Source organism: Macaca fascicularis, chromosome 1 (genome assembly GCF_037993035.2).
Source record: "Macaca fascicularis isolate 582-1 chromosome 1, T2T-MFA8v1.1".
Classification (NCBI taxonomy): domain Eukaryota; kingdom Metazoa; phylum Chordata; class Mammalia; order Primates; family Cercopithecidae; genus Macaca; species Macaca fascicularis.
The window spans coordinates 112447239-112569134 of NC_088375.1; the positions used below are offsets into that span (position 1 = coordinate 112447239).

At 42.5% G+C, this 121896-nt stretch overlaps 2 protein-coding genes and 2 long non-coding RNA genes across 10 annotated transcripts in view; 2 read left to right on the forward strand and 2 right to left on the reverse strand.

The window, feature by feature from the left end:
* Positions 1-6335, forward strand: part of GJA5 (gap junction protein alpha 5) — a 17100-nt gene extending 10765 nt beyond the window's left edge. For 4 of the 5 annotated variants that reach the window (XM_065546904.2, XM_065546903.2, XM_065546901.2 and 1 more), the window contains one exon: positions 3254-6335. In XM_065546904.2, the coding sequence (XP_065402976.1) occupies positions 3287-4363 (1077 nt within the window). In that variant the 5' untranslated portion in view covers positions 3254-3286 and the 3' untranslated portion in view covers positions 4364-6335. Of the gene's footprint in view, positions 1-89; positions 2036-3253 lie in introns of those variants that run through there. The other variant, XM_045379509.3, reaches the window with a different exon arrangement.
* Positions 6336-66747: 60412 nt separating this feature from the next.
* LOC141407263 (uncharacterized) lies at positions 66748-95398 on the reverse strand. 2 transcript variants are annotated; one of them, XR_012415605.1, is made up of 2 exons: positions 95261-95398; positions 66748-66882 (listed from the first exon to the last, which is right to left on the reverse strand). It is a non-coding gene; the product is annotated as an uncharacterized lncRNA (long non-coding RNA). The 2 variants fall into 2 exon arrangements; XR_012415615.1 differs by having other exon boundaries at positions 95265-95389.
* LOC135971441 (uncharacterized) lies at positions 90487-94742 on the reverse strand. Its single transcript, XR_010587653.2, has 2 exons — positions 93619-94742; positions 90487-93304 (listed from the first exon to the last, which is right to left on the reverse strand). It is a non-coding gene; the product is annotated as an uncharacterized lncRNA (long non-coding RNA).
* A 2784-nt stretch (positions 95399-98182) lies between the features above and the next one.
* ACP6 (acid phosphatase 6, lysophosphatidic) lies at positions 98183-121617 on the forward strand. Of its 2 annotated transcripts, none has more exons than XM_073996994.1 (10): positions 98183-98919; positions 108745-108873; positions 108994-109124; positions 109482-109561; positions 113296-113383; positions 114220-114352; positions 116016-116116; positions 118700-118795; positions 120575-120740; positions 121421-121617. In XM_073996994.1, the coding sequence occupies exons 3-10, from the start codon at positions 109000-109002 to the stop codon at positions 121562-121564; spliced, it is 933 nt and encodes a 310-aa protein (XP_073853095.1). In that variant the 5' UTR covers positions 98183-98919; positions 108745-108873; positions 108994-108999; the 3' UTR covers positions 121565-121617. The 2 variants fall into 2 exon arrangements, with proteins under 2 accessions (XP_073853095.1, XP_005542124.1); XM_005542067.5 differs by having other exon boundaries at positions 98183-98606.
* The last annotated feature ends 279 nt before the right edge of the window (positions 121618-121896 follow it).

The window sequence follows — 121896 nt, forward strand, 5'->3', positions numbered from 1 at the left end:
GTTCCCTCCCAATAAGACGTCCTTCCTAATACTGCCTTTCTGGTTTTCCAAGGTGTTCTTTTCTTGTACCTGTGCTTTACCTCTTCCAGGTGGAATTCCTTGGACAGCAGTGAAGGAGTCAGCAGTCAAGCCTCTTGGCAGACTAGACCAAAGGGTCACATTCTTTGACCCTTTCTGGAACTATTTTTATACTTCCTTGGGGACTTGCAAGGAACGAGTGACAGAGTGAGATCAAGGGAGAAGTCTTCAGGGACTGAGTGTGGAAAACGTGCCCCAAATCCTGGAAGAATATGACCTTTGTTTCCTTTTGTTTCCTTTCTATTTCCATTTTCTTCTCATTTCCTCCCCTTCTACTCTTGCTTCCATTTCTTTTCTCCTTTGTAATGCACCTTTCTCTACTTTCTAATTTCTCTTTCTCCCTCCTTCTTCTACCTCTCATCCTTCCCCAGCACTCTCATTGCTAGTAATGGCTACCTTTGATTCAGTTTCTGAACACTGTGTTAAGTGCTTTGTACGCATCATTTCATGGCACTCTATGAGTTAACAGTATGTCCATTTGGCAGGTGAGGAAAGTGAAACACAGATTGAATCATTTATCTAAGCCCAGCAGACGGTAATAGAAATTTGTCAAACCTCAGTAAGTTAACTCCCGCATCTGTCTTTTCTTAACCCTTACATAGTCTTTTTCTCCATTTCCAACTCCCCCTTGTCCTTGCCTTTTCTTCTCTTCTTTTTATTCCTCCCCTTCTCTCCCTCCTTCTTTTTCTCAGACACTCACCATAGTTCAGTCACTGCACGTGTGTGGCTGACCCTGAAGGTGCTGAACACTGTATATGTGCCCAGAAGAGAGGACAGACAATTCAAACTCTTATCTAATCAGCCATTTTCCTTTTGAGCACATGCTCCACAATTTTCCACATTTGGAGGCTGAAAGAGGGGGCGCTTCGCCACCTATGGAAATGGGCAGATGTCTGATCACAAATGACAGGAAAGGCCTTGATACATGGATGGGTCTTTGATATAGAGAGGAGCAGAGATAAGACCCTTTCTGCTCACTCAGGAACTCCCTCATTCCCAGGGACTCTGTATACTCTCAAGGTTGGGGACCCGGGGTCTGAGAGAAGACAGGGCCAGGAGGTTGGTCCCTGTCAAGGCAACAATCAACTCAAGAGCTGAGGAAGCCTGGACTATAAAATGCACCACCCTGACCCCATCTTTCCCCACAAGGCTGAAGAATGTTCAGACAGAAACCAGGAGCACGTTGGCAGCAAAGATATGAAGGTCAATTTTGAATTTGACAAACCTCTAAAGTCCCACCCAAATCTGAGGTTTTATGATTCTAAGAAAGGAATATTTATGCTCCATTCCCTCCGAGATCTTTGTCATCCTGTTGGTTAGGAATGATTAGAGACTTACACTGTAAGAACATATATTATTCACTAAGTAAGAATTCTGGAGGTAGGGAGCCTCAAGAGTTGCTTCAGAGGCCTCAGGGCACTGGTTGACATTTCTGAGATTCTCTGGACAACTTTAGACATCTTGGTTCATACAACTCTGTCCACAGGCAGGAAGCGGTGGGGGCAAGCGGAGCTCACTCCTATTCACTGGGGGATGGGAGCACTGTGAGTGAGGTTCCCTCTTGTCACAGGGGGATAGGAGCACTGTGAGTGAGGCTCTCTCCATTTACTGGGAGGTAGAAAAACCTTTTCTGGAGCATTCCCTCTACTTTAGATTCTCCCCATACCTCACCTACCAGAACTAACTGCAGAGGAGATTGAGAAAGCAATACCTGGCTTTTTCACCCTGCCAATGGGAGGCAGGCAAGAAACAGGGAATTGGTTTTCTATTGGGTAGGAAACAACAGTGCCTGTCAGCCCCTCCTTCCTTCACTCAACTAACATGCATTAAACACCTACTGTGGGCCAGGCTCTGGTGATACAGAAGAGAAGACAGTCCCCATTTTCAAACAGTCCCTACTGGGAGAACACAGACAGGCAGAGGATTACAACACAAGGCGGCAAGCACTGGGAGACAAGTAAGTGTCCTGGGGACCATCACAGGAGCTGAAGAGGCTCAGCTTCAGGGAAGAGGGAGGGTTGGAGGAGGCAATGACTGGGTTAAGTTTTGAAGGTAAATGGGATTCAGCTAGGAGTGAGGGGACATGTAGAGGTATAGAAGGAGGGCATTTGGAACGACTTAGCATGGCTGGACAAAAGGAACTCATGTGGACAGGCAGGAAGAGGCTGGAAAAGCAGACAAGTGCCAGATGAGGGAGGATTTTGTAGGGACATAAAGTTTTGAGACATTTATTCTGGACATAAGGGTGGATAGATGTGTGTGTGAGAACCTTACTTAAGTGAGACACAGAAACTTAGCAGCAGGGTGAGCTGAGCTGTGTGGTTGGAATGGCTGTGTTGCACTGAGGCATGGGAGATCAACTTTGCCTTACCAGCCAGAGGAAGTGAGCACTTATCTGTGATACGGTTAGCTGGTGTGACCAAAGCACACTTTTTGTTTGCCACCTCCCAACACAGCTGGTCTATGCTGGACGGTTCTGATTTTTGCAGAGTGCTTCCTGAGGGGCCAAATTTGCCGACTGCATCCTCACTCTTTCCTCCTCCACCTAGTTCTGCCCTCTGGAGCCATAAAAATATTCCTTTCCATCCAACAGCCATTCAAACATTTGGAACAGTTGTGGAATGATTTTCAGAATATCACATACCTCATATCACTTAATCCTCAGAATTCTCTGGTGTAGCTATTCCCACCCCCGTCTGATAAATGAAGAAACAGACTCAGTGAGGTAAATGCCCAGAGTCACATTTGCAGATCCCAATCCTGTGTTCTTTTTAATAATCGTGTTTCTCCAGGTGCGGTCCCTCGCAGCCTACATCAGAACCACTTGGGCCACTTGTTGTAAATCCAGATTCCTGGGGGCCATCTCAGACCTCCTGAAGTAGAATTACTGGGGCAAGAGCAGAATCCATATTGTAACACACCTCGATTTCTAGATCCGTTAAAGTGTGGGAGCCATGCTCTAATTTTGCTAATATGGCTACTTTGAATCTTCTCTTTCTTTTTATTTTTGCTGGGAAACGAGAGAGAGCTTTTCTTTGGTTGCTTTGACTTCTAAGTTGCATTGTCTTAACGAACCCACTGGATGGATCAGTGGAATCCCAGAACATGACAGACCTTCCAGACCTTCACATAACATCCTTCTCCTTTTCTCTCTTTCTCTCTCCCCCATTTGCAGAAGTTTTGCCATCTGTGACCTGGCTGTGCCAAGATGGGCGATTGGAGCTTCCTGGGAGAATTCCTGGAGGAAGTACACAAGCACTCGACCGTAGTAGGCAAGGTCTGGCTCACTGTCCTTTTCATATTCCGTATGCTCGTGCTGGGCACAGCTGCTGAGTCTTCCTGGGGGGATGAGCAGGCTGATTTCCGGTGTGATACGATTCAGCCTGGCTGCCAGAACGTCTGCTACGACCAAGCTTTCCCCATCTCCCACATTCGCTACTGGGTGCTGCAGATCATCTTCGTCTCCACGCCCTCTCTGGTGTACATGGGCCACGCCATGCACACTGTGCGCATGCAGGAGAAGCGCAAGCTACGGGAGGCCGAGAGGGCCAAAGAGGTCCAGCGCTCTGGCTCTTACGAGTACCCGGTGGCTGAGAAAGCAGAACTGTCCTGCTGGGAGGAAGGGAATGGAAGAATTGTCCTCCAGGGCTCTCTGCTCAACACCTATGTGTGCAGCATCCTGATCCGCACCACCATGGAGGTGGGCTTCATTGTGGGCCAGTACCTCATCTACGGAATCTTCCTGACCACCCTGCACGTCTGCCGCAGGAGTCCCTGTCCCCACCCGGTCAACTGTTACGTATCCCGGCCCACAGAGAAGAACGTCTTCATTGTCTTTATGCTGGCTGTGGCTGCACTGTCCCTCCTCCTTAGCCTAGCTGAGCTCTACCACCTGGGCTGGAAGAAGATCAGACAGCGATTTGTCAAGCCGCGGCAGCACGTGGCTAAGTGCCAGCTTTCTGGCCCCTCTGTGAGCATGGTCCAGAGTTGCACACCACCCCCCGACTTTAATCAGTGCCTGGAGAATGGCCCTGGGGGAAAATTCTTCAATCCCTTCAGCAATAATATGGCCTCCCAACAAAACACAGACAACCTGGCCACTGAGCAAGTGCGAGGTCAGGAGCAGACTCCTGGGGAAGGTTTCATCCAGGTTCGTTATGGCCAGAAGCCTGAGGTGCCCAATGGAGTCTCACCAGGTCACCGCCTTCCCCATGGCTATCATAGCGACAAGCGACGTCTTAGTAAGGCCAGCAGCAAGGCCAGGTCAGATGACCTATCAGTGTGACCCTCCTTTATGGGAGGACCAGGACCAGATGGGAACAAAGGAGGCTGAGAGAGGAAAGATCTCTCTCTTCTGAACTGATGCTTTCTCACTGTCATCACTGCTTGGCTCCTTTGGACCCTGGGTCTCAATGACATTGCTCATTAATTCTAGAAACTGTAATCAGGGCTCTGGGATAGTAAGAGACATGACTATCCACCCAGACTGCAGTTCCCTCCCCACCCTCTACCCAGTATATGAAGCCTTTCAGGTTACTCATGAAACAGGGTAGAGGGAGGGAAGGGAAGCATGGCCAAAGCTGGCCTGGAAGGGATAGCCAGAGGGATAGAATGACTCTCTCTCTACATACCAGCAACATACCAGATGCATTCTTTAAGTTCCTACCTCCTTGACCTGATCACCCTCCCTCCTCCAAGGAAGAGCTCAAAGTTCCCAGCCAACAGAGAGCATGAATCAAGGAACTTGCATTATATGTGCTCCTTGAGTCTGTTATCTCCATGGACCATTCCTCAGAGTAGTGGTGAGATGGCTTTGGGTTACCTTTGGCTTCTGCCCCCTCTACTCAGTCTTAAAAAGGGTTTCTTGGAACTTTACCAGCAGCCTCAACTTTACAAATGCCTTGGTATATACCTTTGGCAAATGCCCCACCTTGGTGATGTTGCAACCTTTCCTTCTGCCAGGGTGTACACCTAGCCTGTGAAGATGTCAGCTCTGCTAGGGAGTCACTGTACACACAAACTCCACTGGAATTCCTGCCAACATCTGTCATCCTGCAGCTCCTTTACAGTTCAATCCAATGATAGAAACCATCCCTTCCCTTTCTCCCTTGGCTGTTCACCCAGCCATTCCCTGAAGGCCTTATCGACAGGGATATCCAAGAAGCCGTTGTCCTCTCTCGAACCCTGACCAGATCCCCAGCCACTGAGGCCAGTGGAATTTCCCCAGGCCTTGTTAAAACAAAGAAAGCATTGTACTTCTCAGATTCCCCTTGTGGAAAAAAAATTCTGTTGTGAAGATGAAAATAAAATAGGAGAGAAAACACTGGAAAACTATTTTCCCCTCCTATTTACTTCCTTTGCTGACTGCCAACTTAGTGCCAAGAGAAGGTGTGATGACAGCTATGGAGGCCCCCAGATCTCCTTCTCCTGGAGGCTTTAGCAGGGGCATGGAAATAGTAGGGGAATCTCCAGCTCTCTTGGCAAGGCCTTTATTTAAAGAGCACAGAGATTCTTATGTCTCCCTAGTGCCCCTAATGAGACTGCCAAGTGGGGGCTGTAGAAAAGCCTTGCCTTCTCCAGGGACTGGCCTTGTTTCTGTATTCACTGGATCCATAATGGGTTACTGTTGTTTTGGATGAAGGTAAAGGATGCTCAGAATTGTTGGATACTGAGACTTATAGAGAGATTATTGCATTATTAAAATGCACGTGTGTGTGTGTGTGTGTGTATGTGCTGATAGGATGGGTAAAGGCTAGGGGAGTCCTGAAATAAGGAAAGGAAACCACAGAGAAACTTGTGTCTTCCTGCTCTCCTCTCCGGCTGCCTCGCAGAGGGGCTAAGCCTCACTGTCTTGGTGTTATTAACCTAAACAGATAGGCACGAGAGGTTGGGACAGAGGAGGCTAAAGGCTCAGGAGGTTCAACCTCTGACTCACCTGCCCGTCTCTGGGCCCTCTGCTGATACTTGGATGCTATTGTTGGGTGGAAAGAAAAATGAGAGTGGGCAAGTGGAGGAAAGTGACTAGGATGCCATTTAGGAAGGAATGTCTGATCCTCCTAGGTCCCTGGAGGGGACACCTTTTAATCTATTGCCTAGCATTAATATTTTCTCTCCTTCTATCTCTGAAATGTTTTATGAAATGAGCGTTCTTGAATTGGAAGTTCTGTGGGATCAATCTTTGATGGTGAGGGTTTTAGAAAGGAAAAATTAAGTAAAATGTGTAATTTGTCTAAATAAAATCTATCTCTACATCTGTCTCTCTTTTGTTGTCCACTTCATGCTGTGACTACAAGAGGATGGCAGACTTGGTGGGGAAGGGAGCACTTGGACTGTACCCATCAGTAAGCCAGTAATGCAAAGAGCTTTGAAGTCAGGCATGCAAGGGTTAAAATTCCAGTTGCTAACTTACATCTGGACTCCAGCAAGACAATCTCTGAGCCTTGGTTTCTTCATCTGTAAACTGGGCCCCGTTAATATCTACCTCATGGGCTGTTAACTGAGCTGTTAATTACCTCATAGGGCTGTTATCTGAGTTGACTGTAAAGAGTTCAGCAGAGTGCTTGGGAAATAACAGTCATTACATGGTAATTGTTGTTATTATCTGATTATTTTTGTTATTGTTTTGAATACACAGTATTTGGAAATGGGATGTTGAGGGATGATTCCAAAACTTCTCTTTATCAAGCCCACAATCTGCCTAATGTGATCAGATTAACTCACATTATTCTATTCTAACAATTAGAATAGAATTAAACAGGAATTAATGTATCATCAGTTCTAGGAACCATAGGCTCCAGGAGGTGATACATAAAAAACAAACAAAACAAAAAACTAACAAACTACACAGAAAAGAGGGGAGACCTGACCTGGACCTAAAAAATGAGAAGGCTTTAGAGAAGTATAGACCCCAAGGATGAGTCTGTGAAAAAGGTCTTTGTATTACCATTTTACAGATACGTAAAGTGACGCCCAGGAGAGTTCCCTGAGAGTGGGGCTGCTTCTCACTGGCTCCCTGATTGATATTTCATCTATTTGGAAGAAGAGAAATAACTGTTGCTGCAAACAAAGGGTCAAGGGACCGACCACCTAGCCTTTCACCAACAAATGGGTGTCATTTCCGAGAGAAGATTAGGAAAGACAGACAGAAGTGTAATCTTACCTACCAATCAGTCTTCTTTACCAGGGCAGGAAAGCTTTTTTAAAAGGGTCTTGCAAAGAGATCATAGAACGCATATTATGACACCAATATGGAGACTTAGGAGTACCCCTGGCCTCTGTCTGAGGATAAGGTGCTCCACCCAGAGATGCCGCAGTAGTCCAACTAAAGCAAGCACCTGGAACCCATTTTTTTTCTCCTAGAAAAATAAAAATCAGTTTTAAAACATAGTCATTAACATTTAACAGTTCATTTTATGCCGGACTGCAAAAACTAAGGAACTTATAGTAAGATTTCAACCTCATGTATGTCTGCTCTCATTTTCTTTCTTTCTCCCTCCCTTCTAAAGCTTCATCACTAAAGAGCATAATCTGGTTGGTAATAGAGTGAACACACTCCGAGTTGCAGGCCCCTTTAGGCCCATTTCCTTAAATTGCTTCCTCCAGTGCCAGATAAGAACAGAATGTCTACCAGAATGTTTCATTCCAATGGCTCAAGTGTTTAAGTGGTTAAATGCTAATAATACTCCTATGTAAAATCATAGTATGAATGGGTTTCAGATTTTTTCCTAATAGCAAATTGCGATACCAGAGAGAAAAACAGAAGAACAAGGACAGTGGGCATCTTGCAGGCATCTTGAAGGATTGCTGTCATGATGTGGAAATCAGGAAAACAGCGAGGCTGGAGGGAGCTGCCCACGTCCCAATCCTCAGGAAGTTCTGGAAGCCCCTGCAGTTGGTCCTTGATAATAAACAGATTTTTTAAAATCCTAGATTTTTAAGTAGAATATGATTAGGGATTTTTCCTTTCATTGGTCACTTGATGGTCATCAGAGATAGGTAGGATCTATAGTTTTTTATTGTTGTTTCAAGTGGAAAATATTGTCACTCAACAAAGAATTACTGACCAGCTATTTTCAGCTAGGCATTCTGTTAGGCTTTAGGAGTATAATTTTAGAAACCAGACATGGTTCCTGCTTTTTGGATCTGACAGTCTGGTGGGGAAGGCACTCTAACACAAATAAACAAATAAAATAATTTTGTGTGTGTGTGTGTGTGTGTGTGTGTGTGTGTGTGTGTGACAGGGCTCACTGTGTTGCCCAGGCTGGAGTGCAGTGGTGCGATCTTGGCTCACTGCACACTCCGCCTCCTGGGTTCAAGCGATTCTTGTGCCTCAGCCTCCCAAGTAGCTGGGATTACAGGCATGCACCACCATTTTTAGTAGAGATGGAGTTTTGCCATGTTGGCAAGGCCAGTCTCAAACTCCTGGCCTCAAGTGATATGCTCGCCTCAGCCTCCCAAAGTGCTAGGATTACAGGTGTGATTCACTACACCCAGGGATAAATAAAATAATTTAAATTGTGACAAGTGTCATGAAAGAAACAAGGGGTTAACAAAGGTGGGCTGAGAGATTCTAGTATTCAGATAGGGCAGCAGAAAGTCCTTTCTGAGGAGGTAACATTGAAGCTGAGATGTGACAGTTTAGAAGCCAGGCACTGATGCGCAGGGGAAGAACCCAGGTGAGTAAATCTAAATTCCTTCCAGAAAATTCCAGAATACAGCTTTCCCTTATCTCACTTTGGTCCAACATTTTTGAAAGACAGAATTCAAGCAGTAACTAAAACAGCACAGTTTGGCACCAACTGTAGCAAAACACACATACCTCTTTCTACAAAAAATTCAAAAGACTGAAATCTTTTCACTCAAGGAAGCAAAAGGAGCATATGTAAAAGATCTGAATTAAAACAAGAAAATATATGTTAAGTTCTAAAAGCCCTATTTTTTTTTTCATGATCAGGAAGACTGTCAGAATCCACTAGTATCAATTCTGATAACACACTTTGGCCTATTCCATGGGGTACGACTGGAGAGGGGAGGCAGGGGTGCTCGGGTACAGAAGGGAGTCCAGTCCAGGCTTGTTGGAAGAAGACTATATCCAAAGGCACTGGGAGAGAGTCAGCAGGGCATGGCCCAGAGTAGCCTTAGCATCAGGAAAGTCAAAGCAGCAAAACATCAAGTACACAGAGAGGTGGGGAATGCAGAGGGTGGAGGAGCAGATAGCAGGGAAGCCAGGCCACGGAAGTTGTGTAAGACACCAGACAGGCAGGCAGGCACTGTTGGGGACATGTCTCAGCTGGCAGTAAGGCTCCAGACCCTGATCTGGATTTGGAGCTGGACTTCCAGACTCAGGGAAGGGAGTCTGACATGGGCAGAGTGGAGCTTCATCCTAGTAGCTGGGTTACTAAGCAAGGCACTAGGACAGCGTCTTGGATAGAGTACAAGCAGGCTCTTGTACTCTTGTGGGGCCCATTATCAGAATTACAGAGGTGTGGATGAATGAACTGAGTCAAGCTATTGGTGGCAATATATATGATGTTTATAGATACACTACCTTCAAAGCCTTAAACCAAAGGAATGACAACTGTGAGACTTCTAAGCACCTCATCAAGCCAGCGGGTGGGGAGATGATTTGGGGGATGGAGGCTAATGCTTTTCTTTATCTATCACCACCTTCAGCTAAGGGTAGCACAGCCCCGGGAGGCCATGGCTTGGAAACAAGACTCAAGCCCTGTCAGTCCCTTCAACTTGACTGAATTTTCCATTACCCGGATTCAAGGCCCTTATGGGACTGTATGCATGTACTTGTGAACAAAGGGTTTCTCAGAGAAAGTGAGAACCATGCAGGATCCTTTCAGGAGTGTTCATTGCCCTGGGCTCTGCAGCCTGGCCAAGGCTAAATCCCCTCCAGCAGCAGCTGCTCTTCAGTCAACAGGGGGATTCAGGGAAGGGTAGAAAGTTATTTTATACCTTCCTGGGACTTGTCTTTCAATGTGATAAAATATAACCTGGAGGGGTTTACATTTACAAAGGTTTGAGGTAAAATTGCACATTTGAAACCATTATAAAAACTTGTGTAGGGTGTAGTTGACTGGGGAAAAGTCAATTTAAAAACCCTTGCATATTTTAATAGTAATAATGAAATAAACCTTCAATTATTAAGTGCTTGCTGTTTTCTGGGCATTGTGCTAAGAGATTTTATGAATTGCTATTTCATCCTTACAGTAATCCTATGAGGTTATTTGACCCCATTTTACAGATAAGGAAACTGAGACTTAGATTCAGTAACTTGCACAGTGACTAGGCAGTAGGACTGGGATTCAAACCTGCCTTATACTTCTCTTAAGTGCTCATCATATATTCTTAAGTAAAAAGGCAAGACACAAAATTGTATGTGTAGCATGATTATGATGTGTAAAATTAGGCATTCATGCTTGGTGTGGTATCCCATTGCACATCTATAGTCCCAGTTATTTGGGAAGCTGAGGTGGGAGGATCACTTGAGCCCAGGAGTCCCAGGGCAGCCTGGACAACATAGCAAGCCCCTATCTCAAAAAAAAAAAAAAGGCATTTATAAGAGCAAAGACTTGAGGGAAACAAACAAAAATGAAAGCAATTGGTGGATTGGTGGGGGTGCTTTAATTCTCTTAATTTTGTAAACTATTTTAATGTAAAGATGCTATTTTTGAAATTAACACACTTAAAATACACTTATATTCAACTTTTGGGCTAAATTTGGTGTTCCCCTGGGGTGGCTGCCAGGAGCTGCCTTTCAGTCTCTGCAATCCTCATGCCTGGGAAAATTGTTTTGTTTGGGCTCAGACTGTCACCCTTAAATGGGATATGGTTAGCAGGAGGTGCCCATGCTAGGGTCCTGGCAGCCAACTGTGTGACAGCAGATGGCCCACCAGCTGCGGCCTCTGGGAATGGCGGAGCACTAGAGTGAATTGGGAGGCATGGTTTCCCCCATGAACTCTTCTTACACATCCCAGTGTGGTGAGCGCCCACTGCACACCACGTCAGGGCCACGGGCAGGCACCGTTTGGGAGGATATCAGTAAGAGAGAAGCCTGCCCTCAACCACTCAGGACCTTGTAGAGGAGGGGAACAATGCCATATTACCAGGGAGCAGTGCTCAGTGTGGTAAGAGGAAAAAATGGCACTGAAGGTCTTCAGAGGAAGGGGAGAACCTGGGGAGGAGGAAGAGCTCAGGAAGGGCTTCATAGAGTTGGTGGCACTTGAAATTGCCTTTGAAAGAGGAATAAGTTTTCCTATGTCAGAGGAGAAGACTTTCCAGTGGAAGAAAATGGCACAAATTAAAACAAACAAACAAACACCAGCAACAGAATCAATGTAGAACTGGTATGTTCCAGGAGCTGGGAGAAGCCCTGAGGGAGTGAGGCCAAGAGGTGGGATGCGCAATGGGGGACGCTGGACACTTTCACTCTGTAGTGGTAGCGACCTGTTGAGTTTCCTTGTGTGTTGGGAGTGGGATGATCGGGGCTACACTTCAGAGTTACACTTCAGAGTTGCAGCACGTGAGACAGGGCAGACTGCGGAGGCTGGGAGAGGGGTCAGCATGAGCTAGGGACATAGGCAGTAGGACTTGGTGACTGGTCAGGTATGGGGTGGGAGATGGTGGTAGGAAGAAGTCAGGAATGACTAAGAGGCTTCAGGTCTCTGTGACCATTTATTCAACAAAATGTATTCCATTCACTTATTTAGCAAACATAAGATGCAGGCCTGCTGTATGCTTCACGCAGCGCCAGGACCTGGCGATTCAGAGAGGAAAGCTATGGTCTGGCAATTATTATGCAGTAGAGGGATCGTGGGTGTGGTAGACTCTTCTCTGCTTTACTACAGATCCTCTCCACCTCACCTGCCTCTTCTTCCAGCTGTCTGGAAACCACGTGGATCGATTTCACATGGGCGCAGCTGACTGCATCTGACTTCCCCCATGATTTGCCTAAGGAAGCAGTGGTAGAACCCTGCTCAGTACTTTCCCCAACACATGGGCAACCTTGAAGTGTGAGCCTAATGCAACACATGGCAAACCTCTGATCAGCGGGAGGCAGAAGCCTTCTCTCCATCCCTGTCCCACTCCCCTGGTGGTTCTGAGATCTGGGTGATAGGGCTTCTCAAGGGTGCGGTCCTGTGGATTGAGCAGCCAGCGACACTCAGCAGTGTCCTGCTTGAAGACACATCTGCCTATTGACTCTGCCTCCTTACCTGCCTTCCTCACCTCATTCCCTATTGTTGCCCCTAAAACTATACACCCTATTGATGTGTTAGTACATCAGCCTTTGCCTCAGGCTCTGCTTCCTGGAGAATCCAGACTGAGCCAATGATTCCTGTTTGAAATGTAGCTTTCCTCACTCTACAATCATATGACATTCCGACTAAGCCTGGAGCATCAAGGTTAGCAGCTATCCTTCACTGCTAGAACAAGTATATGTGTGTAGGGAAAACATTCTGACATTTGATAGCATTCTTTCCAGCATTTACAGGGATTTTTTAAAATTCCTGTGGTTTCCTGTGTGTGAGTCTTGTCTACCTGGATAGATCTTTACCTCCAAGACCTTGTGCCTTGCAACATTTAGGACAACGGTAGCAGGCAAGAGATGCTGGAAAACATCTGCCATGTTGAACTGAAGTTGTTCTTTCTTATTTTTCTGGATTCTACTTTGTCTTTTGCCGATTCACTTTATCTGCAAACTAGTTTCCGAAAGGGCATGTTCTTCCTCTCCTTGTGCTGCCTGTGTGTGGTGAAATATAGCACCAATGGAAACTTACACTGAGCATGAAAATATGACCACTTTCCAAGAGACACAATGCTTTATCCAAAGAGCTTTCCTCCCCAGACAGTGGCTCTGAAGGTCCTGCTTGGGAAATATCCAAGTTTGTTGCTACTATCATGTCCCTATATCCCCCTATGTTTCCAAGACATCCTATCTCCCATCCCCCCACCACCGCTGACAAACTGTGACGGCCCCCCAGTTTTATTTGAATTTTTGATGGGAAAGGAAATTAAAGTGTGGAAAGAAACAGTTAATCAAGGACTTCCCTGTCACTAACATGTCTGTCTTCTTCCCTACCCCCTACAATAGTCTCAATATTTTAGGAAAATAAAAAATTACTACACACATACTCACACATGTTGAGGTCCCTATTTTAACATGTATAGCAGCCTTTAACCCAGTGGGTTCTCTGGGAGTGGGAGGGGGCAGCTAAAATGATGGTGGCCTTTCGCTCTGCCTCCCATGTCGGGCTCAGGCAGGAGAGCTGAGAGTGTGGAGGTGTTGAGTTCAGGACAGCCAGGGCACTTCAGCTGGTTAGAGAGAGTGAAAGGCGCCCTCTGACAGCTGGGTCTGGGAGCTGTCACGTCATGGATAGAGCTGCTCTGTGTAGCAGCTAAGCTTTCAAAGGGAAACACCTCTGGCTTTTCAAACATGCACTTTCTGCTTCCTTTCCCTGGCACCTACTTAGACCCTGCCATTCCAAGCCCCCATGCTCATTCCTTCCAACACTTGCCATCCACCCCACTGACTTTCCCTTCCCATACAACAGAGCGCTGGGCCATGGGGGTTGTGTGCATATGACTTGCCCTCCCGACTATACTCTGGGACATCAGAGAGTACATCTGACACTACTTTTCTGTTGCCCTCTGTCCCTAGCACATGAGTCATAGGATTTCATAATGGTGAGGAGCCCCCACTAGCAATCACATTTAACTCTTATTTTCCAGGAAACTGAGCCTGGAAGGAGCAAGAGTCCTAGAATCTCAGGGCTGAGCAGTCATCTAGCCTAATCTAATTGCTATGATCTCTCCACTCCCTGCCAATGGTCTTCCAGCTTCTTCTGAGCATTTCCATTGGCAAAGCAGCAGAGTGGTTAAGTGTACTCAGCCTGGTTTCATGGATCTTGGGGTCAGATCTTAGCCTTGCTACTTAACCTCTTTGAGCTTGTTTCCTCATCTGTAAAAGTATCTAACACATAGGATTACTGTGAAGATTAAATGAAGCAAGGCACGTAAAGCACTTAGTATAATAGCTTAGTAAAGTGATTGCTGAATAAATATTAGATATGCTTATGCCATTTCCCAGTACAGCCCAGCTTGTCATTAGGCAGCTCTGTTAGAAATGTTTTAGTTTTCTTTTAGTTGAAATCTTTGCTCCTAGAGTTTCCATCTTGTGTGAGTTGCCCAAAGTCACCCAGTGAGTTAGAGTTGGTGACAGAGATGAGACCAGAACCCAGTTCATTCCACAGGGCAGGCTGTCTCTGAAATACTTGCTGCACGAATGAAATGGACAGCAATTTGCCATAATAAACTGCTGTTATCATGATTCCCATTTTAGAAGCTGAGACAACAAAGTGGTTTTCCCAAGGCCTCAGAGCTAGTTAGTGATAGAATCAGTTACAATCCCATGTCTCCTTCCTAGTTTGATGTTCTGTCCCATCACAGGTGCAGCTTTAATGAGATTCTCTGTGCTCCTTCTATCTTAGCAGGCCAGAGAGAAGGATGTGTAGATGAAGATAGACAGCAGCCTGCTATGAGGTCCCCTGCACACACTTTCCCATGCTACAGGAGCAGGGTTAAAGGACAGGAATAGTTCTGACCTGTAAGTGTACTGGAGACGTAAGATTGGTCCTTTAGCTCTGTAGAGGGCCTTGCATCAAAACTGCGAACACATTTTGCTTCCAGAGAGCCTATCTTGTAGGGATGATGGCTCAAAGTATGGGGTACTCCAGTGGAAACATCCTGGGGAGTCAAGGACAAGATGAGTACCCTGAGCACCTGAGGGGACAGCTGGAAGATTGTTTAAAAGAGCATTTACCAATTCTACAGCACAGGGGTGGATTGAGCACAGGCTGAACCTCACACTTCCGTTCCACATTATATATGTGATATGGTTAGGCTTTGTGTCCCCACTCAAATCTCATCTTGAATTGTGATTCCAGTAATCCCCATAAATCCCCATGTGTCAAGGGAGAGACCAGGTGGAGGTAATTGAATCATGAGGGCGGTTCCCTCATGCTGTTCTTATGACAGTGAGTGAGTTCTCATGAGATCTGATAGTTTTATAAGGCGCTCTTCCCTCTTTGCTCGGCACTTCTCCTTCCTGCCACCTTGTGAAGAAGATGCCTTGCTTCCCCTTCCCCTTCATCATGATTGTAAGTTTCCGGAGGCCTCCCCTGCTATGCTAAGCTGTGAGTCAATTAAACCTTTTCCTTTATAAATTACCTAGTCTCAGGCACTTCTTTATAGCAGTATGAAATGGACTAATACAATATGGTAAATCGAGTATTTAAAATTCCATCCATACATAAAACACTAGGAAGAGATTCAAAAATATCTACAATAGCTGGGAATTAGTTGTACTAAGTGTGGCTGGAGAAAGCATGACAGTGACATCTTTCCTGGGACTAGTATTCAGTCTTCCCTCCTCCAAGACAGACTTCTCCCCTCTACGTTTAGGATTAAAACATGAACCCTTTACATAGCCGGCCAAATAGGATGCTGTGTCTCTGAACACATCATTTGTCCTGTTTTTTTTGGTCTCACCTCTTGAGGTTCAACTCTTTGGAAGTTCAAAAATAAAGTTTGGTCCAAAAATGGACCAAAAATAAAGTTTCTACCCTTAAGAAAAGGAGAAAAAATACATGGAAAGAACTTACAGTCACAGGTAAAGACTGAAGCATCATGATCCATGGGAAGAGGAAACACATAAGCATCATCAAGGCCATAGTTTCAACACCCAAGCAAGAGTAGAGGCCAGCGTTTTAGTTGGGAGTCCTATTATTGGCAAAGGGCCTGAACCAGAACCCCTGAATAAGTGGATACCTAAAGAAGGAAGTTGGAATAACTCCGTCCTCTTTTCTGGAATTGCACACAAAAACAAGGTGCCCACCAGAGGCTAAGAAGGAAAAGTCACCTGCATAATACTCAGGCATAGACCTTTGTGGTGAGTTCAGAGCTCAGTATTCTATTTTCTCAGAGGCTGAGTCTTGAGCCAAGCTTCAAACAAAATCCCTACTTTGGTGCTGGGCATCGAAACTGCAAATGTGCTATATACAGTGAGGCCATCATAGTCCAGGGGTACATGTGGGATAAAAAGTCACAGAAGGGGTCATGAAAAATTGATTGTGGTGGTAGATTCACAGATATTTACATATTCTGAGAGTCATTGCATTATACTTCAAATGGGTGATTTGTGTGGTATATGAAGTATATCTTAATAAAGCTGTTAAAAAGTGCCATGGAAGACAAGCTCAGAATTTGAGCTTGACAAAGCATTTGAGGAAAGTCAGCACCATGAGTCACCATATACAACCAACTGGAAAATCACACCTGAGAAAATACAAATAACAGAAAAATCTGAAAAAAAGACTTTAAAATACATTGAAAAGTCTTAAAGAAATAAAGGATGGGCCGGGCGCGGTGGCTCAAGCCTGTAATCCCAGCACTTTGGGAGGCCGAGACGGGCGGATCACGAGGCCAGGAGATCGAGAGACGATCCCGGCTAACACGGTGAAACCCCGTCTCTACTAAAAAATACAAAAGAACTAGCCGGGCGAGGTGGCGGGCGCCTGTAGTCCCAGCTACTCGGGAGGCTGAGGCAGGAGAACGGCGTAAACCCGGGAGGCGGAGCTTGCAGTGAGCTGCTGAGATCCGGCCACTGCACTCCAGCCTGGGTGACAGAGCAAGACTCCGTCTCAAAAAAAAAAAAAAAAAAAGAAATAAAGGATGGAGTAGCACCCACAGAAGAAAAACAGGATTTATGTAGCACGAACATGGAGATGAAAATACAAGTATATCTTTAAAATGAATAATAACAGCATTAAAATATGAAGTGGTTAAAATTAAGATTTGACAGAACTGAAGAGAAAATGAGTGACTTGAGAAATAGAACTGATGAAATTTTCTTAGAGTTTCAGCACAATGAATTAAAAGATAGAAAACCTGAAAGAAAACTTGAAAGACAGGGGGACACTCTAATATAGTCTAACAAGAGTTTCAAGAGAGAATTAAGGGAATGGGAAAGAGTCAATAATTGAAGATAGAATGGTGGAAATATTTCTAGAACTGAAGAAAGAAATTAGTATCTAGTTTCATAAAGCCCATCAAGTGTTCAATGATAGATTTCTAAACTCCACATTATAGATAAACTGTAAAACATTAAAAATAATAAAAATTTCTAAAAGTTATGGAAGAGACAAAAAAGTACAGCAGATTTCTCATCAGCAAAAATGGTAATTCTTTGGTATAATGTAGAGGAAGGAATCCAATGATTTAGGGAGACAGGAATGTTGGAATGTATGGATCATGTGGAACCCCACTTATTTACCCCTTAACTTTGTCCTAGTAAATGGGAATATAGTGGGGGTCACCCTTCTTGCCTCTTTCAAGACTTTGATGGTGGTTCTAATCTCTGTGATTCTACCATAAATGGGGCATTGCTTTGGTCCACTATTTTGGTTGGGTAGTTCCAAGGATTCACTTTCTTTCTACTGTGATAGTCCTCATTCTACAGGTCAGAGAGAAACATGAAGATTCTATTAGTGTTTTGGTATCTTTATTACCAATATACACTCAGGAACTTGGGGGAAAACTGTAGGATGTGTTTGTGGACCTACTGGGACTACTGTGATAAGGACTTAGATGTAAATTCCATGTATTTCCTCCTCACTATCTTGGTCAGGCAGGAAGCCTGAGCTAAAGCCACCTACCTTGATACCCTTGAGAGAGTGAAAAAATAAAGGTCTCTAAGTCACAACACCCATTCCCCAAATCCCCCCACCCTGACTGGTGTATTACAGTGACGTTCTGGGTCCTCAGGATTTAGCTTAGAGCTAGTGTTCAATAACCTCTGAGAAGGTCTGTGAATTTCCCCTCCTCCAGTGCACAGTTATTTGGGAAATGGCTGTAGGAGGGCCTCCATGGGGAAGGATAGAAAGATTTGTAGTACATGCTTGTGACACTGTCTCAGAGTTCTTTCTCTAGTGTTTTCAGCCTTTTTTTTTTTTTTTTTTTGAGATGGAGTCTTGCTTTTGTTGCCCAGGCTGGAATACAATGGCATCATTTCAGCTTACTGTAACCTCTGCCTCCTGGGTTCAAGCGATTCTCCTGCCTCAGCCTCCCAAGTAACTGGAATTACAGGTGCCCATCACCACACCTGGCTACTTTTTGTATTTTGATTAGGGACGGGGTTTTGCCATGTTGGCCAGGCTGGTCTTGAACTCCTGTCCTCGTGATCCACCTGCCTCGGCCTCCCAAAGTTCTGAGATTACAGGTGTGAGCCACCAGTCCCGGCCCAGCCTTTCTTTTACTCAAGGAGCTCTGGGTCTTTGAATTGATTCTGGTCTAGATTCTCTACTGTGGTGATTTGTGTCAGGCTTACGTTTGTCAGACCTCCAGTTTCTTTGATTACCCAGGCAAAGAAAGAATTTACTGAGCTGCCCCTCTATGTTGCTCGTAGGGAGCCATAATCAGGTTAATACTTCCAGTGAGTCCTGTGGGTCAAACCTGCTGATTCCACTCCGGCCCTGATGTTCTTTATGGTAACCATGCCTGCCCTACCTCTGGTGGCTAAGTGTTGCCTCTTCCACTCCAGGATCCAACCATCTACTGTGAAATCAGGGAGCTCATTTCAATTGCATCATCTCCTACCTGCAATGCCAGCCTAAAATAATCTGGTTTACAGGTGGGATTTGTATAATATTCTGGCACCAGCAGTAAGTGGACTGCTGTTACAGCTCTACTTTAGGGGTGACCCTGCAGGATGGTAGAGAAGGGAAATTCTTCCACTATTCAGAGCTTTGAGTGGTATTTGTCATGGTGAACTTTGTGTGGAAGGACAGATGACCTGAGGTCTGGATCTGAGCCAATTCATGGACAAGGGCTAATGGTTTGGTCAAGCAGTCAGGAACTTGGAAGGAATGAACTTCATGGATTAGTGACAAGGAGTTTTGGGGAAAATGTACATAAACAAACCAATCATAATGAGTGAAAATATATTTATTCCATGGTAATGTTCTCCCAAAGGTGTCCACAGTGCAGGAGACTCTCAAATAGTGTACAAGATTTCATGCCTTATGAATGTTGGTCAACCTCTTTCCGACTCACCCCAGTATTTTTCTCAGTGAGTTTGTGAACATCACCATGGCGGTAGGATTATGATCATAGATAAGCTCAACAAGTACTTTCCTTTACTGAGGCTGATCTGACCACACTACTGCTGAGTATTCAATTTCTTAGAGGCAGTGACTAACCTTGAAACCTTAGTCTAGTACCATGGCCTAGAGGTCTCAGTCTAGCACTTGCCTGGAAGGTTGATTACATTAGATTCCTTTTCATGGAGGAGGCAACAATTTGATTCTCATTGGAGCAGATGTTTATCTGGATATGGATTTGCCTTCTCTGTCCACCACGCTTCTGTCAGGAACATCACTTACGGGCTTAACAAATGCTTGATTCACCATCATGGAATCTTTTGTTTTGTTTTTGAGACAGAGTCTCACTCTGTCACCCAGGCTGGAGTATAGTGGCACCACCACAGCTCACTGTAGCCTTGACCTCCTGGGCTCAGTCAGTCTTCCCACTTCAGCCTCCCTAGTAGCTGGGACTATAGGAGTGCACCACCATACCTAGCTAATTTTTTTTTTTTTTTTTTTTTTTTTTTTTTTTGTAGAGAGGGGGTTTTGCCCTGTTGCCCAGGCTGATCTATAACTTCTAGGCTCAAGCCATCAGCCTGTCTTGGCCTCTCAAAGTGCTGGGATTACAGGCGTGAGCCACCATGCCCAGCCTGTCATGGAGTCTTACATGTAATTGTTTCAAGCATCACCATAATGCTAAACCAACTGCATAATTACCATAATGCTGTAACAACAACAACAACAAAATTCAGTGGTTTAACAAAATGAAAATTTATTTCTTGTTCATGTAAATTGTCCAAAGTATATGTTTCTGATTTGCAGTGTCCCTTCATGTGGTGTTTAGGGGCCATCTTTTGGCTCTAGTATTCCTTAGAAGCTCAGCATTCTCAGCATTCAGATGACAGACAGGAGAAGAGAATGTGGATAATCCCCATCAGCTTCTTAAAAATCAAAGCCTGGAAGTGATACACATCACTTCTACTCATATTCCATTGGGGATAGCTAGTTACACAAATGGAAGGGATGCTGGGAAACAGTCAATCCCAATGTCAATTCTGTATGAATATTTGGTGAACAGCTAGTCATCTAGGTCTAATGTTATCTGTTTGCCAGGCAAATGCATTATGGTAATTACGCATTTGGTTTAGCATTATGGTGATGCTAGAAACAATTACATGTTAGACTCCACGACAAGCTGAGCATGGTGGCTCACACTTGTAATCCCAGCACTTTGAGAGGCCAAGGCGGGCGGATGGCTTGAGCCTAGGAGTTAGAGGTCAGCCTAGGCAACATGGCAAAACCCCATCTCTACAAAAAAAAAAATACAAAATTGGTCAACAAATATCGGTGGGCACGTTTCTTCCCATACTTAAACACTTAGAATATAAACACACACCAAGAAATAAAAAATCCCACTCAGCCACCACATCCAGCTCAAAGTCTAGGATCTCTGAGAGATGTGCAGTTCTTTTTGACAAGTCTGGATCTACCTCCTTATGGTCCGGTGACTTAGAAACTCAAAACAACTATCTGTGTTCCACTAATCATCACCAAAAATACAACATGGAGGTAGAAACAGGAACAGTACAGGACATTCTAAAATCCTCTTTCAGAAAGGGAAGAATGGGAGCTACAGAGCAGTCTCTTGTCCATCACAATGATGAAATCTTGCTTGAATAGACACAGTAAAAACCACCTGCGCCAATATGAGGGGAAATTTCTGGATTAGATCTTAATTCTGAGCTCTGGGGGAATTTCCTTGTCCATTGTTCTCCCTGGTACCTGGCTCCACCTTTAGAACATTCTTCCGTGTCCATTTTCTTCCATGGCCTCATCTGAAATGAGCATCGTTGAGTTGGCCTTCCTTGGAACTACACAACATTCACAGCCTGCTCCCTGCTGGTGCAAATTTGGAGCCCTGAGAGCTGTTTTATATTTCAGGGTATTTTTTGATTGTTTATTTTAGCCAGGATTATGATTTATCTGCCAACACAATTCTCTCAAAGACAGTAGGCTTCTAATCTATTTGCTTCCAGTCAATTGCATGTGCCAGTAGCCCAAAAGTCTTTCCTAGACACATGTCTTAGCACTATTCTATTTCTTTGTTTCCTCACCCTTATGCCTCTCTCAACTCACCTGAGGCTACCCTATGACCATCTGGCCACAGCGTTCAGTATGGAGGTAATAATTTGAAGCTGATCTTTGTCATAGCCTGAGTCCTCCTGTATAACTGAAATCTTAATGAACCTTTGTTGCCCAAATATACTTTGCACCTTAAGTCCCATTGTTTGAGGCCCAGAAGTTCCAACTTTTCCAGTCCCACAAGGTCCCATATTTCTTTACTCCCTTTATAACCTTTAATTTCGATTTCATGACAGATTACTAAACCCAAATCATCTCAGTGTCTGTTTGTGAAGAACTTGACCCAAGATCCTTGTATATTGACTATCTACCTATTAGAATATAAGTTCTAACATGGCAAAGACTTTGTCTATCTTGCTTATTACCACATCCCAATGCCTACACCAGACCAGTGTCTAGCACATAATCATTTAAGGTGCTAAACAAGTATCTATTGAATGAATGAGTGAATGGAATAGGCACAAATTGACATTTATTTAGTGAATAGATGAAATGAATTTGGTGTTCTCCTTGACAGATGTTCTGGTAAAGCTATTCTTCATTTAACTACATTCAGTGATGTTTTAGAGCACAGTAATGCTTTAGCAACTATCATAGGTTGGCACTTTGGAAAACTGCCTGGTTGGCCCATGCCCAGCTCTCACTGAGTGAATAAACGTGATGTGTGTCTAAGACTAGGAGAAGCAGAAGACACACAATGGGGGAAATGAGGTAAAGGAGGGCTTGCTTACTGCGTGCAATCAGATTGGGGCAGCTCCACCACTGACAGTCAATAGGGAGAGGGAACTCTGTAAGCAGCTACCACTCTTCTGTGTAAGTAGCCACACTTTCTTTTGGCCAAGCAAGGGAAAGGCTGACTATCCCTGCAGAATGTGGGAGAGAAGGGAATATGCCAGTTCTAGGTGTTTCCCTCTGATAAGGTAAACCCTGGAGCCTGATGCCTGATCCCACTTTAATCCGTAGCTTTTTAACGTCTTTGCCAAAGGTGGAGCAGGGTTGGTTGGCAGCTAAAATTGGCTAAAAATAAATCCTGAAACAGACATTGTTTGTCAGGAGCAGGTGCTTTAGGAAGTACTTTCAGTTTGACTTCTGAAAATAAAAAGTACCTCACAGGACTATTGCAAGGGGAGAATGGACACCTGGTGGCAGCATGAAGGTTGTTTTCCTGTCCCAGCTGCCCTGAAGGAAGGCTGACCAAGCCTTCCATCCCACCCCCATCCCTAATACCACCACATACCACAGCCCTGTCTTGGCTCTACTGGGTTGCTTTACCACCTCCTGCTCAATATAGATTCACAAAGCCACCACCTTCTGAGTCAAGGATTATAGAGTTTCTCAAAATAAGTTACACTGAACAACTGCTGTACCCAGAAACAGACTGAATGGAAATTCCAAAGCCTTGGGACAAGGTTCCTATTCCCTCACACTTAAGCTCCTGCCCCTGGGCCCCTGTAGGCGCCTGACCAGGAAGCAAAGAGAAAGAAAAATCCCTCCAACCCTGTCTTCCATTTTTGCATTGAAAAGAAGTTGGTCTAGGTCGGTGCATTTAAAGCCTTTTTGTAATAAGCTCTGCGAATACGATCTCCTATAAGCTCATGCACAGAACTGGCCAGTGCTGATTGAACAGTCCTAATTCAATTATGAGGCAGGGAAAGATGGGTAGCTGAGCCTCACCCACTCTGTTCCCACCCACTCTGTTCCATCTCTGTCTCTCCTTTCTGTGGGCCTGGATGAACTATCAAAATCCCTTCTGTCATAGCTCAGGGCAGAGCAGTGTGAGACCCAGCAGGCTGGGACACACTGAAGAGGGCCAGGACTTGGAAATAAACTATACATGGGGCAGGTCTTCCTAGCTCATGTCAGTATGGCACCAAGGGAGCTGAGCCAAACGGAGCATACAAGCCCTGTAGGTATGAGTATAGGTGGAGATGGGGGGTCAGGTTGACCTCAGCTGAGAAGAGAGGGGCCCTCTGGGCTAGGAACCCAGGCAGAGCCAGAGACCATGAGCAGTTTGATGTGACTAAAATGGGACTAAATGGTTACAGTGTTAGCATTTGCAGATGACATTGGAGAGGAAGCCGTGAAGGATCCAGGTAATGGGCCCTTGAAGGTCAGTATGAGAAGCCTGGATGTCACTGCCCCTGTCTAGGTTTAGATGCCCCAAACATTCCACCTAGGCTTTCACTCAACCTTATTCCTGGCACCCACCTTCCATCACCCAATATGAGTCCATCCTCCACACTGATGTTGTCATGATCTTCCTGAAACACTACTTGGCCTATCCCAGCACTCCCTCCTTCAGCTCCTTCAATGTATCCTTACGGAGTAAAGTTCAAACTCCTAAGCCTGTCTTTCAAAGCCCTCCACCGTTATACCACAGCCTCCTTTCCAGCATGATCCTTCATGCACCTGTCCTTCTCCAGGCCCCACCTCTCTGGCTGACTCATTTTGGGCCCTCCACCCATTCTCCTTCCTCTCTGCAACCTCCCTTGCCTTCTCCCAGGGTCTTCTGTTGAAGATCTGTTATTCTTTAAGGCCTGGTTCTAATCTCATGTCCTTCAAAACTCCTTTTAAGATCTTCTAGTTTGAAATAGTCTCTCAAGCCACTGTATTTGTATATCATGTACCTACCCTAGCACTTATCTGTCTGCCCAGTATCAAAGTTATTTATAAATGTCTGTTTCTCCTATTATGTTGCGTGCTCTTAGAAAGCAAAAATAGAGTTGACAAAAGAAATACTTGATGGGTTTCTCATATTGGAGTTTATAAAAACCTTTTTGGAATAGTTCTACAGATATCCAAACACTAAGAGCAACCATCCTGAGCCTAGGACATCCTGATCTTTCAAGACCCACACAATTTCTACTCCTTGTTCTATGGTAGGTTATCACTAGATAAGAAATGCCACCTTGATAGGCCAAGAATCCTCCACACCCCTCTCAGCCCAGTGTTGTGTCTAACAGTGGAGCCAGGCTGGCGATTTGGGGCAGAGCATGGTGTTGATATCAAAATATTAGGACATCATCCACCACACTGCCTTAGTCCCTTTACTTGACTCTGGATCAATCTGAAGTGAACACACCGCTGCTTAGTCTGTGAGGAATGGAGGAACCCAGGAACTTAGCAAGGGAGGCAAATGGTTATACAGGGGGAAAAGCAGCCATCTGAGATAATTTACTGAGCATGCTTACGTGCCTGGCTCTGGACCAGAGACTCTGGGTGATACAACCCTGAAAGGTAAGAAAGATGGTTAAGTACAAGTCAGGATAATGTGCAGTAGACAGACAGGCTGTGTTCCTGAACCACAGGAAACTTAAAATGTTTACTTTGGAGAAACCTATGAATAGGAAAGTGAGGTTTCTAGTCTATTGCAGAGGAGCGAGGAGCCAATTTAACTCATAACGTAACTAACTATAGCATCTTAACATTATAGAACTCAAGCAGCTTTTAAAATCTGATTCCAACAGAAAAAGTCATTTTGCATTCCAGTATGAATACCATTTCCTCCAAGTACAGCCCTGGCCATACGCTTAAAGGTCCTCTCCCCTGCACAGGGCCCCTGTAGTGGCAGAATGTGCCCTCAGCCAGTATAAATGGCAGGGGAGGAGAGTTCCTGAAGTTTCTAGTGTTTGAAGTGGGTGCCTAAGTGTCCCCAGCAGCAAGGAGGAGAGGAGAGTGTGAATGTTTCCTTGCTTCAGGGATGCGAGTCCTTGGCTGGAATGGTCATTTGTGTGGAATGGGCATTCACTGAGCAAGATTTGCAGGCTGGGAAGGGTCTATTTACTTAATTTGTTGAATTGGAGAATGTAAGAACTGAAAAGATCATTTAAGGTGAACTAATCGAAGCTGCACACTTTGTAGAGGAGGAGACGGACACTGAAGACTTGCCTCTGGCTATACAAAATGTGTGGCAAGACCAGGCTATGAACCCAGATCTTCCATGGAGCAGGTCACTTCATCTGAGTTCAGTTTCTTCATTTGTTTAGTGGGAATGATCATGTCTCCCCAGCTCCCAGGGTCGTTGGGAGGTTCAAATGAGGATATGCTTATGAAATCTTTATAAATTGCAAAAGGCCATACAAATGGAAGTTACTTCTGCTTCTTCCATTTCCAACTGCCTCTTACTCCCCTCTTCAAACTTAGTAGTATAATAAAGTAATACAGGAGCCAGGATGTGTGATGGCAGGATCCCAAAATAGCCCGAATCCCACTAGCCCCACCAGCCTAAGAAGCTGTGGAGCCTGTGTAACACTTGACCCGTTTTTCCTTTTTTTTCTACCTCTGAAGCTGGTATTTCTCTTTGGACAGGCAGCAGAAAACATGCTTGCCCTTCTTACTCAAGCAAAGAGGGCCAGTCTTTGAAGACTTTGAAGCAGTCTTCAAAGAAGACGTGTTTGCATGGGACAGCACCAGAAACATCCCCAGGTGCCTGTCAGAGCAATGCTGGGAGCCCTTTGGTCTCACCCAGTAGGAAGCTGTAGAGAGCAGGGATTCTCAGCAGAAATTCCTCGTGAAACAAGAGCTTTCCCCCAGGTGCCACCTTTGTGCCTTCAAATGCTCTGGTTTGGGTTGTATGTACATGTTCCACCTACTCCCACTTGCAGATATTTTTGCAATAAGTTAAAAAAAATATTTTTGCAATTGTTTGCCATTGATGGGTTATTTGTTTTCAAATTACTTGGTGCCATTTTTAGAAATGTTCTATCAACTACCACTATTCAGTTATGGCATTCTATTACTGATGTGAGCCCACACATCCTGGCGCACTTTCCTATAAGAAAGGCCTTACTAAGTGCTGATTGGTCGCTTTTCCTTGTGGTCCACTTGATTACAACACCTCTCTGCACAGCACATTCACAAGATTGCCCACAATAGCAACCACTCGGACAGAAAAATCATGTGTCAAATGTGTTATCTGTTTTAAAGCATAAAACAGCTGTGAGTGAAAATCATAATGGGAGATAACATTTATTAAGCAATGAATATATCAGGCCCAGTACTAAGCATGTCACTTGAATAATTTCATTTAATCCTTACAACAACCTTCTAAGGTGGGTTGACTAATATTATAAATATTTGCATTTTACAAATGAGGAAACTGAGGCTTAGATAAGTTAAGTGACCTGCTCACAGTCTCATAGCTTATAAACAGAGGAGGTGGGATTTGGTAATGTTCATCTAGGTCAGTGGATTTTGTATGTGAAATCCTAAAACTGATTTAAAAATAAAGGTGCACTTCTGCATGTTCTCACTCATAAGTGGGAGTTCAACAACCAGGACACATGGACACAGGGAGGGGAACATCACACACTGAGGCCTATCGGGGGTGGGAGCCTAGGGGAGGGATAGCATTAGGAGAAATGCCTAAGGTAGGTGACAGGTTGATGGGTGCAGCAAACCCCCATGTCACACGTATACCTATGTAACAAAACTTCTCATTCTGCACATGTACCCCAGAATTTAAAGTTTAATTAAAAAAATAAAAATAAAGGTGCACTTAATTGCATAGTTGATAAAAAGTGCTCCTCAGTGAATAAAATGGAAAAATGTTCTAAGCTATTGTTTCAGGCCAGGAAGGCATTTACTGTGATCTCATATGAGTCTTGTGGTCCAGAGAGGACCTTACATGTAGCAGGCCATAGATGGTTACTAAGTTCTGCATGGCAGTCTGAGGTACCCCAAGAGGGCAAAGCTGGGCCCCTACCCAGCATTACATGACTCTGAACAACAAGAAATTATGGAAGGATGGGTGTGGTGGCTCACACCTGTAACTCTAGCACTTTTGGAGGCTGAGGGAGGAGTATCCTTTGAGCCCAGGTGTTCGAGACCAGCCTGGACAACATAGGAAGACCCTGTCTCCAAAAAAAAAAAAAAAAAAATTATATATATATATGTATGTATGTATAAATGGAAAGGTTCCAAATAGCACCATCCTGCCCAAGTCACTTCTGTATTTATTCTCATAGATGCCTATTTAGTCTGTAGGCATGGGCTACTTGTAGGTTCAGTGCCAGAAACAGCACTGGATATTGCAGCACAAGTAACATTTTGCATGTAAGATGTAAACCCTCCTTACTCCCTTCTTCACCCTCTCCTCCTGTGGTTTCTTCCATCTCCTTCACCTATTCCAGGAGGCTTTGATGTAAGGTTTTTTGTTAATATGCTTAGTGAGTAGGAAGCAGTCAGGATAGGGAGGTGGGTGGGAGCCATGATCGTCTCCCTGTCACCACAAGTACAGCTGAGACTGTGCTCCATCCAGTCACACTCTGACAGCAGCTGCCACAGCAACCACACCCTCAGCCTAGTTTCCAAGAGTCAAAGTGGCTGTCCCCAGTGCCCCCTGGAATGTTGATAGAGCTGAAAACTCAGATTAAAAAATGACTCGATAAAAAATTGACTGAGTCAGAGTTTAAAGACTATGCCTTGCATGCCTTGCTCAGTCCCCCCTCCCCCTTTCTGCTTCTGTTTCTATGTCTTATCCATACATGTTCTAGCTGTTATATGCAGTGTAAGGACACCACACATGTGAAGTAATAATGTGATGGTTCTTTAGAACTTCTCTGGAAAGGATCTCAGTAGACATGTGTTGCAGATACACAAGTAAGCCCAGGAGATCATAGGCGCATGTTACACAGATTATGGGGTGGTCACATGGCTTTTGTCAAGCTTTGAGTCTTATTAAATACTAATCTATAAAAGTTCATCTTCTGTTTAAGGGAGCCCTACATCTGGAAATGAAAGAACAATATCTATCATCATGAAAACACAAAATTATAAAATTCACTGGTAGAGCAGACACATAAATGAGAAAAAGGACTCAAATGTTACCACTCCAGAAAACCACCAAACCACAATGATAAACAATAAGAGAAAAGAAGAAACAAAGGATATACAAACCAATAAGAAAACAATTATTAAAATGACAGAGATAGTCATCATCTGCCAATAATAACCATAAATGTAAATGGATTAAATTAACAACTCAAAAGATAAAATTTCCCATGAATAAGTAAAAATTCATGACCCAATCATATGTTGCCTACAAGAAACTTATGTCACCTGTAAAGATACATACAGACTGAAAGTAAAAGGATAGAAAAATATATCCCAAGCAAATGGAAACCAAAAGCAAGTAAGAGTACCTATACTTATATCAGATAAAACAGACTTTAAGTCAAAACAGTAAAAAGATTGACTATTCCACAAAGCATGTTAAAAAAAAAAAACTGTAAAACAAAGCAAAACAAAACAAAAAAGATCATTCTAAACATATATGACACCAGAGCACCCAGATATATAAAGCAAATATTATTAGATCTAAAGGGAGAGATAGACTGTAATATGGTAATAGTTGGCAATTTCAATGGTCTACTCTCAGCATTGGACAGATCATCTGGACAGAAAATCAGCAAAGAAACATTGGATTTAAACTGCACTTTAAGCCAAATGGACCTAACGGACATTCACACATTTTTTTTAACTTTTAAGGGCAGGGGTACATATGCAGGTTTGTTATATAGGTAAACCTGTGTCATGGGGGTTTGTTATACAGATTGTTTCATCACCCAGGTATTAAGGCTAGCACCCATTAGTTATTTTTCCCGATCCCCTCTCTACTCCCATCCTCCACCATCCAGTAGGCACAGTGTCTGTTGTTTCCCTCTATGTGTCCACGTGTTCTCATCATTTAGCTCCCACTTATAAGTTAGAATATGTGGTATTTGATTTTCTGTTACTGTTAGTTTGCTAAGGACAATGGCCTCCAGCTCCATCCATGTTCCTGCAAAGGATATAATCTCATTCTTTTTTATGGCTGCACAGTATTCCAGGTGCATATGTACCGCATTTTCTTTATCCAATCTATTCTTGATAGGCATTAGGTTGATTCCATGTCTTTGCTATTGTGAATAGTGCTGCAGTGAACCCATGCATGCATATGTCTTTATGATAGAATGATTTATATTCCTTTGGCTTTATACCCAGTAATGAGATTGCTGGATTGAATAGTAGTTCTGCTTTTAGCTCTTTAAGGAATTGCCACAATGCTTTCCACAATGGTTGAACTAATTTACACTCCCATCAATGATGTATGAAGCCCCAAGTTCAAGTGATTTTCCTGCCTCAGCCTCTCGAGTACCTGAGATTACAGGCACCCGCCACCACGCCTGACTAATTTTTGTATTTTTAGTAGAGACAGGGTTTCACCATGTTGGCCAGGCTGGTCTCAAACTGCTGACCTCAGGTAATCTGCCCACCTCGGCCTCCCAAAATGCTGGGATTACAGGAGTGAGCCACCACGCCTGGCTGTGATTTCAATATTTTAAAATTTGTTGAAACTCATTTTGTGTACTGACATATGGTTTATCCTGCAGAATGTTCCATGTGCTGATAAGAGCAATGTTTATTCTGCAGAAAAAAAATTGACAAATGGGGCCTCATCAAACTAAAGAGATTCTGCACAGCAAAAGAAACTATCAATAAACAGACAACCTACAGAATGGGAGAAAATTTTTGCAAACTATGCATCTGACAAAGGTCTAATATCCAGAATCCTTATGGAACTTAAACAAATATACAAGAAAAACAAAAAACAAAAAAACCCACTGAAAAGGGGTTTTTTTTGGAACAGACACATTTCAAAAGAAGACAGACATGCATCCAACGAGCATATGAAAGAAAGTTAAACATCACTGATCATTAGAGAAATGCAAATCTGGCCAGACATGGTGGTTCACGCCTGTAATCCCAGCACTTTGGGAGGCCAAGGTGGGCGGATCACATGAGGTCAGGAGTTCGAGACCAACTTGTACCACAGTAGAGTAAAACTATAAATTAATAACAAAAGGAACTTTGGAAACTGTACAAACAAATGGAAACAAAACAACATGTTCCTGAACGACCACTGGTTCAAGGAAGAAATTGGGAAGGAAATCACAAAATTTCTTGAAATATATAAAAATTTAAGCACAACATACCAAAATCTATGGAACACAACAAAAGCAATGCTAAGATAGAACTTTTTAGTAATAAATGCCTACATCAGAAAAGTAGAAAGATTTCAAATAAACAATCTAACCATGCACTTCAAGGTATTAGAAAAGCAAGAACAAATCAAACCCAAAATCAGTAGATGGAAAGAAATAATAAAGACCAGAGCAGAACTAAATGAAATAGAGACAAAAAAAAAAAAAACCCCACAAAAATTAATGAAACAAAAAGCTGTTTTTTTGAAGAGATAAACAAAATCAATAAACTGCTAGTTAGACTAACCAAGAAAAAAGAAGACTCAAACAAAATCAGAAATGAAAAAGGAGACATTACAACTGATGATATCACAGAACTAAAAAAGATTATCAGAGACTGTTATAAACAACTATACACTGAAAAACTAGAAAACCTAGAGGAAATTGGTAAATTCCTAGATACATACAACCTGCCAAGATTGAATCAGAAACAAATAGAAAACCTAAATAGACCAATAACGAGCATTGAATCAGTAATAAAAAGTCTCCCCAAAAAGAAAAAGCCCAGGACTGGATGGCTTCACTGCTGAATTCTGCCAAACTTTAAAAGAAGAACTAATACCAATTCTCTTCAAGGTATTCAAAACAAATTTAAAAGGAGGGAATTTTCCCTAACTTATTCTATGAGACCAGTATTATCCTGACACCAAAACCAGCCAAGGGCACAACAGAAAAAGAAAACTACAGGCCAATATCCCTGATAAACATACAGGTGAAAATCCCCAGCAAACCAAATCCAACAGCATATGAAAAAGATAGTACACCATGATCAAATGGGGTTTATTCCAGAGATGCAAGGATGGTTCAACATATGCAAATCAATTAACGTGATACAGCACATAAACAGAATGAAGGACAAAAACCTTCATATGATCATCTCAGCAGATGTTGAAAAACATTTGATAAAATCCAAGATCCCTTCATTATAAAAACGCTCAACAAACTAGGCATAGAATAAACACACCTCAACACAATAAAGGCCATATATGACAATCCTACAGGTAACATCATACTAAATGAGGAAAAGCTGAAAACCTTTCCTCTAAGAACTGGAACAAGACAAGGATGCTTATCTTCACCACTCTTGTGCAACATAGTACTGAAAGTCCTAGCCAGAGGAGTTAAGGCAAGAGAAAGAAGCCAAAGACAACTAAACTGGAAAAAGAGAAGTCAAATTGTCCCTGTTTGTGGATAATGTGATCTTATATTCAGAAAAACCTAAAGACTCCACCAAAGCACTCTTAGATCTGACAAATAAATTCGGTAAAGTTTCAGGGTACAAAATCAACATACAAAAATCAGTAGCATTTCTATACACCAAAAATGAACTAGCTGAGAAAGAAATAAAAAAGGCAATCTCATTTACAATAGCCTTTTAAAAATACCGAGGAATAAATTTAACCAAAGAAATGAAAGACTTCTACAAGAAAAATTACAAAACACTGATGAAATAAATTGAAGAGGACACAAACAAATGAAAAAACATCTTATGCTCATGGATCAGAATAATTAATATTGTTAAAATGTCCATACTACCCAAAGCAATCTACAGATTCAATGCAACCCCTATCAAAATACCAATGCCATTTTTTCATAGAAATAGAAAAAATAATTTTAAAATTTGTATGGAACCAAAAAAAGAGCCTGAATAGCCAAAGCAATCCTGAACAAAAAGAACAAAGCTGAAGGCATCACACTGCCTGACTTCAAAATGTATTACAAAGACATAGCAACCAAAACAGCATGGTATTAGTATGAAAACAGACACACAGATCAGTGAAACAGAATAGAGATCCCAGAAGTAAATCCACATATTTATAGTCAACTGATTTTTGAAAAAGGCAACAAGAATGTACATTAGGGAAATGTGACCCTCTTCAATAAGGTACTGGGAAAATTGGATATCTATATGCAGAAGAATGAAACTAGACCCCTATATCTCACCATATTAAAAAAAAAAAAATTAGGTGAATTAGAGACTTACACTTAAGATCCAAAACTATAAAACTACAAGAAGAAACATAGGGGAAACACTTCAAGACATTAGTCTAGGCAAAGATTTTATGGCTAATACCTCAAAAGCATAGGCAGCAAAACCAAAAATAGACAATGGGACTATATTAACCTAAAAAGCATCTGCACAGCAAAGGAAACAGCAAGCAGAGTGAAGAGACAATCTGTTGAATGGGAAAAAATATTCACAAACTATTCATTTGGCAACTGAAACAACTCAACGGTTAAAAAAAAAAAAAATAGTTCCACTAAAAAGCAGATAAAGGACAAAAACAGATACTTCTCCAAAAAATAAAATAAGTGGCCAACAGATATATGAAAAATTCTCAGTATTAATAATCATCAGGGAAATGCAAATTCAAACCACAATGACATATCATCTTACCCCAGTTAGAATAGCTATTGTTAAAAAGACAAGAAATAGCAGATGCTGGCAAGGATGTGGAGAAAAGAGAAACCTTATACACTGTTAATGGGAATGTAAATTAGTACAGCCACTACGGAAGACAGTATAGAGATTTCTCAAATATTAAAAATAGAGCAATCCTCTATTGCAATACAATCCAGCAATACTCCTACTGGGCATTTATCCAAAGGAAAGGAAATCAGCATATTAAAGTGTTATCTGCACCCTGATGTTTATTGCAGCACTATTCCCAATAGCCAAAATATGAAATCAGCCTAAATGTTCACCAGTGAGTGAATGGATAAAAAAAGTGGTATGTATGCACAATGGAATACTATTTAGCCACAAAAAAAAGAATGAAATCATGTCATTTGCAGCAACATGGATACAGTTGGACGTTGGTATGTTAAGCAAACTAAACCAGGCACAGAAAGACAAATATTGCATGTTCTTGCTCATACATGAGAGCTAAAAAAGTTGATTTGGTTTCATGGAGGTACAGAGTAGAATGATAGATACCAGAGGCTGGGAAGTGGAGCAGGGGTTGGGGGGATGAGGGTGGGGCTTGGGGAGTAGGTGGGTGGAGGGAGATTAAGAAAGGTTGGCTAATAGATACAAATATACAGTCAGATAGAAGGAAAGTTCTAGTGTTTGATAGCACAATGGAGTGCCAATAGGTGACAATAGTATATTGTATATTTCAAAGTAGCTAGAAGAGAAGATTTGAAACGTTCCCCACAGAAAGAAATGGCAAATGTTGGAGGTAACGGATATTCTACATACCCACATTTGATCATTACACATTGTATGCATGCCAGAACATTTCACACGTGTCCCATAAATATGTATAAATATTATGTATCAATAAAAAAAGTTTATTTCATCCCACCCAACAGGGACCATTATAATAACAATCTGGGAAGATATCTAGAAAGAAGAATATTGCCAATTACCAAACCTTTTGCTTCAAAGTGAAACTGCAACCCCCTTTCCACTGGCCGGACTCCAGTCCCACCGCAGCTGTCTTACTGGGCGGTGGTGGAATCTATATAGATAGGGCTGAAAGTGTCTAAAGCACCTTTATCTCTAACATTTGAACCTTCTCTAAACAACTTTATCTCTAACCTTTGATCCTCCAGCCTCAAAAGGGATAAAAGGCAGTGAGCCCACAGTTCTGACCTCCTTTGAGGTTACAGTTCAGCTCCTCCAACCTAGACCCCCTCTATCTAATAAATGTGTGGAAAGTGAATAAAAAGAACATACATTAAAAACACAGGAGTAGGAACCTATGGGCAAGGGAGAAGGGTCGAGAGGGGATAAAGGGAAAAACTTTAAAAGGTTCCCAAATAAGACAATAATTATAGGGAACCATGAACTGAGGAGCGTGCTCACCTCAATTCACAAAACCTGAGGTCCAATAGAAACTAAAAAATGAATACATAAATAACATGGCATCTTTCAGAATTAAATTCTGAGAGAGTGCTCTGGACTGAGACAGAAAAAAAAGGCACTACTCACTCACAAAATTGACAGCCATTGGTTATTTTGGGAAAACTCACCCATAGTTCCACCTGGGCTCTGACTTGACATATTTAAAAATATATCCCCATGCAATTATTATATAGTGGAAGAAAGTTCAAATCATTGTAGAAAGTTCTACAGCTTTTCTTTGTCAAATACATAGAAATCCAGTAAAAATGCCAAGAAAGGAAGAAATAGCCATGTGTGTTCCTGGCACATAACAAGTGCTTAATAAATAATTATTGCATAGGTACACACTTTCAGTAATGTATATTTTGCGTACTACATCTACTATAGACACACACTTATGCATGTTTCATGTATATTTAATTGCATTCTTTCTTAAATTGCTAAAATTTTCTTTCATTTCTTCATTTCTGTAACTCATAAAATCTTCCCTCTTTGGTATCTTTCTTCGTTTAGCTTTTTAATTGTCATTTGCTTGCACAAAATAACTTTCCAGAAACTATTCCCAGCCTCTCTTCTTAATGTATCTCTGTCCAACTTCCTCCCTTTTCTACATACACACACTCTCACATCCCACATCCCACAATCTAGTCTCCTTTACTTTAACTTCCTATAGACAGCTCAACATATATCTTTTAATCAGAATGTAATAGTTAACCATAAAACATTCAAAGATTTTATTTATTCATATATCTTATTGTAAACAAAATTAATCTTGTTTTTTCCCTATGCTTAACAAGACCAATGCCTTGAGAGAGCAACATATAGCTATGAACACAATAATTAATATATTTACAGCATAAATTGTTTGTATAAAATGAAAATATTTGTCCTTTGTCTACTTGACAAATCTGTTTGTCAAATCAAACCTATTCCTGTGGCATATTGGAAGCATATTCAATTTTAAAAAATACTTTTATGCCTTACATAACTAAAAATAGGTGATTTATAGAAATTCTAAGATTATTTTTTAAGACAAATTTAAAATGCTTGTAAATAGAACTTCTTACCTGTTATCTATTAATATCTAAAATAACAACTTGTTTTTCATGATTACTGAATGCCTGTCCAATCATTGGCTAAATAGTCACCCGAGAACCGCACCCCCCTGAATCCTGGGGAAAATAAATGTTTTTATTTTAAGTAAAGTGATGGCTTGTAATAGTGCCAGATTTTTCTCACTCTGGCCCAGTATTAGTTTCTCTTCGTTTTCACCTTTCCCCACTCTTCAAGTCCAGCCACGTCTGATAATGAGTGCTCACAAGTTTGTTATATGGCTCTCCATGCCTTCGAAGCCCTTTGTAATTAGGCTAAAACTTACTTCAAGGCCCAGCCTCAATGTCACTTCCTCTGTGAGGTGGCCCCAGTAACCCAAAACAGAATTAGCCATTCCCTTCCCTGTGTGGCTTGGTATTCCTGTGGCACTTTTCACCCAGGGATGTGTATTTCCCTACGTGACTTCTTTGGTTTCGGAACTCCTTGAAGACAAGGACCATGACTTATTTGCCATTGTATTCCTATACATGCTTGGCATATGGTAGGTATGTAATAAATATTTCTTTCATGGATTTGTTGAATCATTTCTGGTCTGCATTCAGCATATTTTTTATATCTCTACTAACTAATGATGCCCAGCCGGTACAGTGGAAGTGGACCCCAGCCTCACACAGCAGAAGCCGACTGTCGTTGTTAGGTCTGCTTCCCTGGCAACAGCAAGCCGACTTTACTTCCCCCAGATCCCTTTGATTCTCTGTTTACTGCTCCATCTCTTTGTGTGTTTCCCTAGAAGCGAGAATGAGAACAAAACCTCTGGAATGCATACGATTTGCAAAGATTTATCTGCTAAAAAATGTTTTTGTAAAAATTCAGTTAAGCTTACCTTATATACTTCAGTAGCCCTCCCAGCAATGCCTAGCACAGCTCCTCGCTCAAAATAGATGGGATCAATTAATATGTGGTTTTGTCAGTGCTATAAAATTTCCAAGGAAGTTAAAATATTTCAGATGGCAAAAATGATACATTATTGGGATCTCATTTTCATAGGTACATACATGAGGCTGGAGAGGTTAAATGCTAGAAAATGCTGTGCTTCCCATGTCATTACCAACAACCCTCGCAAGCTACTGAGAGTTTTGCTTTTTGTTGTTGTTGTTGTTGTTTGTTTTGTTTGTTTGTTTTGTAGAGATGGGGTCTTACTATGTTGCCCAGGCTGGTCTTGAACTCCTGAGCTCAAGCAATCCTTTCATCTCGGCCTCTCAAAGTTCTGGGATTACAGGCGTGAGCTACCACATCCAGCCTACTGGGAGTTTTGACATATTTACTGTGGTAAACTTGTTTCATAAACTCAGTAAAGATAGACTTCAACTCAACCCCGGTGAAAGTAACCCCAATTTTGAATGATAGCATCAAAATGGAGGAAGGTAGATTGTACTGAACACAGAGTTGCAGCCAGCCCCAACATGCCCCTTTTGTATGGACCTCCAACCTCCAGATCACTTCAACTCACTATTGACACAAGGAGATCATAGATTTAGAACATTTTTGCAGTGGAAGGGATGTGAGAAATCATCCGGTGAAATTGTTCCAGCCCAGAGACCTTAGATGCTCAGGTTTACACTAACGGGGCAATGGGAGAGCCAGTGCTATTTTCAATATTTCAAAAAAGTCTAGTGGAAATCATCTATTTACTAGCAACTATACAAAAGCTTTTGAAAAGGCAGGCTTATTTATATTTGTCTTAGTTAAGGTTCTGTCAATTCTGTGTTACAAAATTCCTTTCTCTTGCTGATTTAAGTCTTTGAGTAATAAAGGATGGAAAATGACCCATCTGTTGAGTATATACACAAGGGAAAGGCAATCAGCACCTCATAGGGATAGCTGCACTCCCATGTTCATTCACAAGAGCCAAGATATGGAAACAACTTAAGTGCTCATTGATGGATGAATGGATTTTTTAAATGGATACACACACACACACACACACACACACACACACGCACAATGGAGTATTATTCTGTCTTTAAAAGATATTGCCATTTGTGACAATATGGATAAATGTGGAGGGCATTATGCTAAGTAAAATAAGACAGACATAGAAAAATACTGTATACTTTTACTTTTATATACAGAACCTAAAAAATATTTTAAGTCAAAAAAATAGAAACAGTAGATGAGTGGTTACCAGGAGTGGGGAGGGAGGAAATGGGAAGAAGCAGGTCAAAGGGTACAAATTTGCAGTTAGGTAGAATGACTAAGAGACCTAATGTACAGCATGAGGACTATAGTAATAACGCATTATTTTACCGTATACTGAAAATTTGTTGAGAGTAGATTTTAGGGGCTCTTACCACAAAAAAAGGGTGGGGGTAACTATGGAGAGTGGTGGATATACTAATTTGTTTGACTGTAATAATCATTTTACTATATATATGTATATCAAAACATCATGTTGTTTACCTTAAATATACACAATAAAAATACATTTTTAAAAATGGAAAAATAATTTAAATGGCAGAGTGTTTTGAGCAGAATCAAATCTTTTCAAACATAAAGTCCATGCAAAGAGAAATAGTAAAGGAGTTCCATGGTGGAGAAAAGTTTGCAAACTACTGACCTCATCCAACCCTCTCACTTTATATCTAGGAAAGGAGACGGAGGTGGAGTGAGGTGCTGGGTCACCCGACAAGCTAGAGGCAGTCAGGGTGAGCCGGATCCATATCTCCTAGGCTTGTGCTCTTAGGGCTTCTAAAGAGCCCTAAGACATTCTGTTTCCTTCCCTGAACCTGCCTTTGGTTCCTGATCTTCCTAACATCCCTGGATGGCTCAGGGAACCAGAGCACACTGCACCCAGGAGGAAGGAGACCACTGCAGATCGCCAAGAGCAGGAAAAGCTGGAGACCAGCGACACCCACTGCCCAGACTGTGTGAGAACTGCAAGTGTCCCAGGCAAAGGACCTCAGAACTGGGGCTCAAGTGGACAGTGTGCATGACTAATGGAGACAGCTGAAGGAAAGTACACTGGACAGGAATAGAAGATCAAGACAGCTTCTGTTTCCTGGAGGCAAGGCCTTCCTTATCAAAGGGGCATTGAGAGTGTCAGGCACTGACCGCACTGGCTTGTGATGGCATATCACTGGCCCTGCGGGGTGGGGTGAGGAAGCAAGTGATTTGGTAGAGACCTAGGAAAGAAAAAGGGAAACAAAGGCAAAGGCACAGAAAAACTCCCGGTTGTGTAGGGGACAAATTTGCCTCTTGAGATTTCCATGGTCACCTCTCCCATAGTACCTGATGCCTGCCTCTGTGACAAAACCTGATGTCAGCCTCTGTGGCTGAACCCACAGCTGGAGTCACCCAAAAGCAGGGGCAGGGGAGTTCCTGCAAGGGACTTCCCCAAATGATTCCGGGATGGGGCCAGTTCGGATTCCAGAGAAAGAAGTACTAAAATGCCAAGGTGATTAGTTAAAAGCATTTACCGTATCAGGTGAACTGTATTACAGATGGGGCCGGAGAGCATCCTCCCGAAGGACAGTGACACAGACACGTCTTACCTAGGTACATCTGCAATGAGGAGGTCAGGGTATGGAGGGTTTAAGGAGGGTTATATGAGGGTTTAAGGAGTTTGACTCGGGGCTGGGGCCAGTCTCTTTCAGTGTTTTGGGCAAAAACCTAAACACCTTTATCAGTGCCTGGAAATGTTCAAGGGCCCCACTTGGGTTCAAGCCTGCAGGAGAGAACATGTATCTGGCTGGGAGAGTGGAGCAGGTGCTCTGTGTTTCCTGGCAGGACCAGAGAAAAAGTCGGGGGAGTTGGAGGACCCTGCAATAGTTTTTGTTTTATTCCAGGCACTGGTTGAGGTACTTTATATGCATATTAACTTATTCTTTCCTCACAACAACCCCATGATGAGGTACTACTATTATCTCTATTTTATAGATGGAGAAATAGAAACAGAGAGGTTAAGACTCTCGCCCAAAGCCATACAACTAGTAAGTGGCAGAACTGGGATTCGGATCCAAGCAGCCTGGCTCAGCGTCCATGCTTGTAACCACCACAGTGGTTCACACCTTCTACTGAAACGTGCCTTTTTCCCCTCAGTCTCAGACTGTGGATTCCTGAAGGTCAGGAACTTAGATGTACTCATTGTGGTATCCACTCTGCTTAGCTGAGTACCTGGTACATGGTATGTTCTCAACCAATGTATTCTGTTTCCCCTCAGATCCTCCATATTCCTAGGATTCTAGGAGCTCACTGAGCCCTCATAGATTTCATCCCACCATCCCCACTTCAATCCCTGCCACCCAACAGGCTTGCTCTCTCACTAGCAGGGTCCCCTACTCAGAGTATTTATTTCTTTTTTCCCTTTCTCCCCTCTCCAAATCCTACAGGGCCTTCCATTTGACAAGGTCCTGCAATCAGAAATATTAATTTATGCCAATGTTAATCATTTATAAGTTATTTCCTCTCTTGGTGGAATTTGCTATCCCAAGTGGAAAAAATTCTATTTCCATTATTTCAGACAATCCAGCAATTCTTTAGAATCTGACTCATGAGCCTGTTCCCTTCTGAGACTGTCCCCAGGTCAGGGACTGAGTGGTACCTGCTACTTCCTTCAGTCAGTGTGATCACGGCCTCCTGTGGTGATGGCCTGCCTGAGAGCTTCAGCCAACCCTTCTCCCTAAGGACGTTCCCCCCCTCCATCCCCTCCTCCGCTCACTGGGCAGCCAACAGAACTGCAAGGACTGGAGCTCAGCTGTCCTAGGCAGCTCCAGTCCCCTCCCCTGATGGCTAAGCTGCCCACCTGAAATATTCTGCTGGGAGGCATGCAGGGATGTCTGGGGCACTGTCGTGAGATAAGGTGGTTCGCAATCAGCCTCTTTGAAGAACTCTGGCTAAGAAGCCATGTGGGGAGAATTGGTGAGGGAAACTTTGACCCTGTCAGAACATAGGAAGCGCAGAGCCTTGTCTCCTGAATGAGTCATAAGACCTCTGAGTGGCCTCAAATGGCACCGCCCAATCTCTTTCATCTCTCCCCATTACCCAAGAACTCTCTGAATGTGGAAATTTCCCCCCAGGCCTTCCTGATGCAATGAAATCAGCATGGGATTAGCACCCAAGCATGAGAATTTGCATTCTGGCCACATCATCTACTAAGTGTGTGCTGGGCATTGTGTTAGCACTCTACATGTATTAACTCACTGAATCCTTGTGCCAACACTAAGAGGCTGGCAACTGGTATGTCACTCTCTCTCTCTCTCAACCTTGGCAGTTCTCCTCCCACTCTGCACTTCTCTCTAGCTGCTGCCTTACAATGCTCTCCCATCTCAGCTAGGCTTCTGCCAAAACCTTTTCTACCTTCTCATACCTTGTTTGCTTCTCATCCCATTGCAATCATTCCCATCCTCTGTATTTTGATTGTATTGGCAAAGTCCCATAATGATCTCCATGCTGCCAATTTATATGTGTGTTTTCCTCATTTTATGTCATCTCTCTGTGGTAGTTGATGAAGTTGACTGATATCTCTTATTCAGCTTCCAAGATACTGTGTTTTCCCCTACATTCTCCTGTTGTCCTTTGAAATCTAGTTCAGACTCCACATCCCTCAGGAAACCATCTTCGATTTCTGCCTCTCTTCTCTCTACTCAGTGACTCTCTCTTTTGTGTTATTATACCTCTGAACCCTGTACTTCCCTTCTTTGCTGTACTTATCACATTATACTGTAAATTTAACCCATGTATGTCCTCTATTAGGCAGAGAACTCCTCTGAGGGAAGAACCCATAATCTATCCTCTATTCCCAGTCTATTATTCATAGTAGGTCCTCAATACATTGCTTATTGCATAAATTCATAAGTGAGTAAATTGCTGAGGAATGCCAGGTATGTGGATAGCTCATTTAATATGTCTGCTAAGGAAAGACAAATGCAACTATAGCTGTTGGTTGGAAACAGGACTAAATGGTAAAAGAGTATGGTTTTGTATGTTTGTTTTGTTTGAGGGATGACTAAGACCTAAGAGAAGGGGTCCCAGGAGACAGAAGAGGTTTTTAGAAAAGGGGAGAGCAAAGCATGTTTGCAGGCTGAGGAGGGAAAGACCATGGAATAGGAGGAAGCCTGGAATGAGTGGGGGAAATGGCTGAAGCAAGAGTCTGTGAGGAAAAGTCAGGATGGGCCCAAGAGCACAGGTGAAGGGATTACTGTGAAGGCAGAGAAGGGCTCTCTCCTTAACCAGTTGGGACCCTGCCCTTCACAGCTGCTGCCAGCGCTTGACCACTCCCTCAGCTGGGATTCCCACTTCCTCAGGCATCAGCACACCCATTACCACCTCAGCTGCTGCCACTGCAGAGACCCAGGAAACAGGTGCTGCTTCTCCTCTCAGTAATTCCTGAACTCTGAGGGCAGCAGGGTCACCACCCAGATGTTAAAAATGCCTCTCTTAGGCCACAGCATACAGCCGCCATGTGCCCCTAGAGCCCTTACAGCAGCCCTAGCTCCAGAGCTTCTTTGCTGACTTGCTCCTCCTGCTTAGTATAATTCCCTGCTTAGCTGGAGGGCCTGGCAGGGCCAGAAGACACTGTGGGTGAGACCTCGCTGTTACCAGAAATGGGTCCTGATCCAGAACCCAGGAGGGAGCTCTTGGTTTTTGGATCTCACACAAGAAAGAATTAATGGTGGGTCCACAGAGTAGAGTGATAGCAAGTTTATTAAGAAAGTAAAGGAATAAAAAATGGATACTCCATAGGCAGAGCAGCAGCATGGGCCACTCAGTAGCTTATACTTATTGTTACTTCTTGATTATATGCTAAACAAAAGGTAAATTTTTCATGAGTTTTCTAGAAAAGGGATGGGTAATTCCCAGAACTGAGGGTTCCTCCCCTTTTTAGACCATAGAGGGTAACTTCCTGACATTGTACAATATTTGTAAACTGTCACAGTGCTGGTGGGCGTGTCGTTTAGCATACTGATGCATTATAATTAGCATATAATGAGCAGTGAGGATGACCAGAGATCACACTCATTGCCATCTTGGTTTTGGTGGGTTTCGGCTGGCATCTTTACCGCAACCTGCTTTATCAGCATGGTCTTTGTGACCTACATCTTGTGCCAACCTCCTGTCTCATCGTGTAACTAAGAATGCCTTAACCTCCTGGGACTGCAGCCCAGTAGGTCTCAGCCTTATTTTACCCAGCCCCTATTCAAAATGGAGTTGCTCTGGTTCAAACGCCTCTGACTCTATTATTTTTGTATATACTGGGCACAAAATGGTCCAAAAAAACACAAACAAAAAATGACTCTAACTTTATGTGTGTGTTGGTGGTGGTGGCTCCAATGAGGGAAAATTTGTTTTTATATCTGTTAGATCTGGGTTCAGGGTCCAGCCTATGCAAGGGGAGTGGGTGGATAGCTGGAAGAACACTTGTGGGGGCCATAGGTAGGTGAAATATGGCTTTATTCAGTAGCTCTCTCATCAGCAGCTCTCTTACACTGTTTGCTTTGTTATGGCTGCTTGAGTCAACCACTCCCATGCATAGCTGTGCAGCCAGCTCTCCTTTGTCTTCAGGGTCAGTATCTTAACTCTTTCTTTCTCTGGGCACAAGCCAGTTCCTGGCTCTCCCCTGCCTGCCTGCAAGACAGACAGCTTTGGCTCTCTCTCTCTCTCTCTCTGGGCACCAGTTTGCAGAGGCATGTTGACCTATGTCCAGAAGCTGAGCCAATCCATGTTCCCCATGCACAGCATCAGCAGGGCAGTTATACCTTTTCAAATAATAGTGGCTCCAAGGCAAGTATGAACTTATGCAAACAGCTTGTATAAAAAGTGGAGTAGGCAGAAGATGGGTGATTTCTGCATTTCCAACTGAGGTACCGGGTTCATCTCACTGGGGCTTGTCAGACAGTGGGTGCAGGACAGTGAGTGCAGCCCAGTGAGCATGAGCCAAAGCAGGGCGAGGCACTGCCTCACCTGGGAAGTGCAAGGGGTCAGGGAATTCCCTTTCCTAGCCAAGGGAAGCTGTGACAGACCTGGAAAATTGAGTCACTCTCACCCTAATACTGTGCTTTTCCAATGGTCTTAGCAAACAGCACACCAGGAGATTGTATCCCACACCTGGCTCAGAGGGTCCCACACACATGGAACCTCGCTAGCACAGCAGTCTGAGATTGAACTGCAAGGCGGCAGTGAGGCTGGGGTAGGGGCACCCGCCATTGCTGTGGTTTGAGTAGGTAAACAAAGCCGCCCAGGAAGCTCTAACTGGGTGGAGCCCACCTCAGCTCAAAGAGGCCTGCTTGCCTCTGTAGACTCCACCTCTGGGGGCAGTGCATAGCTGAACAAACGGCAGCAGAAACCTCTGCAGACTTAAATGTCCCTGTCTGACAGCTTTGAAGAGAGTAGTGGTTCTCCCAGCACAGAGTTTGAGATCTGAGAACAGACAGACTGACTCCTCAAGTGGGTCCCCGAGTAGCCTAACTGGGAGGCACCCCTGAGTAGGGGCACACTGACACCCCACATGGCCAGGTACCCCTCTGAGATGAAGCTTCCAGAGGAATGATCAGGCAGCAACATTTGCTGTTCAGCAATATTTGCTGTTCTGCAGCCTCCACTGCTGATACCCAGGCAAACAGGGTCTGGAGTGGACCTCCAGCAAACTCCAACAGACCTGCAGCTGAGGGTCCTGACTGTTAGAAGGAAAACTAACAAACAGAAAAGACAGCCACACCAAAACTCCATCTGTACATCACCATCATCAAAGACCAAAGGTAGATACAACCACAAAGATGGGGAAAAACAGCAGAAAAGCTGAAAATTCTAAAAATCAGAGCACCTCTCCCCCTCCAAAGGAATGCAGCTGCTCACCAGCAAAGAAACAAAGCTGGATGGAAAATGACTTTGACAAGTTCATAGAAGTAGGCGTCAGACGATCAAACTTCTCCAAGCTAAAGGAGGAAGTTTGAACCATCACAAAGAAGCTAAAAACCTTGAAAAAAGATTAGACGAATGGCTAACTGGAATAACCAGTGTAAAGAAGTCCTTAAATGACCTGATGGAGCTGAAAACCATGGCACAAGAACGACATGATGAATGCACAAGCTTCAGTAGCTGATTCGGTCAAGTGGAAGAACGGGTATCAGTGATGGAAGATCAAATGAATGAAATGAAGTGAAAAGAGAAGTTTAGAGAAAAAAGAGCAAAAAGAAATGAACAAAGCCTCCAAGATATATGGGACTATGTGAAAAGACCAAATCTACGTCTGATTGGTGGACCTGAAAGTGACAGGGAGAATGGAACCAAGTTGGAAAACAGTCTGCAGGATATTATCCAGGAGAACTTCCCCAACCTGGCAAGGCAGGCCAACATTCAAATTGAGGAAATACACAGAACGCCACAAAGATACTCCTTAAGAAGAGCAACTCCAAGACACATAATAGTCAGATTCACCAAAGTTGAAATGAAGGAAAAAATGTTAAGGCCAGCCAGAGAGAAAGGTCAGGTTACCCACAAAGGGAAGCCCATCAGACTAACAGTAGATCTCTCAGCAGAAACTCTATGAGCCAGAAGAGAGTGGGGCCCAATATTCAACATTCTTAAAGAAAAGAATTTTCAACCCAGAATTTCATATCCAGCCAAACCAAGTTTCGTAAGTGAAGGAGAAATAAAATCCTTTACAGACAAGCAAATGCTGAGAGATTTTGTCACCACCAGGCCTGCCCTACAAGAGATCCTGAAGGAAGCACTAAATATGTAAAGGAACAACTGGTACCAGCCACTGTAAAAACATGCCAAATTGTAAAGACCATTGATGCTAGGAAGAAACTGCAACAACTAACGAGCAAAATAACCACCTAACATCATGACAGGATCAAATTCACAAATAACAATATTAACCTTAAATGTAAATGGGCTAAATGCTCCAATAAAAAGACACAGACTGGAAAATTGTATAAAGAGTCAAGACCCATCAGTGTGAGGTATTCAGGAAACCCATCTTATGTGCAGAGACACACATAGGCTCAAAATAAAGGGATGGAGGAAAATCTACCAAGCAAATGGAAAACAAAAAAAAGCAGGGGTTGCAATCCTAGTCTCTGATAAAACAGACTTTAAACCAACAAAGATCAAAAGAGACAAAGAAGGCCATTACATAATGGTAAAGAGATCAATTCAACAAGAAGAGCTAACTATCCTAAATATATATGCATCCAATACGGGAGCACCCAGATTCATAAAGCAAGTCCTTAGAGACCTACAAAGAGACTTAGACTCCCATACAATAATAATGGGAGACTTTAACAGCCCACTGTCAACATTAGACAGATCAACGAGACAGAAAGTTAACAAGGATATCCAGGAATTGAACTCAGCTCTGCACCAAGCAGACCTAATAGACATCTACAGAACTTTCCACCCCAAATCAACAGAATATACATTCTTCTCAGCACCACATCACACTTATTCCAAAATTGATCACATAGTTGGAAGTAAAGCACTCCTCAGCAAATGTACAAGAACAGAAATTATAACAAACTGTCTCTCAGACCACAGTGCAGTCTAACTAGAACTCAGGATTAAGAAACTCACTCAAACTGCTCAACTACATGGAAACTGGACAACCTGCTCCTGAATGACTACTGGATACATAACGAAATAAGGCAGAAATAAAGATGTTCTTTGAAAACAACGAGAACAAAGACACAACATACCAGAATCACTGGGACACATTTAAAGCAGTGTGTAGAGGGAAATTTATAGCACTAAATGCCCGCAAGAGAAAGCAGGAAAGATCTAAAACTGACACTCTAAAATCACAATCAAAAGAACTAGAGAAGCAAGAGCAAACACATTCAAAAGCTAGCAGAAGGCAAGAAATAACTAAGATCAGAGCAGAACTGAAGGAGATAGAGACACAAAAAACCCTTTAAAAAATCAAAGAACCCAGGAGTTGGTTTTTTGAAAAGATCAACAAAATCGATAGACCGCTAGCAAGACTAATAAAGAATAAAAGAGAGAAGAATCCAACAGATACAATAAAAAAATGATAAAGGGGATATCACCGCTGATCCCACAGAAATACAAACTACTATCAGAGAATACTATAAACACCTCTATGCAAATAAACTAGAAAATCTAGAAGAAATGGATAAATTCCTGGACATATACACCCTCCCAAGACCAAACGAGGAAGAAGTTGAATCCCTAAATAGACCAATAACAGGCTCTGAAATTGAGGCAATAATTAATAGCCTACCAAACAAAAAAAGTCCAGGACCAGATGGATTCACAGCCAAATTCTACCAGAGGTACAAGGAGGAGCTGGTACCATTTCTTCTGAAACAATTCCAATCAATAGAAAAAGAGGGAATCCTCCCTAATTCATTTTATGAGGCCAACATCACCCTGATACCAAAACCTGGCAGAGACACAACAAAAAAAGAGAATTTTAGACCAATATCTCTGATGAACATCGATGCAAAAATCCTCAATAAAATACTGGCAAGCTGAATCCAGCAGCACATGAAAAAGCTTATCCACCATGATCAAGTTGGCTTCATCCCTGGGATGCAAGACTGGTTCAACATATGCAAATCAATAAACGTAATCCAGCATATAAACAGAACCAAAGAAAAAAAACACATGATTATCTCAATAGATGCAGAAAAGGCCTTTGACAAAATTCAACAGCCCTTCATGCTAAAAACTCTCAAAAATTAGGTATTGATGGGACGTATCTCAAAATAATAGGAGCTATTTATGACAAACCCACAGCCAATATCATACTGAATGGGCAAAAATGAGAAGTATTCCCTTTGAAAACTGGCACAAGACAGGGATGCCCTCTCTCACCACTCCTATTCAACATAGTGTTGGAAGTTCTGGCCAGGGCGATCAGGCAAGAGAAAGAAATAAAGGGTATCCAATTAGGAAAAGAGGAAGTCAAATTATTCCTGTTTGCAGATGACATGATTGTATATTTAGAAAACCCCATCGTCTCAGCCCAAAATCTCCTTAAGCTGATAAGCAACTTCAGCGAAGTCTCAGAATACAAAATCAATGTGCAAAAATCACAAACATTCTTATACACCAATAACAGACAAACAGAGAGCCAAATCATGAGTGAACTCCCATTCACAATTGCTTCAAAGAGAATAAAATACCTAGGAATGCAACTTACAAGGGATGTGAAGGACTTCTTCAAGGAGAACTACAAGCCACTGTTCAACGAAATAAAAGATGACACAAACAAATGGAAGAACATTCCATGCTCATGGATAGGAAGAATCAATATCATGAAAATGGCCACACTGCCCAAGGTAATTTATAGATTCAATGCCATCCCCATCAAACTACCAATGACTTTCTTCACAGAATTGGAAAAAAGTACTTTGAAGTTCATATGGAACCACAAAAGAGCCCACATTGCCAAGACAATCCTAAGCCAAAAGAACAAAGCTAGAGGCATCATGCTACCTGACTTCAAACTATACTACAAGGCTACAGTAACCAAAACAGCATGTTACTGGTACCAAAACAGAGATATAGACCAATGGAAAAGAACAGAGGCCTCAGAAATAACACCACACATCTACAACTGTCTGATCTTTGACAAACATGATAAAAACAAGAAATGGGGAAAGGATTCCCTATTTAATAAATGGTGCTGGGAAAACTGGCTAGCCATATGTAGAAAGCTGCAACTGGATCCTTTCCTTACTCCTTACACGAAAATTAATTCAAGATGGATTAAAGACTTAAATGTTAGACCTAAAACCACAAAAACCCTAGAAGAAAACCTAGGCAATACCATTCAGGACATAGGCATGGGCAAGGACTTCATGACTAAAACACCAAAAGCAAGGGCAACAAAAGCCATAATAGACAAATGGGATCTAATTAAACTAAAGAGCTTCTGCACAGCAAAAGAAACTCCCATCAGCGTGAACAGGCAACCTACAGAATGGGAGAAAATTTTTGCAATCTACCCATCTGACAAAGGGCTAATATCCAGAATCTAGAAAGAACTCAAACAAACTTAGAAGAAAAAACAGACAACCCCATCAAAAAGTAGGCAAAGGATATGAACAGACACTTCTCAGAAGAAGACATTTATGCAGCCAACAGACACATGAAAAAATGCTCATCATCACTGCTCATCAGAGAAATGCAAATCAAAACCACAATGAGATACCATCTCACACCAGTTAGAACGGTGATCATTAAAAAGTCAGGAAACAACAGATGCTGGAGAGGATGTGGAGAAACAGGAACACTTTTACACACTGTTGGTGGGACTGTAAACTAGTTCAACCATTGTGGAAGACAGTGTGGTGATTCCTCAAGGATCTAGAACTAGAAATACCATTTGACCCAGCCATCCTATTACTGGGTATATACCCAAAGGATTATAAATCGTGCTGCTATAAAGACACATGCACACGTATGTTTATTGTGACACTATTCACAATAGCAAAGACTTGGAACCAACCCAAATGTCCATCAATGATAGACTGGATTAAGATAATGTGGCACATATACATCATGGAATACTGTGCAGCCATTAAAAAGGATGAGTTCATGTCCTTTGTAGGGGCATGGATGAAGCTGGAAACCATCATTCTCAGCAAACTATCGCAAGGACAAAAAACCAAACACTGCATGTTCTCACTCATAGGTGGGAACTGAACAATGAGAACACTAGGACACAGGAAGGGGAACATCACAAACCGTGGCCTGTCATGGGGGGGCGGGGGAAGGGGGGAGGGAAGAGGGATAGCATTAGAAGACATACCTAATGTAAATGACGAGTTAATGGGTGCAGCACACGCACATGGCACATGTATACCTGTGTAACAAACCTGCACGTTGTGCACATGTACCCTAGAGCTTGAAGTATAATAATAAAAAAGAAGTGGAGTATGCATCTGTGCCCTAAACCTGCTGAGTCATTCTGTTCCAGATGTCTGCCTCAGTCTATTGTTGACCAAAGCACATCCATGTACTTTACACTCCACCCCCTAAGCTGAGGGAGACATAGATTTTGGACACATAGGTCCAATACATAGGTTTGGCACATAGGCCCCAACCCAGACTCACAGGTCTGACACATAAGCTTTCAGCCCACAGGCCTGATACATACACACATGCTTGACACATAAGCCTGGCACATAAGCTTTAGGCATGCAGGCCCAATATATACACATAGACTTGACACATAAGCCTGGGCACACAGGCCTGATACACAAGCCTGATACATAAACATAGGCTTCTGGGCACACAGGCCCATTACATACATAGGCCCTGATAAACTACCCAGCTATTGGCGCAGACTACCTTAGGTGTCACCTCCTTGGTGATTACCATTTACATTGCCCTGAGTTCTGCTCATTAGCTACTCTGTCTACACCTGGTTTCAAACCATATTGGTGTCAGAACTAGGCTGGACTGCACCAGCAGTCCAGGCAGCAGTAGCACCCTGGCTAGACCTAGCTATGTACCATGCCCTATCAGGAATGGGAGGTCACCCCTTCCTTAAATGGTGATGGCTCAGGGTCTAGGGGTGCCTCAGGCCCCATGGCCTTATCTTGCATTGGGACTACAGGCCCTAAAACCTCTTGTAACTCTGCTGCTAAGGGACTTGTACTCAGCGTACTCTGCTGTTCCAAGTAGATACCCCACTTCACTAAAGTGGATGTCTGTGCCATCCCTGTCCGACAGGGGTGGTTACCCATGAATGCACCCATCCCACTATTGGGTAAGTCATCCAGACGATGACTGTAGCCCATCCTACCACACTTTTATGAGCCCAAAGGGCAGCATATGCAGTTGCTAACTGCTTTCCCAGTCCGAAGGGTTGTTACCCGTGAATGCACCCATCCCGCTATTACTGCTTCTATATTAAGGAATACCAGAACTCAGCTCCCTTCCACAGCTGGCACCAAAAGCCTGTTGGCGTTCTCAGACGCTCCATGTGCTGCTATAGGCCCTAACTGAAACTATCTGTGGTCACACGTACATTTAGCTCAAATGGGCACCCTTGGCTAACTACCCATAGGGTTTGTGTCTGCTAAATAGTCCGCTCGGCTACCAGGAAGGCTGTCTCATCCGCACCATCCCAATCCCAGGAAAGAGGGGTGTTATCCCTTCTAAACCTGTAAGAGAATCAGAGGTTAATATAACATCATCAATAAGGCCATGGCACACGGTAGGGCTAGGCATATAGCATGGCAGCAACACTGTGAAAGTCTATTGTCACCTTCCTATGAAGGCAAACTGTTCCTGGCTCTCTGGAGCAATGTCAATTAAGAGGAATGCACTGGCCAAGTCCACCACACAGTGGCACCATCCCTGTTCCACTGTCAAGCAGTCCATCAGATCTGTGATGGAGGGTACAGCTGCGTGCAGAGGGGGTGTCACCTTATTCAGGTCCCGATAATCCACTGTCATCTGCCAAGTCCCATCAGGCTTTCTGATTGGCCATACTGGAGAATTGTAGGGGCTGTCGGTGCCACACACTATTTGCACCTCCTCTAACTTCTTAGTAGTCTTGGTTATCTCTGTCTGCTCCCCTGGCAAACAGTATTGATGAGTAGAAGTAACCTGTTGGGGTTGTGGCAGAGCTTGGGACTGGTGATGTGTATGTCTCCACAGTACTAGCTTTACTATACAAACTTGGAGTCTGAATTCTCCAGCCATGGTGTGCAAGTCCAGACCATGCAAAATGTCCACTCCCAGAATATATTCAGGTGTGGGAGAGACATACACAGTATATAGGCAGGGAACTGAGTGGCCAATGCCAAGATGCAAAGACACAGGTTTCACTTTCACTGACTGGCCCCCATAACCATCAATGAATGCAGCTTTGCCCAGAAACTTCTCTGGGTTTGGGGACCAGTGGATTGCCAAGTTCACATATGGCCTTTGGTTGTCCAGTGTCCCCCACGAGCTGGGCACTTTGACCAGTTCTCTTATCAAACAGAAAAGGCTTTACACTTTCGCCTGACTGCAGCAGGTAATTTTGAACTGGAAGGCTTGGGTGGGACTGGGTTGCACAGCAACGTCCTTCTCCCAAATGACTTATACTAAGTCTGTACATGACTGCCGACATTACTTGCTGAACTCCCACAACTCAGCAGGGGCACAGGAAGCATAGAAAATGTGTTCCACCACAATAAGGGGGGGTCCCTGGGCTCACCCTTGGGGCCCGTCACCCTTCTGACAGATCCCTGGGCAAGCCTGCAACAGAGGTTCTTCTTCCTCCCTGCGCTGTGTCCCACAGGGACTGGGCATGCACTTCCTGCAGCACAGTCACAAACGCCCATCTGACACTACTGGCAAAGGCATATTCCTCCTTGGTGTTGTGCACCTCCAGGTACTTCAGCGCCTTCTCCATTCTCACGGCGGACCTGTCGGTTGCCTCTCACATTTCCACCGGGGCCCATCCAAGCAGCACCACTGCCACTGGGTACCACAGCCCATGCTGTGGCCACATAGCTGACCCGGGAGCCCTAAGGGTCTGAAGACCCACTCATCTTATCCTGCTGATGTCACCAATTGTTAGGTCCACCCCCTGTTTAGCATATAATCAAGAAATAACCATAAAAATGGGCAACCAGCAGCCCTTGGGGCTGCTCTGCCTATGGAGCAGCCATTCTTCACTCCTTTACTTTCTTAACAAACTTGCTTTCATCTTACTCTATAGATTTGCCTCGAATTCTTTCTTGAGTGAGATCCAAGAACCCTCTCTTGGGGTCTGGACTGGGACCCCTTTCCAGTAACAAAGAGACCAAAAATAAACATCCTGTGAAAGAAAAATAAATCTCAGGATCCCAAGATCACTAAGCCAAAGGGAAAAGTCAAGCTGGGAACTGCATCAGGCAAACCTGCCTCCCATTTTATTCCTAAATAAGAGAGTTACAAAGATAAAAAAGCCACATACTTCCTTCATGATTCGGCCACTACGAAATTCCTTGTGAGCCTCAAGATCTTTACCCTAAAAGGGTTCTGTTGAGTTTTACCCTGACAATGTAAATTGACAGCTTATCCTCACAGGCGAGACAAAGGACAGAACTCTAAGTCATCCCTCTGCTCACCTGAGACAAATGCATATCTGATTGCTTCCTCTGATGTAAAAATGCAGATTCACTGAGCTAGACTCTTCTTCTACCCACCCCCCTCGTCATGTGTAAATTTTGTATTCGGTGAAAGACTGCTCAAAAAATCAAAAGAATACAACAGTTTGTCTCTTATCTACCCACACCTTTAAGAATTTTCTTCCTCTTTCCCCAAAAGCTGCCCTTTCCCCTAAATATGGAAGCCCTCAAAGTCATCTTTGGAGAAAGGCACAGAGCTGCTTCCCAGGCACACATCCTTAACCATGGCAAAGAAAACTTTCTAAATTCATTGAGACCTGTCTCAGATATTTTTGGTTTACAATCTTAAATAAATAACTTGTATAATGTATTAGAAGGTGATAAGGACTATGGAGAAAATCAAGCAAAGATGTGGTAGCCAACCTCCAAGATGGCCCCCAGTTCCTCACCTCCTGGAAACACACCTTGTATTTCTTCCCACATTTAATGGAGCTGGCCTGTGAGACGGACACCAATAGGATATGGCAGAAGTAATGGTGTATGACTTCCAAGGCTAGATTTTAAAAGATATTGTAGCTTCTGCCTAGCTGTCTTGGATTGCTTGTTCTGGGGAAAGCCAGCTGCCATGTCATGAAGCACACCCAAGCATTCTTGGGAGAGGTCTGTGTGGGCAGAACTGAGGCCTTCTGCCAACAGCCATGTGAATAAGCCATCTTGGAAGCCAATCCTCTATCCTGGCTGACATGTGACTGTAACCTGATAAGAGATCCCAAGCCAGAACCACTCAGCTAAAGCACTCCCTAATTCCTAACCCACAGAAACTGTGCAAGATAATGAACGTCTATTGTTATTTAAGCTATTAAGTTTGAGGGTAATATGCTACACAGCAATAGTTAATGAATACAAAAGGGACCAGGAGTGACAACAAGGTGGGGTGGGGGGTGAAATTTTAAATCGGATGATCAGAGTGGTGCTCACTTAAAAGGTGATATGAGCAGTCATTTAAAAGAGGTCTGGGAGCTAGGCATGCACATATCCGGGGGAAAGCATCCCAGGCAAAGGAAAAAGCCAGTGCAAAGGCCTGAGGAGACAGCCTGCCTAGATTTGAGGAACAGTAAGGACAGCGTGCTGCAGTGAAGAAAGGAGGGAGAGAAGTCAGAGATAAGTCTGAAGAGGTCATGAGGGGAAGGACAGTGGCCGATCATGAGAAATGGCTATTGGATTGAGCTCCAAAGAAGTCATTGTTGACCTTGACAAAAGTAGTTTCAGTGAAATGATGGAGATGAACACCTGCTTGGAGTGGATTTACAACATAACAGAAAAAAGGAATTGAAGGCAGCCACTCTTTCAAGGAGTTTTGCTGTAAAGAAGAAAAGAGAAATCAGATGCAGCTACACAAGAAAGTGGGGTCAAGAAAAGATTTATTTTTTAGATGGGAGAAATAATAGCATGTGGGCATGCTAATGAGAATGATGCAGTGATGATAGATGATAAAGAGACAAAGATAAGGAAAACTGCTAAGCAATACCCTTGAGTAGGTGAAAGGGGATGGGATTGAAGACAGAGGCAGAAGAGTCAGACTTAGAGAGGAGACAGAGGGTTCATCTGTGTTAGAAGCAGAAAGGCAGAGTATATGGGACAGATATTGTAGGAGAGTAGATGTAGTGATAGAAGGCTATGGCACTTCTTGTCTAATTTTTTATCTTTGCTTATTGGAGGAAGTCAAAGATTTTCCTGGCAATATACTGATAAAAACTGTATATAAAATGAACCTCTAGCCAATACATAAGAAAAATAGAAAATAAAAGTCCTAGGAGAAGAAAAACATACCTCAGCATAGCCTGTTGTTTAGAAAAAATGGCATGGCACACAGACGGGAATCTATAGAACTAGAATAAGAGAATTATGAATTTGATCAGAACACGGGTAATTCTTTTACCAGACCTAAGGATTTTTATCAGTTCTTTAGCATGTCTACTTTATATCCTTTATAATTTGTGTATGCATTTATGTGTGACTTAGCCATATGGTAAAGATATAAAGTTCTAACTCCAGAATGTGGGCTCAATTATTCTTAATTAATTCAGCCATCTTCATAAGGTTCCAAGGTAAAAAGATACTTTTCTTATAGAGAGGGATCTGGATTGAATGGAGCTTACACAACTTTCGAAGTGGTTCAAAGGTGCCCAAAGTGGTCAGAATCAGCAAAGACAGAGAATCCCTTGAGCCTTTTCCAGGAGGACATACTATATTGTATATCATCACTCAATGTTATATTCACAATCATTCCTCCGCTTATACCCAGTGTCCCTAAATTGAGTTGGTACACTTATCTGTCCCTTCCCTCCAGGTAAAATGTTTCAGTGTGGAACTTTAAAAGGCATCTCTCAGAATGATGGATCAGAATGATGGTTAGCAAACTATTACAAAACCAAACACTGCATGTTCTCACTCATAGGTGGGAATTGAATGAGAACACTTGGACAGAGGGTGGGGAAACATCACACACCGGGGCCTGTTGTGGGGTGAGGGGAGGGGGGAGGGATAGCATTAGGAGATATACCTAATGTAAATGATGAGTTAATGGGTGCAGCACAATAACATGGCACATGTATACATATGTAACAAACCTGCATGTTGTGCAGATGTACCCTAGAACTTAAAGGATAATTTTTTAAAATGGCATCTCTCTCACTATCTACAATTATTACAGCAGGCAATTATTAGCTCCAATTGGTCCCACCTCCCTTGAGGCTCATTAAACCCCTATTCAAACAGAACCAGTGGCAGGGTACCCTGCATACTCTGACATGCTTTGATATGCTTGAGCTCCCTAAACAGGAAGGCTGACTTAGCTCCTCCACCCTAGGCTCTCCCTACCTCCCCTTTGTTCCATAAACTGAGGGGGAGAATATTTCTTTTTTTTTAAAATTTATTATGACCCATCTAGGAAAAGTTAAATAGCCTGTTGATTTTTCCTAAACATCATGAGTTATTTTCAAGTCTCTTTAGGTGGCACTGGGGGAGGTTGGTGGAGAAAGTGGCAGAGGGAGTGTTTGACTAATGTTTGAGAAATGTACTACAATAAAAAGATTTCCTTAAAAACTTAGATTCCTTCTGTACGTGATTTTCATTCAAATACAAAGCTTCTCTTTATTTAAGAAAAAATCCTTATTGTACTAACACTGCATTACCAAAGTCCTCAAATTAAATTATAAGAGAACTGAGAAAATCGGGCTATTAAAATATTTGAGTTATTTACTGAAGTTGAGTGAGGAGAAATAAAAGACTGTTCCAGCTTCCCCCTACCTCCTACCCACTACGTTGCTTCTCTCTCCCCCACCCTCTCTCTCTTGCTGTCACTTTCACTTTCTCGGTCTCTCTCTGTCCTACTCTGACAGGGGAAATAGCTTTTGGAGAATGGCACGAGGGGCCCTTGGGAACGGGGTCCTGCCACAGATTTAAGTGACTGCCATGAGGACCCTGTTCTACTCCTCCTTTTCATGACATTCCAATTGGAATCACTCAGTCCATAGGCACTGCATTCCTACTATGTCCATAGCACTATGATCTATAATTTGAGAGGAGGAGAGGCTTAAAGAATTGAAGACAATAGTCTCTTCATAAAGAGAAATCATATATGAAATACGTACAGCACCAGATTTAACAAGTCTTTAAGTATAAACACCATATTGTGTTAAAGGAGAAGGGAAGAGAGAGGGATGGAGAACTAAGATTTATAAGTTGCCTCCTATTTGCCAGGCACACTGTGCTAGAGGATTCACATATGATCTCTCATGTACTCTCCAAAACATGACACAGATACAGACCTCACCCATTTCTTTAGAGACAGGGTCTTGCTCTGTTGCCCAGGCTTGAGTGCAGTGGTGCAATCTTGGTTCACTGCAGCCTTGAACTGCTGGGCTCAAGCAATCCTCCTGCCTCAGACTCCCAATTAGCTAGGACTTTAGGTGTGTGTCACACCTGGCCAGTTTTTTAAAATTTACTTTTTGCAGAGATGAGTTCTCACTATGTTACCCAGGCTGGTATTGAATTCCTGGACTCAAGGATTACAGGCATGAGCCACTGTGCCCAGCTCAGACCTCTTTTATGGTTGAGGAAAATAAGGATTTGAAAGGACAAGGAACTCACCCAAAATTACATAGATGGTAAGGAAGGAGTGGTCACTCTCAATGAGAAGAGATGAATAAGATGGAATTTTAAAGATTGACAGGGGGCAGGTGCAGTGGCTCAAGCCTGTAATCCCAGTAATTTCGAAGGCCAAGGTGGACAGATCACCTGAGGTCAGGAGTTCAAGACCAGACCATCCTGGCCAACATGGTAAAACCCTGTCTAAAATAAAAATACAAAAATTAGCCAAGCGTGGTGGCAGGCACTTGTTATTCCAGCTACTTGGGAGGCTGAGGCAGGAGAATTGCTTGAATCTGGGAGGCAGAGGTTGCAGTGAGCTGAGATTGCTCCATTGCACTCCAGCCTGGGTAACAAAAGCGAAACTCCATACCAAAAAAAAAAAAAAAAAAAAAAAAAAAAAAAAAAAAAAGAGATTGACAGGAAGGAGAGGAGAGAGCATCCCAGGCTATGGGCAGAAATCCCTGGAGCCAGGTCAGAATTAAAAGAACACTGGGTTGGCAGAGCTTGGGGAACCAACTCAAATCACCCTACAAATAGTGCAATGGCCCATTGTGGGTTAGGGTCCTGCACTTACAGGGAAACAGATACTTAGATTTAAGACTTGTTAGGGAGAAGAGTCTCACACTCACTGCCATCCAGTATCAATTAAAATCTAGACCAGTACACCACAGTGAACTGGATCCCTGGAGTGCTGCTTTTCTTCCTTTTTTTTTTCCTTTTAATTAAAAAAAAGGATTCTGTTCCAAGATGGCTGAATAGGAACAGCTCTGGTCTGCAGCTCCCAGTGTGATCAACACAGAAGATGGGTGATTTCTACATTTCCAACTGAGGTACGTGGTTCATCTCACTGGGACTGGTTGGACAGTGTATGCAGGTCATGGAGGGTGAGCAGAACCAGGGCGAGGCATCGCCTCACCCGGGAAGCACAAGGGGTCGGGGGATTTCCCTTTCCTAGCCAAGGGAACCTGTACCTTCACCGAAGATCGTACCTGGAAAAACGAGACATTCCTGCCCAAATACTGTGCTTTTCCAATGGTCTTAGCAAATGACACACCAGGAGATTATATCCCGTGTCTGGCTCGGAGGTCCCACACCCACACAGCCTTCCTCACTGCTGGTGCAGCAGTCTGAGATCCACCTGCAAGGCAGCAGCCTAGCAGGGGGAGGGGCACCTGCCATTACTGAGGCTTGAGTAGGTAAACAAAGTGGCCGGGAAGCTTGAACTCAACGGAGCCCACCACAGCTCAGCAAGGCCTGTGTCTCTGTAGGCTCCACCTCTGGGGGCAGGGCATAGCTGTATAAAAGGCAGCAGAAACTTCTGCAGACTTAAACGTCCCTGTCTGACAGCTAAGAGAGCAGTGGTTCTCCCAGCACAGTGGTTGAGCTCGGAGAACAGACAGACTGCCTCCTCAAGTGGGTCCCTGACCCCCGAGTAGCCTGATCACCTCCCAGCAGGGGCCAACTGACACTTCATAAAGGTGGGTGCCCCTCTGGGATGAAGCTTCCAGAGGAAGGATCAGGCAGCAAAATTTGTTGTTCTCCAATATTTGCTGTTCTGCAGCCTCTGCTGGTGATACTCAGGCAAACAGAGTCTGGAGTGGACCTACAGCAAACTCCAACAGACCTGCAGCTGAGGGTTCTGACTCTCAGAAGGAAAACTAACAAACAGAAAGGAAAAGCATCAACATCAACAAAAAGGACATCCACACCAAAACCCCATCTGTAGGTCACCAACATCAAAGACCAAAGGTAGATAAAACCACAAAGATGGGGAGAAACCAGAGCAGAAAAGCTGAAAATTCTAAAAACCAGAGTGCCTCTTCTCCTCCAAAGGATTGCAGCTCCTCGCCAGCAATGGAACAAAGCTGGATGGAGAATGGCTTTGATGAACTGACAAAAGTAGACTTCAGAAGGTTGGTAATAACAAACTTCTCTGAGGAAAAGGAAGATATTCAAACCCATCGCAAGGAAGCTAAATCCTTGAAAAAAGATTAGACGAATGGCTAACTACAATAAATAGTGTAGAGAAGACCTTAAATGACCTCATGGAGCTGAAAACCATAACGTGAGAACTACGTGATGTGTGCACAAGCTTCAACAGCTGATTCGATCAAGTGGAAGAAAGGGTAACAGTGATTGAAGATCAAACGAATGAAATGAAGTGAAAAGAGAAGTTTAGAGAAAAAAGAGTAAAAAGAAATGAACAAAGCCTCCAAGAAATATGGGACTATGTGAAAAGACCAAATCTACGTCTGATTGGTGGACCTGAAAGTGACGGGGAGAATGGAACCAAGTTGGAAAACACTCTGCAGGATATTATCCAGGAGAACTTTCCCTACCTAGGAAGAGAGGCCAACATTCAAATTCAGGAAATACAGAGAACACCACAAAGATACTCCTTGAGAAGAGCAACCCCAAGACACATAATTGTGAGATTTTCCAAGGTTGAAATGAAGGAAAAAATATTAAGGGCAGCCAGAGAGAAAGGTCAGGTTACCCACAAAGGGAAGCCCATCAGATTAACAGCAGATCTATCAGCAGAAACTCTACAAGCCAGAAGAGAGTGGGAGCCAATATTCAACATTCTTAAAGAAAAGAATTTTCAACCCAGAATTTTATATCCAGCCAAACTAAGCTTCATAAGTGAAGAAGAAATAAAATCTTTTACAGACAAGCAAATGCTGAGAGATTTTGTCATCACCAGGCATGCCCTACAAGAGCTCCTGAAGGAAGCACTAAACATGGAAAGGAACAACTGGTACCAGCCACTGCAAAAACATGCCAAATTGTAAAGACCATTGATGCTAGGAAGAAACTGCATCAACTAATGAGCAAAATAACCAGCTAACATCATAATGACAGGATCAAATTCACACATAACAATATTAACCTTAAATATAAATGGGCTAAATGCCCCAATTAAAAGACACAGACTGGAAAATTGGATAAAAGTCAAAACCCCTAAGTGGGCTGCATTCAGGAGACCCATCTCATGTGCAGAGACACACATAGGCTCAAAATAAAGGGATGGAGGAAGATCTAACAAGCAAACAGAAAGCAGAAAAAGAAAAGCAGGGGTTGCAATCCTAGTCTCTGATAAAACAGACTTTAAACCAACAAAGATCAAAAGAGACAAAGAAGGCCGTTACATAATGGTAAAGGGATCAATTCAACAAGAAGAGCTAACTATCCTAAATATATATGCACCCAATACAGGAGCACCCAGATTCATAAAGCAAGTCCTTAGAGACCTACAGAGACTTAAAGACTCCCACACAACCATAATGGGAGACTTTAACACCCCACTGTCAATATTAGACAGATCAACAAGACAGAAAGTTTAGAAGGATATCCAGGAAAGCAGACCTAATAGACATCTAGAGAACTCTCCACCCCAAATCAACAGAATATACATTCTTCTCAGCACCACATCACACTTACTCCAAAATAGACCACATAGTTGAAAATAAAGCACTCCTCAGCAAATGTAAAAGAATAGAAATCACAACAAACTGCCCTTCAGACCACAGTGCAATCAAATTAGAACTTAGGATTAAGAAACTAACTCAAAATCGCACAACTACATGGAAACTGAACTCACTCATAGGTGGGAATTGAACAATGAGATCACTTGGACACTGGAAGGGGAACATTACACACCTGGGCCTATTGTGGGGAGTGGGGAGGGGGGAGGGATGGCACTGGGAGTTATACCTCATGTAAATGACAAGTTGATGGGTACTGATGAGTTGATGGGTGCACTACACCAACATGGCACATGTATACATATGTAACAAACCTGCACGTTGTGCACATGTACCCTAGAACTTAAAGTATAATAATAAAAAAATAACAATTAAAAAAAAAAGGAATAGAAACCTGTTCAGATCAGAGCATCAGAGCTAGTTGGTTGCAGGAGTCATGAAGCATGATATGCTGTTAGGAGGAGCTCCAGAGAGCAGAGCCCTGTATGAAGCATAAGCAAGAACTGTTTGATCCTCACCCAGATTTCCAAGCTCAGCAAGAGAAAAGGAAGGAAAGTAGAGGGGAAAAAATGTCTTTTCTGTGTTGCTACTCATTATTAGGAATGATTTGGAAATGCCAGTTCATAATATTATCCTAGAATTGAGCTTCTGCTTCTAATAGTTTCAGTGATCTTGTTATACCTATGGTGTTAAAATATGTACATTTATGTAGTCCTGAAGTACTCAAGGTCTCTGGCCTTTTAATACACAAATAACAATAGCTAAGTCCCTATCCTCTATCCTCTAGGGCTGCAGAAAATCTCTTTTATCAGGCTCGCCTCCTCAAGTATCTCCAGTGGTCACTGAGAAAAGCTCCCTGGTTCCATAAACCCTCTCTGTTTGTCACATGTCATCTCAGCTCAAGCCCTTGCCCCCCAGAATAGTGAGGTGCCATGCTCCTGCTTTCACCTCTTGTCATCTTGTAACTCCAGGAATACCATCTCCCTCTACATGCAGTGCCTTAAATATGCATATAGCTGTGTTCCTTAGCTCCCCAAACGTGGCTAATCTGAATCTAATCTGGGTGTGTAATAAATGCCCTTGGAACAAAGACATACAATAGAGAGTAGCTGACAAATGTCATTATATCTCCATGCCCAGAATCTAGGCTCAATTTCCACCAGACCCAAAGATCTCCCTCATTTTCAGTCCAAAGCCCACCTCATTTCTCTGTCTCTGTAGAGCATCTACTGTCTGTCATTCTCTTACAGGGCACAGTGAGGCCCTATTTTGTAACAAAAATGGCCTATTCTGTACTAAATAAAACCATGTGGCACAAGAAACAGTCCGCATCCTCTCCAGTCTGTTATCTGGTGTCCAGTAAAGAGACAATAAGGCCTGTGCATCACACCTGCCATAACCTTGCCTCCTGCGCTCAGTGTGCAAATGCTTGAGCAAAACCCCTATGCATTTCATACACATAGAACGCTCAGAATACCACAGCTCAAATCCATGTGTAGAAAAAAATGTCCTAAATCTGCAGGTCACACTCCAGATAACAGATCCAAATAGAATACTTAGCAGGTTTCCCCAAGGACAAGTGGATTCTTACATCTGCCTCACCAAAGAGATCACTTGTAAGACTCTCTCAGAACAAAAGGGTCTCAAAACAAGAGAAGGATCTTAATACACTCCAGTATCCTCACCCGAGTGCAGAGGCTATTTACAGGCCTCTAGCTGGCAGTTGTCCTGCTCCATTCATGCAAAGATCGACCTGTGACTTGAAAACCTATTAATTACCCCTCTATGATACCTTCATTGTGTCTATTCCTGATTCTGGTTCTAATATCCTTAAAGGTAGCAAAAAGTCTTATGCACAAAACTTAAACATATGAAACTGTCCAAACCAGCTGCTAATCTAAATAACTATTGTCATTGCATTGTAGTGATATCAAAGTGCCTGTGATACCTTGTCATTTATGTTTTTTTCAATAGCAACTTGATCATTTTAGTTCGAGATTGTGTCTCCATAAATAGTTGGGTTGAATATGAGAATAAGTAATTTTTTAAACTTTCATAATAGGCAGGAACTGAATAAAGAATCAATCCCTAAAAGAGAGTCACTCCAGTTATCCTGAAGACTCAAATAACTACGTGAGTTTAGTTGACATACGTCAGCCTTCTAAAACTTGGACACTCCTGGGTTACTGATAAAATGGATCCTATGAAGCTGAAGACCAGTCTCCATATTTATGATGAGCTCCCAAAGTGTGGCCATGGCATGAGGACCTTCCTGGGCCATCATCGTCCAGCTTCTCTTTGGCAACGCTTTAGCTATAGCAGCACACGGGTGCCAGATAAGGGGTACTTTCTGCTAAATAACAAGGACCTTGTTATCAAATTTAGCTTGAATGAATAGTACTCTCACCTGTAGAAACCCTAAGATTTATTTTCAGCTCTTGATCACTTGCTGCTGCTATTTTTGGCTATCATATTTTGTTACTAAGTGCCAATCTCTGTGATAAGCTATTTATGTATATTATCTCTAATCTTTAAGAAAATCCTGTGAGGTGGCCATTATTTTCATATTTTAAAGATAATAACAGGAAAGTTCAGAAAGATGAAATGCCTTGTCTACAGCCACACAGAGGTGGCAAAACTGGGATCCAAATGCGTATCTGTCTAGCTCAGACACTCTCTTTCTTACTTACATTCTGATCATTTCTTGCCAGCTTATCAGAGTATAAATATTAGTAGCCATCTGTATACATTGGAATCCAATAAAGAGAGATACCACATAGTAATATGAGCAGAGAAAGTGTAATATAAGGAATTATTCACCATAACAGAGAATTGGAGTAAAGAATTATCTAGTAAAAAGTGAAGGAGAGTTCTGATAACTCAATGATAAGAAGACAAACAATTCATTTTTTAAAAAAATAGACAAGGCCGGGCGCGGTGGCTCAAGCCTGTAATCCCAGCACTTTGGGAGGCCGAGACGGGCGGATCACGAGGTCAGGAGATCGAGACCATCCTGGCTAACACGGTGAAACCCTGTCTCTACTAAAAAATACAAAAAACTAGCCGGGCGAGGTGGCGGGCGCCTGTAGTCCCAGCTACTTGGGAGGCTGAGGCAGGAGAATGGCGTAAACCCGGGAGGCGGAGCTTGCAGTGAGCCGAGATCGCGCCACTGCACTCCAGCCTGGGTGACAGAGCCAGACTCCATCTCAAAAAAAAAAAAAAAAAAAAAAAATAGACAAAGGATTTGAACAGATATTTCACCAAAGAAGATATATGAATGACTAATAAGTGCATGAAAAGATGCTCAACATCATCAGTGCCCTGTCTGAAGGCAGCAGTTGCTACTTCACTCCAGTCAACTGCAAGGTGGAAATACAGGTATAGAATTGCCAGATGACCTAGTTGTCCCCCCACCAAAAGCTAGAAATTCAGATTTTTATCTAAGATTTTCCTTTTTCCCATATTGAAAACAAATTCAAAATATTTCTTAAAACATCACATAGTTGAAACAAAGCATATCTACAGGATTGATACGACTTGTTCGTGACTTCTTCCATAGGTTTTCTATCTGGGGAGGGACATGCGAGAAGCAGTGTTTCGGGAAGATATTTCTGGCAGCAGTATGCACAGTCTAGACCGAAGAGGAGAGGGTGAAGCCAAGAAAGACTAGAAACAAGCCCAGGGATGGAAAGGAACAGACCTGACTAGGGTGGTGGCACTGGCACAAAGGAGAGCACGCCATGTTCATCCTTCCCTCCACAAAGCAGCTGGACGAGACCCAACCAGAGATGGGATCTCTGTAGCATCATTTTCCAAAGGAACCTGGCACACACCAAGGGCTGCCTCCATTTCAAAGTCCATTCATCTACTGACATTCGCCTACCCTCTCGGCCTTGATCCCACTCTCCTGAGGTGCCTGAGGGATCTTGCCACTGTCCACATGGCACTAAGGAACTCTGCCTGCCAGTCCCAGAACTGCCCTTGTCTCACTCTGTTACCCTATGCTAATGGAAGGCATGGGGAGCCTGTTGCTCCATCTGGGAAATCCTCTGGACCACCCAACCTTCCTCTCAAAGAAAGTAAAGGGAGCAATAAGGAAATATTTGCCAAGCCCTCTACACCCACCTGTTTGCAGAGACAGGGAGAGTTGCCATATTAATTATTAAGCAGACCGATCTGAGCCAAAGAGAGTCATTATTATGCGTGGTATGTGGCTGTCTTTGGAATATTCTGCTTGCTTGGTTTCTAATTTCCTTTTCTTACGTGAGTCTTTCTCCCTCATAAATCTTTGCATCTCGGTGTTCTGTTCTCTCCTCCTCTGTGTTCTGAACTAGGAGTTCCCACAAGCCCTCTGTGGTTAAATCTACTCCTCCAAACACCACAGGCTCCAGGCAGCATCGTGCAGGGTTACTGCTCAAGAAGGCGGGTGACACCCTTTGGCCTCCACCCTCTGGAAGGGCCTGCTGAGTGAAGGCCCAGTCAGGGAGCGGAGGGGTGGAGGGGTGTTGAGGAGAGTGACGTGGGCAGGGGGTCCCTCCACCTCTCCCAGCTGCCCAAGGAAACACTCTCCAACTGTTTCTCTAGAACAAACCAACCAACAAGCGCCAGGAGCTTTCTGTGAATCTGACAGCCGGCTGATCACAGAATCCTCCCAGCAGTGGCACTTAGCCCAGAACTGGCAGCAAGTGCCCTCTAGAGGGAGTCAGAGGCACCTTCTCTGAGAGGCAAATTCTAACGTTCTGCCTGAATTGGGTATTTAGAGGGCCTTAGCAAATGATGCCAATGGGGTGGGGGGGAAAAGGAAAGAAGAGAAAAGTGGGGCAACTGCTGTCTTCATCACTAAAAGACAGAGAGAAGGCTTCCTTTGGTATCAAGAGGAGTCTAACAGACTGTGCCATTCAAATTAGGCTACATTTCTGTGGCAGAAGCAGTGCACACAGCAGAACCAGCAGTGGGGCATGAGCTCCACGGGCTCACTCTAGGAATCTGCCTCTAGCACACAAGGTGCCAGGCCTTAATTTGGTCTTCCTGTTGCTCCTGCTTCTGAAATGTGTTGAAGCAGATACAGCTGTTTAAACTGGCATCCCTGTTTATCTTTGTGTTCCCAGTGTCTAGTATTTAAGTACCTGAACTGAATTTAAATTGCCATCAGCTTGTTAACTGCAAAATAATAGAACAATTTCAGGAAGATGGTGGTTGGAGCCTTATTTCGACCACTCTGCTTTCTCATACAGACACCTTGCTCCCCAGGCCTTCTGCCAGATATTAAAAGAAGAGGGTATGTGCTAGGCCTGGTTTTTTTATGCCCTGAGGATGAACACAGCGTAGTGAGAAAATCCTGGCTTTTGGAGTCAGACCCAACTGGATTTCAGTATGAGCCCCTCACTTACTAGCTGTGGGACTGGTAGACGTTTTTAAAACTTTCTGCATATCAGTTTGCCCATCTTTAAAATGAAAATATTAGTACTTATCTCAGAATCTATATACTTTATTTAACATAATATAAACGATTTAAATCACACATACATATTTAATAACATGGAAAATGCATGATATATTAAGCAAAAAATAAGGTGGTTATGGAACATTGTTATAGACTGAAATAACACCATTGTGTGGCTGCCTCAAGTTTTCTGTGGTGTTTGGGTCCACTGCTACCACATACACATCGCACCATGTTGGAAATACATGGATCCACCTAGTACATGGGTCCCTATTCACTCCTGCTGGTTTTCGTCGAGACCACTGCCTCCTGATCTCTACTGCTCTCCAGGGAGGAATCTCTGTGTCTTCTACCATCACCACTTGCGTCCTTTTTTCTTCATAAAAGCATCCTTTGGGGGTTGGCATTCCATGCCAGAGAGTAAGGAATACTGGTGAGCTGATGAGAAGAGCTTTACACTTTACAGTTTCAGGTTTTCTACACATATGAACCAAAGGGAATTAATCTCATCTAAGAAGCAAAAGACTCAACACTGTCACAAATTAATATTTAACCAATAATTATCTCTTCTATATAATGATAGAAAAAACTGCATTGAAATGGGCCTCCTGATGCCCTGTTGTACTCTGTTGATAGTAAAAACTGATTCAACCCTTTGGAAAATTATGCATCAAGAGCACTGAAAATGGCATACCTGGGTGGGCACAGTTACTCATGCCTGTAATCCCAACACTTTGGGAGGCTGAGGCAGGAGAATGGCTTGAGCCCAGGAGTTTGAGACTAGTCTGGGCCACATAGCAAGACTCTGCCTCTACAAAAAAAAAAAAAAAAAGAAAAACAGCCAGGCATGACGGCATGTGCCTGTAGTCCCAGCTACTTGGGAGGCTCAGGTGGGAGGATTGCTTAAGCCCAGGAATATGAGGCTGCAGTGAGCTATGATCATGTTACTGCACTCCAGCCTGGGTGTCAGAGTGAGACCCTGTCTCAACAACAACAAAAATCTTACTCTGTAAACCAGTAATTCTACACCTGGCAATCTATCCTAAGAAAATAATTCAGAATACATGAAAACCTTTATTGCCAAAGGTATTTATTGTAGCATTACTTAAACTAGTGAAAAACTAAAAAAAAATACTAGAAAAAGTATTAATTGTTCAAGGGATAAGTATATTATGATACACCCAAAGGTTAAAACAGTTACTTACAATTATGGCAAGTGGTCTCCAAACAGTGTGAGCGATGTTTTTCTTTCTACTTGAATATTCACCTCATTCTAGAAGAATAATAATTTTGAATTTGGAAAAAATAAACTTTATTATTTCAAAAAGAGTTTGGGTTAGGTAATCTCTAAAATCACTTGTCACAGGTTGGGTTCTTTGGAGGCAGATATTGAGTTGAAGTTTGGCTGTAAGATGTTTATTCAGGATCAACACCTGTGAAAGGAAGAAGCCGAGAGTGGATTAAGCAGTGGAAGAAGTTAAACTGCAGTACAGACTCAAGAGAGCTTTAGAACAAACACTACCAACAAGGGTGTTCTACATTGGTTCAAAATGACCTGGTTTTTATATTCTCACCTCACTTAGACACCAAATGCACCCAAAGGTCATGACCTGAGGTGAGGTGTTTTCTGTGATGAGACCAAATCTGAGAAAGCTACAGCTAGAGGATATCTGCACATTGTACTCCCCACAGCTGTAAGTCTTTCCTGGAAAGGAGAAGGAGAGCTGAGTGGGGCCTTTCTATGTCTGTTACCTCCCTCCTAGGTCTGTATTCTTGTGCTCCAATTTCATATGCTTATTTGTTGAAAAAACACATTAGCAATAATAACACAATCTTATGCAGCACCTTTATAATGCTTTCACGTATGGCATGCTTCCCTAATTCACAGTACTGAACCAAGGAGTCTGAAGGATATTTTTTTTAAAAGTACTGTACAGATTTTTAATGACATTTGCTTTCACCACACTTCAGTAAGACCGTTTCATCAGAGTAGTTAAAATTGTGAAATAGGTAACATTTGTGCTGCTTCTCAACACATCACTCTCCTGCTCCTACAACTCTTCTCCTTTTCCCTGTCAGACAGTTATAGCTCTAATATTGGTAAAAGTCTCTTCGCTCATTGTAGCATCCTACCCCAAACGCTCCTTCAGGTAGCCCACTCTCTTTTCTAAACTAAACTTCAACTGGCTTAAATTGGAAAATGACCAATACATTTATGCATACATGTTCTATGACTAATGACAATGTGCTATCCTTTTAAACATTTCCTTTTTGCTTTTCAAAAGTAATTCCTGGATATAACACCAAAAGCACAGGCAACAGAAGAAAAAAAGTTGGACTTCAAAATTTAAAACTTGTGTCTCAAAGGACACTACTTTAACAGAGTGAAAAGGCAACTCACAGAATGGCAGAAATATTTGCAAATCATATATTAAATACTTGATGAGATACCTGGACTATATAAAGAGCTCCTGCAACTCAAAAACAAAACAGACAATCCAATTCAACACTGGGCAAGGGACTTAAATAGACATTTCTCCAAAAAAGATATACAAATGGTCAAAAATCACATGAAAAGATTCTCAGCATCACTAATCATTAGGAAAATTGCAAATCGAAGCCAATGAGATACCACATTATACCCATTAGGATTGCTGTTATTTAAGAAAAACAAAAACAGAAAATAACAAGTGTTGTCAAGGCTGTGGAATAATTGGAACCCTTGTGTATTGCTGGTGGGAATGTGAAATGGTGTAGCTACTATGGAAAACATTATGGTTGCTCCTTAAAGAGTTAAACATAGAATTACCACATGATCCAGCAATCCCACTTCTGGGTATGTACCCAAAAGAATGGAAAGCAAGAACTCAAACAGACATTTGTACACTCGCGTTCATAGCAACATTACTTACAATAGCCGAAAGATAGGAAAAAAAACCAAATGTCCATCAATAAAATGTGATATGTACATATAGTAGAATATTGTTCTGCCTTAAAAGGGAAATAAATTCTGATACATGCTACAGCATGGATGAAACCTGGAGACATTCTGCTACATTAAGTAATCCAAACACAAAAGGACAAATATTGTATGAGTGCACTTATATGAGATACCTAGAGTAGTCAAACTCATAAAGACAGAACACAGAAAGGTGGTTGCCAGGGTCTGGGGGAGGGAGTCAGTGGTTCTTGTTTGATATGATGGAAATTTCTGGAGATGGATGGTAGCGCTAGTTGCACAATATTGTGGAAGTATTTAATGTCACTAAACTTTACTCTCAAAAGTGGTTAAAATAGTAAATTTCATGTTACATATATTTTACAATTTCTTTAAAAAAAAAAGTGATTCCCACTGACTGGCAAGGCTGTAAGGCCATTGGGGTATAAGCTCTTTGAAAGCATGGGCTACATGGCATAGTACCCAGAATTTGAAGTCAGACAGTCATGAGTCCTAGTCCTCTCTCTAATACATATTAGCGATGCGAATTTGAGTAACATACGCCAACTTCCCAAGCCATAATTTCCTTATCTCTAAAGTGGAGTTTATTATAACTACTGTAATGGTCTCTGTCTATCCAGTATCCATTTTCCTTTCACATAATAGGATGCCAAATTACCCTAGAGAACTACGCTTTCTTCACCCTTAGCCCATAAGGTTTAATTGGCTGAGTCCACTCTCTAGAAATTAAAGAGGGCTGCCAGGCGTGGTGGCTCACGCCTGTAATCCCAGTACGTTGGGAGGCCAAGGCACGTGGATCATGAGGTCAGAAGTTCGAGACCAGCCTGACCAACATGGTGAAACCCTGTCTCTACTAAAAATACAAAAATTAGCCAGGCGTAGTGGTGCGCACCTATAATCCCAGCTACTCAGGAGGCTGTGGCAGAAGAATCACTTGAACCCGGGAGGCAGAGGTTGCAGTGAGCCGAGATCGCGCCACTGCACTCCAGCCTGGTGACAGAGCGCGAGTCCGTCTCAAAAAATCTATAAATAAATTTTAAAAAAAATAAAGAGGGCATATGATCCAGGTCTAGTCAACTAGTATATTTATATATACTATAATATAGTATAGTATAACTAGTATATTTCCTCCCTTTGGGCACAGCCCAAAGGTTCAGGAATGGGCTTGAGATCTGAGGAAGTTCAACAGAGGTAATCCCAAAACTTTTGCTGGAGCAGCTAGAAAGAATCTTTCTCTTTTGACAAGGGCTGCCAACAAGATAGAAGGTAATTGTAGAGGTCCTGGCAGCCACTAATGACTATGAAGGGAAAGCCCACCAGAGAATAAAGAAGACACAGGAAAAACAGAGCCAAGAGATGGAGAGAGAGATAGCATTAAGATAGGATCATCCAGTTCTGGGATCCAGCAGCACCTGAAGTCTACATCTGTATATTTTGGATACATGAGCCAATATATTTGATTTTCTTTTGTTTTATGTCATTAAGTTGTCTTTTTATCTCTTGCAACCAGAAAAATCCTGACTAACACACTTTTCTTTGTTATTGGAGGAAGTAAATGTAATAATTATACAGCAGTCTGGCACATTGTACTTTGTCCTATTCACCTCTGAATCCCACCCAGAACATGGTAAGTGCCCAACAAATTTTGTTAGATGGATAGAGTCATGAGAACACAAAATTGCGAATTCTGTGTCTGACCCACATTGTACAAACTCAGAGTATGAGTATAAACCTAGCAAAGCATTGTGCTTCCATGGGTAGTGAGTTCCCTCTTTCATGAAGCTGGAACTGGCATGCTGTGCTGGCAGACTAACACTCTACCAGTATAGGGTCATCACTTCAGAATAATTAAACTGAACACTTATTTAGTGCTTACTATGAGCAAAGCACTGATGAAAAGAATGGTGAACACAAACAGACAAATGCAATCAAACACAGAAGGTTTTTTAGAGATGATCACCTGCCATGGTTTGAATGTATCTCTCAAAGTTCACGTGTTGCAAACTTAATCCCCAGTTGACCTATGTTGAAAGGTGAGATCTTTAAGAGGTGATTAAGTCATGAGTGCTTTGCTCTGACAGATTAATGCCATTAGGCGTAGGTTCCTGATATAAAGGAACCTTCCCCTCCTGCTCTCTCTTGTGTGCTTTCTTGCCCTTCAGTCTTCCACCAGGGGACGATGCAGCACTAAGGCTCTTCCCAGATGCCACTGTCTTGATACTGGACTTCCCAGCCTACACAATTGTGATAAATAAATTCCTCGTCTTTATAAATTAACCAGTATGTGGCATTCTATAATACCAACCTAAAAGAAACCAAGACAGCACTTAAGGATTGGAGTGTAGTAAATGGAAGTCTGTCACTCTGCCTATGGAACCAGGGAAGGCATTTCTCAGGGAAGGTGGCCTCGAAAATGAGCTGGGTCTCAAAAATGAATACGCATATACACTAACATTGCCTAGGAAAAGAATACCTATGAGCAGATATAGGCTGTCCTATTTTGGGATTGCAGGAGAGTGGGCCCATTTAGCACTCCTATATAAATTAGCCTCTGGAAGGGGCTTGAGAAATTAGGCATTAGTTTATTTTAGTTTGTTTTTTCCACCAATTCTACCCACTTCCTCCTTTGGGGAAAAAAAATCTTCCCCTATGGCAAACAATATAATGTTAGTTAAAAAATCATCACATCAAAGTATGACGCTTGTAATTATTTGAAAAACAGTTTAATAAACTAAGCTCTGCAGCTGGAGGAGGGATATGGAATGATTTCCAGGTAATTTAAGGGATCCTGAGCACATAATTATAACACAGCTGTTTCTAGGACTCAGGGAGAACTAGTCTTTCCAAGGCAAATGTCCCATTGGTTTATCCTGCCAAAAGCTCTGGGCTTCTCGATGAAGCAGTGACTGTGGGGTTAGATGAGTAACAGTGGATTGGATCCTTAAAATCACCACATCTCACCTTGAATGAGCCATAGCTGCAGAAAGAGTATTTCATTAAGGAAAAAGCCATTATTTCCTACCCAAGAGGTAGAGTGATTTCATGGATTTAACACCACAAGGTACTAAAATAACATTATCTGACAGAAAGGTAGAGAGGGCTTCTGAACTTAGAAATACTTGGACTGAGAGTCTGAGTGTCTTGATGTAATATTGATCTAGGCTGCCATTTTCCCTTATTAGCCTAGTTACTAGCAAACTATGGATCCCTCAAAAATCAATTCAGTACCATATGACCTGCCAATTCTACTCCTAGGTATATACCCAAGAGAACTAAAAACTTGCTCATAAAAGACTTGTACACGGATGTTCATAGCAGCATTATTCACAATAGCCTTTATTCACATAGCATTACATAATACTATGTGAATAGCATAGAATAATGTGCTATGTGAATACCATTATTCGCATAGCACATTATTCACAATGCCTATCAACAGATAAATGGATAAATAAAATGTATATTATAATGTGGAATATTATTCAGTCATAAAAATGAAGTACCAATTCATGCTACAAGGCAAAGCTTAAAAACATTACACATTATGCTAAGTGCAAGAAGTGAGACACAAAATGCCACATATTGGATGATTCCATTTATATGAAATGCCTAGAATTAGGGAATCCATAGTGACAGAAAGTAGGTTACTGGTTGCTAGGGGTTCAGGGAAGGGAAGAATGAAGAGTGACTGCAAATGGGCTTGGGGTAATAAATGTGTTCTGGAATTAGATAGTGGTAATGATTGCGTGATTTTGTGAACATACTAAAAATCAGTGAATTGTAATCTTCAAAAGGGTGAATTTTATGGTACACAAATTTTAGCTCATTTAAAATACAAAACAATTCAGACATATCCAACTTCATGAAGACGTCCCTGAGCCTCATGGTTAGAACTAACTGTTCCCTCCTGAGCACAACTTTTAGATCACACTTTTATTGTGGACACATGCGATTTTTCATATATGCCAGCCTCCTCTGATAATAGTAAGCTCTTCAGAAGCAGGATTATGTCTTGTCTATGTCTGTATCCTCAACTGGACACAGTGCTTGAAATTCAGCACATATTCAATAAATATACGTTGAATTGAAGAGATTATTTTCCAAGACTTTTACAATCAGTAATATTGAACAATCCATTTATAAATATAATAAATAGTACATATAAACTGTGTGTAAGTCTTTTGTGATATAAAAATAAAAAAGGCATAGTCTCTACCTTTGAGGAACTTATACATTTTTTATAAAAATAAGTAGACTTAAATAACTACAAAACAAGGAAGAAAATAAGTACTATGTGAACGGCATAATGATCCACACCTAATAGTTCAAAGAAGTAAAAATTACTACCTGAGCATGATGGGGAAGATTTTTTAAAAAGATAGCTGTATGAAAGTGAGCTTTAGGGATATTACAAGATGCTAAAATGAAAGCTTCAGCTAAGGCACATTACAGAGCTATGTGTTGGACCAAAATGCAAACACTTTCAAAGTAGGTGGTAAAAAGGGGTGGGGGGTTGGTAACTCTTTTTTTATTACTTTTTTCTTTGAGATGGAGTCTCTCTCTGTCACCATCCTGGAGTAGTGGTGTGATCTCAGCTCAATACAACCTCCGCCTCCTGGGTTCAAGCGATTCTCCTGCCTCAGCCTCCCAAGTAGCTGAGACCACAGGTGCGTGCCACCATGCCCGGCTAATTTTTGTATTTTTAGTACAGACAGGGTTTCACCATGTTGGCCAGCATAGTCTCGATCACTTGACCTCATGATCTGCCCGCCCTGGCCTCCCAAAGTGCTGGGATTACAGGCATGAGCCACCATGCCTGGCCCTGGGTTGGTAACTCTTAAATGGTTATCCACACTGATGGCGTAAAGGGGTGCTGAATTGGAGATCAGGAAGATTTTTGAGAAGGATTTCTTTGGAGAGAAGTATTGGGTTCCAAGAATTCTATCCTTCTCATTATGGGGGAAAAAGAGGAGAAGAGAAAGAGGAGAGGAGAGGAGAGGGGAGGGGAGGGGAGGGGAGGGGAGGGGAGGGGAGGGAAAGGGGGAGAAAGAGGGTGGGGGTGGAAAGGAGGGATATCTACTCCTTAAATCAAACCAAAGGACAGAACTTTTATGGAACCATCTGTGGAGCTTAATATGTGACTTCTAAAGTTTGAGGGACACAGGGGACTTCTGACTGGTTCATACTTGAGAAATCTAAATCCAGAGTGCTGAGTTGTGGGGAAGTGGCTGCACTCCCAGAGTTTTCCTGGACGAACATGTTTCCTATGGACCAGATGTGGCCCAAGAGGGAAAGGCAGTTGTGTGGTGTTGCTTAGCCCCTGTTTATAATGACCTCCTGCAGGAGTGAGGAGCCTCAATAAAGGAAAGCTGGAGATGAACTGCTGCTGAATACCTAAGGCTGCAGAAAAGTGGGGAAAAGGAAGAGTCTCAGAGCAACCCATGAAAATCCGTTAAAAGAGCAATCAGCTTTAAACATCTGCAAAGGCCAGAGAGCACCAACTTGATCACCTGCACAGCACCAGTCAACTAAGAACTTTGTTAGTATTCCTTCTTTGATCTCCCTTCCTAAGCTCCAGATCCTAGAGTGATCAGAATCAGCTTTAGAAAGATGGTAAAAGGAGAAGAATCGTGAGATTATCCCCTACCCCACTTTCAAATTTCAGACTTCTAGCCTGTGGCCAGTACAAACTGGAGGAGAGGAGGAGAAATTTCAAGGTTAAAATTATCATTCTTACCTATGACTGCCATGTTAATTCCTGATTTCCAGCATGTTTTGTGACTTTAAAAATGGCTGAGTACCTTTAATATCTCTGAGGGGCAACCCCGGTTTTTTCTAGGGTCAAGGAGAATAGCTTCTCAGTGAGGATTTAAAAAGATAGTCAGAAACGAATTTGCTTTAAGATTCCATTCTACTAGTTGTGTTTGTTTCATATAAACATTACAGATAGAAATAGGAAAAGGGTCTTGATCAAAGGAATTGAGGTAGCCAGATCCAAGGTCTATTTGGAAAAGGACACACAGATAAAAACATCTACCTCTGGGATGGAAATAGTGGATGTAGATGGGAGGCTGATTGAAAGGACCTCCAATACCAAACTGAAGTGTCATTTAAATACGGGAGTATAATTTCAGTATATTTTTGTATTTCGGTATATTTTGTATTGACATATTTTCAGTACTTGAGATCAGTAAAACTAAGTATTTCATACTTGTAATTATTTATTTCTTTAATTGACCAGTAAAAATTGTGTTTGTGGTATACAACATGATGTTTTGTTGTTGTTGTTGTTTTTGCCATGTCCAATAGTTTGTTTTTTTTTTTTAATACTTTAAGTTCTAGGGTACATGTGCACAACGTGCAGGTTTGTTACATATGTATACTTGTGCCATGTTGGTGTGCTGCACCCATCAACTCGTCAGCACCCATCAACTCGTCATTTACATCAGGTATAACTCCCAATGCCATCCCTCCCCTCTTCCCCCTCCCCATAATAGGCCCTGGTGTGTGATGTTCCCCTTCCCGAGTCCAAGTGATCTCATTGTTCAATTCCCACCTATGAGTGTGAACATGCGGTGTTTGGTTTTCTGTTCTTGTGATAGTTTGCTGAGAATGATGGTTTCCAGCTGTATCCATGTCCCTACAAAGGACACAAACTCATCCCTTTTTATGTCTGCATAGTATTCCATGGTGTATATGTGCCACATTTTCTTAATCCAGTCTGTCACTGATGGACATTTGGGTTGATTCCAAGTCTTTGCTATTGTGAATAGTGCCGCAGTAAACATATGTGTGCATGTGTCTTTATAGCAGCATGATTTATAATCCTTTGGGTATATACCCAGTAATGGGATGGCTGGGTCATATGGTATTTCTAGTTCTAGATCCTTGAGGAATCGCCATACTGTTTTCCACAATGACAACATGATATTTTAATATGTGTATACATTGTGAAATGGCTGAATCAACCTAATTAACCATCACCTAAATATCTATCATCTAAGATACTTATTTCTTGTGGTGAGAATATTTAAAATCTATTCTCAACAATTTTCAATTATATAATATATCATCATTAACTATAGTCAACAAGGTGAACAATGTATCTTCTGAACTTATTCTTCCTATCTACCTGAAATTTTGTGTCCTTTGACTAATATCTCCCCAATCCTCCCATCCCTCAGCCTCTGGTAAGTATCACTTTACTCCTTATTTCTATAAGTTTGAGAGATTTTTTAAAGAGATGGGGCCTCACTATGTTGCCCAGGCTGGAGCGCAGTGGCTATTCACAGGCACCATCCTACCACTGATAAGCACAGGATATCTGACCTGCTCCATTTCTGACCTGGGCTGGTTCACCCCTCCTTAGACAACCTAGCGGTCCCCTGCTTTCAAAAACGTCACCTAAATGATAAACTTAGTGTAGACACCCTATTGGCATAGCAGACTACAGCGCAGAACTCCTGGACTTAAGCAATCATCCTGCCTCAGCCTCTGGATTAGCTGGACTACAGGCATGTGCCACTTAGCCACTGGCTAAGTTTGAGTTTTTAAACACTCCACATATGAGATTATGTGGTATTTGTCATTCTGTGCCTGACTTATTTCACTTAACATAATGTCCTCCAAGTTCATCCATGTTGTCATAAATGAGAGGATTGTTTTTATTTTCTAGGCTGAATAGTATTCCATTATGTATGTATAACACATTTTCTTTATCCAGTCATCCCCTGATGGACACTTAGGTTGGTTCTGTATCTTGAACATTGTGAATAATGCCGCAGTGAACATGGCATTGTAGGTGCCTCTTCAACATACAGATTTTATTTCTTTTGGATATAGACCCAGGAGGGGGATTGTGGGATCATATGGTACTGTAGTCCAATTTTTAATTTTTTGAGGAAACCTCATACTGCTTTCTGTACTGGCTATACCAATTTACACGCCCACCAAGTGTACAAGGGTTTTCTTTTCTTCACATCCTCAACACTTATCTTTCATCTTTTTTGATAGTAGTCATTCTAACAAGTGTGATATAATATCTTATTGTGGCTTTGATTTGTGTTTCCCTGGTGACTAGTGGTTTTTATTGTTTTTGTTTTTGTTTTATTTTGTTTTGTTTTTTTGAGATGGAGTCTCAGTCTGTCACCCAGGCTGGAGTGCAGTGGTGTGATCTTGGCTCACTGCAACCTCTGACTCCTGGGCTCAAGCGATTCTTCTGCTTCAGTCTCCCCAGTAGCTGGGACTACAGGCGCCCACCACCACGTCCAGCTAATTTTTATATTTTTAGTAGAGATGGGGTTTCACCGTATTGGCCAGGCTGGTCTCGAGCTCCGGACCTTGTGATCCACCCACCTCAGACTCCCAAAGTCTTGGGATTATAGGCATGAGCCACCACGCCCCACCTGATTAGTGTTATTGAGCATTTTTTCATATACTAGTGGATATCTATATGTCTTCTTTTGAAAAATGTCTATTTAGGTCCCTTGCCCATTTTTTATTTGGGTTATTTGTTTTCCTACTATTGAATTGTTTGAGTTCCTTATATATTTTGTATATTAACCTCTTATTGGATGTACGGCTTGCAAATATATCCTGTCATTCTACATGTTGTCTCTTCACTCTGTTGATTGTTTCCTTTGCTATGTAGAAGTTTTTTAGTTTGATGTAATTCCATCTGTCTACTTTCGCTTTTGTTGCTTTTGCTTTTGGGGTCATATCAAAATAATCTTTGCCCAAACCAATGTCTTGGAGATTTTTGTCTACTGATTTTACAGTTTCAAGTGTTACATTTAAGATTTTAATTCATTTTGAGTTAATTTTGTATAAATATATGGTGTGAGAGGAGGATCTAATTTTATTCTTCTGCATGTGGATATCCAGTTTCCCTAGCACCATTTATTGAAGGAGGTATTCTTTCTCCATTTTGTGTTCTTGGCAACTTTATCAAAAATCAATTGACTATAAATGCATGGATTTATTTTTGAGCTCTCTCTTCCATTTCATTGGTCTATGTGTCTGTTTTTATACCAGTACAATACACTTTTGATTCTTCTAGTTTTGTGTAAATTTTGATTCTTCTAGTTTTGTAGTAAATTTTCAAGGCAACTAGTGTGATGGCTCTGGCTTTGTTCTTTTTGCTTACAATTGGTTTGGCTATTTGGGGTCTTGGGGTCTTTTATGTTTCCATATACATTTTAGGTTTTTTTCCTATTTCTGTGAAAAATGTCATTAAAATTTTGATAGAGATTGCATTGAATCTGTGGATTGCCTTGGGTAGTGTCTTAGTCCATTTGTGTTGCTATAAAGGAATACCTGAGGCTGGTAATTTATGAAGAAAAGAGGTTTATTTGGCTTATAGTTCTGCAGGCTGTACAAAAAGCATAGTGATAACATCTGCTTCTGAAGAGGGCATCAGGATGCTTTCATTCATGGTTGAAGGTGAAGAGGAGCCAGTGTATGCAGAGATCACATGGCAAGAGAAGAAGCAAGAAAGAGAGGCAGGAGGCGACAGCCTCTTTTTCACAATTAGCTCTCATGGGAACTAACAGAGTGAGAATGCACTCACCGTTTGCCTATAACATGATCTTATATCCCCATAGGGAGGGCATTAATCTATTCCTGAGGAATCTACCCTCATGACCCAAACACCTCCCATTAGGCCCCACCTCCATCTTTGGGGATCAAATGTCAACATGAGATTTAGAGGAGACAAACATTCAAACTCTAGCAGGCAGTACAGAATTAATAATATTAATTCTTCCAATCTATGAACACAGGACATCTTTTCATTTATTTGTGTTTTCTTCTGTTTCTTTCATCAATGTTTTATAATTTTCAGTGTACAGATATTTCACCTCCTTTGTTAAGTTTATTCCAACGTATTTTATTTTTTCTAGCTATTGTAAATGGGATTGTTTTCTTGATTTCTTTTTTTGAATAGTTTGTTATTAGTGTGTAGAAACCTGCTGATCATATGTTGATTTTGCCTCCTGCAACTTTACTAAATTTGTTTACTAGTTCTAACAGTTTTTGGTAGTCTTTAATGTTTTCTTTATATAAGATCATATCACCTGTAAACAGAGACAATTTAACTTATTTTTTCCCAATTTGGATACATTTTATTCTTTTTCTTGCCTAATTGCTCTGGCTAGGACTTCTAGTACCATATTGAATAAAAGTGGTGAGAGTGGGCATCCCTGTATTAGTCCTGGTCTTAGAGAAAAAGCTTTCAACTTCTCACCATTGAATATGTTATCTACGGGCTTATTGTATATGATCTTTATTGTATTGAGGTACATTCCTTCTATTTCTAATTTGTTGAATGATTTTTATCATAAAGGGATACTGAATTTTGTCAAATGCCTTTTCTGCATCTATTGAGATGATCATTATGGTTTTTGTCCTTCATCTGTTATTGATTCGTATATGTTGAACCCTTCCTGCATCCCAGGGATAAATCCCACTTGATCATGGTAAATGATCCATTTATTTATTTATTTATTTATTTATTTATTTATCTGAGATGGAGTCTTGCTCTGTCACCCAGGCTAGAGTACAGTGGTGCAATCTTGGCTCACTGCAACCTCACTCTCCCAGGTTTTCTTTCTTTCTTTCTTTCTTTTTGAGATGGAGTCTCACTCTGTTGCCCAGGCTGGAGTGCAGTGGTGCAATCTCAGCTCATGCAAGCTCTGCCTTCCGGGTTCACGCCATTCTCCTGCCTCAGCCTCCCGAGTAGCTGCGACTACAGGCACCCACCAACACGCCCAGCTAATTTTTTGTATTTTTAGTAGAGACGGGGTTTCAGTGTTAGCCAGGATGGTCTTGATCTCCTGACCTCGTGATCCACCCATATTGGCCTCCCAAAGTGCTGGGATTACAGGCATGAGCCACCGTGTCTGGCCTCCCAAGTTCAAGTGATTCTTCTGCCTCAGCCTCCCAAGTAGCTGGGAGTACAGGCGTGGGCCACCACGCCCAGCTACTTTTTTGTATTTTTAGTAGAGATGGGGTTTTAACATGTTGGCCAGTCTGCTCTTGAACTCCTGACCTCAGGTGATCCACCTGCTTTGGCCTCCCAAGTGATTAATGATCCTTTTAATGTGCTGCTGAATTCCATTTGCCAGTATTTTGTTGAAAACATTTATATCTATGCTCAGCAGGGATATTGGCTTGTAACTTTTTTTCTCATGGTGCCTTTGTCTGACTTTGGTATCAGGGTATTGCTGGCCTTGTAAAATGACTCTAGAAGTTGTCCCTCTGTCATAGTCTGTTCAGGTTCCTATAGCAAAATACCTTGGACTAGGTGATTAATAAACAACAGAAATGCATTGCTTATAGTTCTGGATGCTAGGAAGTCCAAAATCAAGATGTCAGTACATTTGATGTCTGGTAAGAACTTGCTCTGCTTTAAAGATAGTGCCTTTCATTGCATTCTCACGTGGCAGAAGGGGCAAACATGATCCCTCCATCTCTTTCACAAGGGCACTACTTCCATTCACAAGGGCAGAGCCCTCATGACTTAACCACATCCCCAAAGGCCCTACCTCTTAATACTATCACATTGGGGATTATATTTAAATATATGAATTTTGCAGGGAAGCCAACATTCAGACCATAGTACTCTTCTATTTAATTTTTTGGAAGAGTTTGAGAAGAATTGTTATTAGTTCTTTAAATGTTAAGTAAAATTCAGCAATGAAGCCATCAGGTTTTGGGCTTTTCTTTGATGGAAGACTTTTTGTTACTGATTCAATCTCCTTACTCATTATTCTGTTCAGATTTTCTATTTCCTCAAGATTTAGTCTTAATAGGTTATATGTCTAATAATTATCAATTTTTATAGGTTATACAATTTTCAGGTATATAACTGCACATAGCAGTCTCTTATGATACTGTGTATTTCTACGGTATAATATCAATTATAATGTCTCCTCTTTTATTCCTAATTCTATTTATTTGAGTCTTTTTATCTTAGCTAGTCTAGCTAATGGTTTGTTAGTTTCTTTTCTCTTTGCAAAAAAACAGCTCTTAGTTTAGTTTATCTTTTCTATTGTTTTCTAGTCTCTATTTCATTTATTTCTGATCTGACCATTTCCTTCCTTTTACTAATTTTGGGATTGGTTTAATCCTTTTTTTTTTTTTTTGGAGTTCCTTGCAGTGTAACATTAGGTGATGTATATCTTCTTTTTTGATGTAGGCATTTATTGCCATCTATAAATTTTGGTATACTGCATGTCCATTTTCATTTGTCTCAAGATATTTTTCAATTTCTATTTTAATTTGCTCTTTGACCCATTGGTTGTTTAGAAGCATGTTGCTTAATTTCCACATATTTGTGAATTTTCTGAAATTTCTTCTCTTATTGATTTCTAGTTTCATACCATTGTCATTGGAAAAGCTACTTGATATGCTTCTATCCTCTTAAATTTGCTAAGGCATGTTTTATAGCCAAACATATGATCTATCCTGGAGAATATTGCAATGCACTTGAGAAGAATGTGTGTTCTGCTGCTATTGTATGGAATATTCTATAAATGTTTATTAGGTCCATTTGGTCTAAAGTGTAGTTCAAGTTCAATGTTTCCTTATTGATTTTCTGTCTGGATGATCTATCCATTGTTGAAAGTAGGGTATTTAAGTCCCCTGCTATTACTGTATTGCAATCCATCTCTCTCTTCAGATTTATTAATATATTTGCCTTACATATTTAGGTGCTCCAATGTGGGAACATATATATTTACAATTGTTATATGTTTGATGACCCCTTTATTATTGTATATTGACTTCCATTGTCTCCTTTTACAGTTTTGACTTAAAGTCTATTTTATCTGCTATAAGTATAGCTACCCTCACTCTCTTTTGGTTTTCATTTGCATGGAATATTTTTTTCCATCCTTTTACTTTCAATTCATATGTGTCCTTACAAGTGAAGTGAGTTTCTTGTAGGCTGTGTATATTTGGTCTTCTTTTCTTATCCATTCAGCCACTCTATGTCTTTCGATTGGATAATTTACTCCATTTACATTTAATTAATGATAGGTAAAAACTTACTACTTCCATTTTGTTAATTGTTTTCTGGTTGTTTTGTAGATCCTTTGTTTCTTTTTTCTCCCTTGATGTCTTCTTTTGAGATTAGATGATTTTCTCCAATGGTATGCTTTGATTCCTTTTCATCTTTTACATATCTACTATAATATAATTTTTTGCTTTGTGGCTACCATGAGGCTTACATAAAACATCTTATAGCCATAAAAGGCAATTTTAAGCAAATAAGAAGTTAATATTAACTACATAAAATAACTACACTTTTACTTTACCCACTCACATATTCTGTTTTTGAGGTCACAATTCACATAGTTTACACTGTATATCCCTTAAAAATTATTGTTGCTATTAGTATTTTTAATACTTGTTTTTTAACCTTCACACTAAAGATATAAGTGATTTACATACCACCATTACAGTGTTATAGTGTTCTGAACTTGACTGTGTACTTAATTTTACCAGTGAGCTTTATTCTTTCATATGTTGCGTTACCATTAATAATTAGCATCCTTTTTGCTCTGTGTGAAGAATTCCCTTTAGCATTTCTTGTAAGACAGATCATGTGGAATGAACTCATTCAGCTTTTGTTAATCTGGAAAAGTTTTCACCATTCTTTTATTTCTGAAGGACAGCTTTGCTTTGCTGGGTATAGTATTTTTGGTTGATAGTGGGTTTTTTTTTTTTTCCCTTCAGCACTTTTAATATATTATCCCAATATTTCTTGGCCTGCAGGGTTTCTCCTGAGGTATCCACTGATAGCCTTTAATTTTTTTTATTTTTTTATTTTATTTTATTTTACTATTTATTATTATACTTTAAGTTCCAGGGTACATGTGCATAACGTGCAGGTTTGTTACATATGTATACCTGTGCCATGTTGGTGTGCTGCACCCATCAACTCGTCAGCACCCATCAACTCGTCATTTACATCAGGTATAACTCCCAAAGCCATCCCTCCCCCCTCCCCCCTCCCCACAATAGGCCCTGGTGTGTGATGTTCCCCTTCCCGAGTCCAAGTGATCTCATTGTTCAACTCCCACCTATGAGTGAGAACATGCGATGTTTGGTTTTCTGTTCTTGCGATAGTTTGCTGAGAATGATGGTTTCCAGCTGCATCCATGTCCCTACAAAGGACACAAACTCATCCTTTTTTATGTCTGCATAGTATTCCATGGTGTATATGTGCCACATTTTCTCAATCCAGTCTGTCACTGATGGACATTTGGGTTGATTCCAAGTCTTTGCTATTGTGAATAGTGGCGCAATGAACATATGTGTGCATGTGTCTTTATAGCAGCATGATTTATAATCCTTTGGGTATATACCCAGTAATGGGATGGCTGGGTTGTATGGTACTTCTAGTTTTAGATCCTTGAGGAATCACCATACTGTTTTCCATAATGGTTGAACTAGTTTACAATCCCATCAACAGTGTAAAAGTGTTCCTGTTTCTCCACATCCTCTCCAGCACCTGTTGTTTCCTGACTTTTTAATGATTGCATTCTAACTGGTGTGAGATGGTATCTCATTGTGGTTTTGATTTGCATTTCTCTGATGGCCAGTGATGACAAGCATTTTTTCATGTGTCTGTTGGCTATATGAATGTCTTCTTTTGAGAAGTGTCTGTTCATATCCCTTGCCCACTTTTTGATGGGGTTGTCTGTTTTTTTCTTGTAAATTTGTTTGAGTTCTTTGTAGATTCTGGATATTAGCCCTTTGTCAGATGAGTAGATTGCAAAAATATTCTCCCATTCTGTAGGTTGCCTGTTCACTCTGATGGTAGTTTCTTTGGCTGTGCAGAAGCTCTTGAGTTTAATTAGATCCCATTTGTCAATTTTGGCTTTTGTTGCCATTGCTTTTGGTGTTTTAGACGTGAAGTCCTTGCCCATGCCTATGTCCTGAATGCTATTACCTAGGTTTTCTTCTAGGGTTTTTATGGTATTAGGTCTAATATTTAAGTCTCTAATCTATCTTGAATTAATTTTCGTATAAGGAGTAAGGAAAGGATCCAGTTTCAGCTTTCTACTTATGGCTAGCCAATTTTCCCAGCACCATTTATTAAATAGGGAATCTTTTCCCCATTTCTTGTTTTTGTCAGGTTTGTCAAAGATCAGATGGCTGTAGATGTGTGGTATTATTTCTGAGGACTCTGTTCTGCTCCATTGGTCTATATCTCTGTTTTGGTACCAGTACCATGCTGTTTTGGTTACTGTAGCCTTGTAGTATAGTTTGAAGTCAGGTAGCATGATGCCTCTAGCTTTGTTCTTTTGGCTTAGGATTGTCTTGGCAATGTGGGCCCTTTTTTGGTTCCATATGAACTTTAAAGCAGTTTTTTCCAGTTCTGTGAAGAAACTCATTGGTAGCTTGATGGGGATGGCACTGAATCTATAAATTACCTTGGGCAGTGTGGCCATTTTCATGATATTGATTCTTCCTATCCATGAGCATGTCATGTTCTTCCATTTGTTTGTGTCCTCTTTTATTTCACTGAGCAGTGGTTTGTAGTTCTCCTTGAAGAGGTCCTTTACATCCCTTGTAAGTTGGATTTCTAGGTATTTTATTCTCTTTGAAGCAATTGTGAATGGAAGTTCATTCATGATTTGGCTCTCTGTTTGTCTGTTACTGGTGTATAAGAATGCTTGTGATTTTTGCTTACAAAGAGACTTAGACTCCCATATAATAATAATGGGAGACTTCAACACCCCACTGTCAATATTAGACAGATGAATGAGACAGAAAGTTAACAAGGATATCCAGGAATTGAACTCATCTCTGCACCAAGCGGACCTAAGAGACATCTACAGAACTCTCCACCCCAAATCAACAGAATATACATTCTTCTCAGCACCACATCACACTTATTCCAAAATTGACCACATAATTGGAAGTAAAGCACTCCTCAGCAAATGTACAAGAACAGAAATTATAACAAACTGTCTCTCAGATCACAGTGCAATCAAACTAGAACTCAGGACTAAGAAACTCAATCAAAACCGCTCAACTACATGGAAACTGAACAACCTGCTCCTGAATGACTACTGGGTACATAACGAAATGAAGGCAGAAATAAAGATGTTCTTTGAAACCAATGAGAACAAAGATACAATACATCAGAATCTCTGGGACAAATTTAAAGCAGTGTGTAGAGGGAAATTTATAGCCCTAAATGTCCACAAGAGAAAGCTGGAAAGATCTAAAATTGACACTCTAACATCACAATTAAAAGAACTAGAGAAGCAAGAGCAAACACATTCAAAAGCTAGCAGAAGGCAAGAAATAACTAAGATCGGAGCAGAACTGAAGGAGATAGAGACACAAAAAACCCTCCAAAAAATCAATCAATCTAGGAGCTGGTTTTTTGAAAAGATCAACAAAATTGATAGACTGCTAGCAAGACTAATAAAGAAGAAAAGAGAGAAGAACCAAATAGATGCAATAAAAAATGATAAAGGGGATATCACCACCAACCCCACAGAAATACAAACTACCATCAGAGAATACTATAAAAACCTCTATGCAAATAAACTAGAAAATCTAGAAGAAATGGATAATTTCCTGGACACTTACACTCCCCCAAGGCTAAACCAGGAAGAAGTTGAATCCCTGAATAGACCAATAGCAGGCTCTGAAATTGAGGCAATATTAGCCTACCAACCAAAAAAAGTCCAGGACCAGATGGATTCACAGCTGAATTCTACCAGAGGTACAAGGAGGAGCTGGTACCATTCCTTCTGAAACTATTCCAGTCAATAGAAAAAGAGGGAATCCTCCCTAACTCATTTTATGAGGCCAACATCATCCTGATACCAAAGCCTGACAGAGACACAACAAAAAAGAGAATTTTAGACCAATATCCCTGATGAACATCGATGCAAAAATCCTCAACAAAATACTGGCAAACCCAATCCAGCAGCACATCAAAAAGCTTGTCCACCATGATCAAGTGGGCTTCATCCCTGGGATGCAAGGCTGGTTCAACATACACAAATCAATAAATGTAATCCAGCATATAAACAGAACCAAAGACAAAAAACACATGATTATCTCAATAGATTCAGAAAAGGCCTTTGACAAAATTCAACAGCCCTTCATGCTAAAAACTCTCAATAAATTCGGTAGTGATGGAACATATCTCAAAATCATAAGACCTATTTATGACAAACCCACAGCCAATATCATACTGAATGGGCAAAAACTGGAAGCATTCCCTTTTGAAACTGGCACAAGACAAGGATGCCCTCTCTCACCACTCCTATTCAACATAGTGTTGGAAGTTCTGGCTAGGGCAATCAGGCAAGAGAAAGAAATAAACGGTATTCAGTTAGGAAAAGAAGAAGTCAAATTGTCCCTGTTTGCAGATGACATGATTGTATATTTAGAAAACCCCATCATCTCAGCCCAAAATCTCCTTAAGCTGATAAGCAACTTCAGCAAAGTCTCAGGATACAAAACTAACGTGCAAAAATCATGATAGCCTTTTAAGAATTCCTTTATAGATGATTTGCTTCTTTCCTCTTGCTGTTTTCAGTGTCCTCTTTTTATTTTTGATTTTTGACAGTTTGATTTTGTCTTGCAGTCTTGTTTGGCTTGAGTCTAATCAGATTCCTGTGACCTTCCTGTACCTGCATATTTCTTTCTCAGATTTAATTTATTTTCTGTGATTATTTCTTTAAATAAACTTACAGATTTCTCTCTTTCTTCTCCTTTAACTCCTATAACTTGAACATTTGCTTTTTTGATACTGTTCCATAAATCCCATAAGCTTTCATCATTCCTTTTCATTCTTTTTTCCTTTTTCTCTTCTTGCTGCATATTTTCAAATAATTGTCTTTGAGTTTGCAAGTTCTTTCTTCTGTTTATCAATTCTGCTGTCAATGCTCTCTATTGCATTTTAGAATTTAATGCATTATATTTTTCAGCTACAGAATTTGGTTACTTTTTCATAATTTCAATCTCTGTTAAATTTCTTGTTTTGGTCATTTATTGTTTTCTTGATTTCAATGAATTATTTCTCTGTATTTTATTGAAGTTTGCTATACAGCTATTATTTTGAATTATTTATCAGGCAGTTTATATCTCTATTTCTTTCTTTTTTTTTTTTTTTTTTTTTGAGACAGAGTCTCGCTCTGTCGCCCGGGCTGGAGTGCAGTGGCCGGATCTCAGCTCACTGCAAGCTCCGCCTCCCGGGTTCACGCCATTCTCCTGCCTCAGCCTCCCGAGTAGCTGGGACTACAGGTGCCCACCACCGCGCCCGGCTAATTTTTTGTATTTTTTAGTAGAGACGGGGTTTCACCGTGTTAACCAGGATGGTCTCGATCTCCTGACCTCGTGATCCGCCCGTCTCGGCCTCCCAAAGTGCTGGGATTACAGGCTTGAGCCACCGCGCCCGGCCTATATCTCTATTTCTTTAGTGTCAGTTACTCATGTTTTATTTTCTTCCATTGGTGATGACATGTTTCCCTGATTATTTTTTATCTTTGTGGCCATTTGCTGGTGTCTGCTCATTTAAGAAGTGGAGACTTATTCCAATCTTTGCAAACTAGCTTTGTTTGGGAAATCCTTCACCAATCAGCGAGTCCAGAGATTCTGGGCAGTCTGTCTAGCGTGGTCTGCTGGCATACTTGCTGCTGGAGTCCTTGGACGAGTGGGCCTTGTGCCTGGGTCAGCAAGTGGGCAGACTTGGTGCCTGGGTCCGTAAGGTTGAGCTTGGATCCTGGATTCCCTGAGGTAGATGTATTGATTGGGTCTGCAGAGGTGAGCCTGGAGCCTAGGTCCAAGGGCAGACCTAAAGCCTATATCCATGGGGGGTGTCTTGAAGCCTGGTTCCATAGTAGCTGATCTGACACTAGGGTGAGCCTTAAACCTGAGTCTGTAGGGGTTGGCTAGGCCCTGGAATGGGTCTGGAGCCTGGGTCCACTAGGATGAGCCCAGAGCCTGTGTCCATGGGGGCTGACCTGGCACTGGGGTAGACCTGTATCCTGAGTTCATGGAGTTTTGGGTCTATGGGGGCTGGCCTAGAACCTGGGTATTGAGGAGTAGCCCTGGAGCCTAGGTCCATGAGGGTCAGCTTAGCACTGAGGTCTACTGGGACAAATCTGGCCCTTACATCTGCTGGAACATGGGACTGTAGGGGCCAGCCTGGAGTATGGGGCCATAGGGATCAGCCTGGCACTAGGCCCACCTGAAACCTGTCTGTGGTATGAGCCTTGTGCCTGAGATGTACTGACCTGGCACTGAGGTGGGCCTAAAGCGTTAGGCTGTGTGGGCTGACATGCCTTTGGACTGATCTTAAACTAGGGCAGGTCTGTAGCTTGCAGCTACAAGAGCTAGCCTTATCGTCGGCAGGCCTGGAAACTACATCTGCAGGCCAGCCTGAAGGCTGAGTGCTGGCCTGATGATTAGGGTCGTAGGGGTTGGCCTAGTTCTGAGATAGTCATGAAGCCTGGTGCTATGGGGCCCAGCCTGATGCTGGGTTGGGGGGCATCCAGAGCCTGGGACCATTGGGACTGGTCTGACCCTGGAGTAAACCTGAAGACGGCCTCTTCAGGGTAGGCCTGGAGCCTGATCTCTGAAGGCTGGCCTGGCACTACAGTGAGCTCAAAGCCTGAGGCATGGGGGCCAGCTAGGTGTTGGGGTCAGAATGGAGCATAGGGATGTTAGGTTGGCCTGGAGATTGAGACTAGGGAGCAGACCTGGAGCCTGGGAATGTAGGATCTGGCCTGGTGTCAGGATGGGCCTAGAATCTGGGGCTGTGGGGGCCTTCCCAGTGCTGGGTTTTATCGGTGGGCCCAGTATTGGGGTTTGAGGCAAAGTCTGATGCTTATTTTCCTCATTTTCGCCAAAGTGAAAGGTATTTCTCTGTGGACTGTGCTGCCTGGTATGGAGGTAAGGGTGATGTGGGTAATGTAAAGTTGCCCTTCCTATCCTCTTCAATGTGTCTTTTCTTATTTCTGTGCTACACCCAGGTGCTATAATCTCTCACTTGGTTTTCTTCACTCTTGTGAAGGTATTTTTATGCATGGATAGTTTTTCAAATTGATGTTTCTGTGGAGAGACTAGCACTGGAAAGTTCTTTTCTGCCATCTTGCTGATTAAGACACAATACTTTTCAAATACAAAAGTTAATAACCATAAGTAAAATGTAAATATACTTGAACATATTAAAAATAATTTAGTCTAATATAAAAATAAAATATTGTTTACATACTAAAGTTTGCGCTTAAAAATAAAACAGAATTATAATTTTTTAATGTGTACTTGGTCCATCAATGATGTCATCACTGAGCTGTGTAAAGCTTTCCAGTGCTGAAAACCTCTCTCTGCATCTATGCAGTGAAGAGAATGATAAAGATACTGTTATAAACTGCTCTTAAATAGTTTTCTCTAATCCACCGCTGTGGTTTGAATGTGTCCCCCAAAGTTCATGCATTGAAAACTTAATCCTCAGTGCAAGCATGTTGAGAGGTGGGACCTCTAAGAGGTGATTAGGCCATGAGGGCACCAGTCTCATGAATGATGAATGCCATTATTACGGGAATCTGTTCCCTATAAAAGGACAAGTTCAGCCCCACTTTGCTATCTCTCACCCCTGTACCTTCTGCCATGGGATGATGCAGCAAGAAGGCCTTCACCAGATGCCAGTGCCTCACTCTTGGACTTCTCAACCTCCAGAACTGTGAGCCAATACATTTCTGTTCATTATAAATGACCCGGTCTCAGGTATTATGCTGTAGCAGTACAAAATAGACTGAGACACCCATTATCTACAAACAATCCTATCTCTTGGTTAATAACTTTGAGGAGAATTTTTTTCGGGGGGCAAGGTTTCATTTCTTTGTAAGAACAGTTTTTTAAATTTCTAACTGTTATGGTTTGAATGTTGTTTGTATCCCTCAAGAATTCGTTTTGAAACATAATTACAATTGTAAAAGTAAAGTAGAGGTTTCTCTTTAAAAACACTTTCCTCCCTGTCTAATTAGGAATAAATAGTAACTTCACTTAGAAGCAAAATTTATTCAAAGACCTGTGCTAACATTCTTAGATATCTGCAAGCCGTAATAAAGAAATCAATGTACTTTGTGTTCTTAGCTCCCACAATTTAGCCTAAATATTTGCCCTGGCATGCTTATACTGGTCCAAGCAAACATTAGGTAACAGCCTGTTCCTCTTCTTTATTTGGAGGTGTTTTTTACCTTTCTCAGCATTCCACAAGTTACTTCCTCCTTCCTTTGTTCTCCACTGCCTTTGCCTCTTTTAGAAAGTTCTAAGTTGCTAGCCAATTGAGACAAATACAGAATGTGAGGTCCCGTTCCAGCCAATGGAAACTGGACACAGCAGTAGGGTGGACGTGTGAGGTTATAAATAACCTCGTCTCCTTTGTTTGGTGTACTCTCATGGCAAAACTGCTGGCGAGTGTACCCTTTCTGCAGAAAGTAAAAATGGCCTTGCTGAGAAAATTAAATTTATGTTCAAGTGCTATTTCTTTACAGCATCAGGAAACAAGCATTTCTAACACAATGCAACAGTATTAAGAGGTGGGGACTTTAGAAGGTGATTAGGTCATGAGGGCTCCACTCTCATGGATGGGATTAGTGCCCATAAAAAAAGGCTTGAGGGAGTTCTCCCTGTTTAGCCCTTTATTGCCCTTCTGCCCTTTCATCATATGAGCATGCAACAACAGGACTATCTGTGGAGCAGAGAGCAAACTTTCACCAGATAAGAAATCTGCCGGCACCTTGATCTTTGATATCCCAGACTTCAGAACTGTGAAAAGTAAATTTCTATTATTTATAAATTATCTAATCTTAGATATTTTGTTACAGCATCCTAAGTGGGCTAAGATAGTAACAAACTTTTTTTTTTTTTTTTGCTTCAAAGAAAGTATTTCTGGTTTGTCTTTATTTTTCCATCTCATCTTCCATAAATGAAGATTCTAACACAGACACCTTATTCATACCAATAGTGTTCCGTTCAAGTCCATTTGTTGTAAACTATTTGTGATAGATAATACTTATTCTTGTATTAGAAGCTTTGCTTTGTTTTCTTTTTTCTTGAGGATTATAAAGGCATATAAGACAGTTTTCTAAACATATTCACCTACATGTGATTCCCAAATTTTAATGAAACATGTCTCTGGTATGTCTCAGAACATAAATGTTTCAGATTTCAGATTTTTTTTAACTTCAAACTAACAGTATCATACCAACAGAAGTACCAGTATTCTAGCACCTTTGAAAACAGCATGGAATATGAGAGTAGTGGAACATTGAAAACTGGTATTGTAAGTCACTCTTCTGTGGGCAATGGGGAGCCAATAAAGATGTTTAAACAAGGAAATTACAAAGATGTATAGACACACACATACTCTGTTAGAGTTGTAGGAGTTGCAGAGTATTAAGCCCACCTCCCTCCGTCCCTCTGTCGAAAGGTCAGCAACTTCAGCATGAGTCACCAACAATGCACATAGGAAGTTGATTAATGAACAAAGAAGAGATTGGAGAAAGGCATGGAGGACATCTATTATTCTCCCCTCATCATTCATTCACTCTCTTTTTAAAGTAAAAACAGTTATCTGAACCTCTTTTGAAGAATCGCCTGAACCCCCTAGTAGCTCATTTAGTTTGGGTGGGTTTGACTTCCCCTTCAACTTCAGGGATGGTTGGAAATGATTGGTTCAAGAATTAATCATATATCTCAAATCTGGCAAAAAATTCTGAGGCCCAGAATTTCTGCTTGTGTGGGGAAAAGAGCTCTTTATTTCCAGTTAGACTGCTTGAGTCATTGTGTAATGAAGGGGTGAGCTCTGAGTCACCAGATAAAGTTTGAGGACAAAGGCAAAACAGTGGGAGATGGAACTGGAGGCTACAAAAGAAACAAAAAATCAATATTAACTGAGCTTCTATCCAGCTAAGTCTGAGGGCAGTTCTGAAATTTTCAATTGTGTGGGTTAATCAACTCTTTTGTCTTTTTTCCTGTTAAACCAGTTTGAATCAGGTCTTCTGCCACTTGCAACAGAAAGAGTCCTAAGTAACACTAAGGAAAAAACAGGAAGCCATCCATCAGGATTGAGGAAATGGTAGGAAGAAAGAGACTTATTGGAGAGAAGTCACAAAGGAAAGTTTTAATCTCTCATCTTACAGGGGTATTATTCATGCTAAATATCACACAAATTGCTACCTCTTCCCTAATATAAGTTAAGCATTATAATATCTGTAATATCTGTGACTCATAGTGTGGGCCCAGATGCCAGACAAACATGGGTTCAGATTTAGTTTACTCACTTTCTGCCACTTAAGATCTGTGCATTCTTGGGCAAGTTACTTCTCTGTTCTCTAATTTCAATTTCTTCCTTTACAAAATGGTGACAGTAGCTGCAACTTGAGTTACTATAAGGATTAAGTGCCACATTACATAATGCCACATATATGGTTATGGTAAGCACTTAATTCAAATATATTATTGATATTTTTCTTTTTCCAAGCTTATTGGAGATATCACTGGGGGAAATAATTTGTTAGATGTGAAACTACCAATTTTCCCTGCTTCATCATCTATCTTTACCTCTTCCTCTTCCATTTTAATACAAGTGATGACCCTTAATGAAAGATGCAACCCTTCTCCCCTGTCCAAGGGTGACCCTTCCTCTTTTCTTCTTTATCACACATTCTCTCAACTCCTTAGGAATTTTTCTCTACCAATTATTTCTTTTTGTCTTCTTGTTTTCCCTCCACTGGGAATTGTCCTCATTGTCTTAGTTAATTTTGTGTTGCTATAAGGGAATATCTGAAGCTGGATAATTTATAAAGAAACAAGTTTTATTTGGCTTATAATTCTGGATGGCTGGAAAATTCAAGGTTGGGCATATGCATTAGGTGCTTCCACTCATGGTGGAAGATGAAGGGGAGCCAGTGAGTACAGAGATAACGTGATGAGAAATGAAGCAAGGAGGTGGGGAGGTGCCACATTCTTTTCAACAACCAGCTTTTGTAGAGTGAGAATTTATTCACTTCTGAGGGAGGGCAACCGTCTATTACTGATGAGGGATCTACTGCCATGACCCAACACTTCCCATTAGGCCCCACTTCTAACACTGGATCAGATTTCAACATGAGGTTTAGAGGAGACAAACATCCAAACTAGCACCCATTTTACAAAAAACACCTCCATACTAAAACTATCCCCTCTTTGACTCTCTATCCATAGTTTTCAATGTGTGATCTGAAGAGCTTCTGTATCAGAATCACCTGGATGCTTGTTTAAAATGCAGAGTTCCAGGCTCCACTCAGCTGTAGTAAGACATATTGGTGTTCCTGTACCTACATTCTAACAAATAAGCCAAGTGATTATGATGTACCATAAAGTTGGAGACAACTGTTCTCTGGGCTCTCCATGGTACCTGGCAATCCTCTGGCTACCTAGCTGCGACCCTCTCTCGTGTATACCGTGGGTATTTTACTTTCTCACATTCCTCAAATTGTCAAGAGCATGAATCACCACCCCTCTAACTCATACTCTGATTTTGCAGAAAAAAAAATCAAAGAAAAAAGCCCCATGAATCTCCATACCATGATTGTATTTCACCCATGCCTATTCTTTCTTATTTCCCTCCTGTAAACATGGAAAATACATACTTTGCTTTCTGAAGCTAATTATGCCACTTAAGCTCATTTCTCATTTTCTCCTGCCCTAAGCACTTCATCGAATCTCTTATCCTGTCTTTCCTTATCTGCAAACTTATTTCTATCAACATTTAAACATATATAAAGCTTCTCTCATTTTCAAAAGACAATTCTCCCTTAATTTCATGAACCAAACACCTCCAGCTACTGCATTTTTTCATTCCCTCTTCTCAGCTAAACTTCTTCTTTTTTTTTTTTTTTTTTTTTTGAGACGGAGTCTTGCTCTGTCACCCAGGCTGGAGTGCAGTGGCCGGATCTCAGCTCACTGCAAGCTCCGCCTCCCGGGTTTACGCCATTCTCCTGCCTCAGCCTCCCGAGTAGCTGGGACTACAGGCGCCCGCCACCGCGCCCGGCTAGTTTTTTGTATTTTTAGTAGAGACGGGGTTTCACCGTGTTAGCCAGGATGGTCTCGATCTCCTGACCTCATGATCCGCCCGCCTCGGCCTCCCAAAGTGCTGGGATTACAGGCTTGAGCCACCGCGCCCGGCCTAAACTTCTTAAAGATGTCTACACTTACTTCCCACTTGCATTCAATTTCTGCCCCACTATTGGATTAGGACCCCACTATTTCACTGAGACTGCTCTCACTTAATTAACAGAAGATTAATTTGTTGTTAAATCCACTGGACACTGGACCTTACATTACTTGGCTTCTCAGTTCCATTTGACACTATTGTCCATTCTTTTTTTAATAACCTTTTTTCTCTTGGCTTCCTTGATACCTAAGTACCTTATAATCTACATATTTAAAATTAACTTGGTAATTTCTGCTTAACCTCCTTCCCAGATGAATGGCATCATCTGCAAGTTGTCCAAGCCAGAAACGTAGAGTAGTCATCCTTGACTCCTTCCTCCTTTTCACTTGTTAACTACCTCTTACATGTTTCATAGCTGGATTGCTGCAACAGCCTCCTAACTGCCCTTTCTCCAGTTTTGCTCCCATCCAATCCAGAGTAATACTCTGGAGGGAAAGATCACAGTTATACTGGCCACTAGATTCTAAATATTTGCTATAGGTAAGTTTGAAATTAGGCACCAAGCTTCCTGACAACCAAGGCAAAATTGAAGGGAAAGTAATCTTCATACTTCTTAATGCTTGTTCTAATTCTAACACTCTAAACCAAATTTCTCAGGAGGAGATTTATAAAGGAAGCAATAAATGATGTAATGAACAATGGCTCAACAACATTCCTATGATATATCCTATAATTTCATTTGGCAAGTATTAATGGAGCACTTACTACAAGCCAGGCACCATGCTCACCACTGGGGATAAAACAGTGAATGTAGCTGTTTCTTATCTAATCTCATTATTAAAACCGAGTTTTTGCATAATATTAAATGCAATCCTCTGAAGACAATTTGGCTGGGAAAGGGCTTATTTCCCAAGCCATCCCTGCCTGGTAGTTTAAAACCAGGGTCAAAATAACAGCTACTCAGTGTTCCCCTGCTTCCTGCAACCACCCTAACACTGCCACCCACATGGTCCTGCCCTGGGTCAGGACTTCCAGTCTCTCTCTTTCTCTCTCTCTTTTTTTTTTTTTTTTGAGATGGAATCTCACTCTGCCACCCAGACTGAAGTGCAGTGGCACAATCTCAGCTCACTGCAACCTCTGTCCCCCGTGTTCAAGCGATTCTCCTGCCTCAGCCTCTCGAGTAGCTGGGATTACAGATGTGTGCCACCACACCTGCCTAATTTTTGTATTTTTGGTAGAGACAGCATTTCACCATGTTGCCCAGGCTGGTTTCAATCTCCTGACCTGAGGTGATCTGCCTGCCTCAGCCTCCCAAAGTGCTGGGATTACAGGCGGGAGCCACTGCACCCGGCCCAGCCTCTTTTAAATTGCAGCTCACTGACACTACTATCACACACAAAATATGTCTGGACTCCCCATGGTTTGTCTCACATGTGTTGACAAACAGTGCTTTTAACAACCACATGAAATCTGCTATTTTCCACCCTCACTTACTCTGGTTTCTTTTGGAGATCTGCTGCTAAGTTGTTCCCCACACCTCCCCACACTGCCCCTCCAACACAACACATGAGCCCGGACAGGACCATTGCTGTATTAGTCCGTTTTCACACTGCTATAAAGATACTACAATTTATAAACAAAGGAGTAAACTTACTCACAGTTCCGCATGGCTGGGGAGCGGGGAGGCCTCAAGAAACTTACAGTCATGGCAGAAGGGGAAGCAGGCACCTTTTTCACAAGTTGGCAGACTAGAGAGGAGAAAGAAGGAGGAATTTCCCAACACTTATAAAACCATCAGATCTCCTGTGTGGAGAGAGAGATCCTTCTTTCTCTTCTTATAAAGCCATCAATCCTACCGGATTAGGACCTCACATTTATATCTTCACTTAATGAAAATTGTTACTGGAAAGGGGTCTTGATCCAGACTCCAAGAGAGAGTTCCTGGATCTCGAGCAAGAAAGAATTTGGGGTGAGTCCATAAAGTGAAACCAAGTGTATTAGAGAAAAAGAGAAACAAAAGAATGGCTACTCCACAGACAGAGCAGGGGCATGGGCTGCTCGACTGAATATATGTATGGTTGTTTCTTAATTATATGCCAAACAAAGGGTGGATCATTCATGAATTTTCTGGGAAAGGAGTGGGATTTCCTGGAACTGAGGGTTCTCCCCACTTTAGACCATATAGGGTAACTGCTGGCCACAGCATTCGTAAATTGTCATGGTGCTGATGGGAGTCTTTTAGCATGCTAATGCATTATAATTAATGTATAACGAGCAGTGAGTTTGACCAGAGGTCACTTCCATCAACATTTTGCATTTGGTGGGTGTTGTTGGCCAGCTTCTTTACCACATCCTGTTTTATCAGGAGGGTCTTTTTGACCGGTTTCTCGTGATACCAGTCCTGCTGACCTCCCATCTCATCCTGTGACTGAGAATGCCTAACCTCCTGGGAATGCAGCCCAGTAGGTCTCAGCCTCATTTTACCCAGCCCCGATTCAAGATGGAGTCACTATGGTTCAGATGCCTCTGACAAAATCACCTCTGTCCAAATACAGTCACTTAGTGGGTACGAATTTGGCGGGGGACACAACTGAGTCCATAGCAAACAGTATGCGATTTTGAATCACATCAGCACACACAATAAGACTCTGAAAAGTGAGTCCGTTGGCTTGGCTGGAGAGAAAACTGTGACAATGTGTAGTGTTCCAAAATGACCCTTCCTGAATCAGGGAGCACTCAGAACCTTCCAGCCTGGTGAACAGAATTTGCTCTCAGGCCAGGAGCCATGCTCTGTAAGTATGTTGTCTTTACATCTGGCCCAGTTTGATCCAAAGATAGGATTTAGAATGATTAAAGAAATAGATGGCATACACCAACTCTCCTCACAAATGTGTCTCCTCTCAATTTGGCCTTCACCTTCAGATAGACACATAATGGATCCCAGATCGTGTCCTGTTGCAAAGATCCGGGAACACAGGCTTGGGATACCTGTATATGAACAGAAACCAGACTAGCAGGTGGTAAGCCTGGCATTGTCCTGTGTTCTTAGGCTCTTTTTTTTTTCTTTTTCTTTCTTTTGAGATGGAGTCTCCCTCTGTCGCCCAGGCTGGAGTTCAGTGACTTGATCTCAGCTCACTCAAGCTCCGCCTCCCGGGTTCACGCCATTCTCCTGCCTCAGCCTCCCGAGTAGCTGGGAGTACAGGCCCCCGCTACCACGCCCGGCTAGTTTTTTGTGGGTTTTTTTTTGTTTGTTTTTTGGGTTTTTTGTTTGTTTGTTTTTTGTATTTTTGGTAGAGACTGGGTTTCACCGTGTTAGTCAGGATGGTCTTGACCTCCTGACCTCGTGATCCGCCCGCCTCGGCCTCCCAAAGTGCTGGGATTACAGGCGTGAGCCACCGTGCCAACTTAATCACTGGGACACCCACAGGCAAGGCATGGCTTTTTCCACAAGAAATATTCTGGATGGAAGTAAACACATCAGTGAGCTTAAAGTTCTACATGATCACAATGACTTAAGCTTGAGAATTTTTTTTTTTTTTTTTTTTTTTTGAGACGGAGTCTGGCTCTGTCGCCCAGGCTGGAGTGCAGTGGCCGGATCTCAGCTCACTGCAAGCTCCGCCTCCCGGGTTTACGCCATTGTCCTGCCTCAGCCTCCCGAGTAGCTGGGACTACAGGCGCCCGCCACCTCGCCCGGCTAGTTTTTTGTATTTTTTTTTTAGTAGAGACGGGGTTTCACCGTGTTAGCCAGGATGGACTTGATCCCCTTGACCTCGTGATCCGCCCGTCTCGGCCTCCCAAAGTGCTGGGATTACAGGCTTGAGCCACCGCGCCCGGCCGAGAATTTTTTAAAAAGAGAGAAGGGAGTAGTAAATGACTAAATATAAAGCACCTAGTGCTGTATTTCGCAAATGGTAATCACTCAGCAGGTGTCTCAGCTCCTCGCTTCAGCAACCAGGCTTCCAGGACCGGAAGGAAGTCTTCTGCATTCAAAACTAGACTCAAACTACTCCCCTCTACCACCCAATTCTACTCCTGTGCTCGCGCTCTTCCTGCCTGGCAAATTCCATGGCCCGACAGATTCACTTCCATTCCACGGCCGGACCAGGAACGTCAGGGGGCCACCCATGCCTGGAAAACGGCCGGCTGGGCCAGAGGGGCGGGGACCGCTGCAGAGCGGGGCTGGTACCAGCCACTTCTTGGGAGCCGCGGTACGCGCAGCCTTGTGGGAGCTGTAGTTCCCACAACTCCGAGTCTCCAGGCGAGGCGTCACTGCAGGACTCGTTTTCCCGTGCTCCTGTGCGCGGGTCCACTTGGGACGGGTCCCTGGGTAGGTGAGGTGGGTAGGAGCCTGCTTATAGAAAAGTGGAATCGAGTCGTCCTTGTTAGTGGAGCCGCTGCCGCCAGGGAACTCAGAGTCGGTTCCTGTTCCTTCAAGAGTGCTGGAGGCCAAACTTGAAATACAAGTTTAAGTTTCCCCATAGGGCAAAAGATAAGGATCCGAACTCCCCCGGCCCGGTGTGCAGCAGGAGCGACCAACCCCGACCCGGGTTAAAAGTCCCAGGGACTCTTCGCTGCCGCCACCTCCTGTTCTCTCCCCACGTTCCCACTCGGGGTCTCCCTCAAGGCCGGGAGGCACAGCGGTCCCTGCTTGTTGAGGGGCTGGATGTACGCACCCGCAGGTTCCCGCGGACTTGGGGGCGCCCGCTGAGCCCCGGCGCCCGCAGAGGGATTGTGTTTGCCTCCTGCAGCCTCAACCCGGAGGGCAGCGAGGGCCTACCACCATGATCACTGGTGTCTTCAGCATGCGCTTGTGGACCCCGGTGGGCGTCCTGACCTCGCTGGCGTACTGTCTGCACCAGCGGCGGGTGGCCCTGGCCGAGCTGCAGGGGGCCGATGACCAGCGTCCAGTCGACCGCAGCCTGCTGAAGTTGAAAATGGTGCAGGTCGTGTTTCGACACGGGGCGCGGAGTCCTCTCAAGCCGCTCCCGCTGGAGGAGCAGGTGAGAGGTCGGCCCGGGCCGGGGCTGGTGGGGCGAGGACCGTGTGCCAGGCCAGGCGTCTCGCGGGAACACACATCTTCAGAGCTTTACTCACGCGGAGCGGGGCTCGGGTTGGGTCCAGAAGAGGGGAAAACAGCAGTAGCCAGTTCCTCCCCAGGCTCTTGAGCAAAGGACCTGCTGGGGGTAGGACAGCCCCGGAACTTCACGTTTTGCCCTGATGGCGCAGTAAGCGCTTCTTAAGACGCATGGGAGTCGCCTGGGGATCCTGCTACGTTGCAGATTCTGATTCAGCAAGTGTGGAGTAGTGCCCCAGGTCAGCATTTCTATTAAGTGTCTGGGTGAACATGAGTACAAGGGTGCAGTGCACTTCTGTGTGACAATTTTGAAAGTGGTTTGTCAGCTGAAGGGACTTTAGTGACAGGAACCACTCTTAACTGAGATCACAGTGGATAAGGTCGTTGCCTTTGGAAACAATCTTTATAACAGTTTTTTCTCAGGGTTTGCTGGAGGCCATTTGAGATCTGAAGTTTTTTTTTTTTTTTTTTTTTTTTTTGTAACAAGTGTTGTATTCTAGGGTTCTCTTTTTCTGTTTAAGGTTACTAAACCTATAGTGGAAGGGATTTGAGGTCGGAAAAAATTAAAAATGGGCTAGTCTGTGGCTGTTATGTCTTAAAAATCTGCCTGGTTTTGTCAGGATAATTATAACTAAAGCACGAATAGTTTTTAAAAAATTATTATCTTTCCTGGATGTGACTTTTCACAGCAGAAAGGCCTAGTGAAGAGGAATAGGCAACCTGAAATGCCCAAACACCCAGGTATTACACATGTGGAGTGATGTATCGTTGGTCTTCCAGGTTGGTGTTGGAGGAGGTCCAACAGATTGTCCAAAACTGATGTTAGGTATACTCTTCATAATCATAGTTGCTTTCTAGAAACCTTCAGGATTGTGTCTTTACATTGTACAACTGGAAACCCATTTTTCAAAATTGGCCGCACATGAAATTAAACTTCTAAAGCATTTTCCACATAAATAAATACATTTGGAAGGCACTTAATTCATTACCAGATTTCTGGTTAGCCTTACTCTGGCTGTATCACTTGCTCTCTGGTACTGGGATTGCTTCTTTCATTTTGATTCTTTGATTTTTTTTTTCAGTCTCTTACTTTGCCTTTCTATATTAGATCACTAAATTTTCCTTAAGATTTTGTATACAGCCCATCTCTGATGCTCCCCTTCCCCCAGTTCTTCTCTATTCTTGGTACAGAAGGACTGGGGAATCATATGTAGGAATATATATTATATTTACCTAGAAGACAAAAAGTTATCAGTGGTAACAGAGAATAAAACTTTGCATGTGCAGGCCTAGACCTAGTATGTACCATATATATACACCCTGAAGGCCCTAGGAAAAGATTTAGATTCTTTTAGGGCTTTATCCCTGAGGGAGAGTGGGTGTGTGATGGGTATCTTCTGCCTTTATGGTTGAAGGGTCCATTGTAGCTTAGGATACCAGCTTCATTCATCTTCAATCTGTGTAGCCACAAAATAGCATCTGAATCCATGGCCTGACTTTGCAATTAGAGAAGGCATATTACCTCTCCTCTCTGCTCATATTCTCCAGACTTTAGGCAGATGCTTTCAACACCTTTGGTTATCTAGTATGAAGTCATGTGCATAAAAATCAGGGGTGAACCAACTCTCTTTCAGTTTAGGCTATGAGCAAATATTAACCTCTTAAAACTTGTTTCTGGATAGTCTCTGTCAGGTGTTCATTTCAAGATCCAATTTGATAGAGATTGTTATTGGAATTTTTTATTTTATTTTATTTTTTTCTGAGACAGAATCTTACTCTGTTGCAAGGCTGGAGTGCAGTGGTGCGATCTCGGCTCACTGTAATCTCCGCCTCCTGGGTTCAAGCAATTCTCTTGCCTCAGCCTCCGGAGTAGCTGGGACTACAGGCACGCGCCACCACACCTGGCTAATTTTTGTATTCTTAGTAGAGATGAGATTTCACCATGTTGGCCAGGATGGTCTTTATATCTTGATCTCATGATACGCCCGCTTCAAGCCTCCCAAAGTGCTAGAATTACAGGTGTGAGCCAGCACCCAGCCATTATTGGGATTTTTTAATCTTCTTGGTTCTGCTATTAATTATAGTCAGAAGGGACTGCCTGGCAAAACTTTTTTGTCTTCAGTACATGTTTCCTGATTTCTGACTGGTTTATAGATTAATGTATGTGACAAGTCACTTCATTCAGTCATCTCACAAATTCTCAGAAAGAAGCATGATTTAAAATTAGATGTTTTGGCTGGGTGTGGTACCCACGCCTGTAATCCCAGCACTTTGGGTGTAGTCCCAGCTACTCGAGAGGCTGAGGCAGGAGAATAGTGTGAACCCGGGAGGCAGAGCTTGCAGTGAGTCGTGATCGCGCCACTGCACTCCAGCCTGGGCAACAGAGGAAGACTCTGTCTGCAAAAAACAAAACAAAACAAAACAAAAAACCACTAGATGTTTTGGCTGGGTGCGGTGGCTAACGCCTGTAATCCCAGCACTTTGGGAGGCTGAGGCAGGTGGATCACAAGGTCAGGAGTTCAAGATCAGCCTGGCCAAGATGGCGAAACCTCCTCTCTACTAAAAATACAAAAATTAGCCTGGTATGGTGGCGGGCACCTGTAATCCCAGCTACTCAGGAGGCTGAGGCAGGAGAATTGCTTGAACCCAGGAGGCGGAGGTTGCAGTGAGCCGAGATCATGCCACTGCACTCTAGCCTGGGTGGTAGAGCAAGACTCCATCTTAAAAACAAAAAACTAGATGTTTTATTGTTTTCTTATGGCTTGAATGGCTATTGGTTTAACCTGTTTTGCTAAAAGATTGTGCTTTGGACATAAAAATATAGAACTTGATTGGCCTTTTTTTTTTTTTCCTAATCATTAGAGTAGATCCAAATGCACTATCAAAAGAAAAGATTTGGCACTGCTTCCAGGCTTCCCTCAACTCCCCTGGGTGTCAAGATGGCCTCCACCCAGGGAGGTTCCTCAGTTTTTATAAAATAAAGTCTAACCTACCCCAGCTTCACTGTTGATTAAGACATTTGGGTCCTTATTTATTTGACAATATAGATGAGCTGGGAAGCATGTCAGTATCTTTTGTTGCTTAGTACCTTTCCAAAGCTCAGCTAAAAGAAGTGGTATTCAAGAAGCATTACATGAGGGATGTGCTAGTCAGTCCACCCATTCTTCGGGATCGATAGTTCTTAACCGTGGTGGAACATTGAAGTCAACTGGGAAGCTTTAAAAAATACACATGCCAGGGTCTCCTTCTGAAGAATTCTAATTTAATTGGTCCAGGGTATCCAGATAATGTAAAAGACTCTCTGGTGAAGCTTGAGAATTATCTGGACTGAAGAGCATTAAAAAAGTGGAGGCCTCCCTTTTTGGGAGGATAATCCAAATGTGATTATCCCAGGATGGGACTCAGGCATCAGTAACTTTTAAAAAATGTCCTGGTAATACCAGTGTACAGACAAGGTTTAATATGATTGCTTTATTGTAAAATCTACACCTGGAAGGTTTTTCTTTACTTTTATGTAGATTTCTTCTTTTATCTGGAATGTAGTATATCAATCCCAGTACAGAATTGCCTTCGCTGAAATGTACTTTGGTAAGAGGCTATCATTCTGTGTTGAGAGAACTAGGAGAAACAGTCCCACAGAACTCATTGCTGTGACTGCTGAAAAGATGTTCATTATATTACTCTATCCTCTTTATGAGGACCCTTGGGAAGAATTTGTCTGTTAGCATTAGAAATGGTGTGCTTCTCCTGCACAGTTGGCTTGCCTTTCTCTTTAGTCTAGCTGATCAAGTTTCTTTCTTTATGTAAAAGTCCAGAAGCTGGGTGCCAAGTCTGTTGCCCACCTATAGTAAGTAAACAGATCTTCTTGTTGTACATATTTTAGTAACCATGTTACTGTATCCATTTCTTTGTCCCTACATTTGTTTGCTTTTGTCTTTCTTGCCTACTTGGGATTGGTTGTCTTACTATATTTTAATTTTTGCTCTATCTACTTTATTACCCCTTGAAGTTGGGTATACATAAAATAAGTAAAGTTATCAAGTTAGTCTTTGCCACTAACTGGGAAACTTAAGAGCAGGAATGAGAATGAGAGTGTGTATGTGGAGTGGACACTATTATATGAAACTGATGTATCATCCATTCTTGAAAATCTGAAAACTTGTACTCTAGACTTTACATGACCTGGACTCCAGTCTCCTAGGGGACACCAAGGGTCCTCTCTTGGTGAATGTGGCTAACAGGAGATTTCTTAGTGAGGCTGAATGGCCCTGTGGAGCTTTGTGTCACACCCTGTGGTGGACACTGGAACTACATGAATGGATAATTCAGTCTTGCCTTTAAAGGAGTTTTCAATGTGATAAAGGAGAGAGACAACAGACAACAATTAAGGGAATATGTTGGGAGCACTGGGAACACAAAGGAGGTGTCTTCAAATGTCCAAAACTGAAATCAGCTTTCCACCTGTTTTTCTGTCTCAGTCTTAGTTTTAGTCAAGGAATACCTCCATTACTAGGCTCAAAAATCAAAGTAGTCATTTTTTTTGTTGTTGTTCCTCTGTGTTTACCTACCAACACAGCCCCCAAATAAAGCTTTCATTTACTCACTTGCCAAGTCTAACTCACATGTCTTACATCTATCTCTTCTATTCCTACTGGCTTAGATGAGGCCTTAGGCTCTCACGTGGGCTATTGCTAACATCTCAAAATAGGCTTTTCTGCATCTAGTCTTCCCATTCCAATTGTGATATATGCTGCCAGGTTTCAGATTTATTCTGTGGAGCCCCTGGGCTAAGGTGATGTTGAGCAGCTGGGGCTGTAGGATCCTACTCCTACTTCAACTAGAGAAATTCCAGTTTTTGCCTTATGTGTACAAGTCTAAGTTTAACTTTACTCGGTGTTTTCTGATTTAAAAATTGGAAAACCATTCCCTGGTTGAGGCAAACCAAACCACTTCTTTGCCATACACATTCTTCACCATCTCTGCTTTGCTCAAGCTTTCTAGTTATTTTTGGAATTCTGAATGCCACCCTTTTTAAGTACAGATATTTGCTTGTCTAAATACTATTCATTTAAAATGCTATTCCCTGAATGAAACTTCTCCTGAATCCCCAGCCAGAAGAGAAGGTCTGTCTTGCTTTTGAACTGCTATGCCTTCATATGGTTTCTTGCAGCACATGTCAGCTTCTATTATGGCATTGCTGCCATTTACATTCACAGCTGGCCTTTTTTCTTTACTAACTTGAAAACCCAGGAAAGGCAGGGTCAAGTTTTCTCAAGATGGGTATCTTCTACAAGAGCTGGCAAATTGTTAGAGCTATTAATTGTACCTACTGTGTGTGAGGCCCTTTGCTGGGAAACAGAGGTCAGTAGATGACTCAGTCTCTGTTCTCAGGAAGCCAAGTCTACTGAACAGGACAGACCAATAAAGGAGCTCGTTTAATACACTTTGGTAAAGGCTACTAAAGAGAGCCGCTGGAGCAACTGTGAAAGCATACGGCCATGACCAAGGTTTCTGGGAACATTTAAGTTGAGTCTTATGGAGTGAACAAAAGTCTTTCTAGATGAATGAGGAAAGAAAATTCCAGGCATAAGAAACATGATACTGAAAGGCCATGAAATATGAGAAAGGAAACAAAGTTGTGTGGCTAGAGAGTAGGTGTGTAGAATAGGGAAGAATTGGTAAGGGGGCTGCTAGAGAGGAGGTGGGGCCACATGAGCCATGAACCCTTGAAGGGTTTTTTATCCAGAGGGCTTAGAGTGTCAGAAAGAGGGAGCAGTGATTAACTGTGAAAGGAGGAGGAAGGCCTCTCTATGAACATCTGGTCCTCTGATGTGTCAGAAGGAGGTTCAGGTGTTGGAGACCAGGTGCCAGTGGGACTGACATGTGCCTTTGGGAAGAATGGAGGGCTCCCTCTATGCAAAGAGAATCTGAGGCTCCCAGTGCCATTATCCTGGGATAGTTCTGGGAGGAATGAAGATAAATATGATGATATGTGACATAGTAGGTTTCTAAATGTTAGTTTTAAAACTAAACAAAGTAGTAGGAAATTGAGTTAAATTTTTTTTATTATAAATGTTATAGGAATTCATATTTAGAAGATAACCATTGAAAGCTGGAGTAGTCAGTGATGGGGAAGTAAGAGTTGAGCTATCCTTGAACATTGAAAACAAGGTGATGGACAGATAGGAACAGGAGTCCCTCCAAGCAAGAGAAGCAAGCTGGAAGGCATCTTTGCAGAAGCAGTGGGCAACTTCTGGGTTGGAGGGGAGGAGGAAAGCAGTGAAGCTGAGTACAGGGGCTGGGCAAAGGGGTAGAGTCCTTTTTTTAAATTTATTTTTTTAAGAGATGAGGTCTTGCTATGTTGCCTAGGCTGATCTTGAACTCCTGGTCTCAAGTGATCCTCCCACCTCAGCCTCCCAAAGTGCTAGGATTACAGGTATGAGCCACTGCACCCAGCCATGATGTAGAAGTCCTTGAAGGACAGATGTTTACCTCTGAGACATTAGGAAAAAGCTACTGATATGATGAAAGTGGCTTAGCAAGATTAATTAGGTGATTTTGAAATATACAATGCATTATTATTTATTGTAGTCACCATCCTGTACAATCGATCACTAAAGCTTATTCCTGTCTAACTGAAATTTTATACCCATTGATAAAAATCTCTCCTTTCCCCATTCACTACACGCCCCCCCAGCCTCTGATAACCACCATTCTGCTCTCTAATTCTGTGAGTTTGACTGTTTTAGATTCTACACATACAAGCATATCGTGAATATATTGCAGATTCAGGTCTAGACCACCATAATAAAGCAAATATCGCAATAAAGTGAGTCCTACAATTTTTTTTTTGTTTCCCAGTGCATATAAAAGTTATGTTTACACTGTTCTGTATCCTGTTATGCAATAGCATGTCTAAAAATGTACATACCTTAATTTAAAAATGCTTTATTGTTAAAAAGTGCTAGTGATCACCTGAGCCTTCAGTGAGTCATGATCTTTTTGCCAATGGAAGGTCTTGCCTTGAGTTGATGGCTGCTGACTGATCAGGGTAGTAGTTGCTAAAGGTTGGGGTGGCTGTGGCAATTTTTAAAAATAAGGCAACAGTGAAGTTTGCCACATTGATAGACTCTTCCTTTCATGAAAGATTTCTCTATAGCTTGTGACACAGTTTAATAGCATTTTACCCACAGTAGAACATATTTTGAAATTGGAGTCAATCTTCCCAAACTCTGCCACTGCTTTGTCGATTAAGTTTCTGTAATAAATCCATTGTTGTAATTTCAACAGTGTTCACACCATCTTCACCAGGACTAGATTCCCTCTCCAGGAACCACTTCTTTGAAGTAACTTCTCATGCATTCAAGTTTTATCATGAGATTGTAGCAATTCAGTCAAAACTTAAGGTTCCACATCTAATTCTAGTTCTCTTGCTATTTCCATCACATCTGCAGTTACTTCTTCCACGGAAGCCTTGAATCTTCAAAGTCATCCATGAGGGTTGGAATCAAATCTTCCAAACTTCTCTTAATGTTGCTATTCTGACCTCCTCCTCATAAATGTTCTTAATGGCATCTAGAATGGTGAATTCTTTCCATAAGGTTTTCAATTTACTTTGCCCAGATTCATCAGAGGAATCACTATCTAGGGCAACAACAGCCTTACAAAATGTATTTCTTAAATAATAAAGACTTGAAAGTCAAAATTACTCCTTGGGCCATGGGCTACAGAAAAGACGTTGTGTTAGCAGACACAAAAACAACATTAATTTTGTACATCTGCATTAGAGCCTTTGGGTGACTAGGTGCATTGTCAATGAGCAGTAATATTTGGAAAGGAATCCATTTTTTCTTTTGAGCAGTAGGTCTCAACAGTGGGCTTAAAATATTAAGTAAACCATGCTGTAAACAGATGTGCTGCCATACAGGCTTTGTTGTTCCATTTATACAGCACAGTCAGAGTACATTTAGCATAATTCTTAAGGGCTGTAGGATTTGCAGAGTAGTAAATGAGCCTTGGCTTCAACTTCAAGAAACCAGCTGCATTAATCTCTAATGAGAGTCAGCCTGTCCTTTGAAGCTTTGAAGCCAGGCATTGACTTTTTCTCTTTAGCTGTGAAAGTCCTAGCTGGGATCTTCTTCCTATATAGGCTGTTTCTTCTGCATTGAATATCTCCATGTTATCAATAAGGTTGTTTCACTTTCTTATTGTTTGTGTGTTCACCAGAGTAGTACTTTTAATTTCCTCCAAGAACTTTTCCTTTGCATTCGTAACTTGGTTTTTGGTGCAAGAGGCATAGGCTTTGGCTTATCTTAGCTTTCTACATGCCTTCCTCACTAAGCTTAATCATTTCTAGCTTTTGATTTAAAGTGAGAAACTTGCAACTTTTCCTTTCACTTGAACACTTAGAGGCCATTGTAGGGTTATTAACTGGACTAATTGTAATATTGTTGTGTCTCAGAAAATAAGGAGGCTCGAGGAGAGGGAGAGAGATGGAGGAAAACCCAGCCAGCAGAGCACTCAGAAAACACACAACATTTATTGATTAAGTTTGCCATCTTACATGGGTGCAGTTTATGGCACTCCCAAATAGTTAAAATAGTAGCATCAAAGATCACGGAGTTTAGGATCAGCCTGGGCAAGATGGCCAGATCCCATTTCAAAACAAAAAACAAATCACAAATCATAGATCACCTTGACAGATTTAATAATAATGAAAAAGTTTGAAATATTATGAGAATTACCAAATTTTACACAGAGACATGAATGAGCACGTGCTGTTGGAAAAATGGCACTGATAGACTTGCTCAATGCAGAGTTACTCCAAACCTTCAATTTGTGAAAAATGCAGTATCTGTAAGGAGCAATAAAATTATGTATGCCTATGTTACTAAAAGGTTGACTTTATATATTTTCACCACGTAAAAATGAAAGCATGTGAGCTGATGAATTTTGTTTACATTAGTTAATATATAAAACGTAAATGTATATCAAAACATCACATTATACTCCATAAATATATACAATATACAATTATTTGTCAATTAAAATATAAAATATTTATATGCAATAAAAAATATTTTTTCCAAAAAGATTAATTAGTTGGCTATGGATGGATGGATTGTGCAGGTAAAAGGGAGGAGTTTGTCACAGGCTTTTGCCTGTAGTAATAAGGTTTACATTGTACAATAAGATAATGGAAGGACCATTGGGGAGGACTTTTCTTCTAGGTAGTGATCAACAGGGCTTGGTGTGGGGATGGTGGATCCACAGGGAGCCAAAAGTATGAGGTTTGGGGCCTAGGAGAACTGTGGTAACATTGAGAGGGACATAGTAGATTGGGAAGGGGAATTGGTCTATGGGATTAGACTTGTTTTTAAAGTTGAAGTCATCACATCTGACTCAATGAGTGTCAGAGTTTTATGGACAGTTGGAGCTATGAGACCTGTGGCCACTAGTGATGTTTTGAAATCATTACAGCACAGTTGGGGCAGGAGCCAGATTGCAAGGAATAACAGAAGATCGTGAAAAAGCAACATCTTCCTAGGTGGCAGCTGCTTGTTTCACGAATTGCATGAAAGGAGGAGAAAAATGTAGTAGTTACAAGGGACATTAAGTAGAATCCTTAAGCTGGGATAGGGCATAGAAACCTCCAGATTAATTCCTTATAAATTCTTACACACATATGGTCACTGATATCATATTTCTTTCATCCATCTCTTCATTCATTCACTATGTATCCGCATGCCAGGCATTCTGGTCACTTCTCCCCTTTACTTCAGTGTGGGCTAAGTGCCAGAGCAGCCCCTTAGCAGTCAGTACTAGTGTAGCAATAACAGGACTTAGGCTAAGGACACCTGGAATAATAAATCACCGTCTTTTCTTCCCTTAATTTCAGCTAACATTTCTTTCCTTCCATCCCATGGGAAGGTGCAGGCCTAGTGTCAGTGATTCCAGCCATGTGTTCTGAGTACTTTGAGATGTTAATGCAGTACATTTCAAGAACCATTTTTAAACAATTTTTTTTTGTTTTTTGTTTTGTTTTGTTTGTGTGATACTAACAGGTAGAGTGGAACCCGCAGCTATCAGAGGTCCCACCCCAAACTCAGTTTGATTACACAGTCACCAGTCTAACTGGTGGTCCGAAACCATATTCTCCTTATGACTCTCAATACCGTGAGACCACCCTGAAGGTGAGCAATGCTTCCTTGCTCGGGGGAGCCCCACTGCAAAGGTTGGGTGGTTTTCTCTGGGCTGAGTTCAGCAGGCTGTCAGGTGTTTTCATTCTTCTTTCTCTTTCTTCCCTACTTTAGGGGGGCATGTTTGCTGGGCAGCTGACCAAGGTGGGCATGCAGCAGATGTTTGCCTTGGGAGAGAGACTGAGGAAGAACTATGTGGAAGACATTCCCTTTCTTTCACCAACCTTCAACCCACAGGAGGTCTTGTGAGTCACTTGAAAAGGGATGTTGCACTTAATTTAAGGTCTTGAGCATGAGGATACCTGTCCTGACTCCCAAAGATGGTTCCCACTCTCACCCAAGGTAGTTTGGGGGACAATTTGTCATGCTGCATACCCTTATGTCACAGGATCTGGTGAACAGGTGGTTCCTGGAGGTCACATTCATTGGACTTCGAGTCTCTTGAGGGCAGACATCTCACAGAGAAGTAAAGCTTTCTTCCTAGTTCCATAGCTCTCCTTATATACTCTTGAAAGACCCCTGGAGCCTCTGTGGAATAAAATAAGAGTGTATATAATTAAATATTCCTTTTATGACTGTCACTGTCTTCTCATTTTTTTCAGTATTCGTTCCACTAACATTTTTCGGAATCTGGAGTCCACCCGTTGTTTGCTGGCTGGGCTTTTCCAGTGTCAGAAAGAAGGTTCGTATTTGGGATCCCAGTCAGTCCCTGTCCCTGGGGTTCTTGCTTCTCGCTTCCAAAGCCCCTATCTCTTTCTTGGTGCCTGTTCCCTTGATTTGTTTTCTCCTGCATGTGTGACTTCCAGTGTGTACCTAGTCCGGTGGGTCCTTCCCTGTCTGGCCTTATGGTGCCCCTGCCAGCCTGACCTCCACAGTAGCAGCAGTGTAGCAGCTGCTCTGATCTGCCTCTGGCTCCTGGCTTCTCCCCTCAAGCTTCTACACCAGCTGCACAAGGCAGTCTTAACCATGTTTTGTAAACACTCGAGAGGACTTTTTGTTTAGGTGAGACATTGCTGGAAAGGAAGGACACTGGGCCCCAACACTGCTGCTACTGCCCTAATCTTGGTAATAATCCATAGCGTGAACAGTGTTCTGTCTAGCCTTTCCTAGTTGAGAAAGTCCATCAAGTTTGGGTTTTGATATATTCAGCCCCTGAATGGTTGTAGTCAGTGGTTCCTAACCTTGTCATCCCCAAGGACTGAGTTAATTATTTTCCCTCGTGGATCCCATGTGTTGAGAGCCTTTGGCCATCACATGAAGCTTCATTTTGTCATTTGTAATTGACTCAAATTTACATTTAATCACTGGTCTGAGTTTCAGATTATCATGACCTCACTAAACAGGTGCCACAAAGCAAAGGTTCTTGTTACTTTGTTTAGCTTTTTGGCAGTATCTCAAATAGAAACAAAATTTCCATCACACTCTTTAAGAAATATGTAAAATAATAGAACCTTCAGGAAAGACGAGTCTGGTCTTACCCCCAACTGGGTTGGATACTGCTGCTAGTTCTGGCTGTAGTTGGCTGCTGCACACAAACAGTACGTGTCTAGGTAACATAAAGCCATAAAGCAGTTTGGGCTGCCCCTTACTTCTTGGGAGGCCTTGAGTTTAGGAATGACCCACAGCGCCTGATCTTCTGAAAGCTCTCAATTGCTTAGCTTCTAAAAGGTAAAGATCTTCTTAGAAACATCAGAAGTGGTACTGAGAAGGAAAGATGTTTCTTGGTGGCAACATTTTCTTTAGGCAAGTCCCAGACTGGGAATGTCCCAGGTTTCCAGCACGGAAGGAAATCACTAGCCTCAGGTGCAGGTGTCTGGGTAGCAGCTCCCTGCGCTGGACCCACAGGTGTTGGGACTCCAGTTTGACTTCTTTCCTAGCTACTTCCATGCCTTTCCTATATGAAGGGACTTGAATAAAGAATCCCAGAAGGGGCCGGGTGTGGTGGCTCACGCTTGTAATCCCAGCACTTTGGGAGGCTAAGGCGGGTAGATCATAAAGTCAGGAGTTCAAGACCAGCCTGGCCAAGATGGTGAAACACCCATCTCTACTAAAAATAAAAAAATTAGCCAGGCATGGTGGTGGGCGCCTGTAATCCCAGCTATTCAGGAGGCTGAGGCAGGAGAATTGCTTGAACTTGGGAGGTGGAGGTTGCAGTGAGCCAAGACCACACCACTACACTCCAGCCTGGGTGACAGAACAAGACTCCATCTCAGAAAAAAAAAAAAAAAAAAAAGAATCCCAGAAGGTGGCACTGTTGGTGGAAATGCTGCAACTTTGGGATATTGCTTTAGGAGTAAAATCCTAGAAAAATCCCAGAGGTTACATGTAAGCTACAGAGAATCAGGCTGTGGGGAAAGCTGGAGATTGTTGGTCTGCCCACTTGGCCAATCATTTGCTCAGTGTACATTTGTCTACTCAAGTGTGCCTTACTTATCATAAACTGTGGGTCCAAAATCCAGACAGCATTATCAGACCCCAGATGGAACTATTAGAGGTTTATAATTTTATTAGTGTTATATAAGTTTAAGTCATAGTTATTCTAACACATAAAGGACCTAGTACAGTCATTCCACAGTATCCAAAAGGGATTGGTTCCAGGACAACCCTCTCCCCTGGCAGATACCAACATTTACAGATGCTCAAGTCCCTTTTATAAAATGGCGTAGCTTTGCACGTAACCTATGCCCATCCTCCCATGTACTTCATATCATCTCTAGATTACTTTTAATACCCAATACAACACAAATGCGCTGTATTATCCTGTACTGTTTTCTAATTTGTTATTTTTATTATGTTAGTTTGTATTGTTCTTTTTTTCTTAAATATTGTTAATCCATGGTTGATTGAATCCATGGATGTGGAACCCAAGGATGTGGAGGACCAATTGTATGCAACAAACTTTGTTCTAAGAACTTTGCATATATTAACTTGTTTAATTCTTGTAATAACCCTATGAGGTAGGTGTCATTATCCCCTTTTACAGATAAGAGAACCAAGACACAGAGAGGCTCAGTGACTTGCCCAGGGACACAAAACTGGTAAATGGTGGAATTAGGATTCAAACTCTGGCAGTCTTGGTTCAGAATCCTACTTTTTCGTTTTATGCTCAACTGTTTCTTTGAGGACATGTATATCTGGAGGCGGCATCAGATCATTTGGTTTGTCCTTTTCACAACACATCTTGCAGAACCCCAGCATTCTTCAGAGGGGTCTCAGAAAGTACAGAAAAGGTGGGGATGGGACATGCAAGTGGACTATGCTTTGGATCTCCACCTTGCAGCCATCAGCACCTCTTCTTTTATTATTATGCTTTACATAATAGTTGGAGGTTGGTGGAGGTTCTGTGGCTGATACAGTCCCACCCCTTCGATGTACAGATGAACCCCAGAGAACGGTAGTGACTTCCCAAGGCGACTCTGCTGGTTAGTTGTGGACTGAAGACTAAACTCATGACTTTCAGTGTGGTTTCTTCTTCTGTTCACACCAATGATGTGTGTGCGGATTCTGATATTCTAGTGAAGTTATAGGCTACTTTTAAAGCCCTTGGTTCTGACTATCAATAAGTTGGGAATAAATACCCCTTTGGGACTTTGATTCAGCTGATCACTCTGCAGACTGACCTCAGTGAATCCCAAATTGCTGCTGGGGAGCTACTTCTTTTGCCATCAGGCTTGAGTGGTGTGGAAAAAGAACCTACCACACAGAGATGGCACTTGCCATCTCCGGCACAGAGCAAAGCCTGGGAAGGTGTTAGAACACCTTCTTTGGGCATTGACAGGAGGGGACAACGGTACTGAGGAGCTCTGAACAGCAGTGAGCTGCCATGAGAGACATAAGAAACATTGTAGTTTCTTTGGTTAGATCTTTGGTTAGACCAGCCATTCATCTAAAAGCCTGGCTTTTTATTTTGGGCAAGGCTATGGGGTCTCTGAGAGGATCTGTGGCCTTGCGTTCACTTTTCTCAGTTTGTTATGTGATAAGTCACTATAGTGGCCTATAGATCAGGCTTCGGGAAGCAAGATAGTAACTTAGTTCTGATAACGCTATTCTTTATTAGAATGCCCAGATGCTGGTAGTGCTTTACAGCAGGGATTTTTTGGAAGGGGTCAGGGAGTTGCCAGTCTGATTCAGGTCTATTACCTGCTCTAGTCTATTTGTGGCCCAATAGGAGGGCTTGTGCTAGACAGAACAAGGCTGCTGTGACTTACTTTTTCCATTGCTCAGATTATAGGAGAGCCCCCTTCGGCAGGGCCAGGGCATGTGGAGGGCATTCTCTGTCCTTAAGGAGTAACCTTGATGATCTGCCTCTCAGAGCAGATCTCTGCTCCATCTCTGTAGACAAAGAGAAGGGGGTGGAGATGCTGGGAAGAACAAGCTGAAGCCTCTGCCTGCCTGTGCTTCCTACTTTTCTTCCAGGACCCATCATCATCCACACTGATGAAGCAGATTCAGAAGTCTTATATCCCAACTACCAAAGCTGCTGGAGCCTGAGGCAGAGAACCAGGTAACTGCTCCTGTTTTCTTGCTCACCAGTGGGGGACAGCCTTTTACCACCTTTGCTGGCAGAACTGTCTGTACTGAGGGCCTGCCCAGGCTTACCCTACTGGCGAATAATGGATGGGAAGGTTTAAATTACACTTAAATGTGACATCAGCTGTCTAGGAAGTGAAGAAGTCTTATTCACAGTGACAGACCCATGGTAAAGGTCAGGAATTCTGAGAAGAGCTGCACGTTGGGCTAGCAAGATGATACATACAGCCACGAGTGGGCTTTTGCCATTTACAAAGTATTATCCTCCTGATGACCCAGGGCTCTCAGGTGGGGCAGATGAGGAAACCAACAGGTTAAATAAAAGATGATTGAGACTGTCTTTAACCTGCAAATCCAGGTGTACAAGCCCAAGAAGACACAGACTTTTCTTCTCTTACCAATATGTTTCTATGTAGGATAGATTGGTTTGGGCTGATGACACTTTTCAGTTATCAGGTATATCTAGGCTGCACTAAGATTATATGGCATTCCATAAACAAAAGAGAATGCTGTTTTCAGACACACATGGGCCATGCTTCCATCATTTTTTATATAATGCAAATGCTAGAGTGAGATTTGGAAAATTCATCCTGTTATCCTAACCCTGGTACTTGCTAACTTATGTTTACAAGTCATTTGACCTTATAGAGCCTTAGTTTATGCATCTATAAAATTGGGATAATACCAGCTAACCCCAGTGGGTTGTGGGGATTAAATGGTATCCCAAATGATAATCCCAAATGTGAAGTACACTTTGTAAACTGTTAATCACTATAGAGTATAAGACATTACTCTTTGTTTTTTTGTCAGAGGCCGGAGGAAGACTGCCTCTTTACAGCCAGGAATCTCAGAGGATTTGAAAAAGGTGAAGGAAGGGATGGGCATTGACAGTAGTGATGCAGTGGACTTCTTCATCCTCCTGGACAACGTGGCTGCTGAGCAGGTGAGTCCTGGGGTTGGGGAGCCTGGGATAATAGCCTTGGTGGGCTGGCTCCTGAGTTAAAACTGGGGGGAGAGAAGTGGGTGGAGGCCTCCTGGTTTGGAGGCAACTGTGATAGGACCTGCAGATAGAATGGATGTGGGGACTGAGGGATAGGGAGCAATCGAGGAAGACTCCTTACCCAGGCAGGAACACAGGCACTGAACTCTAGACCAGAGCTTCTTGAGGCATGTTCCTCAGAACACCCAATATGCAAGTGTGTGTTTGGGCAGGTGGGGGCAATGGTTGGAAGGGATGAGTAGGGTCTAAAAATTTTGGAATCCCTATTTATTGTATCACTTCTTGAGAGTACTATATGTACATCAACACATTAAAAAAATCTGAGATGCCTTTCGTAAAGAAAGCTGGTTAATCTTTAAGTCTGTTTTCCTTAAGCTTATTTAGCCATAGGATCTTTTTTTCTGTAATAAATATATAAAGAAGACTGATAATGGGAAAGGTTTCTCTAGATTCAGAAGTTGGACATCCAAAGGTGTATAGGATCCTCCCTCCTCTTGTGAAAATAAAATGGCAGTGTACCCTGAAGGCAGAAATGCACCTTGCTCTTATGTGTAAAACAGGTTTAAGGTTAGAAGGCAAGAGTTCATATCATATATTTGTATGGCGTATTTTTTAGAAGTCATTTTGGGAAAACGAAGGTCAGGTAGGAATTTATGAATTCCTTACTTTGGATTTTATTCATCTTTTTTTTTTCTTTTTTTTTTTTTAAGTTAAAAAATACAGGCTGGGCACGGTAGCTCATGCCTGTAATCCCAGCACTTTGGGAGGCCAAGGTGGGAGGATCACGAGGTCAGGAGCTCGAGACCAGCCTGGCCAATATGGAGAAACCCTGTCTCTACTAAAAATACAAAATTTAGCCAGGCATCGTGGTGCACATCTGTAGTCCCAGCCACTCAGAAGGCTGAGGCAGAAGAATTACTTGAACGTAGGAGGCAGGGGTTGCAGTGAGCCGAGATTGCGTCACTGCATTCCAACCTGGGTGACAGGGTGAGACTCATCTCCAAAAAAAACCCAGAAAAACAGGCCAGGCACGGTGGCTCACGCCTGTAATCCCAGCACTTTGGGAGGCCAAAGCGGGCGGATCACGAGGTTGGAGATCGAGACCATCCTGGCTAACACGGTGAAACCCCGTCTCTACTAAAAATACAAAAAAAATTAGCCGGGTGTGGTGGCAGGCACCTGTAGTCCCAGCTACTCGGGAGGTTGAGGCAGGAGAATGGCGTGAACCCGGGAGGCGGAGCTTGCAGTGAGACGAGATCGCACCACTGCACTCCAGCCTGGGTGACAGAACAAGACTCCGTCTCAAAACAAAAAAAACCAAAAAACAAAAATGCTAATCATTTTGGAGTAGATGGGGAGTCATCAGAAAGGGAAGAAACCCTTTCTTTTTTTTTTTTTTTTCCCCTGGCCTTCAGATAGCTAGTAATAGCTTTGGAAGAGCTTTATAGACATATCTTCTTGAGCTGTTAACAGACATAGCTGTTCTTGAGCCCGTCTTCTCTTCCCAGGAGAAGACAGGCTCCTGCAGGTTCCATGGGAGCTGATCAGTTGCTAGAATCAGTAGGTGAGAAGCATTTTTTTCTAAAACTCCATGTGGCCCTTTCAGGCACACAGCCTCCCAAGCTGCCCCATGCTGAAGAGATTTGCACGGATGATTGAAGAGAGAGCTGTGGACACATCCTTGTACATACTGCCCAAGGAAGACAGGTGAGGGGCCTCTCACTGCTGGCATGAAGTCACACTTGGTCAGACATCCAAGTGTATGGGGAAGAGGAGTTCATCAGGCCCACTCACGCCTGGCAGCTGATGTCTCCGTGTGTAAGGAGGCTGAACCCCACTCTGCCCGCCTGCCAGGAGACCCTAGGTCTTTGCACTTCTGCAGCTGGAACTGGTGACCTAGTGCTTCTGTTCCCTGTTATGCAGAACCAGGAGCCACCACTCTCCTGACTTTATCACTTGCCTTTTCCTTTTGCTTTAAGGTTTAAAGGATTTGGGTGGCAGGGAGCTGAAGAAAGAATATTCATTTCTCTCTTTAGTCATCATGTTACAATTTACAAATCATTTTCACATTCTCACTGTGAGGTGAGAGAGATACCTTTCTCCCTGGCTTTATAGATACAGAAACTGAGGCTGGGAGATACTGCCTCCCTGGTCTAGGCCCAGCTAGCAAGTGATGGAGCCAGAACTTGGACCCAGATCCACTGACTACCTATTCTGTGTTTTCGCTATATGACTCACACACAGTTAGGGCTCTGTTTCTAGGTGTGTTTCCTGACTACCAGAATGGAAAGTTTTCCTCTTACCAAATTTCGGAAGACACCTTTTTTTTCTGATTGGTTGAGAGCATTCAGCTTGCACTAAAAATAGGTGACTTGATAGAGGAGGGGAGGTAGAAAGTAGTTCGGGGAAAGATGAGTAGGGGGGAAAGGCATCTAACAGTTCAAGAATTTGCACGGTTGAGTGCCTAAGGATAAGAGTCCTTGACTGCATTCCTTCCACTCAGAGTCAGTGTGTCCACTTTTGTGCAAGCCTAGGGTGTCCAGAAGGTTCCTACCAAGCCACACAGCTTGCTGCCACTCCCTGGGACTTGCCAGCTTCCCTTTTCTGTTTGTGCAGGGGCCCCACCGTACCTAAGTTGTTACTTACTGCCTTCTCCTTTATCAACACACACACACACACACACACACACACACACACACACACACACACACACACACATATTTAGTAAATATTTTAAGCTGTGAGGATCATGCAATTTCCGTTAAAACTACTCATCTCTGCCCTTGTAACATGAAGCAACCAAAGACAATATGCAAACAAATAGACACAACTGTGTGCCAGTAAAATTTATTTACCAAAACTGGTCAGATTTGGCCTATCGTGTAGTTTGCTTTATTCTGGTGTAAATCACTTTAAACAGGCCAGGCGCGGTGGCTCACACCTGTAATCCCAGCACTTTGGGAGGCTGAGGCGGGCGGATCACGAGGTCAGGAGATCAAGACCACCCTGGCTAACATGGTGAAACCCTGTCTCTACTAAAAATACAAAAAATTAGCCGGGCGTGGTGGCAGGTGCCTGTAGTCCCAGCTACTTGGAGGCTGAGGCGGGAGAATGGCGGGAACCCGGGAGGCGGAGCTTGCAGTGAGCCGAGATCGCACCACTGCACTCCAGCCTGGGCGACAAAGCGAGACTCCATCTCAAAAAAAAAAAAAAATCACTTTAAACAGGACCTTGTCTGTTCCATTCCAATTAGCCCTGATTTTATAAAACTAACATTTCTTCAAGGACAAATGGTTACAACCTCACAAGGTCATACAACTTGGCTTTGCCTGTATATATTCTTCTGAAAAGTATATGTTGCATACAGTGTTGGGTGCCTGTTCTTCATCCATTGCCGCAACATTCCTTGACTTATAAAGATGGTCATTTACCCAATCACCACGAATAAGGATTTGTCTAAGCCAGTCATGGCAACCTTGTTTTCATTTGTCGGTAACTGGGTTCTGGGAATTCTAGGAGGGGTATTTTTTTCTCTTTGATAAAAAGTAAGAAGCACAAAAACAAGGAGAAGACTGGCCCCTGAAGGCTCCATGGAAGCTAATCAGCTGCTAGGATGAGTAGATGAGAAACATTTCTTTCTTCTATAGTAAGTGGACTTTGTTCACTACTGTGAGTGAATGTGCTTTAAGCTGCAGTAGTCACCTGTGGTCGTGATGGGACAGGCCTGAGAATGAAAGTGGTGAAGCCGCAGAGCCAAGCCTGGGAGCACAACCACTGAACCTCTTCTGTAAAATAAATAAGACATAAATAAGAAATGACCTTATAGTCTAAATTCCAAAAGAAGGAAGGCTGGCACATAGGAAACAAAATTTAGGATGTTCTTGTTCCTTCTGATTGTTTTTCTAAGGGCCTTCTAGAATTCCTGGAAATTATTACCCCTTCTCCTTCCCAGCTTTGTCAGCTTTGTTCTTTGATTCCTCAAGGCCTAGTTGGTCACGGCTTATCCAGGTTATCACCCTCCTGCTCCCTCAGCCCCTCCCATCTCAGTTGTGTTCACAACAGGTCTGTGTGCTGGTGCTTGTGTTGTTGGGAGTCTTTATTCACAGAGGACCCCAAGACCAGCCTCAGTGCCGTTTCTCTCCTTCTGGCCCATTGCTAGCCCTTATGCATGACTTGCCTTTTTCTCAGCTCTGTCTGATTGGACTCATGAGGTCCTGGGGGCAGAATCAGTCTGTGTCCCCTGAATGCTGAGTGCCCTCTAGGTGCTTAAATGTTGTTCACTTTTCACAGGGAAAGTCTTCAGATGGCAGTCGGCCCATTCCTCCATATCCTGGAGGGCAACCTGCTGAGAGCCGTGGATTCTGCCACCGCACCCAACAACATCAGGTACCTGGCACGGCAACTCTGCTTTGTGCAGCTAAGGGCCGTGGGGACCTCTGGCTGCAGGGAGGGAACCCAGATCTTAGGGAGGCAAGAACCAGGCTGTCAGTGACCAAAGGTAGATGTTTAACAGGCCCCAAGTCTCAAAAAGGTTCACAATCTTTTAACCTTTCTTCCTGCTGCATCCCTCCTACCATGTTTTGAAAATTTTAGTTTAGTGAAAAGAACCTCAAATTTCCTGTTGCTTTCTCTCTCTCTCTTCTTTTTTTATTAATTGAAGATATGTCAAACAATAGCCAATTATGATGTGACACTGATTTGATATGATAATAGTCCAAAACAAAGATAATTGCTTAATGGATTGTGTAGTTTGAACCACTTTCATTGAGTGTAAAGAAGGTATGATATCCATAAGGCATTTAAAAATGTTGGAAGTGGCCGGGCGCAGTAGCTCACGCCTGTAATCCCAGCACTTTGGGAGGCCGAGGCGAGTGATCACGAGGTCAGGAGACCGAGAACATCCTGGCCAACATGGTTAAACCTAGCTCTACTAAAAATATAAAAATTATCTGGGTGTGGTAGCATGCACCTATAGTCCCAGCTACTCGGGAGGCTGAGGCAGGAGAGTTGCTTGAACCCAGGAGGCAGAGGTTGCAGTGAGTCAAGATCACGCCACTGCACTCCAGCCTGGTGACAGAGCGAGTCTCTGTCTCAAAAACAAAAAAAAAAAAATGTTGGAAGTGGCTCATGAGCCTCCATTGCCATTTTTGTAGCCTTGAATCCGAGGTTGGGACTACGGCTGTGGAATATTATATGTCCTAGGCACTTGCTAAGTGTGGTCTGCAGACAAACAGCTTCACCATTGCCCAAGAACTCATCAGATTCTCAGGCTCCAGCCTGATCTACTGAATCAGCATCTGCAATTGAACAAGATCCCCGGGTGACTGATATTCACCTGAATTTTGGAGAAGCACTGTTGTGGTATTATGCACAGCTAGAAGCTCATGATGGCATAAGAGGAATAGGGGACAATGAGTTGAAACAGGAACTTTGGGCCAGGATTTGTAATAGCAAATCTTGTGAATGCCATTTCCTATCCTTCACAGTACCTGCAATGACAGTATATTTTTGCTGGCTTTTGCCACCTTGCCACCCTCTGCCTTGGATCTTTAGAATACCACAGGATCCAATGCTAGTCTTCTAGGATGGGGGTTCATAAATAAAATCCTTGGTCTTTCCTAAGAGATGGATACTGGTGTCAGGCAGATGTAGATTAAAATGGCATTCTTATTACCGATTAAAGCCATTTGGAGAATGTGCTGAGGGCCAAATGGGCTTATGAATATTCTTTTGAAATAAACTTAATACCCCAAAACTTTAAGCCTCCCCAACAAGGAGCACACCTTGCCCTACTAAACTCATCCCATGACTGAGAGTAGGAAGAGCATTCATGTAGGCTGGCAGGACCCAAAGGGAGAAGAGAGGTAGGGCCTAAGCCAGACATGCTCAGTTTCTTCTTTGAAACTCACCAGGGAGGAGTGAGTGGGTGGCAAGGAGGAGGCCAGGAGAGTTTCTCTGGCGAAGACCCTCCTCATGAAGACACGGGGAGTGGGAACAAGGGTTCTTCCCACGATCGATTGCAAAGGAGTTTTATACCAGGCTCAGCTGATTTCTAGATGTCACCTGGTTTCTCAGGCAAGTGTGTCTTACTTAAAGGAGGCAGGCCACATCCTGACCTTCAGAGTCCTGAGGTAGAGAATTGTGGAGAGCGGTTTCCTCTTGCAGAAAGCTGTATCTCTATGCGGCTCATGATGTGACCTTCATACCACTCTTAATGACCCTGGGGATTTTTGACCACAAATGGCCACCGTTTGCTGTTGACCTGACCATGGAACTCTACCAGCACCTGGAATCTAAGGAGTGGTTTGTGCAGCTCTATTACCATGGGAAGGTAATACCCCTGAGGTGGGGTTGGGTGGTGGTGAGGCGCCCTCCCACAAAACCCACCCACCTGAGTTAGCACCGAGTCCCCCTCCTCAGGCCCAGTGGAGTCTCCCTCGGCACAGTCAGCTCTCTAAATCCTATAGGGCAACTCCTGGCTATGCCCACGGGTCAGGCAGAACTTGACAGATGGTGGCAGGATGGGGCTTGGGCCTTATCCCAGTTCTGTTACAGACTCCTTCTAGGAAGAGGGTCCCCCTCCTCTTCTCCTGAGTGTCCCCGTCAGGATGTAGCCTCCTGGCTGTGAGGCCTGTTTTGCAGATTGTTGACGGTATCTTTGGGAGGTGATGTGTGCTGCTGTTAGCACCCATGGTGTTGGCGGCTTCATCAGGGCTGGGGTCCAGGGCAGAGGCTGGAGCACGCCCCAGGGATGAGCCTGTTGGTTCTCCCAGCTCAGGGATGTAACTTGACTGTTTCTTCCCAGTCAATTCAACACTTTTTGAGTGCTTTTACAAGCAGAGCATAGTACTTTTATTCTGGAAGCTGACCGGGTAGTGGTGCCTTCCTGTCTGTAATATGTATGCACACATATACCACGTGGGTCAGTGCCTCTCAGATCTCTGGGCTCAGCTGGAAATAGCAGAAGGACAGGCTCCTTGGTGGACCCGCTGAGTTATGTCTCTTCCGCAGGAGCAAGTGCCGAGAGGTTGCCCCGATGGGCTCTGCCCACTGGACGTGTTCTTGAACGCCATGTCAGTTTATACCTTAAGCCCAGGAGAATACCACACACTCTGCTCTCAAACTCAGGTGATGGAAGTTGGAAATGGAGAGTAACTGATTTATACAAGCAGGATGTGTTGATTTTAAAATAAAGTGCCTTTATACAATGCCTCCTGCTTTGTGTGTTTGGGAAGAGGAGAGAGCAAGGGGTAAGGTACTTTAATATAAGGTAAGGATATTTCCTTTCTGTGGGTATATTAAGGTTTCTTCCTGAAAGGAAAAGGGGTATAATATTGAGACCAAAAGGATATTTCTCTATTTTGTGAGTTGGTTTCTAAGGTTAGAAGCATCTGTGTGTGACACGGGCTGGGGACATCATGACCCTATAGAATTGTGTTGGTTTTAGTTCTTTTCTCCTATATTAATTTCACATGTATTGAGCTACC

Excerpts from the sequence above, each read along its gene's own strand:
- ACP6 (XM_005542067.5), top strand. The coding sequence starts at position 98,388 with ATGATCACTGGTGTCTTCAGCATGCGCTTGTGGACCCCGGTGGGCGTC. Across the intron at positions 108,874-108,993 it reads ACCGTGAGACCACCCTGAAG|GGGGGCATGTTTGCTGGGCA; the intron begins GTGAGCAATGCT and ends TCCCTACTTTAG. Across the intron at positions 114,353-116,015 it reads ACAACGTGGCTGCTGAGCAG|GCACACAGCCTCCCAAGCTG; the intron begins GTGAGTCCTGGG and ends TGGCCCTTTCAG.